The sequence below is a fragment of the Pholis gunnellus genome (genome assembly GCF_910591455.1).
Source record: "Pholis gunnellus genome assembly, chromosome: 18".
NCBI classification, from domain to species: Eukaryota; Metazoa; Chordata; class Actinopteri; order Perciformes; family Pholidae; genus Pholis; species Pholis gunnellus.
The window spans coordinates 15,514,580-15,623,553 of NC_136545.1; the positions used below are offsets into that span (position 1 = coordinate 15,514,580).

At 40.9% G+C, this 108,974-nt stretch overlaps 8 protein-coding genes and 1 long non-coding RNA gene across 12 annotated transcripts; 3 read left to right on the forward strand and 6 right to left on the reverse strand.

The window, feature by feature from the left end:
* Positions 1 to 4,056: 4,056 nt before the first annotated feature.
* On the reverse strand, positions 4,057 to 20,262 carry aff1 (AF4/FMR2 family, member 1). Of its 2 annotated transcripts, XM_079178808.1 has the most exons (19): positions 20,067 to 20,262; positions 17,183 to 17,294; positions 16,310 to 17,089; positions 14,074 to 14,115; positions 13,288 to 13,374; positions 12,638 to 12,671; positions 11,419 to 11,476; positions 10,728 to 10,866; positions 9,557 to 10,591; positions 9,387 to 9,475; positions 9,014 to 9,242; positions 8,778 to 8,866; positions 8,516 to 8,579; positions 8,301 to 8,437; positions 8,002 to 8,073; positions 7,280 to 7,373; positions 7,129 to 7,166; positions 6,792 to 7,030; positions 4,057 to 6,489 (listed from the first exon to the last, which is right to left on the reverse strand). In XM_079178808.1, the coding sequence occupies exons 1-19, from the start codon at positions 20,081 to 20,083 to the stop codon at positions 6,365 to 6,367; spliced, it is 3,480 nt and encodes a 1,159-aa protein (XP_079034934.1). In that variant the 5' UTR covers positions 20,084 to 20,262; the 3' UTR covers positions 4,057 to 6,364. The 2 variants fall into 2 exon arrangements, with proteins under 2 accessions (XP_079034934.1, XP_079034935.1); XM_079178809.1 differs by lacking the exons at positions 4,057 to 6,489; positions 8,002 to 8,073; positions 8,301 to 8,437 and having other exon boundaries at positions 6,943 to 7,030.
* Positions 20,263 to 22,904: 2,642 nt separating this feature from the next.
* Positions 22,905 to 26,221, reverse strand: LOC306710254. The gene is made up of 2 exons (XR_013767497.1): positions 25,760 to 26,221; positions 22,905 to 25,629 (listed from the first exon to the last, which is right to left on the reverse strand). It is a non-coding gene; the product is annotated as an uncharacterized lncRNA (long non-coding RNA).
* A 1,445-nt stretch (positions 26,222 to 27,666) lies between these two features.
* Positions 27,667 to 29,817, reverse strand: gsdf (gonadal somatic cell derived factor; the record flags this gene model as incomplete). Its single annotated transcript, XM_079179302.1, has 5 exons — positions 27,667 to 27,947; positions 28,572 to 28,702; positions 28,784 to 28,876; positions 29,005 to 29,162; positions 29,723 to 29,817. The coding sequence occupies 5 exons, from the start codon at positions 29,815 to 29,817 to the stop codon at positions 27,804 to 27,806; spliced, it is 621 nt and encodes a 206-aa protein (XP_079035428.1). The 3' UTR covers positions 27,667 to 27,803.
* A 4,473-nt stretch (positions 29,818 to 34,290) lies between these two features.
* ppef2b (protein phosphatase with EF-hand domain 2b) lies at positions 34,291 to 40,542 on the forward strand (the record flags this gene model as incomplete). The annotated part of the gene is made up of 17 exons (XM_079179579.1): positions 34,291 to 34,342; positions 34,458 to 34,475; positions 34,698 to 34,825; positions 35,512 to 35,566; positions 35,702 to 35,877; positions 35,997 to 36,111; positions 36,246 to 36,292; positions 36,363 to 36,529; positions 36,714 to 36,750; positions 37,765 to 37,914; positions 38,020 to 38,367; positions 38,497 to 38,682; positions 38,910 to 39,052; positions 39,185 to 39,291; positions 39,375 to 39,538; positions 39,650 to 39,737; positions 40,212 to 40,542. 17 exons carry the CDS (start codon positions 34,291 to 34,293, stop codon positions 40,394 to 40,396), a joined length of 2,166 nt encoding a protein of 721 aa, XP_079035705.1. The 3' UTR covers positions 40,397 to 40,542.
* A 1,343-nt stretch (positions 40,543 to 41,885) lies between these two features.
* Positions 41,886 to 49,130, reverse strand: nup54 (nucleoporin 54). Its single transcript, XM_079178823.1, has 14 exons — positions 49,039 to 49,130; positions 48,626 to 48,736; positions 47,743 to 47,826; positions 47,005 to 47,091; positions 46,300 to 46,458; positions 45,681 to 45,901; positions 45,404 to 45,591; positions 45,090 to 45,286; positions 44,932 to 44,986; positions 44,496 to 44,589; positions 43,848 to 43,955; positions 43,545 to 43,664; positions 43,085 to 43,195; positions 41,886 to 42,495 (listed from the first exon to the last, which is right to left on the reverse strand). The coding sequence occupies exons 1-14, from the start codon at positions 49,079 to 49,081 to the stop codon at positions 42,367 to 42,369; spliced, it is 1,707 nt and encodes a 568-aa protein (XP_079034949.1). The 5' UTR covers positions 49,082 to 49,130; the 3' UTR covers positions 41,886 to 42,366.
* A 772-nt stretch (positions 49,131 to 49,902) lies between these two features.
* On the reverse strand, positions 49,903 to 67,856 carry LOC306710228 (lysosome membrane protein 2-like). 2 transcript variants are annotated; one of them, XM_079178643.1, is made up of 13 exons: positions 67,423 to 67,856; positions 61,396 to 61,553; positions 60,081 to 60,228; positions 59,689 to 59,880; positions 59,409 to 59,500; positions 58,634 to 58,753; positions 55,701 to 55,879; positions 53,613 to 53,731; positions 53,275 to 53,348; positions 53,116 to 53,167; positions 52,668 to 52,820; positions 52,463 to 52,504; positions 49,903 to 52,125 (listed from the first exon to the last, which is right to left on the reverse strand). In XM_079178643.1, the coding sequence occupies exons 1-13, from the start codon at positions 67,543 to 67,545 to the stop codon at positions 52,015 to 52,017; spliced, it is 1,563 nt and encodes a 520-aa protein (XP_079034769.1). In that variant the 5' UTR covers positions 67,546 to 67,856; the 3' UTR covers positions 49,903 to 52,014. The 2 variants fall into 2 exon arrangements, with proteins under 2 accessions (XP_079034769.1, XP_079034770.1); XM_079178644.1 differs by lacking the exon at positions 52,463 to 52,504.
* An 11,965-nt stretch (positions 67,857 to 79,821) lies between these two features.
* Positions 79,822 to 86,672, forward strand: amacr (alpha-methylacyl-CoA racemase). Of its 2 annotated transcripts, none has more exons than XM_079179035.1 (7): positions 79,822 to 80,007; positions 80,444 to 80,479; positions 80,991 to 81,247; positions 81,366 to 81,509; positions 82,190 to 82,350; positions 84,721 to 84,907; positions 85,201 to 86,672. In XM_079179035.1, exons 3-7 carry the CDS (start codon positions 81,001 to 81,003, stop codon positions 85,608 to 85,610), a joined length of 1,149 nt encoding a protein of 382 aa, XP_079035161.1. In that variant the 5' UTR covers positions 79,822 to 80,007; positions 80,444 to 80,479; positions 80,991 to 81,000; the 3' UTR covers positions 85,611 to 86,672. The 2 variants fall into 2 exon arrangements, with proteins under 2 accessions (XP_079035161.1, XP_079035162.1); XM_079179036.1 differs by having other exon boundaries at positions 80,449 to 80,479.
* Positions 86,673 to 91,723: 5,051 nt separating this feature from the next.
* Positions 91,724 to 102,937, forward strand: slc45a2 (solute carrier family 45 member 2; the record flags this gene model as incomplete). The annotated part of the gene is made up of 7 exons (XM_079178665.1): positions 91,724 to 92,189; positions 93,764 to 93,940; positions 97,921 to 98,288; positions 99,436 to 99,579; positions 100,569 to 100,692; positions 101,284 to 101,489; positions 102,716 to 102,937. 7 exons carry the CDS (start codon positions 91,724 to 91,726, stop codon positions 102,935 to 102,937), a joined length of 1,707 nt encoding a protein of 568 aa, XP_079034791.1.
* Positions 102,938 to 105,904: 2,967 nt separating this feature from the next.
* Positions 105,905 to 107,125, reverse strand: rxfp3 (relaxin family peptide receptor 3; the record flags this gene model as incomplete). The annotated part of the gene is made up of 1 exon (XM_079178572.1): positions 105,905 to 107,125. One exon carries the CDS (start codon positions 107,123 to 107,125, stop codon positions 105,905 to 105,907), a length of 1,221 nt encoding a protein of 406 aa, XP_079034698.1.
* Between the last annotated feature and the right edge of the window lie 1,849 nt (positions 107,126 to 108,974).

The following is a 108,974-nucleotide window of genomic DNA, read 5'->3' on the forward strand; positions in this document are numbered from 1 at the left end:
TTTCTCATATCTCAACCCCCTCAGCTCCTGATTGTGGTACTAACCTTGGCTGGAGGAAGAACAACGGCATCTGCTACTACTACAACGACACCGACATAGTGGACTTCCACACAGCTATGCAGCGCTGCTACCAGGAAAAGGCCTCACTCGTCTCCATCCTCACCAGAGACGAACAGGCGTACGTTAACACCATGGTACGTCTCCTTTTCTTCAGCAGAACGTGTTGTCATTTGTTCCAGTGAACTGCGATTGCGTCACGTTGTGCTGCTCTTCCAGGTGGGGACGGGCGAGGTTGCTGCAGCTTGGATTGGAATGGTGATGTTTGGCATTGCAAGTGGACAATACATGTATGTGTATTTGAAGGGAAAATCTAAAAATAAGTGCTAGGACAACATCACAGCACTCTCATTAAGTGGAATATTAAGTTTCTCTGTTTTACCTGCACAGGTGGGTGGACTTCTCCCCTGTGACATACACTCACTGGGGTCCGGGTGAGCCCAACAACGCCAATGGGGAGGAGCAGTGTGCTCAGATGAACAGACATCAAGGTATTGAAATTCCATCCATCTGTTTATTTATTCTGCTGAACTGTTCACTGATCGGACTCCTGTTGGTGACATTCACAATGAACTCTGGCTGTTTAAGGTGGATGGAATGACGCCAATTGTGGTCGGGCCGGAGCGGGTTACGTCTGTAAGAAGTACCCCGGAGATATCCACACTCCTCCTCCACCCACACAGCCCTGGGAGGGTAACTGCCCTGCAGGTAACACACACTCTTAGAACATACTAAATGACATGTGTCCTTTATTTATTAAAACATGCACGATATATGTAGATAGATATATATGTTGTATTTTAGAGCATAGGTCCTCAAAGTGCAGTCTACATTTTGTTTGGCCCCTGAATGTGACATAGAATACTTGCATTATGTTTTAATCTCCTTCTCTTAATTCCTTCTCTGCAGGTTGGATGCGTTTCAACAACAAGTGCTTCATGTTCAAAGGGAAGAAAGATGACATTAAAGCAAACTGGTCTTATGCTCGGAACTGGTGCAGAGGCCAAGGAGGAGAACTGGCAGTTATTGATAACCAGTACGAGAATGGTAAGAAGAAGAAGTTAAGAAGTTAACAGTCCAGTGGCCTCAGGCCAAAAAGACTACTGTCTATATTTTGAGTCTCTCCTCCCCTCCAGACTTTGTCTCTAGTTACCTGAGGGACCTGGAGCTTCCCACGTGGATCGGCCTGTCGGATCTCTTGCTAGAGGATCAGTACGCCTGGAGTGACGGGGTCAGCCCTGTGCTGTACACCAACTGGAACGACAAGGAGCCCAACAATGCAGGAGGAACAGTGAGGAGACTTTACCTCCACTACAGAGTTATTCATAATGATAATAATGTGAACCTTTTTTACTCTCAAACGGACAGGACTAAAACCTACACTCTGTGCTTTAAGAGCTCAAGTTTCTAGTTAGATGGCTTTCAGCTCTATTCTCATTCTCAACAGGAACACTGTGTGGCGATGGCTCACGGACCCCTGATGAGTGGCAAGTGGAACGATGACGGCTGTCATAAGGATCAGAGCTTTGTCTGCTCCAGGAAGAAATGTCAGTTAAAATTCCAATTGTTTGTCTCTCAAATACCATTCATTTCCTTTTAGTCTCAGAAATGACAGGAAACATCTCAGACATATTGCAGCTAAATCCCTGTTCAGGCCTTACCTTATAGACATTACTTCATCTGCTTCCACATCAGCGAGCAGCATCGACCCTCCACCCCCAACCAAGAGCCCCTGTCCGGAGGGCTACATCTCCTGGTACCTGAACTGCTACAAGCTGGTGGAGGAGCCGGCGACATGGGACGTGGCCCAGGTGTCCTGTGAGCAGCAGGGAGGCGACCTGGCCAGCATCGACATGAGCTATGACCAGGCCTTCGTCGCTGGAGTGGTCCTGCAGGGCAAAGCCGACGCCTGGATCGGGCTCAGGCGCAAGGTGCTGACATTTAAGTCCCTGAAAACTTTGGTTTCAGATCTATCTGACCTATCAAGTGTGAGGTCAGACCAAACAACCCACCAGCTGTTAGTAAAAATACTTAATCACATGTAAAAGTCCTGCATTCAAATCCTACTAAAGTAAAAGTACAGAAGGGAAACATTTAGTTTGGTGGGAAAATATCTGTTTTTTTTTTAGTAAACTGACTCTTTAATCATTGAACCCAAGCTTATATCCTCTTGTAACGCAGGAAGATGGCTCCTACTCATGGACAGATGGCTGGCCAGTTTTTTTCACTCAGTGGGGACCAGGAGAGCCCAGCAACATTAAGGATGAGGGCTGCGTCAGTATGCACGCTTCACGTGTGTTCCACGGGACCTGGAATGACACCAAGTGTGACCAAGCTAAACCCTACATCTGCAAGATCTCCTCAGGTTTGTAACACAAAGTGAACCGACTTAGATTTTTCTTCATTTAAGGTATAAAACGTAAAGTGTTGATGGTGTCACTTAAATTCTCTCTCAGAGAAACCGCCGCCCACTCCCGCTCCTGGTGATGGGAAGTGTCTGCCATTCTGGATTCCCTACGGCCGCTACTGTTACTACGTGTACAACGGTAAGCAGGGTTTCTCTTGGCCGGACTCACTACACTACTGCCAGACGGTCAAGGCAAGTCTGGTGTCCATCCACAGCAGAGCGGAGGTGGAGTTCATCAGGAACATGAACTACACCAAATACCACCACATATGGATCGGGCTCACCAGGGACCGCAACTGTGAGTGTAGAAATGGACAAAGAAACAATGATACCACTGTTTTTTTTTTTTTTTTGACTGCTTTTAATGGTGGAACTGGTTCTCCAGTTGGCTGGGCCTGGACAGATACAACGTCTTTGGGCTTCATCAACTGGGCTCCCGGTGAGCCCAATGAAGCCTTTCACCCCGGAGACGTGGCCGAGGAGAACTGTGTGGAGATGTACCAGGACGGACGCTGGAATGACAACAACTGCCTGCAGAAGAGAGGCTTTGCATGCCGCCACCGCCAGTGTAAGGATTTGTTTTATTTATTTTCTTTACATTTGGTTGGAATATAGGACTGCAGGCTCATTTCTGCAGCTTTCATTTTGATTTTCAGAGCTCGTAAGAGATGGAAAATGTAGTAGAAAAGATTTGAATTGGGAAATAAACAGAAGCAGAATTAACAGCTTCTCTGTGTGAAACCTGATTTTTCAGACTATACAACAGATGATGGCGGTGAGCCAATTTTCCCCACTGATGGTCCAGGTGTGAACAGTAAGTGAGACAAAGTGCCAAATACGATTTTCTTTACCGTCTACTTTTCTCTGCCAGTGTATGCAGCTGAACGTAGATGTGCAACTGATGACACGTTTGGATGTTGGGTAGCTTTAGAGACTGTCAACAAACTGTGCGTTAACATCCCTGCTGACACAGATGGCGTATTTGTTTGTACAGATGGAGGGGTGCTAGCCGGCGCAGTCATTGGAGCCATTGTGATTTTCAGCTTGATAGCTGGACTGCTGTTCTATGTCTTCAGTGTCCGGGGATACAAACTGAGCAGCCTGAGTCTGCCAACAAGAACCACCACTCCCGTCGATGTGGTAAGTTTATTGATCAGCTTGTTATGGTTGGGTGTGAACACGTGGTTACGTTTTCATGGGAGTGTAAATGCTAAGTTGTGTCATTCTTCTGTTTGCAGCCTGCTTTCTCCAACCCCAATTTCGGAGGAGAATCAGACACATAAACAGTCATTCAAGTTTTGTACAGTAAATTTACATTTAAAAAAAAAAAAAATCAGTGATAATAAAGTCTCCAGAGTGCTTTAAGATTCAACTCTATTGTACAGTATATATTGTTATGCACCAATAAAAAATAAGATGTATTAAACTTTTGTTCTAGTGCAACAGTAGTTTAGAAAATGTGTATATGTAATTCACTGTTCATCTGTTATTTACTGAGCTTTACCACTAAATTGTGTAATTCTTGTTTCCTTTGAGAAAAATAAGAGTAAAAACAACAATAAATTATGACAAAACATTTATTTCCAGTGTTTATTCATCTCTGTACACTGCAACACAAATTCTTTACATATTTCACAAAAGGAAAAAAAGCATCCTTCAAAAATGTTTCTGAACAAGTATTTGTCAAGAAGTGTAAACTTGCAGAGTAATTCATGAATGAAGAACAAACAATAGAGGATGATGGAAATAAAGCCGCAAGTTGCAAAAGACAAGAAACAGTTGAAGTTGCACTATTTATGAATGTCGAAATGACCTTGTGTGCAGTGTAGACATTTTAGGAAACTTTAAAGATCATTTCTTTAGAAGCCCGATGATGAAGATGATGATGATGATGGGTACATAAAAGTAATCCCAAATGCCGCGGCGTCAGTGTACTCGCTCCTTGAAAAAAAATATCACTATCATTTATGTGAGAAAATAAAGTCAGGAACACTCTCGTGATCCTCGTTTAGCCCTTTTATTGTGTAATTACACACAGACTGAATTAACAAGCGAAACATTTCACACCCAATGGTACTCATTTCAACAAGCTAATCTAAAGCAATGTTTCTTTTCCCACATGATTTCATACTGATTCTTTTTGTATCCCCTGTGAAACTGTAATAACTACACCAACGTCTCACTGAAAAAAAACTACAACCAACAAAACTCATGCGTTATTGCTTCGAGTCAAAGTTACAACGAACAAGAGAAAAGACGAGCACAGCCCTGCCGGTCTTTGGAACATGGTGTTCTTTTGTCCAGTATTGCTCTGAAATGAACTACAAATACTCAAAAGTGCATTCTTTAGTAAGCTATTGTTTGGCCTTTTATTCTACTTCCACAGATTTAGTAAACACAATGCAACTCAACATTTGCTACTCAATGAAAGTGTGGAGAAACAGAGGAAAGCCTGGTGCAAAAACAAAACAAAAGGGAACACTACTGTAGCTTCATATCTGTTGACTGTGCTGGTCCCACTGTACTTTAAAAAGGTTACTCAAACTGACTAACACGGCCAACGACTACATCCACCTCGATACTCGAGGGAAGTCAGGGGTGTAAAATGATTTTTGTTCTTGCAAGTAGTTCAGATGTTTACTGAACTTTGATGCTTGATTAATTCATTAGATGGAGGGGCACAAGTGCAATTTTTTTTTAACAGGATGACAAGAATAAAATATACTCTTCTTTGGTCTGACGAAACTGACGACAGCCGAATCACTTCTGACCCTGAGCTTCAACCGTCACATCGACAAAACCATGTGACGTCAGAAACTCGAGGCCCGGAGCTCTCGGGTGTTTCCAATCATCAGTTAACGACACAGAGAGAGAGTCGAGGTGATCACGAAGAAATGGTAATGTCTTAAAATTTCCCAGATTCTACAGTTGCACAATGATTTCATCATTCATCAAAGACTGAACCTTACAGGCCCGTCTCCTCTGAAATCACCAGATTTATATTTTATTTATTCATAATTCAACCTACGCGTATTTAGTTCTGGGAGGGCAAACGTCTAGTTAACAGTACAGCAGTGGGTTTTTTTTATGAAATGATTTTGTATTGTTATCTGGCCCTTTTGCAACAATATCCCCATATTTGACTTATCTCTACTTCCTGCAGAGTCAACATTAGACCGTGTCACCAGTACAAACGTTTTAAGAAATGACCTCAGTGATTTGTCGGAGAAATAAACTTTAAAAAAATACAAAATCCCTGAATCCAAATCAAACAGATCGTTCAGACTGCACAGGGAGATTTAATCTCTCTTTTAAGAGAAATTAAATAAAAATCACGATACATTTTGAACAAGGAGTATGGTGCCTTGTGGTATTACTTATAACAAAAGTTATGATAATAAATCAAATCTGTGTCAGAACGAGCAACACGACCACATGATAAGGCGGGGGAGAATTATAGTGCCACCAAATGGCACTTTTGGTTATATTTCATGCGCGTCACTCCTGAATATAGAGACGTGATTCACTAATGATTCCAACACAATAACTGACTAACAAGACACGAAAGATGTAGATTACAGCAGATGAAACCTAAGTTCATAAAAGTGCAAGAGAGAAAGTGAGAGACACCGAAGTGGACGTGAGGGGAAACAATAAATAAGTGCAATGTTCAGTGTGGTATCAAGAACACACGTCACATGAGAGGACTTCTTTGTCTTATCTTTTTTTCTTTTTTTTTTCTTCGATGAGATGAGTTCATGTGAAGTAGCGAAAACTGGCACAAGCCTGAGGGACAGTCCAGGTCGGTATGGGAGCTTAACACACCGAGGTGAAGTAAAAGGTAGAGCTCGGCGGCCTGAAGGGTTCCGCAGGTATTCAGTGACGGGAGCAGGTTGATGGTCACTTCACCTTTTGGCTGTCCAGCCTCAGCCAGTGGACGCCCTGTCTCGTATAACCGACCATAGAGCTCATACTTGACGTAAGGCTCAATGGGCCCAGAAGTGTGTCCAGCTCTGTCAGCATACCTGAGACATAAGAGACATATTTAAAGCATTATACATCAAAACAATGGACGTCCAAACATTATAAAAAAAATTCCCCCCCTCTGGTCCCATGTCATCTAGTCTGGGAGACACCTTATTTTGTAGATCTAGAGAAGGTCCTCGTGCTTTATTCTGGTCTCAGTAATGAAACATCTAAAAGAGTGCAACTTAATAGGTTTGTTCCAAGAGTAAGCAATCATGTGGTCACCCCAGTCCTTTCTGCCTTTCACTGGGTTACCTGTGAGTTTTAGAATAACGCCGTCTCTTTTCCCATCCATGCTTACCGCTGCCTCTTTGTGCCAGCTCCTCCGCCTGCTCCCAGAGGTCATGAGCGCTCAAGAATAACGTAGTGATGTTGACGTAGCTGAATGCCACGCGTCCGATGGCCTGGGGAATGAGCACAGAGCTGCCGACAGGGTCCGCAACCAACCCACTGACACTGAGGTTGGAGCCGGGACCCGAGCTGGTGGATGTGTTGGCTGGAGACGGCATGTTGGGGATGTAGGACGGTGTGTCTGTCACTCTAAAAAGATACGCGGAAAGAGATATAGACATTTTACAACAAAGGCAGCTCTGTGCAGTATGCCCAAACAGTGAATGAATGTAACTGCAATGACTTACTTTGATGTTGCTACAGATGGATCGGGAGCTGTTGAGTTCTGAAAGAGGTCCACATTTAATTAGCAAATGCTGTGTTGATTAGGAATTGCCTAAATAATTGCAAAACAATTACGGTGGCAATAAGGAGTGATGGTAGCACATGAATACTTACACTGAAGTGGTCTGTGAGCGTCTTTGAATACTTGATTGCAGTTTTTTGTTTGTGGCGAAACATGGACATCTGCAGCAGAGACTGGCACTTCAGACTATAAGACACAATTAAATGTCATTCAATTATTCATAATTCGCCTTGATTCATTAGACAAAACAAAGAACAGACTATTTTTTTATGACTTTAAAAATAAAGTACTATGACGATTTCATTTTTTATGACTAATATACTATGAATTTTTAAAACATTCTGTACTGGGTTTTTATTTTACAACATGCTATAGTAAAATATTTTAATGGCATACCATACTATGACTTTTTACATACTACACTAACTTTATATTGCATTGTTCGACATACTATACTATGACTTTGTTAAAACATACTATACTATGACTTTTTCTGACATTTTGTTATGTTACAACCCCATAGTGACAAATGACTTTCTTTAGTATGTTGTAAAAAGTCTTAGTATGACTTTTTAGACATACTATACTCGGTAGCTTTGCTATGCTAATATATGCTATTGACATAGCATATATTACTCTTTTCATTACATTTTTCAAAATACGTTTTTGACAAACTTTTTTGACATTCTACACTATGACCTTTTTCGACATACTATAATATGTGTTATATGTTAAAGCTTAAGAGGAGACAAATGTAATCGGTAATGTAATCTCATGAGACATTCCTGCACATGAAGTATGGTCTACCTCTTACCACAAAGATAAAAAGTCCTTTTCTGAGGGTGAAGCAGAGGCGTCCACTGAATTTTTAAGTTTCAGTACAAACCTGTGAGAGTGGAGAATGTGGTGGTAAAGCTACTGCATGAATCAAATTCAGTTATGGAGCCAAAACGTTCATGCTACAGCTTGAAATTTAACTTGGTTACAAAAACAAAATTCAATGTCTGTGACTATGACAGGGTGGAAGAGCCTATCCTGCACACTTACAAATATGCAAATTAATAAACTACAAAAAAAACAACTAGATTAATAATGATAAAAGTGGGTTCGTACTTGAGCAGTTCCACTGTCTCTGCAAACATAGTGTAGGAAGACATTGAAATGTGTGGATCTTTTTCCATGGCAATGCCACTTTCAACGAAGTACATGGCCGCATCCAAGTAATTGAAAGCTTTACTGAGCTTATCTGACTACAGAAAGAGAGCAAAAATAAATTACTGCAGTCATTTTAGTAAATGAACTAAAGACAAACAAAAGGGAGAACCTACCTCGGCATCTGCTTTGTGCTTCAGTTTTTTGGCCTCTTTTATGTAATGCTTCACTGGATACTGCCTACAGGTGAAAACATCATTTATTAGAGGACTAGCAACAATGTACAACTAACAATTTATAACACCACCAATATCTGTGGGTAAGAACGGTCTCTGTGTCTGGATTTTAACATACAAATCCAGACACAGAGTGTTTTTGGGGACATAACAAATTAAAAACTTTATTTCAGAACAATTTAACAGCTTAACAGATTTTTACCTTTCCTCTAATCTGAACAAGGGCCTGCTGCTCAAAGCTCTCCTGGTGGGCTGTGACGATGAGCTGTCGAGGCTGCTCTTTGGTGGCTTCTGTTAGGATTACAATGCAGACGTTTGGTTACAATTTGAATAGTTGACCTTTTCATGTACTAATTCATTAGTAAGCCGAAGCTTGTCTCAGGAAAAGAAGCAGTGCACTAACATACATACGTAAGCTAGGTGCTTGTATCCCGTTACCTTTTCAAGGTGTGGGTGTTCTGTGTGCTTTCCACTGCTCTTCTTGTGCTTTGTGCTCGAGTCTTTGCTCTTTACAGCCTCTTTCCTGGACTCCTGGGTTTCCCCAGAACTGCGTTTGTGCACCTTTGGGCCTTTAGCGGGGTCTTTGGGTGTCAGAGGCTGCTGCAAAGGAACAGGGGTTTTCTTTGCCTTCTTTCGCTCTCTGTCATCTTTTGAATTGCAGGAACGTCTGCAAGTGACAACATTGGAGAGCTTTTGAGATCTGACACACTCTTAAAAAAAAAAAAAAATGTTGATGTTATCCCTGGTAAAAAAAAAAAAAAAAAAAAAAAACACAAAAAAGTACGGGAGTCCTCTGATTTAGGGGACCTACTCCAGTTTGACAGAAGCATGATTTGATGAGGTATTCTTGTTTTCCAGCCTCTGTTTCTTCCTGGGAAGAGTTGCATTGTCTACCTCAACCTAGAAGACAACAAATCACACATTATTATAAAATACTATATTCTACATGTATGCTAACTAGAACAGGCCTCTATATCTCACATTTTGAGATATACTCTTTGTGCTGGTTTTGGCGAGTTTGTGTGTAGTAGAAGCACCCCTGCCCCCTCCATCTTGCTCTATGACCAGTGCTGATCTCTTTGCAATGCCGGGTATCTCCTGCTGGTTTCCCGGGGTCGGGGGGACTCTTGAGAGCAGTCTTAGATCAATCTTTACCAGCAGGGGTCTAGAAGGCCTGTGGGGCTCCCGAGAACTCTTGGCTATCTGTCCAGTCTTCTCCGAGTTCTTGTGGGTCGTTTTGTGAGGAATCTTGGTCCCCCTCCGGCAGATGGTCTCAGACTTTTGTTTGCCACTACTGATTCCGAGTAGTCGGGCTGGCAACAGCTGGTCAGGCTGAGCAGGACTTTGGGTGGGGCAGGAGCAGGGGACAGGATATTGCACACCGCATGACGGACAATGACCACACAGGACCACTGGGACTTCAGGCTCTCCTCCAGCCTTCCGTTTGTCAAGTGACGTGTGTTTAGAAGTCCTTTTACGGTCTCTTTTAGTGTCACCGTTATCCTTGATTTTCTTGCTATGTCCCGTTTTCGTCTTTACCTTGGGTCTATCTGTGAAACCGGGGTCTTTGTCTTGCGCGGCGACAACTTCCTCACACTTCACACCGATAGCTGCCTCAGTGCGATCTGGGCAACGTGCCTTCTCTGGTATTGAGGAGTGTTTGTTGAATGAAAGATTCCTGGAACCGCTACAGCTGTTCAAATCGACGAAGGGGGATTTTTCGCTACTTTGATGGTTATAGTTGTCCTGAGGGCTTTCGCTGTGCTGCTGGAGCTTTGCAGGTCTATCAGTGAACTCTCTCTGGTGAGTTGAAAGCTGAGGTTTGGACTCCCTGGTGGGGTCGACGACCTCTACGCTGAGTGTGAGCTTGGAGCTTTGAGTGGGCGGCGGCTGTTTGTGAGCAGGGCTCTCGGCGGCATGTGCACTGCTTTGACTCTCAGGGCCGGAGTTCTGCTGGCTGGACCGGATCCAATTCCCCAACTGCCAATCACCATGGGCCACTGCAGGAGCATCAGGCTGAACAAAAAAAAAAACACATAAGAAAGTCACAAACATTGCGATTTTAGAAAATGAGAAGGAGCAGAGAAAGCATGTCATGTGTCCTTTATTCAATAGGAACGATATGTACAATAAAGGACAAGCAGCACATTACCTCGGTTTTGACGTTGCTCACGGGGAGTTGAGGCGGCTCCTCGATGGCGCTTTCACTCTCCGACTCTGATCTCGAGCTACTCTCGGAATCGCTGGAGCTGGCGGACTCTACCCCTCTGGAATGTGCAGCTTTAAATGAACTGCAGCGAACACACAATTACATCACATAGAAGTGCGATAGTTACAATGAAATAAACACAGTGGCGCACATGACCAGGCTGTGCTGGTACACGGCACATTTGGAATGTTTGAGGAAGAAATTGGTTGTTTTTTTACTTGCAATTCATTAATTCTGCAAATGTTTCTTTCTATGTATTAAAAATTGAGCTACTGATCGTTTTTGTCATTTTTCAACAGTTTCTCAAATGTGTAGATTTCCTTTTGATTAATGATAATAATATTAATATCTTTACATTTTAGTCTGTTGGTCAGATAAAACAAGTTATTTGAATAAATCATCTCGCGCTGTGGAAAATTATAACAACAACAGGCATTTCTTTATTATTTTCTATACGCAAAACAATTGAGCAAATAAGCTTCAGAGTAATTGATCCTAATGACAATATTTGTTATCCGTTTGAATGGATAGTTGACAGCAGCCTGCAAACGATGTTCCTCGGGGCGTCAACTTACAGATCTGCTGTGTGTCACGTTTTGAAATAATTGCACAAAAGAAAAGCCAAATGACTTACGCTGAGGGGCTCTGCTGGGTGAGCTGGGATGGATCTGCAGGAGGGGACTCATAGTTTTCTAAAAGAGATGACATCAGTTTAACAAAAGAATGAACGTATGTTCATGTAATTGTAAAATATACTTTACACAAATGTGGATTGTGCTCCCATTCACTGTTTAAACTACTGTTCTGACTACAACTTCACAGATTATAATTTATTAAACAACAGAAAGACCAATCTTTAAAAAACTGACCTGCAGTCAAAAGTGATGCTAAAGACATCCCAATACTTACAATCTCTTTCATCAAACAATCAAATTCATTATTTTTGTACAAAAGGAAACAAATACGTTTGATTTCCAGCTACACCTCCAGAAGCAATGATTAGATCACCCTTGCTACTCTTAATTAAAGTCCTGAATTCAAATTTGCATCATTCATGTCAAGTAGATCACACTGATGCTTCATTTATACAATGTAGTCTTTGATCATCATACTATAGAACACAGTAACCTGTCCCTAAATCGTTTTGCTAGCATTTCCCAAACTCCAGAACTTCCTAAATTCCACATCTTCTTGCTCAATGTCATGTTAAATAGAACACACAACAGACCCACTGCTTTTGTCATGCATATAAAGGCCAAATACTGTATAAATATTGGTGCGATAACAGCTGGCCAAACAGACATTATCACGTGGTATGAAACGAATGTGCACTGGGAATGAAAGTTGAATATCTGACTGAACTGTCTGAATCTGGCTTCTTAATCCTTTCTCAAATAATTGTTGCTGTAAATTTGCATTTATGATGGCCAATACAAACGGGTGTTTTTGTATTGGATTGCACTATACAAGTATTTATTTAGTGTTGGTACATGTTGGTAAAATACTGCACCCTTTTGTAATGCAGGGTTGCAGGGAGGTTTCTCTCCTCTGGTATTTTGTGGCCAGTTCACAGAATAAAAACATTGCGTTGAAGAAAACATGTGGCTGAGAGACTATCAGCGAGACTATTAACTCTATGGGTATTAAAAAGAGAGGAGCGGAGAATATCTACGCCACACCGCCTTTCACCAATGATTACCAACAGGCTGCGCTGCAGATGCTTTATGACGACAGATCGAAAGACTCCAACCCTTTGCACTCAGTGTTCATTTTCCCTGATGGACTAACATCACTTCTATTCATTATCATGTTCATCCTTGTTATGTGCTCTGCTATATTCCCTCATTACTCACTTTGTCCTGGACATGAAGAGACCAGCTCCGCTTCCTGTGAAGACACAAAACACACAAGCGAGCTTTTACCTGGGTCACACATTTCTTTGATTTGTACATTTGCATCTGCATTTAAACTGATAACTTGTCCAAATCATAAACCTAAAGCAGTAGTGAGGCGATGAAACAATTGACCCGAGAGCGGTGTGAGACTAAAGGCGATGGGGTCATTAAACTAAAGAGGGTTTATCCCTTCTCAACATGAAGATCCTCATCAAATTGCATGGTGACTTGTTTATCTGACATTAAGGAGATAGCGTGTGCAAATTACAACATTTGTTTTAACGGTGGGGGAAATCAATACCCACAGTTCAGCCACGAGTCCATTTCCTGTGTAGCTGACAATTTAACCTCGGGTGGAAGCTCATTATCCATCCACCACAGAAATAAACCAGAGACAGATGTTTGCACTGAAGAGGTTACAACTTAAGACTACCTTCAGTTAAACGTTGGGAGTACTTTTTTGTGCATCACAAGGATTCCTCAATCACAGTGTGCTTCATCTGAGATGGTAACGCAAGCAAGGATGCAGGCTTACTGCGACCACGGCCCCTCTCTTCCTACATACACACGGCAGCGGCGGTGAGCATAAAATCAAGCTGGGACTTTACCTTGGCTTGGAACAGGGACTTGGAGGGCTCATCTGAGCTCGGTGTATGTATAGCTGTCAGGAGAGGGGGCCACGAGTGGGTCATTTCCTGTGGAGGGGATTAAAAAGAATGTGACGTGCTAGGAACCTACAGACTTGGCCCAATTACAAAACAGGTGTCACTCTATATTAAAAAACAAAACAATGCATGCAGCTGTACTCATCCCATCTATTTGAGATTTAGTGACAGCACATGATAGTTTCTCTCTTTGCAACTTGAAGACAAGAAGTCAAGAGAGAACCTCGCATTGTAAAAAGGTTGTAAATATTGTAAAAGAGGAGCAGGAAAAGAAAGAGCAGCCAGGGTGAACCGGTTAAATAAACAAATTCAGATGCAAAGCAAACTACAGCAGTGTGAACACCTACTTTTTGTAATAAAGCACTTGTGCAATACACAACGTGTGTTAAAAGAGTCTGTGATGCTGTTTGTTTAATGTTTTTTGTGAACAAGAAAACAAAATGTTTAATTTGTATTGATCCAACTATCGAATATCTGTTTGTTTTATTAAATATCACATAACCTACCTTAATATCCATTCCTATTTATATCATTAAGTACTGTGGTTATTTTGTATGTATGGCTAGTAAACTGAATCTAAAGTTTCTTGTTGGTTCTAGATATTTATAACATTCTGAAAGGTAATTTAGTTCAAGATTTATAATATTTTGTGTAAAATGAATCAATTATGCAGAAGTAAAATGTCCCTGCCCATTGCATGTAAATGAGAATGTAAACATCTGGACTTACCCTCAAGATGTCTTTGACACACAGAACTTCATTTGACCTTGTCTGAAGAAAGGAAAGGAATAATTATGAGTTTACACAAAGAAATCAAAATCAGTTATTCAATTATAACCTGAAGAACAAACATTTTTTATATTTCACCGGTCAAAGTTAAAAATAAATAAAATCCCCTTTACATCTGATTTTATCCTAACTCCCATTTTCATCTCAGATTGTTCATTCCTTGTTGCATGCGGTGAATGCAACAATATCTCAACGGCATAGAGGCACAGAGTCCAGCAGAGAGCAGCATAGACTCCCTAACACAAAGCATTGAGTTTGCGGGCAGTCATTTTCTTTAGTGTTGCATTAAAAAATGAATGTCAAAAAAACATTAATTCAGTTATTACATACAAAAAGCTAATTAATTGTCCTTAATACGTCTTTCCATTTAATAATGACAAAGTAAATGCATACATAAAGGAAATGCAACAATGTGTATCGTGTTCCGCTTTATTTTTTGTTTGTTTGATGCCTTTTAAATCTTCCACAGAACACCAAACTAAAGATGAAAACCCACTTTGATCTTTGTGTTACAGGAACTCAAAAAATAAAGATTAGACCAACTTAAAACTCCTGCAGCCTGTGAATGAACATTCTGCTTTATGGGGGAGGAGACGAAACATTCTAAACATCAATAAATATAATGCAGTCCTATATTACACCACCACTAACTTTAAGTGTTAATCGCTACATGAGTGACGCAACACCCCGTATCAGGCAGCAGCCAACCTCAACATCAGAATAACAGTGCGTGTGAATGAACGGGTCGACAGGCTGCATTTCTGATTGTTTTCAGGCCCGTCTTTCAGTCATTCCTTCTGAATAGACAGTGTTTGAGATAAGGCTAGAGAGTGAACGGGCCCCCGGAGCAGTTATGTAAGTTGGTGACAAAGCTCATTTATTGTTCTGCTGCTGAGCCCAGGGGTGAAGTTATCAGAGGCAGCTGAGGTCACACACACACAAACACACCACAGGTTGCTTGCCACATCTACCATGCTATGCAGTATGACGCGACACTGCATGCTCAAAACTGCCACGCAGCTTTATAATTAACAGGAAATACTAATAGTGCAGATAGTGTCTCTAACGTGACTTTTATTTAAATGGCGTTGTGTTTTTTCCAATGTTGCGTTTTAGCACTTCAGGACCATCACAAGGCAGAGGGCTGGAGAGTCACTGCTCACTAAACAGGTTTACTTTTGTCACACCAGTTCAGCTGTAGTTTAGATTCCTGATCAACAGTCTTTGCTGTGTGTGCACAAGCACGTCTGCTCTCTGACCCGTAACCCCTTTGTATCGACCCGTGTTTGCAAATAACACACTGCAACTGCGTTTCTTCTACTTCTCAATTGGTTTGGAAGCTAAAAAGGGACATTTCTGATTCTATTGTAGAGCCGAACATGTCTCATACATGGCTTATTGCAGATGTGGAACTTAACTCAGGAGTGTTGGAGAATAAGTATCTGCCTAGAAATCTTGCACTGGATTAGTCCCAGCAGGGATAATAGCAGCATATTCATCACTTCTGTTACTGCTGCAGGATGGTAAGGGGAAGGTGTTGCATGCTGCAGGTGCAAGCGCGTGTGTGTGTGTGTGTGTGTGTTTATGAATAGAGTTGAACTGGAGTTCAGCCAAATTCTCCCAAACAAAGCAAGTCCAAGACCTTTTTAAACACCTGAACAGTCAGGTCAAAACTCTAGAGAGGTTTCAGAGAACACGCCGTCCTCTCCTTCCACAATAAATTCATAGCCCAAACAATCGTGCTGGGAATTAATAAGTAGGACTTCCGTTGTCCTATCACCTCCCCCAAAGTCCCTGGCAGCACCAAACAATAGATTCAGTGGTATACATCTCGAGACATTTATATCTTACGGGCAGAATATACTGAGTGTTATTCAAAAAGCAGGATTCAAATCATATGCTACAGTATCTATACAATACTGTACTTTAGATCCTACATTTAAATATAACAGTGCTCTAATAAGTGCGTTTCCCAAAATGTTGAACTGAGTTACATCAAGTCCAATCAGAATGCTGAAAACCAAATTAAAGCCCACAGACGGTTAGTTTAGCTTAGCATAAAGACTGGATATCCACCTACCAGCACCTTTAAAGCTCACTAATCAACACAATATATCTTGTTTGTTTGATCCGTACATAAAACAAAAGCGTAAATATACATGTACAATATACTCACCTCCAGAAATTGTGGCGGTATCTTGGTTTTGCCCAGATCAGATTTGTTGATTAGCTCCGGTATAGGTACATATGGCTCTGGTGAAGACTTCAGCTCCGGTGACTCGCTGATCACCTGGTCCTGACCATCCATGGGCCGCACGTACGCCGTCGGCTTCTGGTTCATGACTACGCTGGGCTGCTTTGACGACAGGAGGGAAGGGAAGGTCAGGGAAGGCAGCGCGTTACCCTTGTTTGCTTGGAGCAGAGACGCATCGCCGGGGGACTGCTTTAGGTTAAAAGTGGACGCATCCGTGTCTTTAGTGTCCTTGTTATCGTGGTCACTGGAATGTGGGAAGGGTAGCGGCTTAGCATCGGGAGACTGAGAAGACATTTCGTGGGAAAGGCCGACACACTCCCTGAGATCGGCGTGGGCCTCACTCTTGCGTTGCTGATGTGCCGAGAGGCTGAGCGGACTGTGGTTCGGAGGAGCATTTGAGAAAGTGGATGAATGTCCATGGCGGTTAGGGGAAGAAGAGGCGGCGGACGTCCTGGTGGGCTGAGAGGAGTAACTGTTGCTAGATGGGGCTTTCTGACTTTGGGAGGACATGTAATGGATTTGATTGTGGAATGGAGGCTTGGTTGGTTTATCAGGGTTGGGCAGACCCTGATCTGACTGTGAGAAGTTTAAACAAGTAGGAATGGGTAAAGCCTCAATAGCAAAGGGATATGGATTATTCACATCTTCATAACTGCCGAGCATCCTCTGGATTCGATTGGAAAGCTCGTCCCCTTTGTTTGTCTGCAAAAAGAACAGGTGAACCCTTAATTTCATGAAATATTCTTTTAAATTGTTTCATTAGAGCATTTGACTCATGATATGTGGGCCTTTTACCTTGTATGGTACCCCAAACAGTGGCACATTCTCAGAGTTGGCTTCTTTGGCTTTGCTGGTTTCTTGGTTCCTCTGTTTCCACGCACGGAGGCGAAGAAGGTTCCTTTCTGCACTGTATCGAACACAACAAAGAAAGACGGATATTAAGTCAGCGTTGCATTTACGAGCACATCATTCGAACTGTGACACTAAATGTGACGAGCAACCCTGTTAAAAGATGTAGTAGCGGTCTTAAATATTAAAACTGGTGACACGCTCCATTCCTCAATACAGCCTGCTCTTTGCATACCGCTCCGTGTTTCATATGCGTGTTAGATTTATATACTAATAAACCCCAGAACAATGAACGTGACTGATCCTCGATGATACAAATTTAAGAGAGACTGCCAATTTATGGCATCTTCTCACAGGTTTCTCTACCCAGGGGGGGCAGAGCAGCAGGGTCTAATGGGAGAAGACGGTGCCCATCTTATCAACCGAAAAGCGTAATTAGACTCACAGACGCCATGAGGATTCACCACAACATTCACATCTGTTCTCACAAGCCCCTACAGATTACATGCAGCCATCATATGGATATTAACAGTCCAGATAGGATGCCAACGACAGAAATAGCTCCCTCACTAAAGTAAAAACTGCATTGTGGATGTGGAACAGCAGCCCCAGGCCCCGCGGGACCAGGCCCCCGTTTAAAACTGGATATACACTAGTGTGAACTGAGCACTTTATTCACATTACTTCCCAAAATACAGTGTTGATCATCCTCACTGACAGCGAGCCCAATAGGGATGCTTCCATGGCAACAAGTGGAGCGGCACAGATTTGGGACGAAGCCAAACAGATGAGCACTTACTCATTAATGGAGCAGAGAGCGCTGGCCAAACTACCAGCCTGTTACTGCCCAGCCACAGCACTACCCAGGGGTACAGCAGCACACTGTGCATGTATTAGATTACACACTAGTCTTCTGAACAAACATGAAACAATACACGTCGTTGAGTGTACAAGCACACACACCACTTACAGATATATATAGAAACAGTTTAGCAATACTAGGGGTTATTGATGAGGCTGGAACGTAACTGTTATATTCTTATTATCGGGTCGACCTCTAATCATTTAATAATTACTCGCATACACAAATATTTAACCCGTTTGGACCAATATCAACTATTTTGCCTTCCACCAAAGTGAATGGGAGAGCTTTAGGTGTACGGATTTACCAACCAATGCCAGAAACCTGAACTGGAGAATAAAAAAGGGTGCGAAGACAACCTGTCCACGTCACAGAATAACCCAGAGGAGAACGCAGCGATACTGAAACAGCCGAACCCGACGAACAGCAGAGAAGCAGAAATGTCCACAGACCCTGAGAGACAAAGTATCAAAAGTAGTACAACGTATGGTACAGAAACTCCTTCAGTGAAAAACACTGTCGGAGCGTGCACACCCATATCACAATATGACTTCAGTCAACCGAACTGTACATTTGAATAACCCTAAAATAGGAATCGGCCCTCACGACAACAAAGTCTCACAACAAGCGGGTCCTGATTTGAGTTTCTGAGGCTCCGAAAGCAGGCAACTCACACCAAAAACAATCTAGATTGATACATAACATTACAGGTAAGAGCAAACATACATATTTTTGATATTGGGGTGCACTGTTCCTTAAAACTACCAATCATTATCAACATTTTTGATTTCTCTCTCTTTTGACTGACCGTTGGGTAAAACAAGCCATTTGAATAAACACGAGATGGACTTTTCTTTTCACTATTTCTTGACATTTTATCTGAGATATTAGCCGATGCCGAGTACCGATCCAGCACCGTGGAGTGTTTCATTCATGAGCTGTGGTGATGATGCTCTACTTTACAAAACTGATGACACCTTTCTGAACTAACAGCACACACGTTTTGCACAATATTGCTGCCAGTGCATACTTTCCATTTTTCATTGAAGGAAATCTGTTTCATCACATATTGGTATAAATGCACGTAATACTGGTAATACCAGATAGTCATCGTTTAAAAGCAGATACTAAAATCTGCATTTCACTCTGCTCTTACCAACAACCCAAAGCAACAATCTAAAGCTGTTTTCTACATCTATTTGCCTTTAAAACTTTAACACTCACTTTTTAATTAGTCTACAAAAGATCTACTTTCCTGCTTTTCATGCATATTAAATTAATCTGAAGCTGCAATTACTTTAACAGCCTGCAGGACATTATTATATTAGTAAATAAGAATCATGTGGAGCTTTATTGTGCCTAAAAGTTTCATACATATATATATATATATCCTCGGCTCAGATCCTCGTGTTACAGAGTGGCTGACTTCTGATTCCTTCTCAACATGTTTAGGATGATTACACAGTAAAACGACACTAGCACAGAGAAGAGTCAGCCCAGGTTTCTCTTGTCGTCCCAACTTATTACCCGAAAATCCAAGTAGGTCAAAAACACGACGGACGAGGCTTTGCGGAAATCCACGTCTCCGTAGCGTTACCGTGTAGCTAAACGTTAACTCGCGTAGAACAGATTGTATAAACACAGCAGCCCCTTTAAACCAGCTGGTGGAAATCACACCAGCCACCTCTTTTTTTTCCAGCTGATTCCACCTCCTTCCTCGAACTGCTTATCAAAGCTAAAAAAAAAAAAAAAAATCCCGCATGTCAGTTGTGACGTTAATGACAGACAGCCGCCGGACCACCCGTCCTTTCTGATACTTTCACAGAGTTTCACATTAAAACTTTAACTTGTGGCGAGTGACCGTGTGGAGCTAATCGTCGGTAGTCACCCCGGTCAGGCTGTTGGAGCTAGCGCCCCAGCTGCTAGCAGCTAGCTGCGGGTGTTTTTTTTTTTTTTTTTTCTGCCTACCTCGACTGATATGCCATGGTGCGCCTCTCGCAGCAACCGAAGTTGTCATGCGTTTCTGACAGTCCTCCGCAAGGTCTTCTTCTCACTTGGTCACATTTTTTTTCTCAAACCGCTGAGTAAATAGTTGATTAAATGGCTGTCAGGCCGTCGTTGTTTGATAGTTGTCTGCTAACCCGTCCGTGTTTGGGTTGTCCACTCTCTCTCTCTCTGTCTCTCTCTCTCTCTGTCTCTCTCTCTCTCTGTCTCTCTCTCTCTCTGTCTCTCTCTCTCTCTCTCTCTCTCTCTCTCTCTCTCTCTCTCTCTCTCTCGATGGCTCTCTCTCTCCCTCTCTGTGTCTCTCTCTCGCTCTCTCTCTCTCTGTGTCTCTCTCTCGCTCTCTCTCTCTCTCTCTCTCTCGCTCTCGCTGCCTGCTGGATTGTTCTACTCTATTCAGCCATCCGGGGACCAAGCTCAGTTTTATACACTCAATGCAGTACAAGCTTGTCGGAACATATTTCTAAAGCAGCTGTGTTGCTATTATACGAGTCAATACAAAGTAAACATAACAAATGAGTCCATTAACAGCTGTTTTACGCACTGCTTTTCCCTCGTCACGACAGTTTGACCAAACTTTACACTGCTACCCCTGCGTGACAGAACATGGTACAGTCATCTGTCATTAGATGTGTTTGTACAACAGACTGCTGCGTGTGTGTGTGTGTGTGTCTTCATTTAAAGTTTTTTAAGAGACGGGTTGAAGCATGTTTGCAAATTATCTTTATTCCAAGTGGCTGTTGACAGCTAAAGAAAAATAAATTGATTTCTCAGCTGAATCAAAGAAGGATGGATAGATAAAGCTATATACAGAATACAATACAAGCTTTCATAAATACAAACAATTTGTTTTAATGCATTAGAATAGCAGAGATGAGAAGTATAGTATATAGTATTTTTAATCATGGTTCAGACAGGCTGTCACACATACTGTCAACAGACCACAGACTCACATAATGGACAGACTGACTGGTAGTCCATTATGATACCTGACAGATTTACCTTTCTTTCTTTAAAGCCAATTTATTCTCATTTTGTAGACTATTTGAATTTATATTTGTCATGACTTTAGGAAGGGCAATATCCTGTCCCGCATGCCCTGCTTTGAAAAGCACAGTGGTCACTTGGCTTTCTTTTAATGGTAAATGTTAAGATGCCGCATGAGACTAAAATAACTAATGTGGACTAATATGGAAATGGTCTGCTCTTAGTTTATGTGTCATTTAATTATGAATCAAATTTAAACAAGAATAGTGAATATATATATATGTGACAAAAGTGATTGTGGATACAGCACAAACCACTTTTACATTTAAGAATTGGCCATACACAAATAAGATGATTTATTTTAGAAATAAAGAAACTGTCACACCATTTTGAACGATTAGTCCTTACCTTGTTTACAATTAAAAAGAAGGACCTCTAGAGCTAGCAACGGTTCACTCTCCTGCCCAGAAATCCTGAAGTAGATCATAAAGTCTGACTCACAAATGTCACCTTGGTGCTATAGTTTTGTTGCATGAGTTCAGATTTGATGACACAGAGCCCAAAACTGGCAGTGGTTGTATTTGTCCTGTAGGTTTTAGAGCTTAGCCTGCAGCTGAAAAAAAAAAAAAAAACACAGACACACAAATCATTTAATACATTTCAACCAAACATGTAAGATGAACATGCTAAGGAAGTGCGTCACAAAAGAATCAAGCAGCCCGTTGTCTGCTGCTTTTGGAGCATGGACACCGGCACGTGTATGATTTAACGCAGGCATGAAGTACAGGCTGTGCAGAAAGGTCTGTTATTGGATACTCACCCTGGGTAGTTATGTTATGCTACTGGCTGTCTGCCTGCAGAGCACACCAACATCTTACTTCATTTAGACCTAACTGGAGGCTCGGGACTGCTGAACGAGCTGACCATTAGACTTTTATATTGTAGATAAAGATTGGGGCCTAAAGATCCTGCAATGCATAACAGGAAACAATATAACTATTCAATACTAAAAGAGGATTAAAAGGAACATTACTTTGGTGACTTTCTCAAAACAATTTGCAACATGTGAATTTAGATATTGAACACAGTATTTAGTGCAGTATATAAATGTACTTAATGTACTGTCAAAGAAGCTGCAAAATGTGGGGATTACATTTAGTACATTTGAGGAACTGATTGAGGGCAGTGATTGGTCAATGACACACAGCATTTCGGTTGTGTTAAGTGTCTCAGATGTTGGAAAAACACAAAGATCTTAGTAGATGTTTCAGCTGTTTCCACTTTGCTTTTTGCATGACCGGCACAGACACACACAACACTGCTCTGTGATTAGCCTGCCATCCAGAGGCTGGAAGGTGTGCAGGACTGCAGTCTGATGCTTTTGTTAGTTTAAATGATAACCAGTGGGTGGCACTACATTGTTTCTAGTGAGTAGAACAGGCAACCAATGCGCAGCCAAGACCAGGCGAAATTCGTCTTTGATAAATGTATGTACATTTTATGACAACCGAAGCAGCAAATACTGAAATAGTACACACTGTGTATAGAGACAAACACATACAAGATGCACACCGCCCATATAGTACTGTATATATTAGTAATATTCCAAAATACAGTAGTATTTCTCCAAAAATCCCAGCATAATTAGTCCAAACTAATTTGTTTAGAATGTGTAAGTGTATACTTATTCTGTTTTCTATTATTTGTAATAGGAATTAGGTTTGCAATAGTAGGTTGCTGTTCTACTTAAGGTCACTATAATATCATTGCATGTTTCTCAGTAGTCAAAAACATGAGCACAATAAACATGTGACTGAAAAAGGGAAAAATATGTTTTTAATAATGTCATTAACACATCCAGCCATTGACATCTCATATTTACATCCTTCATTTAACAGAGAACTTTTGCATCACTCTGGTTGTCTTTGAAACCAGCAGAGCACTGATGATGTCGTGCAGATTTCGCCATCACTCTGATAAACACTTAACATACGCCATCAATAATCTTCTAACAATGAAATATCCAGTGCTGACGTTGTAGATGGTAATTTTACAGTTTACAATGCACAATTTGTTTTGAGTATTTACATATCATCTGTCACTTTCAATATAAATCCAACACAATATGCAATATATAGACATCTTTTCATGTGCATACTGTACATAATCATTCAATGTATCCATTCAATATTTATTTCTTTGCTCTATTTGGATTGTTTTCTTACAGAGCACTTGACTTGTATATAGACATTTTATTTCTTATTTTATTATTGGTCATTGGTTCTTGTTATATTTTTGAATATTATTAATATTTACATCTATATTTTCATTAGGTGTGTACATAACAGCCATGTCTATTCTTGATAGTTATCTAACCAGCTTTGTTCTCCCTGTCCCTACGATAGCTGTTATTTCTATTTCTGTGCACATTAAGAGACACGCAAAGAACTAAAGTTAAATTCCTCATTTGTGCATGCATACTTGGCCAATAAAGGTAATTCAGATTTTTTAAATAAATGCTTAACAAAGCTTAATTCATAAACGTTAAGAGACCCGCATCTATATGATCACATGTCATCATATACCTTCACAACTAAAACAATAAACAAAATGTTTAAAGTCACATAAATCAAACCTAAAGACAGATCATTTATTCTGATTCTAAAAAATCTTTATAAAACAGAAAACCATATAATGAGATAACTAATATTGACAAAGAAAGGATATACATACGGTATCATTTTCACAATAGCCTGCAAGCACTTAACTTGGTATGTTAATGATTGGAAATCCATAGAGAGTAGTGTCAATATCCATGGAGAATCAACATCAACACGGATGTATAATCTAATCAACAAAAAGTGAATAAAATCAATGAAAACGTCTTTTGTCAACAGGAGTCTATCACACAGAAGATCTTGAAGAGGAAAGTTCAACTCTAAAAGACTGTTGCTAGATTGGTAAATGTATAAAAAAAAAAAAAAAATATGTTAACAGATTATGGTTATAATACAAGCAAGATTCACTCATACAGATGACGTTTTAAGTATGGTAACAACCTATCACATTAAACAAGCAAAATACGGATGTCAGCGATGCTTAGGGATTATACAATGGAATGTACAAATACAAATACTTGAATATTTCCATTTTGTACTTTTTACTTCTACTCTACTAAATTCAGAGGGAAATATTGTACTTATTACTCCACTACAATTATTTGACAGCTATAGTTACTTGCTACTTTACAAACTAAGAGTTTTGAATAAAAAACATTTGCAGATTTATTAAAATATGATGCTTTGGTACAGATCCGAAATGATCAATTGGCAACAATGATGGTTTAAGGCTGCATTTCCTTTTGAGCAATTTTAATAACTTAAAAGGTTTGGACTGTTGAAGGTGTCACTTTGGGCTCTGAGAACTTGTGACAGCATTTCTCAGAATTTCCTGAAGTTTCTAAATCCAAACAATCAATCGATTAATCGAGAAAATTATCCATAGTGAAAATAATCAATAGTGTCAGTGTTATATAAAATTGTTAAAAATCAAACAAATTCAACAGTAATAAGCTGCTTACACATTAATGCACGAGTAATTATAATAATAATAATATAATTATCTGACGTATAATAATATAACAGTGACTGGGGAACCTTTGTTGCATTGAGAACTTTGACCTTGGAAAGTTGTTGGTAATAATCTTCAAAAACATTTGTAATAACTTTGTTGAAATTATCATAATGTTATGATTGGGATACCTGCCTGTCCACCTACCAGCCTTCCTGCACATATTCAGCCTGTGTACTCATTACTTCCACAAGCTGCTATCACAGCTGAGAGCACTAACAATAGCCTTGTTTGTTGTTTACATTCATAATGATAATTTGGGGTGAGTGGCTTTGGAGGGAGGCCTGAAGGGACTCACTTGACGACTTTCGCATTAGATTTAGCAACTTTGGGAGTAAGTGCTGAAAGCTACATTCATTTTTTAACTCTATCGTACTCTTGCTAGTTTCTCAAGATTACCCACCCTGCCTTTAATATTTTCCAATGTTCCTGATTATTTTACTTACGGAACACGCAGGACTTTTACTTGTAACCGAGTATTTGTTCACGATGGGATTAGTACTTTTACTTGGATAAAAGATCTGAGCACTTCTTCCATCGCTGAGCTTTTATTGGCCTTCTTGGTTGGGCTGATCTGGTTTTCTCTCCCACAAGGTGACCAGAAAGGGAGGACATCGAAGAACTCTGTCCCCAAGGACATCATCCAGGGAGACCACCTGTATGCAGAACGACGTTCCCACCCTCTCTGTGCTGAAGTGCGGCGTGACGTCGTATCTGAGGCCACAGTTGTCTGCAACCGTGATGGGGTTGTCGTGTGCGAGCAGTGTGGTGGAAGTAGGGACAGTGGCTTTGACTTCTAGCTGCTCATGGCCAACTGCAGTTACATCCACAGGCAACACCACGTAGGCATGCTGAAACCCCTCTCCAACGGTGCACTTGAGCTCCGTAGACCAACAGTATTCCCCGAGGTCTCCTAAGAAGATATATTAATTCATGAAGGCCTATGCACAGCAGATTTTAAGCATTAAGTAATTTCTTAACATTCATTATTTCATTTTTTTTAACAAAGGGTGAACCATCCTAGAGCTGAAAAGGCTCCTTACCTTCCGTAGAATCTCGAAGCCTTATATTATGATTGTCCTGAAGTTGCAATTTCTTGGTGAAAGTCATCTTAGTGCACTCCAACAAACAGTTCGTTAGTTGTATTGCCGACACCTTGTCAGAAATCGGTTTGAACAACGTTTCCTTCTCTGTACAGTCAACTGCCCCTACAGCCAGCAGAAAGGGGTACAGTATTCCAAAAGACACCCACACATTGAAATATCTTGACATTCTGTCCAGTGTCAGTAAAACATCAAATTGCTGGCAATGTTGAGCTGTTGGCCCAGATCTTGCCGTCCTCTTGTGGAGTAGTTGCTTAACCGTAGTGCAGGATCAATATCTTGCTCACACAACTTGACAATCATAAGTTAAGGTTCCACTGCAGCAAAGAAAAGATTTATAACAGCCCTGAAATCAAACACATGCACAGCAACTGAAAACGGGGAAGTCTGCTCAGAAGTGCGCAATATGTTGCTCTTCCCCTGACTGGTGTCCAGTTTCCTGGAGCACAGTGCCAAAATTTCTTTCTCCGCTATTTTCCTCCCTCTAGACTAGACATGTCTTGCAGGCGTGAAATCCTGAAAGGCTGGCATAAGCAACGGCTTTCACAAAATAGCATTCAACAATCAAAGTACATTATAAATGTTGACAGGAAAAACAACTGAGAGCAAACAACTGTTGATTTTAATCATCTTTATTCAAAAAAATCTGATTCTTTATTAAAAAAAATCAGGAAATTGAGACAAAAGATTAGCAATGTCATAAGCACAATAAAACATTTAATGTATCGATTGAGTTGAGGTAATATATCACTCTGGTCACTCTAAGTTGTAGTATATTTGTGAAAAAAATCTTTAAAAAAAAAGTGAATGGTGAGGTAACTTGAGTCATGTAAGTGAGTCATACAACAACATGACAAACTAATTATGAGAAACGGCCAAAGAGACCTAGAAGGAAATGGGAATAAAAAATAAGAACTCTGCTGCTACAAATGCATATAAAAGCACATATTATGTAAATAAAAAAGTTAGTATATTGTCAGCCAGGCTTTGATCTTCAATTAAATTACTTTTCTGGCCAAAGTAACACCACATCACAGCAAAACACAAAATGTAATATTTTAAGTATGTCAAGAAAAAGTACAATGACTTTTTCCTTTTTACAGTTACAGTTTTTTGAGGTTTGCAGGGCAGCATTGTCGCCTTCATCTTTTCGACCATTTAAAACATGTAAATAGGGCACGGCCAATGGAAAAGCACAGCACAGATGTTGTCGATTGATACAAAGTTTTTGGTGCAGTGAGTTTAGCTGGATAACAACCTTCTCCTATTACTCTCCCTGCAAAACAATGTTTGTCATGGGAAGCATTAACCCTAATTTACACATTAAGGAAAACTATTTTTTTATTTGAACTCAGTTTCCCTTTTGGGATTGAATTAACTTCTTGGCCATAAGAGGAAATAGTTGTTGAAAGTCTTGATGAAAGAGGAGACATTCAGCCTTTGCAAGGATTTGGCTCTGCGCAGTCTCACATTTTTGAAAGGGAACACTCAGTAACAGTTAGTAGCTTTAAATAGCACTCTGTACTCATGAGATTTATTTAAAGATAAACTAGCACTTACTAGGTAGTGCTAGTTAGTCAGATGCACTTCACTTACAGCTCTTGGTGCAAGAGAAACACTTTATCTTAATACTATTTATCTACAGAAATGCACGTATAAAATCCATCAAAATCTAATTGTTGGTCCACTGTTAATTAAACACAATAGCATATACCACTAAATTAATTGATCAGTTTTATGTTCGATTGGCTAAACAGGTCTGTGCTGGCACATTCTGGTTGGAATGGAGAAACAGGAATGCAAAACTGAGTTCATAGAGAGACTTTGCTTTGGTTCCCACGGTCTGTGTTGAATACTCAAGGGTCTGAGATAAGTATGGCGAGAGAAGATAGGCCTGCATGTGATGTACTATCCACATTTTCTGTATTTTATGTGTTTGCTTGTTCGCCAGGTGGCTCACATACTCAGGACTTTAAAACAAACTTTACTCTCCGCTGGGCGGCTGGAGGTTGCCCGGATCACAACCGCAGCTGCGGGTCAGCTGCACGGAGGAAATGACAACGGTGCTGAATTCATCCACGTAGATGACAGGCACCATTTCCTGGGAGATGGGCACACAACATGGCACCTGAAAAGGAACAAAGAGGGGAGGAGTAAAGCGTGGTAATGCAGTTTGAACAAAAGAATGACTTCAATGTATTTCTTTTTTTCTTCTAGTGTAATATGCATTCATACTGATATAGAAAATAAAAAATGCAAACATTTGATACATGCTATAGTGGAAGTTACGTAAGAAAAAGTGTAGATTAATAACAGAAATAATTGTATCCAATGTCAATGAGATAAACAAAAAGTAAAAACAAAAGAACAAAAGTGGCCTTTCAAATTAGTTATGCTAGAACTCGCACACATATCTGCGACTGCATTCATTTCTGATTGACCAACTTTGGGGAGTGTCCTAGCTTGTATTTGGCACATTTGTTTTGGCAGAAGGAGAAAACAGACTAATCTATTGGCAGCGGTTTCACCTCCCAAACACACACAAGGTAAAACTATGTGCTATTTATAGTTCCAAGACACAGTGGTGGACAGTAACCTAAGTACATAGACTCAACTACTGTACTTTAGTTGTAGGAGAAGGAGGAACAAACAATAAAAGTATCAATGTATGTAAATGTAATTCAGTACAATAGAAGCTTATTGGCGTTTGCAGACAATCACTTCACTATTCAAATGTCTTAGAGAATTCTACCTGTGAGTCAGCATCCTGGACGTTGGCTTGGGGCGATGGACATTGCACACTGCTTACTTCGGGGTTGCAGAGCGCACACTGAACAATGGTGAGGCTGGCAGGATGGATAACCCAGTTCTCCCATCCCAGATCTTGCAAACACAAGAATAGATATTGCAGTACAATACTATATTTCTTCATGTCAATATGCATGCTCACACATTGTTGCATACCTTTCATGAAGATCTCAGAGGCCATGGAACAGCACTTCAGGCTCGTACCGTTTCCAACATTAGGTGACACAGAGTTGCCAGAGGCCGCTGGAACTGGAAGGACATGGAAAAAAGACACTTTTTTTTGCTGGATGTGACTCTGAAAAGGCCACTAATAATTAAACAGACTGGAAACAATGTGGGCTCTACAGTAGTTTCTTTGAATTTTGGGTTCCACTTACTTGCTGTGTCCTTGGCTGTGTGAGCGACGGTGCTGAAGGTGGTCCTCCATTGCTCTCGGACATCATCCAGCCCACCAGCAGGCAACTGTGGCTCAGCCTGCAAGTTGAGAGCCCCGAGGAGACCCTTCCTGATGGACTGCAATGACCCACCCTGGCACCTGAAACATCATATGTCACTGGGGTTATTTACATTATGCATACTATTAAAAAAAATATTATACGGAAACACACAGAAATAAAAGAAAATCCTGGACATTTCACAAAAAGATTGTTAACACTCCCGAAAAGTGCTTTTTTTAGCAGCAGCTCATGCCAGACATGCATGCCCTCAATGAACTGTGAAAGCACTTCATAGGTGTTTAGCTCAGCCAGGAGAGAGACATGTTGGGTTGAGGAGTAATTGAAAACACTGCTGAAACTTAAACAGAACAGTGTGTTAGATCTCTGCACAACATTTTTAGAAAACCAAATGGTCACAGTGAATCCTACCCAGAATCTAAAATATCCCTGTAAGTCATGTTAAAAAAGGCCTAAGCATGAATACATCTCGTGATATGTGATCCGATGCTGAGGAGATCTTAAAATATAATAACCTCTCTGCCATTTTTTATAATTCTTTGCACACTTTTGAGGAAAACGGTTTTAGATGTTCCGTGCACACAAAGACACGTCACTGCTAACAAAAGCAGAAGTTCGGTAAACAAAGTTTGATACTGACCTTTGATGGGAAACAGGAGAGTTAGCAGCGGCTGCAGGTTCTTCCTTGGATGGCTGCAAGACAAATGCAATCGCCACTGAGGAGCCCAGAAGCATCGCCGTGAAAACAAACGTAAAGGACATGGTGCATGAGCTGGACGGTCAATCTATAGATCAACTGCTTTCGGAGCCAGACTTGCGTCGGTCTAAGGCTGTGGTTGGTTCTGTGCTTCTGGTTGGAGGGGGAGATAGGAGTGACCAGACAGGGATGCTCTACTATTGTTTGTCAGGGCTTGGGAACCTGGGTTTTTATCTTCTTGTACCCCAGCTTGACCTTGGGATATTTAACATTGTTGTCTTGTCCATGGCTGTGTGTGAAAGAGTGCAAGGAGGATGATCCAAGAGAGAGAGTGACAGAAGGAGAGACGAATAGGCATAGGTACATAGGCATACCACATTTCCACATGTCATGCATATATTTTCAGTTTCAAGTGATTAGCTGCAACAGTGGTGAAACTCAGGACTCACCTAACATGAGATCAACAGATGAATCATACGTGTGCCTTAATTTCACCCAACCAAACTTATCAACATGTTGACAGAATCCCTTCCTTTCTAAGATACAAATTCCCCTCATGATGTCACTCAACTAGCTCAACAGTTGTTCAAATTATATTATATCACAGTACCAGTATCATGTCCGCTTAGTGACCACTTTATGAGGTACATCTATACACTCACAGCCCTGCCATAACATCTATCGTTACGAAGCTCATAATGTTCAGTCAACATTGTCGGTGCACATTGAATTATGTTTATTACTGAGCTAATAGTTTAATACAACAATATATTAAGAGGTGTTTCTATTTTTTTGTCCTCTCTTTTTACACCCATGAGGTGGGGCAGAAAAACACAGAATATAAGTGCTAATTATGAACTCAATGCTAAAAACATAATTTAATTAACACTTTTATGGCGGTGTCAACAAAAACTGAATATTGTAAGCATCATAAAAGTCAACTTTATGATAGGAACTGATGTTTTGGATTGCATTGGTCAGGACACGTGTACCTAATAAAGTGAAAACTGTATGTACATTCTGCATCAGCTTGTTCCAGCTCTTTAATGGACCTTAATAAAGTTTATATTGAGCTAAATAGCTCGTGTGTCACACTCTTCTATCACATAAAAATACTTCAAGGTCCCCAGATTCATTCTGACCTATTTTTTATTTTTGGACACTTAGAATAATATTTGGTTGCAACGCAGTAGTTTGTAATGAGTGATCCACTTGCAGGCTGTTGCTTTTTTTAAGAGGTGTTAGTACCGAACCCACATTCAGAGAGGGCACGAGCTACCAAAGCACCTGAAACAATATTTATAACAATAGTTCCAGAGAAGACTGGCTGGGCATGAAAGGCAGAGATCTCCGCTGATAAACATAATAACAATATCATTCCCCTGCAGTTGTCATCCAAGGATGGGATCTGGAGGGAAAGAAATGTAACACAAAGCAATAATGGGAGCTGCAGGTGCTGCTGATATCCGAGAGGCCAGGGTTGCTTGGCAGCATTGACAATTTTGTGAGCCAGCGAGGTTCAGAGGCATGCAAGGAATGGTAGCTGTCCTCTTCTCAGAGTTCGACTCCTCGCTGGGGCCTAAACTGGGTCACAGCAAACTTTCCCATGTAGACCAAAATTAACAGTTTATCTGCTGCAGGTTATATCAAATCGTAATTAATCATCACTGCTACAGGAAGTCTTGGTAAAAGCTGGTACCAGACGTGGCAATGTTTTCTTTTGCATGTAACTGAGATGCAGATCTGCAGAAAACTGCATGCAAGTGTACTGTATGTGATATTTCCTTCTCAGCTCACAGTAGTGGTAAGGAACTAAGTAACTTACTCAAGTACTGTATTTAAGTACAATGCTGAGAAACCGGCATGCTGCTTAATGCGTCCGTATTAACAATGTAATAGTATAGTATATGATAACATATCAGTCAGTTTTCTGTTCGAGTACTTTTACCTTTGATACTTAAAGTGCATTTTGCTGATGATACTTTTGTAGTTAGTTTGAATGCAGGGCTTTTACTTGTAATGGAGTAATTTCACAGTGGGCTTTTGCTACTTATACTTAACTAAAGGATATGAATACTAGGGGTCGACCACGAGTGGATTCTAAATATAATATTATAACGATAGTTTGCACAACGATTAATCGGCCAAGAACTGAGAGTGTTGCATTATTTGTTGGAAGGGATAACTTTAATGGGGAGAAATAAACTGGAAACGGCGTCAGATATGACTTGTTATGACCTCTTCTGTCGTCGTGCAAATCTTCTTAACCTTAAAGCACTTGGTAACAATCTATCTGGGCATCATAACACAAATATGTTCTACAGGCCTCAACAACACAGTGAAGATCGCAGGTCTTAAATTATTCTCAGGTCTCAACTTCTCAGACCATGAGGCAGCAGAATGTCAGTGCTGATTGTTACAACATGCACAAACATATACACATCTAGCCAAACAAATCCCAGCAAAAGACCAAAACCGAGAATTGAATAATTCTGCTAACAAGCATTAGCTGATATTTCCTTTTCCTCTGTACCACAGACCGCCATTGTTGTCCAAAAACTATTGAAAAACACATAAATAGTTTTAAACACTGAGAGAAGTTGGACATCGACCAATGTCCAACTTAGCAGCTAATAACTTCAGTACATGTAGAATACAAACATAACTTTTCACCACAACCCTTTTTTTTCTTAAATGTTATGATCGTTATTTTTTTAATTTATATTTCTCTTATATCTTTACTTGCACTAAATATTGATGTATGTACACATTTCATTACATTACAGTCATTTAGCAGACGCTTTTATCCAAAGCGACTTACAATAAGTGTATTCAACACAGGTATCCAGACATACACACACCCCCACTCTCTCTCTCTCTCACACACACACACACACACACACACACACACACACACACACACGTACCTGAGGTCACTGTGGGATACTGCAGCCATTAACATCCTATAACCATGCATGAATGAGCAGAGTCCTTGAGTATCAGACGTCTCCCACCGCTTCCTTGTTGTTGTGCCGCTGGGAGTCACACCATTAACAGCTGCTCCTGGCCGGAATCACAAGGAGCCTTTTATAAACAGACGAAGGACTGTGGAGGATGTAAGATGCAGATGTTCTACAAGCATACAACACAAAGGGATTCCTGGAAGACATTTTTTTTTTTTTTTAATGGAGCAGGATTTAATGTAGCAAGATAGAGAAGAAATACAGAAATTCACTTGTGGGAAATATTACAATAGAGTTATATTTCAAAATGTATGACTGCACATAAATAGAACACATACTGAAACTTTGTAATGCAATCCAAAGTTCATTCTGATTTGTAATAGCTAATGTCTTGTCTTGGTGTTTTCCTACCCACATGGCAAAGTGTTGCTCTGAAGCAACACAAATATGTGGGTGTTGGTGAAACTCAATGTTTTGATTTATACATTGTCAGAAGATCCCAATCCTCCAAATCTAGGATGAAATGTTCATGCAGTAGATGACTTATGATGTTTCCATATATATGTCCCCTATCTGTATTTCTGTAATAATATCATTTATTAGTTATCATGTTAGTTGATTAACAAACACGTCTGTGTTTACAGAGAATAGACAGGTCCAGACTAGCCAGTGGTCAATTAACTGTTAATGGCGATAATAATGACGATAATGTTGCCATATGAGTCACAACCATGACACGGGTCTTGAGCCGAGGCCAACACGACCTCCTTCCAAAACCGATGCTGCCCTTTAGCAGAGCCTTCATCTGTTTATTCAGCGTAGATGCCAGCCGTAGTAAGGTGTAATCCTAATCCGCTTGCATCTTGTTTTGTTTACGTGATCACTGGGCTTGTCCTACTCACTTGGCTCTGCTGCTCACAAGCCTTTGTTCAGTGTGTGTGTGTTTGTGATGGATGAGAGTGTGTAGCTGCACAGAGGGGACATCCAATTACAACATTACAGCCGCGGGAACCTGTGCTGCTGCGCCCGGGGAAATGGAAACGTCGAAGTTATAACGCATGCTTCATTTCTGCTTTTTCTCCAAATTGTAGCAGTGCGGCTGGCCAGCTTGTAGAAAGAAAGTGAAAGGTTTCCTTAAAGGCGCAGAAGAAGTGATGAAATAAAGGGAACAAGGCCAGGTAAGGTTCCTTTGGGCATATCCAGTTCTTCATTTTTGTTTAGCTGTTGATTGTTTTGTTTTTCAATAGGTTTGCTAACACCTACTTTTAATAGGCATTCTATTGGGTATTCTATTCATATGTTCGTAATTGTGTTGTAAAACATCCAGTAATTATAGGTAATGAGAATGATTTCTCCAAATTATTTAATTTGTTTATGCTGTTGATATTTTAACAAAAATGTATAAATATTTAAAATAATAGAAAATGTGTTATACTGGTTAGATAAATATATTATTGCATTATTCCCAGGTTGCAAAACACAAGGTCAGATATCTCAGACTCACTCATGGAAGTATTTTTGTCTTGACAGAGAAAACAGCAAAGGGTCATGGGATGTGTTATGGGAAAATCTGAACTACAGCTGAAGAAATGTGACAGAGGTGTGGCCTTTATCTGAATCGTTCTTGTTCATAGTCAATGTTTTTCAACGAGCTGTTCCTTTGTACTGCATTCATTTAATGTCAGCATCATTGCTTTTTTTTTTTCAATTTTTAGTGGCCATCTCAGTTCCGGGTAAATATTTGTTTTATTCCAACATACTTTACAGTATCTGTTCAAAAAGTCTCAATTAGCAGCGTTTGCTAACTTTCTCTACTTCATTTCTATGCGCTCTGTGAAGCTGCCACTGGTGAGTCATCCAGTCCAGCTCGGACATAGTGAATGCATGTATTGGTAGTAAAGGTTACCTCATCATGGTTATGGCCAAGTGCCTCCTTCTCCTCTCTTAATCTTAAGCAATCAGAGCGGCTCTGTTGATCCAGCGCTGGTACCGTCAGTACGTTGCCCGGCTGGAGATGAGACGCAGGTGCACGTGGAATATCTTCCAGTCTATTGAATATGCAGGAGAGCAAGACCAGATCAAGGTGAGCTTGCACAGGTTTGAATGCAGGGACACAACTATTGGCAATGTCAGTCTGTCGGTCAGTGAGAAATATTCCAACAACTATTGGAGGTATTGCCATGAAGTTTAGAAAAGATATTCACGGTCTGCAGAGGATAAAGCCTACTGACTTTGGTAATCCCCTGATTTACCCTCTAGCGCTACCATGAGGCTGACATTTTTAGTTCAGAGTGAAATATCTCGGTACCAGATGGATTGCCCTGAAATTTGTTTCAGATATTCATGGTCTCTATGGTATGAATCTTAATCACTTTGGTAATCCTGTGACTTTTCCAATATATATATACATACACATACACTCGGTTAATATTTTTGGATTTCATCGAAATCTCTCATTCACTACGATATGGATGCTGTGATGTTTGAAACGGACATTCATGGTACCCAGAGGATGAATTGTAATACATTTGGTGTTCCCTTAACTTCTCATCCAGCACCATCATTGGGTTTGTCCAATACTTTGGTTTATGACCAAATATCAGCAAAACTAATCACATTCTAATCAGCCTCAGCTGTACTTTGTGTTTAAAGCTTAATAATAAGAGAAAATGTTGACTTCCTAAAACTTAAAAAAATGGCATATTCTAAGTCATTCACCTTTTTTTTGACACTTTACTCATTTTCTAATTCTATTTACCCTTCCTGCAGCTCTACAATTTTTTTGGCTTCTTGATGGACCACTTCACCCCAGCCAGCAGTGAAAGTAAGACCGACTCTTACTACTGACAGTGAGCTAAGCTAAGCTGAGCTCAACCGGCCTACTCTCTGCTGAAGAAACGTACTTTCTTTTACCACACTGATCCACGTCCCACACTTTCCATCTCTTCCTCTAACATAGGAAACCTAATATCTCACATCTTTCGTAAAAATGAAATCTGTCGAGACACAGAGTGGGAGAGATATTTTTGCTACAAGAGCATTGAAGTAAGCGATAGCTACATCGGCCCCCATCTGATCTTCCCCCTGACCTTCTGTGGGGTGTCAAAGCTGGTGGAGGCCTTCAAGCACAAACAAGTAAGTACACAGGCACATAAAGTACACTTAAGGCACATACTCAAAAGCAAACAGAAGTACCTAATGATATCCTTTTTCCTCAGCGGTCAGTGAATTCATATACTTTTTTTCCCCAGTAGCAGCTTCATGCGCGATATGTTCTGCAGCTTCTTGGAGAGACTTGGAGACTTCTAAAAATTCTTCCAAACATCAATCACATCTCTGCCTGCCTCACCAAGCAGATAACCATATGCGGTACGCAACAGCAGGCCTTTCCTGGACGCATTTTGCTCCGATTTTTTGTCTCGCATTCTTCTTTATTGCCTTTGAAACATTCAGGGAGCACTCGCGCACACAATATTAATACATTATGTATCATTTTTCCCCAGGAGATTTACATGGGCACCTTGAGGACCTGCTGTTAATATTCTATAAGGTATTCAAAACATGAAAATCATATTGTCAGACCGGTATGTTCATTTTATTTAACAACTTCTTCCGTCCAGAATGGTTTGCCGTCCTCCGAGAAGCCGTATGTCTTCAATGGAGACTTTGTGGATCGCGGTAAAAACTCCTTTGAAATCCTGCTCATCCTGTTTGGGTTCCTGCTGGTCTATCCCAATGATGTCCATCTAAACAGAGGAAACCACGAGGACCACATTGTTAACCTGAGGTAAGCTAGTCAGCCTTCTTAAACTCAAATTAGTGGCTTGTGCTGCCTGTTTACTTCACTGTTTTTGTAGTTAATCACAATATGCTCACACTGTATATGGCTTTATGCAATTGGTATTCCGCTTATATTTCACCTACAGCTGATGTGTACACTAATCTATTTGTCCCTTGTGTGTTTTTTCTAGATATGGTTTCACTAAAGAAGTTTTGGGAAAATATAGGGTGGGTTCTCTTGTGTATTTTTGCTTTAACCTAATTATTATAGTGCTCTCAGACAAATTTAAACTCAGTGATGGAAGAAGTATTCCAATCCTTTACTTAAGAAGAAGTAGCTATACCACAATACATAAAATACTCCATTACAAGTTTTGCATTTAAAATATTACTTAAAAAAGCAGATTAGTACCATCAACACACTGTACTAAAGGTATTAAACGTAATGCAAATGGATCCTGTTTATGTTTTACTGTTACATATTACATTATTGTATCATCGTTACTGATGCATGTGACATTTTAATGTTGTAGCTGGTCAAGGTGCTGCTTCATTGTTTTATACTGTTAAACCTATTGCAACGCATCATATTTGAAAAGCTCATTCTACGTTTTGTATGTACAAACTTCCCTGTTTTCCTCTTAAATTCAGTGACTAAGAAGTATAAAGATGACGTGGAAATAGTTGAGTAAAACCACGTGCACTTCTATTTTCCCCTCCTTCAAGCCTTTATGTGTAAAAGTAACATCAGATTGTAACTTTTTGAGTTCACGTGATGTGGATGACTTGAGGCTTGAGTTTGACTAAAAACTGTTGGTCTGCCAGCAGCACTTTGATACACCAAGTCTGACTCCGAGCATAGGGGCTGTGGTGCTAAGTATGTGTTAAACAGAAGAAGAATCAGTCCTATTGGCCAAGTATGTTCACACATACGTGGAATCTGACGTTTATTTCTAGGAAAAACAGATGTGCTTAAGTCTGAGTGCCATTGGCAGGGGAGGCAAGTCAAACATCACTAATGTGAACCTCATGGCAGTACTAGAAATGTCAGTGGAATCACCAGAGTCAGTAGGGTTCATCGTCTGTCTCTACAAAGTTCCGTGGCAGTCCATCCAATATTTGTAAAGATATTTCAGTCTGGACCAAAGTTGTGGACCTAGCGTGTTTAGCGTGGCTGAAAATTGCCCAAATGGATCAAATAAGCCAACTGTATAGTCACCATAAACTTGACTTGGTCTGCAGGTGCATGGCAAGACGATCCTAAAGCTCCTCCAGAAGATTTTCAGCTGGCTGCCTCTGGCCACAGTGATTGATAACAAGGTGCTGATTGTGCATGGTGGGATCTCAGACACAACAGACCTCAACGTGATAGCCAGAATGGACAGACACAAAGTAAGAGAGGCATTCAGCGTCAATACAATCTGTGTATTTGGGGCTGCAAATCCAGAAATATCACCATGATCATCATATTAAGTGTATTTTATCTTATGTGCACAGTATGTGTCGGCTCTCAGGCCTCCTGAGGCGACCCATCAAGCAGTCAATGTCAGTAAGACTCAGACAATGAACAACAGGACCGGGGAGGCCGGTGGACCCGTGGAAGGCCGGCGTCGGGTGTGTTCTCTGACTTACCGCGGCTCTGCGACGGCTCACAGGCACGAACTCCCACGCCGTTCGCTCCACAACGCGCCCGTGAGCAGTCAACTCAACTGGTCGGTGGACGAGGAGCTGAAAAGGAGGCGCAGGCTGGCTGGGTTCGACCAGTCCTACGGAGAACCGAAGGAGTGTGACGTAGACCCGGAGTCTGGAGAAACAACAGAGACAGATGTGGATGAGTGGAAACAAGTAGGTGACAGGAGTGAAAAGTAGGTTGCACATTGACTATGTACACATGCAGAAATGCTTCATAATGCACACGTTTTCATGTTTTCTGACTTCGCTAACTATTTCAATATGATTGATTTGGCCACCCAGATAGTGGATGTGTTGTGGAGTGACCCGATGCCCCAAAATGGATGCATTCCCAATGAGGTGCGAGGCGGAGGCTGCTACTGGGGGCCAGACGTCACTGAGGAAGTGCTGGGAAGACACAACCTCCAGCTCCTCATCCGCTCCCATGAGTGCAAACAGGACGGCTATGAGTTCTGCCACAACCGCAGGGTGAGCACAAATATGCACATGACGTAGCGTTTAAGGTGGAATGATGAGTGTGGAAACCTTTAGCTTATGACAGGAGATGAAAAACAGGAAAAAAATAGAGCAAAGAAATGTGCAAAATGACCGAACAGAAGTAGCCGTTTCATTTAAGCATTTAATCAGACAGCAATTAGTATTCAATGAGTCTGAGCAAACTTACAAGCAAGCTTAGTGTCTTCTGTTGCATTCAGGTGCTGACTATATTCTCAGCGTCGAACTACTACGAGGTGGGCAGCAACAGAGGAGCCTACATCAGAATGGGACACGATCTGGTTCCCCACTTCATTCAGTATCAGGCCAGCAGGACATGCAGAGAGCTCACCCTGAGACAAAGGTACAAATACCGCCAACATTTAAACTCAGATTTACATGGCAGAATGTGGGTATGATCAGTACATTTCCCAGTGATTCAAATATTTATAGAGCAGAAGTAAAAAAATACTTTTCTCTACCTGTTCGTCGTCAGTGTCGGGTGGACAGAGAGATCAGCTCTGCGAGCTCTGAGGGAACAACTGTTTGTACACAAGTCCGATCTCATCAGTGCCTTCCAGGAGTTTGATCCCAACAACAAAGGTACTGAGCAGCAGTGAAGAATGTTATAACAAAAAGCGCATTGTGTCAGTGTATCAGACTGTATATTTCTGTCTGTGTCTCAGGGATGATCTCTTTAAGGCACTGGGCCAGCGCCACAGAGAGAGTACTAAATCTGGGTCTGCCCTGGAGGGTGTTGCGCCCTCAGCTTGTCAGCAGCACCCAGTGCGGCATGGTGGACTACCAGCTGTGGATGAGGGAGCTCTCCATCACTGAGCCCAAACTGGAGGTCAGCCATAAGACCAGTGTCTAATGTCCATTTTCTCACCCCGTTTTCTCTGACACACACACACACACACACACACGAGTTGCAAAATCTTGATTGATTCGTCTCTTTCAGATCTCAGATGACAGCATCCTGGAGACTATGTACAAAAACCACTCCAACCTGGAAACCATCTTCCGGATCATAGACACAGATAACTCAGGTCAGTAGGACGCCTTCACCTGGATTCCAGACACTACATCGATGTACTTTCTCTCTCCTGTTTAGTCATGCTGTTGACTGAAACATCTCAACTATAATGGGTTGCAATGACATTTTGTGCAGACATTCGTGTTCCCCAGAGGATGAAACTCTGCTGACTCTGGTCATCCCTTGACCAGCGGGCCAAAGTTTAGTCAGTGAATTATTTCCACATCTACTCAATATGTGAGCATATTGACGTAAGCTCAAATCACCACAGCCTCAGGGAGCCTCTAGCATGGCTGTAGACTTGTCACTTTCCGTTGGAAAGCCTGAGACGCGTTTCTCAAACATCTACAACAAAAGTGGGACTATATGTAATGCACCTATTTGTAAAAGACTGTTGTTATAGTAAATGTTAAAACACATTCTTCATTAAAACTATGCTACAATTTTAGGAAGTGTACAACATCCTCCCTCCTCCGCTTCTTTCTAGGTTTGATCTCTTTCGAGGAGTTCCGTCAGACCTGGAAACTGCTGAGCTCTCATCTTAAGACGGAGATCAGCGACGAGGCCATCGCAGACCTGGCCCAGAGCATCGACTTCAACAAGGACGGGAGCATCGACATCAACGAGTTCATGGAGGCTTTCCGGCTGGTGGACATCTCTGCACATACCTGAGAGCCTGGACTAGGAGCTGTACCTGCTGCATAGAGAACACCCAGAGCAGTTTGGGCTAGACTTGTTCACCTGAATACATGTCTGTGGGGAAAAGAAGTTGAGTAGTATCTCATCCATTTGACCTGTGCAGATCAAGCTAGATCTCTTCTACCTCTTACATTATCTGAACTTTTTTTTTTTTAACCTTCATAATTTAAGTTTATTTAAGATGTTTCTTAAGGTTTTCTATGTATAACTTAATGATCAACCGGATTAGGTGTGCATAAACAAACATCAAACACACATGAAGTTGTCTTTGCCTTTCACGTTGAGTGCATTGTTGACAACATTTGGCCTCAAGAAGTTAAAGGAACCCTGCTGGTTTTACACATAAAAGTCTGTTTTACAGATCTTGGGGAGAAGCAAGTTGTATGAAACCTTTTGTGGCTCCAGAGGGAGCTTGAGTCAGTGTTGGTTGGGGCTGGAGAGTAGTTTGAAAATTAAAGAAATCTGGAGGTGTGGAGTTAGAAAGAAGAGAGCTAACCAGACCTCTGTCAAACTCTCCTCAGCTCCGCTTGAGGCTATATTAGCCATTAGGAGAGAGAGTGTGAAGTGTTATACTGAGACAAAGAAACCTCTAGAGTTAGTACTTAATACTACGAGTGAAGACAGGACTGTGGATATACTGATCCACTGGGATTCTGTGGATTCTAGAGATCATGCAGCTTGGCTGAATTTGATCAATGAGAATGCAGCACTATCTAAAAAGTAAAATTCAAAATATTAGGGATGGTGGTGCGTTCAATAGTCTGTAAAAGCCAAAACTCCTGCATCAAATTGTATGTAGGGGTTTAAATACACAAGCAAAAAAAAAAATGAATCAAAAGCAAAAGCTACTAATTCTGAAAAATGCTCAGTTTCAGCATTTTATCAACCCATTAGTGATTTCTGCTTCTCAGCACTGTAGAATGCTCCCATAGAAAAATAAGTAAAGCGGAATGATAAGGCATTTTACCATTACTGTAGATATCTTTAACTTTGTGGTCTACATCAAGTACAAGTATTTGCTTCTTTGAAGTACAACAATCATCATTTTATCTCCCTACATTTTGCCTGGCAGCATCTTCTCCTGCAAAACTAGTGACTCCAGTCATCAGTCACTACTTCCAGCGTCCTTTTCTTTCACCTGTGCTCTGAACATCTTTGTGTAATTCAGACCTTTGGGATATCGGTGACTCTACTGCACGAGAGGACATAATCTTTTTGGAAGCTGCTTAATCCGTTCAACTGCCAATCAGTCGGAATCCAGGACACGAATCCTATCAACTCAAGCCCTACTTTGATGAGATGTTGGAAAAGGCTCGTCCGAAGGTAAACACTGGTGACGTGAGAGTACCAAAACAATGGAGATAGACGGGCAACAAAAGTTGCATTGTTCAGACAGAAAAAAATTAAAATAAATGAGACTACCATTACAGTATGATTGCAAGGAAAGTCAACTTGTTTTCAATTTAAATGAAATTTATTAACATTCTGACAACAGCATAAAAAAAAGAAATACAAAGATGTATTTACAATGTATTCAAACACAGCACACACTCAACCCTATGGTTTGTTTACATGCCAGCCACAATAACAGTCATTTCCATAATCTGCTTTAACAAAGGGGAAGCCGGCTATTATTAGACGATGTTCGAGTCTTTCCATTAAGCTCTTTGTGTCAGACCGGAAAGCACAGATTAAGCAGTCACTATTTTGTTGGTAGTGGGGCAAAGTCCTGGTAGAAATGGCAGAATGGTGACCAAGAGAAAACCAGATACCCTCCTTTGATCAAACCTAAAAGGCAAAGACTGCTTCAAGATGAATCCAACACCATGACATAAAGGAGGAGTTGACCCGTCTAGGTGACTTTTCAGAGGATTGATAATTGTGAGTCAGAGCACAACATGTGTGTGTGTGTGTGTTTGTGTGTGTGTGTTGGTGGGGTGGACTCAGCTCAGGAGGCCTCCTCTCAAGTGTCCACTGTCACTCAGCCCGTGCTCTACGAGTTTGATGTCTTCCAAGTCATCTTTGATGACGCTGATCAGATGACTTAAACCGTCCTGCTGCTGTTTCAAGTGCTGAAAGCGGCAGATAAGGAGAGTGTTTCAGTTATTGCACAAAATCTTTACAAATCTTTTCACAGACTTGTCGTGGTCGAGAGCGGTCATTCCCAAACTTCTTTTGTGGGAGCCACACTTTTTAAAAATGTCAAAACCATTGAGACGAGTGATTTTTTGCATTTATACTCCCATTTCCACATCACTTCATATTATCTTGAATAGGTAAACCATGTGTTCTTGTAAACATATAAACATGTTCATAAATGGGAGCTCATAAATGCATTCAAACTGTTTTTTGTCCTCTCATCAGTAAAACCAACAGAATGTAGGATAGACTTTCATATTAGACTCAATGTTTTAAGTTGGCTACAATTATAAGAACAATACATTATAAATTATAAGAACAATACATTCATAGTCTCCCTCGTGTGGCTCAAAGGTGTACTGCTGATATTAAAGACAATGGAAGAAATTCTGTAAAAATGATTTGGCGACCCTAACAGAATGTCCGTCTTTGGGATTGACTGGTTTAGTGCATTCAGAGGTCTGGCACAAGAATTACACAGATGTTAGAATAAGGAGGCATTGTGTGAATGAGCCGACTCACTTGTTTGATTTCCCTGAGGAGGTCTGCATCAACACTGTAGCGCTCTTCTGATCTTACAGCTCCAAAGTGATTCTGCATCCGGATTTGGGACATTAATTCATTCAAACGACCCTGGAAGAAAAGAAGACACAGATACTGTAAAATAGAAACTTTGTCTCAACTGGTGGTTAGGGGCGGGAGTCTCTAGGCAGCTCGATTCAGAAATTCAGATAATTAAAAAAAAAAAAACAGGTTGTTAACTTAACAAAGGAGTGCAAAGTCACCAGATAGGATTCCAAGTAATAACTATAATACCAGAAATACTGAAAAACGTATTAGTAAACTACCAACTGGTCTTAGAGAAACATAACAATGAATTTAAAAAGTCCTTGTAACCCTGATGTCAGTCTTTTAATATATATGAATGAAAGAATGAGCAGTCAGATTGTATTCATAACTGCTACAATGTAGACACACTTGCCTTGAACTGTGTGGGGGCATTGAGTTCAGAGTGAATGGTGTCCAGCTGCACCCTGAGGTGCTCCTCGTCCACTTGGATAGCGTAGCCACTTTTCCTCTGAATTTCCTGCTTGATTAGCACCTGCCAGGAAAACAGGGACGTAGGAGGAGATAGATGTGAGAAACACTGAGGTGGAAACGATAAAGCAGGAAAAGACGCAGACGGTGCCAGGGCATTCATTCAAACTCTACGAAATGTGGAGATGGTGTTCCATCGCAGGTCATTTCAACCCACAACACAAGATCACCGAACAAAGACAGCTACCTGCAGCACCCTGTGAGAGAGATCCATCAGCTTCCTCTTGTACTGGGCTATCTTGGCCACTGTGGTCGCCTGGTTCTTCTGGAGTTCACTGATGTCACCGGATATAATCTGCAAGTGTGTGTACGCGAGGAAATTGTTAACATGTTATTTCTCCTCTGATTTCAAGTTGTATTTTTAGAGCTAATCAGCTGAAAACCATCCCTGGACTGTTGCCCTTCCTTGAAAAGTTTGAGCGTTTTAATATTTTGCTCAACAACATCAGATCAAACAATTGAGGTTTCATTTTACACACGTTTTGGTGTTGCATTTGATGATAATATTAGCAAACTGCTTTTGATAGACCCAACTTAGAAGGGTGTTAATATCCTCAAATATAAACCACAGAGGAAAATGCTTCCATAGACTGTACATTTGAAGAGCAAGCTATACATATATTTCATATACAAACCAAATAGATTTTAAAACATCCCTAAATACATCGACACTCGCAGCTGTAATAGTAATTTCAGATGTAAACACCCTGTTGGCGGCTAGCATGAATAGGACATCTGTGTACTCCGTCCTTGACGCCACAAAATCTGTTTCAAAATTCCTTCGTTGATAATCAGAAGGCATGTCGTTTAGACAACCGGGACTGTTTTCACTTACATCCACTCTGGTCTGGTGCTGTTTGGTCATCTGCTCCTGGATTTGGAGCCTGCGAAGAAGCTCCTTAAAACCCACCATGGGCACTGGTATTAACCTGGAGGAAAGTAAAACACTTTAATGACCCTAACCATTACAAATTAAGTTAAAATGTAGATTTTTGCTGTGGGCAACAAAAGGCCAATAAAAGCTGTGGCATAACGGCCATTGATCAGGAATCCAGCAGAGCCATCTTCATGGGTCATGTGGTAAAACTTCTAAGTCAGTTGAGAAAATAACGGGTGTTACACTTAACTTAGGGTGGAGTTGGGGGAAAATCAAAATGCCACAACTGGAGCATCTCAAGGATCTACAAGTCTCTCTTACTGACCCCCCCCCCACATTATTCCTAGACCACCCTTTATGGAAAGTCTGACAGATGTGTTCTGAACCAACTTACTTCTCCGGGTCCGGGTTGTCCACCTTAGCCTGCTCCCAAATGATGGGGTCCACTCCTGAGTGAGAAGAGATAACACTCTCAGAAGCAAAAATCACACACCAAAACCCATCTGTGGAGTTCAGCGGGCGGATGACACAAACATGCAGGCGCTCGTTTACCCGCAGGTGCGTTTTGCAGCAGCTGTTTGAGCTGAGCTGGAGACAGCTCTGTGCGTGCGACGGTCATGGCCACTCCGATCTGCGTGAGCTGGACTTTGATGTTGGCCTGCTCCAGATAACTGAACAGTGTGGTGGCGGGGATCCGCTTGGAGGTGCCATTTGGAGAACGCTCCACCACGTAAATGACCACCTCGGTCCTGAGAGACAGAAGACGGGAAACAAGTCCCCACATTTGTTTACAATCAATTAAATAGCTATTCCCGTTTCTGTTAGTAATTGGGGAGCCACGGGTGCAGCGGTACCGACTGACTCACTGGTCATTGGGCAGGGCTTTGACACCGTCCACGTTGACGGTGAGAGTCTGGTTGCTTCCCAGGACCTTGTGGAGGGTCTCCACCAGTTGCTGCTGCTGAGCTCGCACATCGGCTTCCTTTCTATTAAAAAGCAAGACCACGAAACCATCCTCGTCCTTACTCACTGGGACGCAGCTGTAGCCCACCGCCTACGGAACAAAAAAAACCCACAAAGGATTACCATTTGATATTCAAAAAAGGAACCCAACAAGCACTCTAATGAACTATCCACCGTTACCTTGAACCTGCAGAATGGGTTCTCCTGGGTGAAGTCAACAGGTTGGTGGTTGTTGCTGAAGTAGCCCTTCCCAGTGCCCCAGTAAGCCTGCAACTGGTTCCATTTCGCTAAAATGGAGTCCCGCTCATCCCCTAACAAGGTGGGAGCTGACAGAGCAGTGACCTGCTGGTACAGCTGGGTGGGCTGAGCCTGCAGCTGGGCCTGCTGGCCGAACAAGCTTCCTAGAAGGTGTGAGGAGAAGACGACATGTCAAGACTGTCTTTCTCTTTATGTCCACGTTTCTGAGGGAAAACTACGGACCTAATGACTATGTTCACTCATAATATGAGGAAAATCATTAACAATGTTTCCAACTTAATACACTCTAACTGCACAGTCTTATATTTCTGCTTCAGCTGCACACTGTTGGACTGAACCGATGAGGTTAAAGCTGAAAACGTTCTGTTTGTTGTCGCCCTCTGCAGTGATACGCGGTGTACAGCACGGTCGACAGAGTAGTTGTGGAGGTTTAAAAACAAATTACAAATATCAGCTTTAACGGTCTGCCTTGTTTGGGACATCATTTTCTAATCTTCACATGGAAACACTAAACCTGTTATTTGGAAATACGGGGTCTCACCTGGCTGCTGCTGAGTTTGCTGGATATTAAAGCCTCCAAACCCACCGAGGCCAGATGTTCCTAATCCAGTTCCAAATCCTGTTGCCCCAGCAGCGGTCCCAGCGCCAAGCCCAGAGGAGAACCCAAAACCTTTGTTCTGCGTGCTACCAAACAGGCCTCCTAAAAACAGAAGATTGTACCAACACAGGAAGAAAATATGTACATGAATGCCAAGTAAAGTGTAGAGTCACTGTGCAACCTAATGGCAGCTATTTATTGGCACTGTGTAACAGCACAGCTTTAGTAAAACTGAAACCAAACCAAATATTTATCAGTTTACCATTTCTAATTTTCATCTAACACATTATGATACTAAATGATTAACCTTGATCTACATCAGGCTTCCTGCAGGACTCAACCCAAGTTTATAGTTTATTTTTTAACGCAACAAATAGCTGTGCATCTACACATTTAACGGTATTTACACATTCGTAAAAAAAAAGAAAAGAACTTGCATCACAGAAGAATCAAGATATTTGTTTTGTAATTTACCAAAATGATGAAACTTTTTTTTTTATTATAATAATGCAAGTACAGCTGATAAAACCTGCCATTGGGCAAAACTGCTGGACGTCCTCATTTAAAAAAACTAATGTGTGCATGCATATTCTATGTCCTGCACATGCACATACACACATCATTCTGGATAAGAGCAACGCTGCTGACCTGCGGTGTTAGCGGGAGCAGCAAAGCTAAACGTGGACCCTGGTGCAGCGGCGGTTGTTGTAGTCGCCCCAAAGCCTCCAAATGTGCCTGAAAAATAAAGCAAATCATGCCAAATGAAATAAAGGAGGTGAAAGAAAGATTAATACAGAATACTTTTACAGTAATAAAAAGAAAAACTGATTTTTATTTCCATCTAGCATCGCTCTCAACAAGGTGAAAATGTAAATTTCTACAGGAATCAAATGAGATGCGTGTATAATTCAACATTTTGTCTCATGCAAATGGGGAAAAACAACAATGACACTTAATGAGAAAAAGCAACATGTCAGACGAAAAATCACTGCACCACATAGATGTGAAAATGGATGAAAATGTGTTTACAGACACAGACTGTACTGATTAATCAATCACAAAGGGCATCTACCTGTGCTAGCCAGGCTATTACCAAAATTGAAAACAGTGCCAGTGGTGGTTGCTGTACCAAAGCACCCCACATTAAAGCTGACTGCTGCTGGGTTGGCATTTAAACCAAACCCCCCAAAACTAAACCCACCAGCCGTGGTGTTTCCAGCTCCCAGCCCCCCAAATCCTGCAGCCAATCGGAGGCAGGCAGCGAGAAAGAGAGAATGACACGGAGGAGTTAAATGACAAGTGGTCAGGTCTTCTATGGGCTTAATACTTGTAAGGAAAATGTACCGTAAGAGAGACAAGACTGTTTTGACCAATAAAATATCTTACCAGTGTTGGTGGAGCCAAAGCTAAATCCTGTGGCTGGTGCAGCAGCAGTAGTGGTGGCTGCCCCAAAACCAGGGGCTGCGAGAGCTACAACAAAATAAACAGACACAAAATAGACGGGCTAGATTTGGATACAACAACAAAGGATACCTAAAAATAGTCACAAATGATATGTAAAACCTTTTTTTTTTGTGAATTAAAAAACCCCAAACACTAACGCAAAATACAGAAAGCAGTTCCTCTTCATACAGTTTACATGCTTATCTTAATAAATGTATCTTTGTCTTATAATAATACATTCAGGGGCTCATTCTTATTGACTTTAATGACTCCTCGTGGTGCACAGAGTCCACAACAGAACCTACTCTAGTTTGCACAAACAATGTACAAATGTCCTATAAAATCACAACACACCACAATGGTTTTAGAAAGCTTACACACATCTGATTTTAACAATATTTGGCTTACATCAATATGCAATTGTCTTAGTACAAAAACCAGGTAGGTTAAGCTTTACAGTGATGCCCAATTATCTAGACAAATGTATTCCATTGCTACTCCACTGATGTAACCTATTATATGATGACCATGATGATGCCAACACTGTACAACATAACTGTACACATATTACTACCCGTACATCACTACTGTTGTAGGTCCTGTATTAATATAGTAGACAATGCTTGCTCCCCCATCAATTTGAGTGTATTTTGATCTTAACCAGAGCCTAAACTTAGCCTAAACCCCAACCAGTCCCAAACGGAGCTAACAAGAGTTGTTGCTATGACATTGATAGCAACAACACAGTGGAGCAGCTGTGATCAGTGAGGGTCAAAGGCGAGGAGCGGGGTCCCCCTTTTAGTGAGGATCACGTCTCTGGACTTACTGCCGAATCCGGGTGCGGCGGTGGTGGTGGTGGCTGCGGGGCCAAAGCCAAACGCTGCTGTTGATGCTGTGGGTTTGGCACCAAATGAACCGAAAGAAAAGCCGGACGTGCCTTCACATGGACATAGAGAGTGCGTGTGAGTGTTGGGTGTCCTGACAGCAACGGTAAGGTACAGCTACAATGGATTTTTAACAAGCTGCAAAATCATGATTGTCAATAAGGACCGTAAAGATAAGTTAGCTAACTTTGAGGAGTGACGTTCACGTTATTCGTGAGCCACAACAGCTAACGTTAGCCTAAGGCTACAGCGTTAGCTACAAGATAAACGTACAGTAACGTTAGTGTGACAATATACAAACAGTATATTTCTAGTATCAATAAAATACTCCAAAACTAAATTAAAATGTCCTTACTTGCCGCTGGGTTACTCGCGGCGCCGCCAAAACTGAACGCCATGCTGACTGTTTTCAGATGCAGGCAGTTATTCTTCTTCTTCGTCGTCTTCTTCTTCTTCTTCTTTGTGAGGCTCGGCAGTTGTCATCGAACATAACGGCACATTACCGCCACCTGGAGTCTGCATGAGAGATCGCTACTTATGCGGAGGTCAGACGGAATACTGAGAAGAGCTCATGCAAAAAATAACTTCATCACAGTATGTAAAAGCAGCTACAATGGTGGGTCATGTTAGGGTGAAAGCTAAATAGCACCATTTTATTAATTATATATTATTGATCAAATATGTATTCATGTAAGAGGCAATTTATGAGTATTAAAAGCAACAGGAAAATAATAGATCTCTTTAAGTGCCCAATCTTTCTTCATTTTTCTGTACTATTTGTAAAAATCTGATTTAGGGCTTTACTGGAGTTTTAGATAGTGTTTTTCCCCTCTTTTTGAATTTGATCCTGTTTTAAACAATGCCAGATGACTTTACTCTAAAACCAAGAACAGAGCCTAACCACACAGCCCCAATGCTTTATTTGTATGGAAAGACACAATGTAAGTTTATGGCAATACTGGAGACATCTGTGTAATCTTTCCTCAAACATTAAACATCCATACATCCAGACTCCGTCTTCTGTGGCATCAAAGCATGACTGTTGTTAGGGAGCAATGCGGTTCAGAGCATGGTTTCTTTCCTTCACTCAGATGTTTATACTGTTAAGGCATATTTTTACCCACATCCTCTGGTGAAGATTTCATTTTTCTATATCAAAAAACAAATTTGAGAATTCAAATAAATTACTTAAATTAAAAAAAGAGAGTAAAGACACATATAATGAAACTACTTTTATTTTTGTGTACACAGTAAAAACAGTATTAACAGTCAGTGTTTCAAAACAATTGACAAGTTAAAATAATAAGTGGTTATAGCAGTAACGATAATTTCAGAAAGTACAATCTGTTATCAAAGCACGGCACAAAGTAACCCAGTGTAAAGTCCAAATGGTGCTTTCTGTGTTTTGGTTTTACCAACGCAACACAATAATTCATCTTTTTTTAACCACAATTCTAGTATTGTGTAATACTGTATTTTTGTTTGCATCTCTATCCATTCATTCACCCATTTACGATGAAACTACACTATGCACTCTACGTGAATTCCTTCTATTTTCATTGGGTTTTCTTATTGTACATGACTCATTAAAGTCAATCAAACACAAATAGTAAAATCAAACGAGGAAGCAGAAATCTCAAAATTAAACTTGTTATAGCTTCTCTGCTATTGTCTGATAGATTTATTGCTGATTATTACAGTGCATGTAACTAATTCATCCTTAAAATGTCACAACTAGGAATAAGAGCAGTAATAAAAGCTGGGCTCAACACAGTTCACATGAAGTAATTCTGCAGCATTCACAATATTACATTAAATGGCACCTGAAATCCGATAATTTTACCAGCCTTGAGTGATAAAGTTTGACCCTACCGGCAAGACAAAACTATGAAAACATCTAGCAGTTTCATGCTCAGTTTTGTTTGGTATTTAGAAGAAAAAGATATGCACATTTGTTGGTGTGACAAGGCGTTATTTTCACAAAATATGGGAAAACTATAAAAGACAAAACAATTGCAGTAACATTGATTCTTTTGAAGGCACAACTACTTCTTCTTCTACTAATTCTTCATACTAAACCTTCATTAGTTGTTCGATGCAATGGTTGAACACCACACATGAAGTCTTTCACAGACATTGGGGAAAAAAAGGTTTGTAGGGTTTCATATTCAGCACCAACAATGTTATTAAGGCCTTCGACGATGGCATCAAAAAAGCACATTTTGAAAGGATAATAAGCTGAATTGCATTTTAAAAGGGTGGTTAGTTAATGTAAGCAGTTATACACGGCAAAATACTGTCAACATACAAATTCAGTACTGTATGAATTATCTTTCCAGCCATAAAATCCCGTCATACTCTGCTTTAAAAGGCTCATAAAGGTGTCGCTCACTATGGCACGAGAAGACAAGTGTGAAGCTCTAACTTTGCATTCAAACATTTCTACATCAACATTTACAACAAATGAGAAGGACTTCTTATTTTACAAAAAAAATTAAATATCTAAAATATTCAGTGTTTTGTCTGATATTCATTCCCATCATACACTGAGAGGAATGTAAACAGTTCAACACACCTTGCACTGCATATATACAAAAAATACACTCTTGACGGTTTCTATGGTGCGGCGCTAATGATGTCCACAGATATCCCTCTAAAAACAGTGCACGAGTAGAAAACAAGAACAAGCCAAGAAAGTGTTCTGACAACATTTAGTTTAGGATGAAATGCAAATGACACATAATAATACTGAATTGATTTAAATGTCTTCGCGGAGAGATGGCTTGCCGTATGTTTTGCTTCGCTCCTCCTCCTTTAATAGTGTTTGATAGTATTTAAGCAGAGGCCCCCTGAGAGTGGCGTATAATATCTTAAAAAAACTCACAGTTCATGGACTTCATTACCCTGGTATGAGAGAATGAGGCGAGGCCACAGCACTAAAATCAAAATTGATTCCACACCTGAGGTTTAAAAGGTGTGCTTTTGTTTGTTGAAGGCCACCACAAAGTGACGTCTCCATCTCTGCTTGTTAGAGGACCACAGCTTTCAGCAACTGATTTCACCAAACGGCAAAACGTAGCCCTCGACACACAGTATTTTAGTATACTGGACTCTAGGTAGTTCTCCACGGCTAAAATGAATCTAAATGAATCCAAACAGTCTAAACCGACTAAAAACATGTTCCCCTCCTCAATTCCTAAACCTCACCCCCCCGAAAGATTTCCATTCATAAACGAGATATTGATTATTTCTCATCCCTCTCCTGAAAACCTAAATCCCTATTTGAAGTTCGGAGGGTTGTCGATGCCCCCTTCTAACCTCCCCCCCCTCCTCAAGCCTGTGGGTCACCTGTCGGTGTCAAAGAGATATAGGTCCCATTTTGAGGATCTTCCTTTTCCTTGTCACTAACTGGAGAGTAAGAGGTGTCCTCTTCGTTGGACGTCTAGTGGGAAATTGAGGATAAAAAGAAAACATGTTTAAAAAGTCATCTCATCTTACTTTGAAAGGTTTGGTGTTCTTGAACGTGTCATCTCACATCGCTAGTGTCATTTGTACATTACTTAAATAGACATTTAGTATTACTAAATGATGTTAATGTGTTAAAACCAAACAATATGTTTACTGCACAGATATATATATTTCAGGAGGGCTGAAAGTCGTCTAACATATGAGATTAAAGATGCATATTATGGACAATAAGCACTAATATAGTAAGACTGAACAAAGCAAACACAACATGGAATACCAAACAAAGCAACAGAATGACCGTAAAGACTTACAGCATAGAGAGACTTGGCAAACACAGTGCGCTTAACTTCGTTCTGCACAGAGACACACATTGATAAACACATGCACACATTGCAATTAGTGTCGGGTTAAGAAACTGAATGAATTACACACAAATTAACACAATTACTTATTGGGACAAAGCAAGCAAATTGTAAGCTGTTAGAATAGAAACAGGTCAGAAGAGAGCGGTCATACCTTCTGTGTGCGGGCTCGGAAAAGAAGGATGATTAAGACGAGGAGCATAATGGCACCCAGTCCCACAATCATGAGCGGGAAGTTGGACACTACCGTGCTAATCAGCAGCAGCTTGTTTACTCTCGCCGCAGAAACATCATCAATCACCACACTCTGCGTATTAGAAGACAACGTCAAAGATACATTAGGGAGAGGGAACTTTATTTATGTATTACTAGTGACTGGTTTAGCATCGAGTATTTTATACGTTCTAGTGGTTTAGCCCTGATTCGTGTTGGTTTAAATGTTTACATAAAACAAAGTGGGTTTCTTTTTTAATTAGCTACGTATTCATTTTGGCATCAAGAAACACAGGAACAACTTAAATGACTTTGTTTGTAATATTACAACCGACTGATGATCCACTGACTCACAATGTAAGTGTCAGCACTTCTTCAGTGTTTCTTACCTCATTGATGAACATGACGGGAAAGATTGTCTCATTCAGGGTTCTAGTTTTCCTGTTGTGAACAAAAAGAAAAGAGTGGGAATCCATTATATATACGGCACAGACACACAGACGTCGGTACTGTAGAATAGTAGCTTGTGTTTGGATGCAGACGCTTACGGGAATCCAGAGATTCTGCTGAGCAAGATGTTTATCTGTGCTCTCTTGTTTGCACGTACAATCACTCCGGTGGTCTGCACAAAATATAGTGTTAATAATGTAAAGTAAAGCATTATATCACCAGAACGGACAACAAAATGAGATCTTTGACACCTTTTTAGGAGTAGTAAAGGGGGGGGGGTGTTGTTCTTCTGCTGTACTACTACATATATGCCACTAGGTGGTGCAGCAGTACATCTAAATGTAGCATGGCATTCCTTTCATAGTTCAACGGAATGTTTTTGCTCCAACATATTTCTATTCTGGATTCGAGGCGAGCCGTGGCATTGGGTGCTTACCGGGTTAAGGTCCAGGTACGTTTGGTGATGCTGTCTTTTCGGGGACATCCCTCCAATGGCCGCCACGTATTTATTTTCTGCCAGGTAAAAATGAGGAAAGGAGGCGACCACCGGAGCACCTACATGAGGAGAGCAGAGGACTCAGGTGAGAAACAATAAAAGGAAGACAATATTAATAAGCTGAGCGAAGCCACAATCAACGATGTATATCTCTCTGCTCTAAAACAAATGAGTCTCCTTTAGGTCTTGAGCTGCCACATGTCACCATAACAAGCTGTTGCTCATTCATTAATGATACATACACAGCATCACATAACACACAGGCCACATTAAAAGGACCGTAAAACAGTGTATCTTAAAGGAGTTAGTTAAATGAGGATATCATTTTTTTGTACAGCTAATGTCTAATGTCAGATGAGAACATTTGATAGAGGAATGTAGTTTATATTCCGTGCTCTTATTGTTCAAAAGGATGTGTCTTTTACAACTACACGATGGTGCGACATAAAAGCCTCTCATGAGTCCTGACACAAAGGTTGAGAGGACGATCAAAGAAGCAGCATAGTAAACAACAACATTCTCATCAAATATCACATTTCCTGCTGTTTGATGTACGATCTAATCAAAGCATCACAAACATCTGGGAAGAGTCCTCAAGAGAAGGTGATGAGATATAATCTGGCCTCCGTCGTGGAACATGCAGCATGTTACTCAGGGTCAATCTTCCAAAGAAAACAAACAATAGCTACACAAATGGAACAAGACCCGCTTGTAGGACAAATTAAGGGCTGCATCTAAAATCCGGATAAAGACTCAGGTTACTCTTGCTGAGTTCCTTCCTCATATTGTAAACATACAATACAATATGGCCATGGTCATAAATAAGGAAGTGTGGCGGTCGTGCAGCGCTTTGGTCAGGTTCCACCTGTGCAACGTCAGACAAAGTCGTTCTGTCTGTGTCTCAGGAGAGCAACAACAAAGTCAAAAGGTTGCGCAGTGAGAGGTGCTGATGAAGTGGGGCAGGGGTGAGAGTTTTCCTGTCCTTGTGTTTGGCAAAAACATCAGACGCCCGGAGTCACCTGAGAGGCTGTTCCCGTGACAACCCACAAGGTCATTCTAGCCCACACACACACACACACACACACACACACATGTTTGTATTGGTATACTTATGAGTGCCGCTTACGCACTGTGTTCATTCCTCAACTGGTGACCCTAGACTTCTCTGTGCACTCTCTTAAATGCTGCTGGCTGCGCTAAATTTGTACCATGACCTCAAAGTGCCTCGATTGTTTTTTTTATTGTGCATGCTGAACATTTATGTGAACGGCAGCCCTTAGATTCCATTAATCTCAGTAGGTTATGAAAATCATCTTGCACTAATCCTTCACAGCAACATAACCTTGTGTCTGTTTTTTCTTGTTTAAATCAATCTGCTATTGAATGCATTACCTCTCAGCAACAATGTAACTTTCACACAAGAAAAACAAGACAAGTATCTGCATGTTGTTACTGGAATGAATAGAAAGTAATAAACGCCTCAAAGCTATTAAAAATGAATTAAAAACAAAAAAAAACATGTTACGTTATTAATATAAAATGTATAAACCATGTTAAAACACTCTTATTGTTCTTTCACAGGGAATGATCATATTTAAGTCTGTGAACACAGGCACTGGGGCACTAAACCAACTCATATTCAAGGCCAGCATCAGGTGACAGGGCTTACCAACCCTTCAGCTACTGGGCCAGTCACAGTCAGATGGCGCCTGAGGTGTTGAGAGGGCTGTGTCACATGGGTCACTTAGAGGGTATTAGTGCTGTGTGATAGCAGGAAGGAAAATAAAAGGAGGACTCGACTGACTAAAAAAAAAAGGAAGTGGAGTGGGAAGAAAGCATAAAGAACAGGGCGACAAAAAGCAAAGATCTTACCTTTCAAAATAAGGGTATGTGTTTACTATAAAGGCCAAGGTCAGAGTGTAACAGGAGGGAAGACAATAGAGGCGCAGAAAGTAGCGCTTTGAAAGGAGAGGCATGTGAAAGTGCAAAGTGTAGGTGAGAAAACACGCTGCACAAGCTGACATTTACCTTTGCGACAGGGACTGACTTTCAGAAGGCCAGTTCCCAGGCACTCTTTTGGGGTGACGCAGAAACCCTCGTTGGCCGGGTTCTCCTCTTTGCTGGCAAAAACAGAGCGCGGTGGTGTGAAGCGGTACGCTGGGATTCCTTTCACCTCAACTTCCTTCTCAAACTCCATGTGGATCGACCTGGAGGGTAAAGCAAGGACATTGCAGGATTGGATGAAATAAAATCTCTTTTCTTAATTATCATATCTTCTGTTTACCAACATCTTATCATTTTATTGTCTTTTTGCCGTAGGCCTACCACGTGTGTCTGTTTCAATAAAAGTTTACAGCCTGAATATTAGCATTCTCACTTAAGACTAGAACAATTGTATTAGTCCATTTCAAACTGGTTGTTAAACTCTTTCAAAAGTGCAACTGTAAGAAACACTATTCATGTTATAGGAATACAAAGGGAAGATTACAGTATTCCATTAGTCCATTCAAAAGTGTGTTTACTGCACAGAATATATAAATCAAAATTAATATTCTAAGTAATTATCCTCTCTTCTTAATAATAATCATTTTAAAATAATTGCCAATATCAAGAAAGAAGCTGAATGATATATATGAACTTTACCATTTTGCTGAGAGTACTTCTCTCATTCTAAATAGTAGATGCTGTAGTCGGCTGTTAACCTTCTTTTTGAACCAGGAGTGGACAAATCGTAAATTTTTCCTTATATTTGAATGTTTGTTGTGTTTTTACAGCTGCTCAGAGAATTGCGTTACTTTGAGCAGTTCATCCTTGTTCTATATATCCTTGTTCTGGTCTTTCAAGGGAATCCCAACGATTCTCAGTGAGAACAAAGGAGTCTATACAGTGTCTGCCAACTGGCCGGGAGGATGCGGCCCTTCGCTACTCAGCCCACCAATCGTGCAACAATACTGTACAGACCTTTCCCTTGACCTTTGTGAGAGAAGCCAAGTAAAAAGCCTTACGTGTGTCCTCACTAGAACGGGACTGTGAAAGCCTCTGCCTTGTACTGCTGGGCATGGGAGACTGTTACAGCGTGGATTAATTTCAGACAAACGTAGCTAAGATATGGGGTCTTTTATATCTAAATCCCTTCAATGTGTGGGGGCCAAAATCTGATGAGATGACGTGAGAATGTATTATAGGCGTCAAGCGTTGAAAGGGAATGGAATGAAGAGCGATGGGGGATTGTACTTTTGTATAATAATAATGATTAAATCTGCGTGTTAAAACTTTCACTTACTTTTCAAGCAATCTAACATTTGTTTTTAAGTTATATTAACTCATTCACTTATGTTAACTTTTCTAACCTGTGTCATATTTTTAAATTGTATTAGATATTGTTTTGCATATCCAGGGTGCTATGTGGGGTTGAAAATGTGTCTTTCGTTTTATTTGACTTCTTTTTTGTTTGTGAATCTAAATAAAGAACCGCAGTTGGAGGAAAGATTAACGTATCGCAAAAGGCAAGTTGGTATTTGAACAATGACACCTGTTAGAAATTCATCAAAATCCTGAGTTTTTTTGTGTCTCAGCTGTCAGTTACTGGACCAAAAGGTCGCTACCCCGTCAGGTCCCAGATGGGAATTCTAGCGCTTCTTTTATCCTTCAAATCAGTCCCAGATGTGATTTAACTAAACACATGTTTTCAGACAAAGTGGTGTTGATCTATGCTTACAAGGGGCTTAACACTTGAGCCAAACATTCTGTCTAAGTTTACCACATGTCACTTAATGGAACATTTCCTCTTCAAATTATAGTCAAATGAAAGGCATAGGAAACAGGAAGGGAGCCTTCCCTTTAGTCACAATAGCGCAGAGAGCAAAACAAAAGGTGAAAGTCAAAACATTTATGAGAGGATTTCTTTTGACACACATCCAATTGGAGTCAAAGGTATAGCTATGTGACGGATTATTTCCACGCTCAACAAGAGGTCAAGGATGACTAAAGCGACATGTTTTTTTTTAGTTCAAAGTTATTTTCTGAATTTAAAGTTCTTGTGATCAACAAGAGATAGGACATGTTTCAAGTGTTTGTCTGGTCAAGAACAGAAACGTTATTTCCCAATGCTGTGAATAGCACAAATTCAATACTTGTCAACAACCATAAAATGCTTTAAGGATTCTTCATCCTCACTCCCACGATTTTCCTTCCCCTTCCTCACTCACTCAACTTGCAAAGCCATTACAGTCCCGACCAACATTCCTCTTTGTTTAAGCCTTTCCATAAAGTGTTTCCTGAAAACTGCCATGTTAGTCTTTCAAAAAGGACACACGCATAGGCAGTAAAGCCTAAAGTGAGAAAACAGATGGCACCTGTAGTGCTGTTGGTAAGTGATGTCAGAGGATGTTATGTTAGCAATCCATGGGATCCAAGGCCAGAGAACATTTTTCCATACCACATATGAAAGCCTGCGTCTTGCTCCGACCTAGATATAAAATATGGACGTCGCCTATAAATACCGCCATCTTGGCAGTGACGACACAGCATAACTCCTGGGCAAAGAGTTGGATCGTCGCTGGAGCTTAGGCTGGCCAGGGCGATGCAGCGGAGCGGACGGCTATAGCGACGTGAGGCGGCACCCACCTTATTTATGTACAACTTCAAGCTATAATATAATTCAAACGGGTGAGTTATATGAAAATTCTTCCCCCGGTACAGTTCTCATGAACGAGAAATTTAGCTACAGAGACTAAAAGCGTTTTTATTTCTGTGGCTGTAAACATTTATTTCTACTGAAAAGTTGGCCATTTTAATTGACTTCAAGTGGCGCTTCCTTTGTTGCACCGTCATGTTTCTACACTGGCTTAGAACGGACAAATCAAACACTGCTTCTTGAGAGGGCCGTTTGCGTTTCTTCGTCAAATAGCTTGTGAATTGTAATTTTTGTAACTCTCTGAAATTGTGATGCCGCACTGTACCTGCAGAGGTCTGGAGTAAATATGTATATGCGTTCCTTCTTGTTTAGCATGGGATGGAAAGCACTTCCATCTGATCCATTGATGCTGTTGCTTTGGTTAGAATTCCAGAAGTTCACCTGGCTGCAAAACAACATATTGTCACACACATGAGCATATCATCTTCAAAATTGCATGTATGCAATTAAAAAGGGTATAATGTTTATACAGGGGTTTATACTGAGTGAACAAAGACATTTGTGCTGCCTGCAAAGTGACTGAAAATGGTTTCGAGGCCGCATGCCTATACAAAAGCGCTACTCCAGATTTGATTTTATTTCAACATAGACAGAATAAAAACAATATTTGTAAGATTCTGGGGAGGATATGCTGTTTTCAAAAAGCCTACTTTCATTGTCAACATTATTATCATCTCCATCTTAATAACAGTACATTATGAAGAACATGTTTTGATGAACAAACATGTTTTTATCTGAAAATCACTGTTGGAAAGAGTGGTTTCCCAGGAGTAAGAAGCGTAATTAGAGACTGCAGACTGAGGCAACAAAATGGGATAAGAAAGGTCACTAAAAAGGCATTAAAGCATCAAGAGTACCACGACTTCCTGTCCTGAACTCTGTGATATGGGAAACAGCCCAGACAAACACTCCCACATTATTGGCAAGAAGCAGTAGATTTGACAAACCTTTTACATACAAAGTTTGCCAAAAGAGGTTTCATTACACTGGATGAAGACAGAGGGGGAGTGTGTGTTTGTGGGCGTCTGCAACAGAGCTACCTTTCGCCTTTCCATGTTTCGACACGGCCATAATCCATGTAGTTCTGCTTCCCAGTGTGGTAGACAAATTCCCCGGAGTGACTTCCATTTTTCTAAATAGATCCAAAGATTTAAGTCATACAAATGTGTTCATGTTTTAAGAAAATGCTCAAATTTCTTACCATGAAAAAAAGAGTTTTCACGGTGGCTGGATTGCATGAAAATGTAATTAATCAAAAGCTAATCTTCCAAAATATAGCTGAGGTTCATCAGCTTTTATTATTTGTAGAGCTGTACATGCCTTGTACATGAGCCCAAAGACCTTCTCCACTTCAGGATTGCTGGTAGATACGCGGACCAGCAGGGGATCTTCGTAGCCCCACAGCCATTCATCCACAGTGTGAGTGGCAAAGAGACCGGCCCCGATGGAGTTCATCCAGATGGACACCATGGAGGCCTTCCAGAAACTCCCTTTCAACTTGTTCATTACAGCCTAGAGACAGGACATGATGAGTGGGGCAGAGTGGAAAAGAGATGGCAAAGACAGCAGGATGAGGCAGAGGGTGGTGGTCGGCATTGAGGTGGGAGTGAGGAAACAATAAAAAAAAAGTGCAGAAGTCAGTTAGAGAACACACACTCAACTTTTCCCCACACTGTAATTTTCTTTTCTACGACCTTTAGTTCCTGACTCACCCAAGCTGGGATGTTGACAGTGTTAATGATATCCACAGCTGGGTCACCCACAGACTTCTCTCTCAGGAACACGAAACTCTTGTAGTTGTATGCAGACACCGTCTTGTCATTTTCCCCCATGCTCACATTGTCCTTATACCTGTACTCCCTGTGCAATAACAACACAATACAAGATTATCAGGTGTTTGATATTTTCATGAAGCTTTCCAGAATTGTTCCACAAATTAGCATCTCAGACCAGTTAAGAACTAAAAAAAGGCGTTGCATTAGATGTGAATTTCATCACACAACTTCTTCTTTTTAACGCAACATCCGTTTGAGATTAGGTAATTTTGAAAGTCAAATATGAATTAGCATAGGTGGCAGGGGTACATTATCTTGACAAGCACTGTGGCCAATTTTGGTGATTCAGCAGTGAACCTTGATATTTATTTAAGGATTGCATTAGAGGTGATTCAAAATCGACACAAAAGTTTCTTATCAGGGCTCACATGACGGACGGGACGGGTCATGAAACGACGTACTGTAACGATACCACTGTCTGATCTTTATGGTGATATAGTGACAGGGTGACGGCCCATGAAATGAACCGGATTTATTTTTTCTGTTTAATATGCAATAAAAATGCCGTATCAGATTTTTAAAAAAGGAAGCAGAGAAGCTGACGTCCCCTTTTCAGTTTACATAAGTGTTGCGCAAATAACGGGCACATTTCGACAGAACCAGAAGAAGCCTAGTCTGCTGGTGAAGTCCAAATTTGGAGACGGCAGAAAACATGAACCCACAAAGCCAATGAACTCAAAAAATATAAACAGCAGCACAGTCTGGTTTAAATCGATGTTATATGTGTGTTCTTGGTCTAGATATAGTGTTCCCCTTATAGTCATTCTGCAGCGGCTGTGCTAAGATTTCACACGACCATTAATATTTTATGTGGAGTGAGTGCTGTGCCAAAAACAATAGCTGTTGAAATGCTACATAGCTGATCAGCAACCGGTAATATAGAGGCTTAGGAGGCAGTTTGACCTTTTGTGCTTTGATTAATTTGGCATGCAGCGAACACACTAGTCATAATGTTGTTTTACTCTCTCCTTGCATATGCTTCCTGGTGTTTTGGAAGAGGGAAATAACGGAAGTAACAGGTGATTTTTTCTGTGACACTTTAAACTTTAAAGTGTTCAATTTGAGAACAGAACGTGGTGTGGTGGCCGGTGTCAGACACACAGCAGTGACGTCACATTTGTCGATATGTCATGTTTTGAAGTTTGGACTTTCTCTGTGGCAGCCGGTGCACTGATGTGTTCTGGCAGCTTACCTGTATGTGTAGGGTCCGACCTGCGTGACCTCTGGCTTGGCCCCTTCAAGGAATGCATCCTCATTGGTCACATTGAAGAAGAAATACTCCATGTAGACTGGAGGGGGAGGGCTTTTCCATGACGCGAACACACGGCTGCCCTCAACCAAAACAATCTCCTGTTGAGACAAAAAGCACGTATCTCAGTTTGAGTATAAACATGATTAATTCAGACACATTCTGTATCAAAATAATACTATAATATAGAACATGTTACTGCTGGACACGGGTTTTCTTTGAAAGCAGAAGGGTTGTTATTTGCATGTGGCTTTTCAACCGATGCTGCTTTTGATGCAGGACGAGGAAACGTTTTTTTTTTTTGCAGAGGCGCACACATGTTTTGTATTCGGACTTTCCTGTACCTTTTCTGTCCGTAGTAAAAACAACCCAGAGAACAAAAACATCCTTGGGGGTTCGTGGGGGGTAGGGGGATGAGGGGGATGAGGGGGGGGGGGGGGGGGGGGGGGGGGGCAGCTTGCTGTCTGAGCGTCAGGCAACAACACACATGAATGGTATTAAGGGAGACCCTGCCTCGGCTCCATTGTCAGCGGTTGCCAATGACGACGGGCACTCGGGGAGAGCCGCTGACACGTCATGTGATGCGGAGAGCTGGATGCCCGCTTGTTGCGACCTTAATGATCTGAGCTGCATTCCTCAGGCCTGGGCCTTATGTGGCCTTGGAGGTGCAGGACATGAACAAACTTTTTTACTATCCTGTTTCTTTTCCCAGTACGCCAGATTGTTTCTCACAGCAGACACCGTTGCCTGAGGACGAGGATAACCTGCGTCACTGGAGGAATCTTTGGAGGAAAACACGGGGACCGAGAGAAGAACGAAATGAGACGAGGGGATTAGTATTTCTTTTGACAACGCATCAAGAGGAAATCTCACCTTGGCCTAATTACGCCAGCTTTGTGTTAAAGTTAAAAGCAGTGCTTCAGTATGAAATAAGCCCAAAAGCACACCAACGAGTCCCATTATTTCAGGGGAGCACAGCCCCCCCCCCCCCCCTTCTCCTTTGGGGTCCCATCTACTTGTTCAGAGACAAAGGTTTAGCTGAGTAGCCAAGTACAATAAAGCTGTCACCTTAGATTGAGGAAGGGGCGCGCGTTCTTTCTATGTCGTCCTTTCATGCTTCAGACAATCAATATGGTAACCCTCCCAGCATGCTTCATGAAATACAGCATAGAAAACAGGAACACCCTCTTATCTCAGTACTACTCTTACACCACTCCCTATTCGAAAACACATGGCAGCAGGTGAATACACAAATACACATACAGCTGGCGCTTTGATGTCAAGGCAGGCAAGTACATAGACGTGAATAACACCAGGCGCAGCAAGAAGCTAATCATTAAATCATCCAGCCGTGGTGAACAAGGTTTGCATACTCTAAATGGGTTTGTCTCACGCCACCTAACAAAGCTCTACCAGCTGAACTGTAGTCCAGCCCTGCTGTTGCTCAACCCATCAAAGTCACATTACAGCAAGGCCCTTTCCGTTTTAAATTGGAGGATAATGACTTTGGTGATCCCATCGCTTTTCATCGAGCAAAATCATTTGGTCAAAATTCCAGTTTGTCCAACACTTAAGTTTATGAATACAAACTTGATAAGCCAATCAGCCTCAGTTGTACTTTGTGTTTAGTGCTATTTAGCAAATGTTAGCATGCAAACTGGTTGAACTAACCGCTAAACATCAGCATGTTAAGATAGTCATTTTGAGCATGTTAGCATGCTGAGAGTAGTATACATTTAGCTCAAAGCACTGCTGTGCCCAGTAAGTACAGAGTCGCAGAGCCGCTAGCATAGCTTTAGACTTTAGTGTTGTTATTTGTAACGTTTGTGGGGCCTTGGTCCAGAGTCGGGTATCTTAACAACTGCTGGCCATAACCTTCATGAATTTTGCAAACACTATCCCTCGAGCATGATTACAAATGCTTTCGATGACCTTTGTTTTGCAGTCATGTCAAAATTTCCCTTGACCAATACCATGGTCTACCACAAATCACAGAAATGACACATCAATAACAGTTGGTTAAGCTCCAAATCATCTGTATGTTGTGTGGAACATTTCACCTTCCAGAGGTCGATTGAATACATAAAGAAAATCTGTATTGTTAAAAAAGTTAAAACTTTGAAGGAAACCCAGCAGACTACCAGCAATGGGCCGCTGGGCGCTATTGGCGCTATTCTATGTAAAATTACCAAAGTCCTATTAAGGGTTGAGTCATTTTTCACCATTACCTCATCAGCAGGTCATTGCATGCTGACCCCGCTTGACTCAAATGGGCTGCCAACCCGGTCGGTTTCTCAATAAACCTCGCAGTGTGAAAGAAGGCTTAGCACACAAACAGAGTCTGCTGCTGGGAGGGTATGCGTGGAATGAGATCCTTCACACTGGTGCAACTGGGGTAAGGGGGTAACTTGATACAGCTGAAATAAATCAAACTGCCTAGCTAGTAGATAACTAAGTGTATGTTCATGAGAGCGCGATGCACATGTTACACCCACACGTATATCTTTCACATGTCTGCCTGTTCATGTATTTGATACTCTTTAGACTACAAATCAATGCTTGGGTAATGTATCCTGATTCTCTCATGTAACAATGAATAAGACGGCTAATAAGACCAACACTTTTGCAGTGCTCATCTTCAAAAGGTTCAACTCTGTCTAGTTTCCAACGCCTTAAACATGTGGATCCCATTCCAGGACCTCTGCAGCAATGGCCACAAATTGCACACCTAAATGTATGGTTTGGTTTACTGTGGCTTTGTGATCATCAACTGTTGCCAGTCTGGGTCAGAAGCCAGATTGTATTATAAGTTGGGAAATAGATCCTTACACACAAACTTAAAACTTACTCTGGACAAGAATTGGCACCAGACTGGCATACTGTAAGACTAAAGACTTTAAGCAAATGTTATATTTTATCAGTAGCCTTAAAGTAAAAATTGAACATGTAAAGATTGTTATTAAATAGGACTTCACGGTCAGTGATTATCTGTTTTATCAATTACTCCAACCAAAGTCTAGTTTTATTCTTTTATTGTTGGCTTCAACAGTACTGTACAGTACAGTAAATTAAATTTGATGCATAAACGTGTAGTATTATGACATAAATTTATCCGTTGAACAAATGTGAGCACATCCGTGAACAAAATAAACATGATCCCTGCACAATCTTATCTGTAGCTGATGATTAACTCCCTGTTGTTGAGTATTTAGAGTCTTTTCTCCACTTCCTGCAGCTATTTGTCCTAGAAACCTCTATCAAAGTAAAGGAAAATGTTGTGTAGTTTAAATGTTTCAGATTCCAGCATTAGAACCGACTCCCAGCGTTAGACAGCCTTACGTTTATGTACCATGACCTCTAAAAGTCAACACTAAGCCCCTCTGATAAAAGCCATCTGATACCTGTTATGGAGAAGCGGGTTTGATATGAAAATAAGGATTAAGGTGTGCCATTTGATAACAATGAATGGGGGGCTTCACGTCTACACTGTTGTCAAAGTAAAGTTAACCTTCTGGGAATGCTTTGAACTAACACTTTTCACTAACAGTCTGAAATATTGGGAATCCAAGAAATCTTTGAACCTAAACTTAAAGGTACTATTGCACTCAGAAATACCAGCGAAACACAGTTTGGTTCACAGAAATAAACTCTCAAGACCGGTTAGCGGTCAGAAACTAAGGACGCACCGAACCGACTTCTTCAGTTCCGATAGTGATATGTCAGCCTTGGGTACCGATCCACTACCAGTGTTTAATCAATAAGCTGTATACCTCACTGTGTGAAAGTGTATGGGATCATTTAATCATATAAATGTACTGAAATGTAATTCATCCAAATAATGGTATCCGATACCAGATCGGCCAATTGTCACCGATACCCGATTCCGCTATTTGAGTCAGTGTCAGACTGATATCCGTATCGGTGCATTTCCAAATAGGCATATTATTTGTTTTAACCACCGCGGTTATAAAGTAGAGTATGGATTTTATGCATGTATTTTGCTACCGGTAACGTTATAATATGGCATGAATGTATAACGCTAGTATGGCAAACAAACAATGGCTGTTCCTGGAGGCTATCCGCTCATGTACGTTGGTTCCTGGGAAGAAGAGTTTTGGTTGTTAACTGTCCCCAGCGTACATGTAGCGTTAGCGGGCTATATATCCATCCAGTAGCAGAAGTGAACTGCAGTTAATGAGCAGCAGTCTGAAAAAGGCCCGCTGCAGATGAGATGCTTGACTCAGTCCACACAGACCTGAAGCCACGCCCTTATTAATATCGAACGTGTCACATGTGCCAAATTGCACCAAATTCAACACTGCACATCATTGGGTCCCTAGCAGTACACCAACCAAGTGTGTATGGCAAAAATGAGCTGAAAAGTTTAAAGCCTGCAACTGATGCAACCAAACAGAACCGCAACAGATAACAAGAGTGTTTGTATTTGTGGTCCATTTACTTCTCAACCTCTGGGATTGCAGATCAAACAGCTAAGAACTCTTCAAACTGCAGAGTTGAGCTGAGTGTGAAGGGCACGAGAATACCGAAGTTTACTTGAGTTTAAATACCCATTTCCCGTCAGTTGTTAAGATCATCCACCGCCCTTCCTCCTGAGGAACTGAGAAAACTTCCCTTCAATGTCTTCACACTCTTCCTTTCCATTATCCTCAGCATCTGTAAACAATCTTGACTACACAAGTACCAAACACTTTTTATCATCAGCCACTGATGTTCCACAGAGTTGCAATTCAATTCAAGTACAAATTAAAATTAAAAAAATTGGAATACTGCCATGTGCATTTCTGACTATTTACTGACATTTTATGGACCAAATGATTCACAGAGAAGACACATCTGCAAAATAGTAATACAATAAAAAAGTTAATTTATTAAGAAAGACCTACAACCAATGGCTGAAACGATTAATACACCAATGTTAGGAATCTCCCTGAGTGAGGTCACTCCAGTGCATTATGTGCACAAACCAGCGTGATTGCATTTTAACGTGCTGATTTTACTCTCAGCAGCAGACTCAGCTTTTTCTTGTGACATAAATACCAACCAATAACAGGAACAAGCCATACCATCTCAGCCCTTACTTATTCTTAGCTGTGGAATTTGCCTTTGAACCACCTCATGTCATTATGTCAAGTATTGAAGGCAGAAACACACAGGAGTGGGACATCTGCTGGGAAAATCTTCCCAGTAAAAGTCTTTCAACACAGTGGGTGCTAATGGAAAAGCAACTTAACAATCTAACTGTCGGGCAGATAAAGTGCTGATTGCATTGCGTAGGCTACTGAACCCATAGTAACCCATCCTCCTCCGCCTCAAGGAGTTTGAGCTGCTCATTAGAGCCAGTCCTTCTGGGAGGCAACAAACAGCCCATCACTGATCAGTTTCAGAAATGCAAGTCATGTCAACATACACTGAACTCCAATGATAAGAGCAACCGTGACATATCTATAATACCTGATGTTATAAAAAAGAAAAAAACACCAGCAGATTACACCCTAAAGTTTAATCTGCTGCTAAACTGTATTCAAAGTTTGCACATTATAAATGACAATAAATGAAGTTAAATTGTAAGCCTGTTCTCTGGTGTGAGCTCATTAATCTGTAATCTAATGACTGTTAGTGATCTGCACCAAAGATAAGGGGTGAGTACAAACAAGGTCATGAACTTTAATCTTCTAGAGTTTGCAAACAGAAGACGGTTTTTAATTAAATTACAATGTTTTCTATCAATTTCTAGACTACTACTTTTTTCACAGCAATGCATTTAAAGCAAGAAAAAAAAATACATGCAAGCATGAGATAATCACGTGCTTCATAAAGTTCTGAGGATGAAAGTATGCTTTAACTTTTTTACAGCAATGCATTTAGAGCAAGAATAAAAAAATACATGCAATCATGAAATAATCACGTGCTTCATAAAGTTCTGAGGATGAAAGCATTTTTTTTGTTTACCTTTTTGAGGCGGTTGTGCATTAACGTGCGGAAAACTTGACCCACAAATAAGCCAATCCCAACGACCAGCAGGGAAGCGCAGATGACCCCGACCGCATAAATCGCACAGGATCTTCGTGTCATTTTGGCAGGTGCAAGCAAACACACAGAAGACTCTGTAGGGTGGATGGAGAAGTTAATTTCCGCTACGTTGCGCAAGTTTTCATGCACAACTCATAGAAAGATTGCACAGGCTGGGTTATAAGAGCTCTGGCCGTGACTTTCCCCGCTGCTTTCGAGTTATACTCGAGCCGACGAGCAACAAAGTAACGGTTGTGAAGATGTTTGTCCTCGCGAGTTTCCAAGTTACAAAAAGCTGAGGGGAAGTCTGTTTACTTGCAGTTAATAATGAAGCGGCTCACTTTGACAAGCACGAGGTAATCTGAATCAGCCTAAAGTGACGTCCCAGAAGGCGCATTCAATAAAAATAAAAAAACTGTGCCTCGCAGTATTAGTAGCGGACTGTAGAGGATCTCACTCCCTCCGAGCGAGGAGAACGCTGATTGGTCGTGGCCGTTTGTGGCCCACCCGGAGAGATGAGTGCGCGCGTGGATGCATGCGCCGTAGACGCGCCCCCCCCCCCCCCCCCCCTGCCTGCAGCAAGCAGCAGCGTCGGAACCAAATACAAACTATTTGAGGCGTGTTTGCGGTTTGCGCTCAAAACTTGACAACTCTGTTATGTTACTATAATACTACAGTTATACTATATTGTAAATGAGAGTTGAGTATGAAGTAGGCATAGAACTACCCAAATAATTGCAGCAGTTTTACAGTTTTACTACTCATATTTAGACTTTCACAGTTATAACCTATTAATCATTTACGAAGTAAGTCTAGTCATTACAGGTGTCTCCCCCATAAACCATGCCGCAAACCCACGCTCTCGTACGTGATATCGTTAGGAGCTGCGGACGGAAATCGGATGCTGCAAAATCCCCCCCCCCCCCATCGAACCACTACAGCCGGTCAGACTTACAGACTGGTGGAAAACGTATTCAAATCATTTGATTCTGTAAAAGTTGCAATATCACAAGATAAAAAGCTAAAAATAGATTGCACTGTAGGTAAAAATCAATCACGCATTCAACCTTTAGTTAAACATTTTGTTTACTTAAAGTGTCAAAATTAAAAGTAAGATACATTTTACATTGTTTCTACGTTGTTGTATTGGTACTTGGATCCGAGTACTTTCTAAACAACTGAACACAATGCAAGGCAAAGGGGTAAAAAAACACTCATTCTGACGTGTTTTAAAATGATAGTATTCTGTTTATCCTGTTATTCACGTCTTGGACATCGTTTGTCTTTAACTTTAACTTTGCTGTCCTCAATGATGTTTTTTTTCTTGTCAGTCAAATAAAGCAGTCCTGTTCATGTCATGTGTCAAGAGTTCACCAAACTAATATTAGAAAGTGCCGTCATCCTGTCCTTAAATATCCGTCTGAAGGTGAGTTTCACTTCCACTGACATCAACACTTATAGGTTTGATTAGTTGCTTTAAGTTTGAAGAGGAAGTTAACACATCACTGGACCAAACTATGAACCACGAGTCATAACAGGCTCACACCCTTTGGAACTTCTGCATTTGCTGGTGTACTGAATGAAAGCGAGAGGACACGACATATCAGACATTGTGCCACCAACTCTGACACACTGGGATCAGCCCACAGACAAAAACAGTTATAAAGGACATGTTCACATTTTTCAAATCTGTGACAAGGATTTCTGTAATCCTCTTTCATGTCCAAATATGATATTAATCGTAAATAACAAGTTTACATTATTTTTAAATCCACAGTCTTTATTGTGTGTAAAAATATTAATACAAATCTGGAGTTTTATACTACACGAAAAGAAACTTTGGAAAATATCCCATTGATTTGTTAAAGGTGAAGACTCAATATTAGCTTTACCTTAAACCTGCAATAACCTTACTTTTTAAGTTGATATGATGACCTTGTTAGCAAACAGTTGACTGTATATACACACCCAGCAGTTACAGAAAACAATTATCATTCATTTAGAATCGTGTTTGCGGCCACTTGATGAATGTAACTCCAATATTCACTCTCTTTTAGCTCAGTTTTTGTGTCTCTACCAACTCCTTAGTGCAGCTGCCTGCTGCTGCCAAAAATGACGCTATGAGACTGGTCAGAGTGAGCGGAAAAGGTGGGGGCCGCACAGCTAAACAGCTGCTATAAGACTTCATAAAGCTTAGAGGATCTGCAGATTCAGAATGATTACAGTGACTAAAGCTGTTTAAAAGAAAGAGTTTTGAAAAAATATGAACCAATTCTTTAATGACCATTAATATCTGATTCCGTACTTGTAAGAATCACTACAATAAGTAATCACACGACAACAAAAGCATTGTTATACTCATGGCCTTTCTTTGCATAATATTGCAAATCTTTGTATATCGAGAAAATAGACAATACTGTTGCACTGAAGACTCCACTCAAAGGCAATGTTTGATGTGGCCTCTATTGATCTGGGAGGAACGTTTGCTGAGCACACCCTGTCCCACAGTCATACAGTAACAGTAACCTGAGGGCTGCCAATAGTTTGTTACCCCTGAGCAGTTCCAAAAGACCAATTGAGGGCACCTTGAAGCATTTACCCATTCACTTTATACAGCCTCGAAGGTCACATGCCTTTGTATAAGCAGTATTAGTACTACTTCCTTGCGTTTAGTCTTACAGCCACAATAGCTCAGAGAATGCAAACAAGGCAGCTAGTAAACAGGTGCAAATGCAAACACAGACATAGAATACTGTAACTTCAAAGAACAACCCTATTGAAGAACAAAATCAAGAGCTCTTTTCATCTACTGTCCAAATGTTCTATAAATAGGCTGTAAGTAATATATCCATTGTGTCACACCCCCCCCCCCCCCCCCCCCCCTAGCTTGCATTGTATAGGCTACGGGTAGCCGCAAAGCCCTAGAAACAGCTATCTATAAACATCAAGCTCTTGTTAAACATAACAGGAAAATGAAATCAGTGGCACACTCAATTCCAATAGGATGTTGCTCCTTTGAATTGCCATTGTTTGAGGAAACAATGACTGAGATAATGTATATACCGTTTTACCTCAGAAGAAACAGACAGAAGTCATCGGAAATTAGTTAAATAAATAGTTTTGTTTGAATTAAGGTGTCTGATTACATTGAGATAATGTTCACCAGTGTTATATGTTGAAACATGATGATGAACTTTAACTTGTAAATGATGCAAGGGAACAGCATCCTTCTGTTATGTGCATCCCAATAACTCTCAAGTTCAACAGAATTTGTGAAAATCTGTGCAATGCAGCACTACGTCTCAGGGTTAAGAGAAACAAACAATCTGCAAAGAATTACACAGATTATTGATTAGGCATGGTGTGTCATCTGTTTGCCGTATGTGCTGAAGCATTTCAAAATGTAAAAAACAAAAACATAATTCAACAGTAAAAAATCTCACTGAACCCCATTAGTTCTTCTGCTAAATGTTTATTTTCTCAACTGTGGACATGCATCCACCTGTTACAGCCTTCTGACTGCACTGTTCCTACACTGACCTCACTTCATAGGCTCTCAAGTTAGGAGTTTATCGAAATGATTTATGATAGAGGGCACTGAGTGAGTTGACATCTTCTAATATCCTTGAACTCCTCTGCCCCTATTTTCCTTCCTGGCTCACTCAGGTCCTCTGAGCAGATGGTTTTGGTTGTTGCATATGTTCAGTAGCAAACCATGAAGAAATATTCCGGCCCCCTTGCTGCACACGAAGTGTGAAATAATGGTAGCTTTTGCCCTATTGACGTTTGAAAATCCTGGTTTAATGTAGAAGCAGAGTGAAGATTTCCAGCACAATTTCACCCACTTTCAAGATGCATGGAGACAGTCTGACCAAAGCGTTTCGGCTGGTGGCTTTTATGATCCCTGTAGAAAGGTCAAGTTGGCTTGTCCTATACAACAAGTGTTTTGACCTTTTCAAATCCTGGTTTCAACCAAATGTTGTCTTTGGCTTTTGAAGGCGATTGATTACTTTATCACAGTGTTTTTCTGCCAACTCTTAAATGTATATACCTGACTTCGCAAAGAAAGTTGTATTTGCATTGGTAGTCACATTCTTATTGATTTGTTTGATGCTTAAAGGATATACCCAAAACATGTGCCTTTGTATTAAATGCAGAATATGTTTTTACATAGGATATTTGGATCAAAGGCATGTCAAAGTGTTATCTGTCAACTTGCCCACCACTTATATTAATGTCATCATTGCCTTTCATTTAACACCATAAACCAGCTCTTAAGTTGATGGATATCTTGGCATTGCTGCTTCTTTTTTGTTGGAACCGGGAGATAATCAGCGCGAGCTAATGGCAGTATGAGTGAACAGCAGATCTATTTTATTTCACATTAAAATGCTTGGAATACAAAGTCCTGTCATCATCCGACCTAAGAGAGCACTATCACAGGAGAGTTGCAGAATAGAGCCCGAGGAATGATTAATGCAAAAACACAAGGATCTTGCTTCAGTTTTCCATAATGCAAAGTGTCCATTTTAGTGTGATCTCTGGCTTGTTATTGTGTCTCACTTCAGGTTCAGTTGAGTACACACAGACACTTGGGATGATTCTCTCGGGGACTGAACCTGTTCATTTAAGCCCGCAGGACAGTTGAGGATCAGGGCGCCACTGTTGAGGGAAGGAGAGTTCACTCACTGGGGAGGGTTCAGAGAAAAGATGTTTATAACATGCTGCCAGTTACAACACCCCTAGATAAGATGTCTCAAGAGTTTAGGAGTACACTTAGCATGTATCCAGTCTACAACTGAATATCAAGTTACTGATCATATGCAAGCAGCCAGTTCTCTCTCATTGTAACTTGTTAATTTATCCCTCATTGACTGTTGTGTGGCTCATTGATTTATTTTCATCAGGGGTTCAACACAGTTTTCAATTTGCAGCAAAATTTTACACTTTTTTAGCCTTTGTTGAGATATTTCAGAATGCAACTGATGGTCCAACTGATGAACTGATGAAAGTTGAGGTCTGATGCTTTAACTCACTCGTCTCTATTGTATTGAATTTGCTCCCTTTCACACATTATTATCAGTACTCCTTCTTGTGTTTCGACTGTGGGAGAACTTCTGCAGCGTGACAGTCAAAACATCTTAAATCAGTCTTTCACAGCCTTCAAAAAGGACAAAGTGGTCTCACGCCTCTTCCAGGAAAAATCCATCCAATTCCTGTCATTATCAGCCCAGAACAGGACTTCCCAAGGAAGATGTAAAAATGTAAAGGAATCGTGTGTGTGCGAGCGGTGACTTCTCAAAGTTTATTTCAACCTTGTTTATCTCTGTTACACAAACTGCTCCAGTGTAATTTCCTAGGTACTGTCCAAGAATCTGACAAGTAGAGTGATATATTAAAATGTGACCTTTATGAAGTGTTTATGAAGTGCGAACAACAGCATCGATTGAATGGGCAAAATAATCCCAATGAACATCACAGGGCTGTTTGCCCTCATAGTGTAACTCTGAGTCATATGCAGTTGCACCATGTTCCTTAAAATTCAAAATGGTATTCTGTCATTGTTCCTCACGTCTCCTCAGTTCAACTTTGACACTACTGATCGCCCACTGTACAGGATGTATCATGTCCTTGGCCCCGGCATGCTATCTCGCTTCCGAATGTTTTTGCACACAGTTTGAGGATACAGGAGTGGAAACATTTGAAGGGGACAACAGAACACCACACCCACCATTGCCTACTATGTGACCCTTTAATGGAGATTCAGTTTTGTAAAAAGAAATTGGGGAAACACATTGATAATGATTTTCTTTTACTCTTGTGTTCATCAGAATTAAATTACACCTGGGTACGTTTTTGGTTATTTTTTGCACCATATTCATTGACTGAATTGTGTCAGATGACCTTTGTCTCTACTTGGCCCAAGAGGTTATTGGAAACAGCTGGCCGCATTGTTACGCGCTGTCTGTATTTCCAATTAAAAATGTTCCCGGTCCTGTTCTTTATTTACGTATGACCAATTGTTTAGTGTTTGCTCCAAACAATAGCTAAAGTGTATCTACGTTGTCATCTGGTAAATAAAAGAACTAAAAATAGCAATCAGAGCAACAACAAGTTTAATAACAGTGCTCTGTGTACGGTACGGCCTGTCAGTTTGACTTTCTGTATACAACGACAAATTACCACTAACTTATCATATCAAATCTTTGGTAATTATATGTTTAATATATTGTGCTGTGATAATGTTACTGAACCATACTGATATTATTTGTAATGAACAGGTATTGGCAAAATATACATTTTAGTTTAATACAGCTTTAATGTCAATCTTCCTGAGGTCTCACTGCCTGCATCGTAATGCAACAAAAGCGATTTCGTACCATTTAAACCACGTACCATGTTGATGCATCTTCAGTTTGATATAATGATGTTTTTCCAGAAATGTGGTTCTGCAGTAACAATTACATTCAAATTCTCTGAATATATCTGAAAAATGTCAAATTTATTCTTCAGATTTAAATAAATGTCATCACAAAATGTGTCTCATCATGTTGGAAATCTGGCCAACTTTGTTTTTTGTTTTTTTTACAGGTATTGAGACAGATTCATGTAATACAGTAGACTTTTTCGAATACATTCGCTTCTTGCCAAGGCCATCAAGGTTGATTTCAACACATATCCAACCAGCTAACTGCTAAAGATAAAGTGTCCTATTTGGCAGTGTGACAGATCAGGACATTTGGAAACCGTGTACCACCCGTTACAAATGTATTCCAAATGGCATTCATGTCCTCATATTTTGCCATTCCACATATTATGATAGCTTGTAACATGAGCTAAATCTCAAGAGTGTGTGTTTTTCTTTGGATTGAGCAAATTGCAACATGGAATGAAACAATTACACTCTTGCACTCTACACTTTTGCAAATTCTTTCATTGTCTGCACAGTAATTTACAATCCAGACCCCCATAATAATGACATAAAGATTACATTAAGCTGTTGATCTATCATTATTTTCACTTCATATTTCCTTCTGACCTAATCAGCTTGATAATTTGATAGTTGCATGCGCTCGACTCAACTGCTGCATCAGCTGTGATGTGTGTGAATGCAGGTAAACAAATTAAGCGGTGTACATGTTTTTAGTTAATTTGTTAATTAATTCGCAAGTTTGAACTTTAAGAGACATCAAAGTCTGACCTGAGGGGATGCTTCCCAATTAAAGGGGGTGTGGTGTGTGTGTGTGTGTGTGTGTGTGTGTAAGAATGTTTTTCTCTTTTCTCCTTTCAGAAATGACTTTTAATGTCAGCAATTGTTTGACGAACAACCTCAGGTGGTCACACTGTGGGGCCAACATTCAAGAAAGTTTGACCCAGCTAAATCTGGCCAGAGGTCGGTTCAGCATCTGGTCTGAGCCCTGTTCAGTCTTGAGCTGCAAATATAGCGGACTAGACTGGACAAGCACCTGGTGGACAGATGACCCAGGCTGACCCAGGTTACAAGACAAACAAAGTCCAATTGAAAAGGAATTGCAGTATATGCCACTTGTGTGTGGCCGTGACCCCTGTCAAATGCTTATTTTGTTGCTGTTGGTCATTTCATAAAAACCCCTTATCTTCATCTTTGCAATGTGTTTGGACATGACGAGGAAGGACAAGCAGTGAAGTTGTTTGGATGAGGGATTCTCGAGAAAGCTGCAAGGACAAACGATCGACCCGCTCCTCTTAGACGTCATCAATACAATGACGAATGACACACGATGTTACATTTCAAACACACACCTGAACCACACACCTGACATGCAGTCTACATCATGCCATGTGCTTTCAATCAATCTCCTTAGTGTGCACGAATGAATCACAAATGTGGCCTAAGCTGCATTATCCAAATTTGCAGAACTATAGGAGCAGATCTTGGCGTACTTGCCTCAGAAAGGCTAAATAACGACAACATAAGGTTACTGTTTCAAAATCAAAAATATACTGATTCATTATTTATGAAGCGGGAGCTCTCTCTCTCTCTCTCTCTCTCTCTCTCTCTCTCTCTCTCTCTCTTGGTGAGGTATTGTAATGTCTGAGGATAAATGGTGTTGAATGGTGTTTTTCAAAAAAACAGCACTCAGTAAAAAAAGAGAAATGAGGTTCAGCTTCAACTAATCTTTGAACGACCTGTCGATCCTCACTTTTAACTCATAAGGAATACATGTCCACTGTGGCAACAAAACAGACTTGCTCAAAGAAAGATATCGTAGGTTAAACTGGGCTTACTGGGCATTTTTAGGAACATCGAACTCACAGACACAGTGGTAGACAGACAGATAGGCCCTTAATACAGAACTAACATTCTATTAAACACCAGGCTACAATAAACTAACACACCATTTTTATTTAGAAGTAACAGATTCACTCATGGGTGACTCATAAACTGATGAAGTGACGCCCCCTAATGGTCAAAAAGGAGAATAATGGCATTATTAACCAGACGAAAAAACACTGAATCACGCAGTCTGATTAGTATAATGAATAAATGTGAAGGTGTGACTTGTTACACATTTTCAAGGTACCTGATAAAAGCCACCAAAGTCCCCCCTCGTTCCTCTTTTACTGCAGGGAACATTTCATCAAAGTCTTCTCTAAGCCCCAAACATCTTTTCAATGTCACACCACAGATACAGTGAGCTTTGAAGTTTGTCTGCACACCTAGAGGTGGAATATGGATCATTTTCTACAAGAAAGCACACAGTCGTCACCACAGCACATGTACAGCTTTAGTGGTTGCTCCAAGGTCTTTCCCTTAAGCACTCTGGGATCTGTGCAGTTTGTTCCCACTCATTGTAAACACTGTTTGTTCTGTTTGTATAGCCAAAAGAGGGCAGCAGTGCTCTCCAAGTGCTATCCAATTAGCTGAACCTAACCTCCAGCTTCTCATGGTGATTGACGGGCGTTTTTCTAGCTACACTCGCTCTGATTTTAGGCAATTTTTGCAAGCTTCCAAACATTTTGGCCTGTGCTGCTTCTGCTGCTGTCACTGGAGCTGTCAGAGAAAATGTATTGTGTCAGAGCCGTTTCTGAGCTGTTTGTCAGGGGGCCCAACCTCCACATCTGCAGGAGAAACTGTATGTATTTAGTCATTGCTGCTTCTCACTCTCTCTGTATGTGTGGGTTTGTGTTTGTACCAGACTATCTGCCGGTCAGTTTGTCAAATCCAAGGCTGCTTTCACCATGAACGCTCTAATAGTGACAGGTTCCTGTTAAGTGCACCCAATTAGCCAATTAGTGTGGCTAATGGACTTTTAATTCATTCAATATGACAATATCATCATGTGGATTGAGTCGACACTCAATTCATAAGAACTGTGCTGGATGCTAAAAATGTATCACTAATGAGAATTTAGATCCTTTTTTTCAGCCATGCAGCAAGATGGAGATATTTTACATGGGATATTGTGTTTGTTTTTTACTGTGTTAAAAACTCAATCAATCAATTAAGAGTTCATTGCAATTAAAGTTGGACATTTTTTTTGCAGTAAACATTGAAACAAATTATTAAATTAAAGGGGTAGTACAAAGGAAAATCATCTTCACTTTGATGTATTTTTCTGTCGATGTGCTATAATTAACTTTTGAGTTGTAGGGGGAGCACATTTTCAGACAGTCTCTCCTGGAAGGTACTCGTAATGGTGCACTTGGTTGTACATATCAAAAGTGACAGAAGTAGTTGTGTAACAAATGGAAAAAGATAACTCGAGAGACCCTGCTTGCTCTCTCATCTCAACGTTTCCAAGAATTGTAACTTCCAGAGCTGCCGTTGTCCCCCCCCCCCCCCCCCCCTTAATCTCACTGTCACAAAGTCCATCCTATTTGGCTCAGTCTGTCAGAAAAAAAAACATGAGCTTGCAGATTTGTCTAGTTCCCCAGGCAATCTTGGCCCCCGTCCCGATCCACTTTACACTTACCCCAGTTCCATGGATTTTAACTCGTTCCATGTATCCTCAGTACATCATGCCTTGACTTGCTACCCAGTTTTTGTATCTTCACTTTTTTAATAAACCAATGATATGTTTTGGTCCTTTCCCTGCGGCCTCACACTCACCTGCTTAACTGCAATATGTACAGTTTATATGGAATACTGCTTGGGCCCTCATGTGCTGTGTGGTCATTTTGAAATATGCAACATATAAGTAAATAAATTAAATAATAAAGGTCTTAAAAACTAGATTCTGACCCTCTTCAAAACAGGGTCTCCAGGTCAGGTAATAAAATGGGCTAATGCCGGTAGATGCTGTGCTTTAGTAGCGTATATAACCAAACAAATTTAAATCAAATTAGCATAAACCAGTCAGCATGCAATACCCAGAGCTTTCAGGATCCCTTGGGTTCTGTGGCCCCTTGTTGATAAGGCACACTTCTGGCCCCTAGCAGTGGATAAATCACTTTTGTTTCATCTTCTATAATTAATCACTTCTACTGTTTTGTGGAAGATGGATGCAAATAATTTTTCAGCCCTGTAGGTTTACTATTTTGTAAAGTTTAAGGTGGAAGCATTGTAGAATACAAGACCTTTCAAAGACATTGACTCATATTATACCTTTGAGTGAAGTCGGACCCCACTGGTTTATAATCACAGGAGCAATGACAGAGTGTAAATTGTTAATCAGGTTTTCCAGATGAATCCCCCTGATGTCCTCTCACTGTCAGCACAGACTGCACTGCTGAGACTTTGCACGGTCTGATGACTCCTGAAAGATCATTTATCTGCAGGATATAGTTGCTGAATGTGGGTAAGTGACTTTCAAAAGCCTTCACTTTGTGCACGTCTTTGCAGACCAGTTGTGGTATTTATTCATTTTTCTTCAGCCCACTTTTTTTCAATAATAGCAGAAAAGAAATGAACGTTTTATCTGATATGATATGCACTTCAATATGAATCTGTATCAGTTGTTCTCATCATCAGTTCACCAGTGCATGGAAAAGAGACATTAATATGTCATGCATTTGATGAGCAGAGACATCTGCACTGACACCAGCAGCCAGTGAAAAGATCAATCAATCAATCAATCAATCAAACTTTATTTATATAGCACAAGATACATGTTAAAGATTATGTGTCTGATGTGAGAACTGACAAAGGTGGCTTCATTAACGCAAAAGAGAAATGTCATGCAACGGGCAATTAAAATGATGAATCATAAACAGATGAATGAATGAATCAAACTGCATCAAAGCAAGCCTGAACACATGATTTGAAACAACATTGGTGAGCAGGCATTTCATTGAGAACAGCGTTTAAATGCACTGAAGCGACTCTTCAAAAAAAAGGAATGTAATTTTTCCGTAACACCCACAGGCTTCTCGGAGGTAATGGTTTGTTATTTCTGCAGCAGTAACAGCATTTCAAGAGGCAGTTGCTCTCTGAGTGTCAAGTTCATTTCTTTTGGATCTGCCGATGCACTCAAAGGAAGTACATTGAAATAATTCCATCCACCCACACTCCTTTCCAGCAGGATTCGCTTCCTGATGGAGCAATAGTCAGAATACTTTGGAGGAAAGTCATTTAGAAGAGGTCTTATCCTGCGTTTCATTTCTTAAAAATATTTCTTTAAAATGTTTTTGTCTGATTGCTTATTTTATCCACATTGCACTGAACCTGTTTTGCTTTTTCTAAATGATACATTTTAAATGTTGTCATACATGTAAAATGGAAACCCTTCTTCTTGATCCATTTGATTTTACTGGCAGATACGTTTCCCATTTCGAAATACAAATTTGCTTGTAAAAAAAAGAGTGTGAGGGAGAGTGCTTGTAAAAAAAAGAGTGTGAGAGAGAGTGTCCACAGGGTTTTGGTCTCAGGCCATTTGGAGCTTAGGTGAACATCATTTCTGAGCACATGAAATTGTGTGTGTGTGCGTGGGCTCTCTGACTAGCTCACAGCTGGAAGACGCTTCTAATAGAGATATGCCACTGGCTGTTTGGCTAATCTGCATAATGGATTATTTTTTTGTCCCTGATCTAGATTTGCAGTTTTAATAAGAAGGTGGCCGCGGGGGGGTGTGGGGGCGCATGGGTTTGTAAATTTGTACTTTGTTGTTTACTTTACAATGATCGAAGCACATCTTCACGGAGCTGCAACAGGGGCCTGCTCATACAATATATCTGTGTGTTTGTTTGTTTTAAAACAGTAGGATTTCTTGCTAAAAGTGTTACAATTACAGCCAAGTGAAATAAAACAACTTCATTTCCCAGAAATCTTGCGATCGTCGCGCTGAGGCTGAGCCACGCGCCGACGTCACCAGGAAAAGGAAGCAGTTTGTAAACAGGGCTCGCTTAGATATCAAACCAGCGTACACCGGCAGCAGAACCCTATTGCCCGGTGGAACTGTAATTAAACAAATGTAGGAATCTGAAGCTGCAGATTAATCAATATTAGCCGTAGGCCTATCACATATGGTGATCTGCTGTCGGGTATCTCCAACACTTACCATCACGCGTTCAGCTGTGTGACCTGTGCCCGACTTAGAAGCAAAGGTAGGCTGAACTTCTGCAGAAGTTACATTTTGTGATTTTGATCTAATGTTACATTTGTATAGTGATGTGGACTAACTCATGCTGCAGCTACTTTTGCAAAGTGATATTAATCCGGTGTTACCATTAAAACGGTTTGTAAGGACTTTACTGTAAGTTTTTGGTACAAACTTGGCTTGCACTTATTTATAGAAATGTTTTATTTGACTCTAAATAAGTAAATAGGTAAACACTGCACCGCAGGTGGTCTTGCTGTATGGCTGCATTTACCTTGAAAAAGCCTTTACCATTTACATTTACCTTTGACTCAGTTTCAGAGTCTAAAGTCTAAATGTCTAAAGTCTAAATGTCATTGACAGCATGAAGGAATGAATCAGGTGCGGAAGTACTGTGGATTTTTTACACCTGTCTAGTTTGTTAACATTTGTTTTTGTATTAGAGCAGACTGGTCTAAACTTCCCAAAGAAAAACAAAGGTAAGCCAAAGTGATTCACAGTTCTTATTAACCAGTTTGCTGTACGGCTGCAGTCATCCATTATTTTCATTATCGATGAATCAGTTAGTCTAGGAAACATCTACTTTGCAGTATTCAAAGTTCTTCATGCGTCATCCATGAAAATGGTCAAATAAATAAATACAGACAGTTGAGGTGCCACCGGTTTCTGTTTTAACAACTATGGAAATGTATTTTTCCCATATTCAGAATGTAAAAGCGCAACATAAACATTCAACAAATACATTTGTAAATGCAAAAATGCTCAAATTCAGTGGTTCAAGCCTCTGAAATGTGAATATTTGCAGGGGTTAGTGAATCATATTAAGACGTCACCTTTTTTTATTGCAGCCACAATGTGATTTGTAAAAGGTTTTGCTTGACATTAGTAAGTTGTGCAATTCCTAATGAGATCACAGAATGTGACGTGAGCATCCCTCACTCCCTCTGCTGTTGGTGTTGCATCTATTTTTGCTTGTACTCTTCCTTGTAGTCCTTTCATCATGGCTCTGGCCGGAGTGAGAGTTATTGAGCTGGCAGGCCTGGCTCCAGCGCCGTTCTGTGGCATGATCCTGGCAGACTTCGGAGCCAAGGTGATCCGCGTGGACCGGACCAAGACCGGCATGTCTTTAGATACACAAGCGCGGGGGAAACGATCCGTGGCCATCAACCTGAAGACGCCAGAGGGTGTAACCTTGCTCAGGAAGCTCTGTGTCCAGTCTGATGTCGTTCTTGAGCCCTACCGTAAAGGTCAGACCACAGCTCAAAAGGGGGCTTCAAGCGTGTTATAGCCAGGACGTCACCACAATGTTCACACTGAATGAGAAACGACATGAGCAGACATGGGGGGGGTTTTGTTTCTGACCAGGTGTGATGGAGAAGCTGGGCCTCGGTCCACAGGAGCTGTTGAAGGAGAATCCTCAGCTGATCTACGCTCGGTTGACGGGGTACGGACAGAGCGGATCTTACGCCACCGCAGCAGGGCACGACATCAACTACGTCGCCCTCTCAGGTCATAACACACACGTACACACAGCTGTTAATGCTTTTACATTGGCTGTTTCTATACCTTATATTGCAGATTTAATGGACTAGTGTGTTCTTAAAGCCGCCAGAGGAAGATAATCTTTTTGTGAGGATGGCGATTGTTCATCTCTTTGTACTGTCTCTATCTTTTCATGACCTTGGAAGTGAGCAAACTTGGAGTTTCAGTCTGTAATTACTTTAGTGCTGTGACTGTGTGCGTGAAGTCAACCGTTTCAATCCATCAATTAAAACAAACACAAAAGACAACACAACCAAGGTCGGTGCTAGTTGCTTTCAGTACAACATGGTTGGTAACATCGAAACATAGACATCAACATCATGTTGGACACGCGACAAACTCAACAGACATTATCCACATAGTATTCTTTCCCATTATTTCATTTGTGAACCAGGTGTGCTTTAGGTAACACTTAGTATGACTAAGGAAAATAACTATTCCAATGCAATGGGAGGTCCACAGCAAGAAATTCTATACAACAAATAAATACCACCTGTTGATAAACTGATATAAATGACTCAGACATGACTCACAAGACTTCTGATACATACATACATGTACTACCCAATAGATACTTAGCTTATGAGGTAGGTGCACTTGCGCAACAGATTTTGTGTGAAGCTTTTGTCTCCTCGTTTCTGTCACAGGGCTTTTATCCCGGCTGGGTCGGAGTGGAGAGAAGCCCTACGCTCCGTTGAATCTGATAGCAGACTTTGCTGGAGGTGGTCTCAGCTGTGCTCTAGGGATAGTCCTCGCTCTGCTCGAGAGGACAAAGTCCGGGAAAGGACAGGTCATTGACGCCAGCATGGTAAGCATGTAGTCAGACTCCAGTGAACGCGTACCGTGCAGAACGTGTTGTTGACATTCATTCATTTTCAATAACAATAGAGACGCTTTGCACAAACTGCAGTCAGACACTATTGGAGGTAGACAGTCGGATTAACGACTGAGAACCGAGAACATTTAATACAAACCAGGTAGTCCAGGTTGAAGACTTGTCAAACACCGGAAAGCAGTTCATGCTTATCGGAGGAAAGACTTTACTACTCAGGAAAGTTATCCGAGGTATTCTGTATTACTGTGCAGTACGCTACCATAATGCACCACTTTGTGGCAAACTTTTATGTCATGTTTGACTTTTATTGGGATAAGTGATCAATTGGACAGCCCTTAGTGAAGTTGAATGAAAAGCACATCAAAGTGTCTGAACCCTGCTGTGCCTGATATCCACTGGCTGTAATGAAGCAGGAAGGTTACCAAGCTCTAATGAACTCCTTAAGGAGGTGGATTTGTAAAATATTTTGAATATTGCAACTCCATAAATCCTCATGAAAAGTGTGAAATATGCAGCTTGATGCGTGTAACACACTAAAGTGTATTTGGTTGTAGTTTTATTTGATGCAAAAAATGTTTTAGCTTATGGAAGTGAAGTGTTTCGACTGCTACAGTGTAGGACTGAAGGGATGCTGTGTGTTACTTTCATAAAGTAAAACTTCAGCATCTCATGTAAGGCAGTGCAAATGTATGCAAATTGGTCTTTATCCAGTTTACAGCTGTTTTGACATTTATCCAGTTATGGTTCGGGTCTTTACCGCCGTCTTCATCTCATAAAGACTTTTTGAATCCACGTGTTGTATGATGGAGAATCAGGTGATATACTTTATGATTAGTAACCAGTAGATTTTAGCGTCTGTAATTACACAAACAACCTTTGGATCTTTGGGATTATCATGATGGGGCAGAGACAGATATTAATAAGAAGCAACAATGGCCGAACGGTCCTGACACTTAGTCTGTAGTCGGGTTTAAAAAGTGTGGTTCCTGCTTTTTCTTATCTACATTTTTATACATCCTTATTACTGATGTTGTTTTTACATAAATTTTATATACAGTACCTACGACTAGAAAAACGTTTTTCACTCCCCTGCTCAGTTGCATTGTTTTGTCTTGTGTGCATTCTACTGTGTACATCACTGCATAGGCTGTTTTCTCCTTGTAACACCATGCAAACATGAGGATTCTCTGTGTCAATGCAAGAACAAGACTCAGTCACAGGCAGTACACCATCTGCCTCACAACTATATAACGTGATGAGTTGGGGCTGAGCGAATGTGTTTGACAATGCAGCGGATTTTCCCTCAACCTTTGCTTGAAAGATCGAACAGGACCAATCGAGCCCATTCCATTAAAAGCCTGCTGACAATCTCAAATTATTATTTTAATTCAGCCACCCACTGTCAATATTTGCATGGGCTGGAGCAAATCCCAACATGCACTGCATTGGGCCAGAGGGAGGGTACATTATAATTATGATTGTACATTGAAAACAATGTAAAAGGGTCACTTTGATGAGCCAACAGAGAATAAGCACCCAAAATCTATATCTCCCCTTGACTTTACAGAGCTATAAATACATTTTCAACAACTTAGCGGTTTTGGCACAATCGCACCACTCTCATAGCGTTGTTTTATGCCGCAGCAGGCTGCTGTTTTTAGCAATTTGGAAGAAGATAGTTGAGCTGTGTACATTGTGTTACTACTTTAAGTATGTAAATCCCCCTTGTTGATTATGCCATTATTGTTTGCTCTTATAAAATTACTTTTGAGAAGCAGCACTTAATTCATGCTGTGACTGCATTGATTGCAATCAGTACATAGCACGACACTTTTGAAGGTGACTGATTCCATCTCAACAATTTCAGTTAGAGATATATAGCTTCCTTTTTATTCATTCATTAGCAGTAATAGCTTATGCCCACATGCAGATTTAGAGAATAGGGAGCAGGTGGTTTATACAGTGAATGTCAGTATATTCACCCTTTGTGCAGTGTTTTGACAAGTTATTGCAGTAGCATAGCATTTCACCTGCTTTGTGCAATTTCTTCTTGAGAAAGGGGGCTGCATACTGGAGAGATATGCTGCTGATATCTTCTTAAGTCAGCTTCTCTATGAAAAAGGTATAGACTAACATGTATGGGAGTGTATACAGGTGGTAGTTTGCCAATGAATTACTTAAACAGAAACATGTGTGCTCTTGTTTCCAGCAAAGGCATGGTGCTTTATATTCATGTATCTGTCTCTTTAAAATCTACATATGACTGGATTAATTATGCATCAAATAGAGATAAGAGACCCTTTTGACCTTGTGTTTTCTCTTCCTGTATCTCACCATCCTCAGGTAGAAGGAGCCGCATATGTAGGTTCATTTGCATGGAAATCTCGTAGCATCGGTTTGTGGGACCGTCCTAGAGGACAAAACATGTTGGACAGCGGAGCGCCCTTCTACGATACCTACGAGACCGCAGACGGAAAGTACATGGCTGTGGGAGCCATAGAACCCCAGTTCTACACACAACTACTTAAGGGTTCGTAGTGAGCAAATCCAGATTGGAAGCATTTTTATAGATGAAAGGAGCCCCTATGGCATTGGTCACTTGTGTCACACGTGTGCCATGCCATGAACAACAGCTAAACCTCGAGGGAAACTAAGGCATGTGAAGGACACAGTGTGAAATTAAATGAAACACTCTTCTCCTCACAACACCAATCTCTAGAAATGTGAAAGCAGCAGATCTGTAAAATCAGGTGAACAACAATCATTTAGCTGTTGACACGCGTTTCTCTGTTGGGTTATAAAAGTATTTGTTTCGCCCTCTAGGTTTAGAGTTGGATGCTGGAGCGTTACCTCCTCAGATGAGCTTCACCGATTGGCCAGAGCTGAGACGGCTCTTCACAGAGTGTTTTGCTTCAAAAAGTCAAGCAGAGTGGTCAAGGATTTTTGATGGGACTGATGCCTGTGTTACACCTGTGTTGTCTTTCGACGAGGTGAGCTCACACCCGCATAACCAGGAAAGAGCTTCCTTCATGAAGGACGCCAGCGGGGAGGAAAGCCCCCGGCCGGCCCCGGTTCTCTCTCGGACTCCTGCAGAGCCTTGCCTTGCCTCCGACCCTGTTATTGGAGAACACACAGTCGATGTCCTAAATGAGTATGGGTTTACATCAGCAGACATAGACCAGATGCTAACAGCAGGGGTCGTACAGTGTAATGCTGCCAAAGCAAAGTTGTAGAGATTGATATCAGTGATTGATTTGGACAAAAAACACAATTAGACCACACCGAATTAAGGTCTCAAATTTAACACTTTAAAGTTTCTTTAAATATTGATCAGTTACTTTCCTAAATACATATGAACCACTCTTCATATCGCCATAAATTAGATCCACCGCACAGCAAATTTAAAAATAAAATATTGTCATTTTAATGCTGGTTTGCCCGATTCTCCCGTTATTTCCATTTTCCAAAACAGTGGTGAAGAACACCAGAATGCTTGGAGCAAACTTCATGCAGTAGAATGACAGGAAAACAGCATCACTGATCTGTTTTAACCAATGGTATATCTCAGCTAAAAACACAGAATCCGTCAGCATGTTAGCGTGTTGTTCACTACCGAGTGTCTAAACGGTACCGACAACATTATCTTCACTTCACTTGCTCAACAGACTTCAGATAACAGGCACAGGTTTTCATGTGCCAAAAGAAGTTTGTGTTCATAGATTGTTAAATCAGCAGCACCACAAATATGAAGTAATCGCAGCCTTTATTGTTGTGTAAGTTTAATGCCTGAAGTAAACTGCATGCAACTGTTTGTTTTAATCAGATTTCATAGTCATCTCAGTGTCTTACAACAGACACAGGAAATTAAGTAAATGAGAATGTTGAATATATGAAGGTTGCAGATGCTTGTGCAAATTGAAGGTGCTACACAAGGAGATTTAGATATGCATCACCTTATTACGGTAATTTGTCTCCAAGCATATATGTGATGGCACCTACTGTATGTGTATTGCAGCCCTATTCATGATAAACAGTGAGCACCTGGAGTGATGGTCTTTGGGGATCTTTAATTTGTTTACTTATCAGTTGCATTTTGTACATTGTAATTTATTCACTTGGGGTCACCGGTGCAATAGTCATTCCGTCACTTCACTGCAGCCCTGTGGTGCTGCCGAAGGTTTAAATGATGGTTTTTAAATGATTAAATGGCACTCTGGCACTCTGTGGATGGACACCTAATGAGAATTTATGAATTTAATTAATGTAAATGAAATACACTATATCTATATTCTAAATATGTGTCTGGTGTGTGCAAAGTCAATCAACATCTCCACAACACATTTACTTAAGTTAAGGTTATTGACATACTAAATTAGCCATCGCCACAGGAAGTACATGTAAATTTAAACCTGCTGTGTAACAATTTTGTAAAATAATCACAATAAAATGCATGAAATGTGAGTGTTGTCCCACTATGAGCATGTGATGTGAAGGAGCGATGACTCAAAACAGGCAGCAGAAACTCAACGTTGGAATGACTTTTCAGCTAAACAGTAAGGTTATGGATTTTGTCCATAACCTTTTAAAACAAACAAACACACAGATATATTGTATGAGCAGGCCCCTGTTGCAGCTCCGTGAGGATGTGCTTCGATCATTGTAAAGTAAACCACAAAGTACAAATTTACAAACCCATGCCCCCCCCCGCGGCCACCTAATTATTAAAACTGCAAATCTAGATCAGGGACAAAAAAATAATCCATTATGCAGATTAGCCAACCAGCCAGTGGCATATCTCTATTAGAAGCGTCTTCTAGCTGTGAGCTAGTCAGAGAGCCCACGCACACACACACAATTTCATGTGCTCAGAAATGATGTTCACCTAAGCTCCAAATGGCCTGAGACCAAAACCCTGTCGACACTCTCTCTCACAGCCATGATGAAAGGACTACAAGGAAGAGTACAAGCAAAAATCGATGCAACACCAACAGCAGAGGGAGTGAGGGGTGCTCACGTCACATTCTGTGATCTCATTAGGAATTGCACAACTTACTAATGTCAAGCAAAACCTTTTACAAATCACATTGTGGCTGCAATAAAAAAAGGTGACGTCTTAATATGATTTACTAACCCCTGCAAATATTCACATTTCAGAGGCTTGAACCACTGAATTTGAGCTTTTTTGCATTTACAAATGTATTTGTTGAATGTTTATGTTGCGCTTTTACATTCTGAATATGGGAAAAATACATTTCCATAGTTGTTAAAACAGAAACCGGTGGCACCTCAACCGTCTGTATTTATTTATTTGACCATTTTCATGGATGACACATGAAGAACTCCCACTTTTCTTTACGCAACAGCAAATTAGACCCGAAACAGTTAGTTGATCGACGGATCAATAATCTGCAACTATTGTGATAATCAATTCATCGTTCGGGCATTTTTCAAACTATGATTACAGCCTCACAATCGAAGATTTACTGATTTTCTTTGTAACATCTCAGCGTGAACTGAATGTGGAATAAGACATTTGAATACTGCAAAGTAGATGTTTCCTAGACTAACTGATTCATCGATAATGAAAATAATGGATGACTGCAGCCGTACAGCAAACTGGTTAATAAGAACTGTGAATCACTTTGGCTTACCTTTGTTTTTCTTTGGGAAGTTTAGACCAGTCTGCTCTAATACAAAAAAGAAATGTTAACAAACTAGACAGGTGTAAAAAATCCACAGTACTTCCGCACCTGATTCATTCCTTCATGCTGTCAATGACATTTAGACTTTAGACATTTAGACTTTAGACTCTGAAACTGAGTCAAAGGTAAATGTAAATGGTAAAGGCTTTTTCAAGGTAAATGCAGCCATACAGCAAGACCACCTGCGGTGCAGTGTTTACCTATTTACTTATTTAGAGTCAAATAAAACATTTCTATAAATAAGTGCAAGCCAAGTTTGTACCAAAAACTTACAAGTACTTACAAACCGTTTTAAATGTAACACCGGATTAATATCACTTTGCAAAAGTAGCTGCAGCATGAGTTAGTCCACATCACTATACAAATGTAACATTAGATCAAAATCACAAAATGTAACTTCTGCAGAAGTTCAGCCTACCTTTGCTTCTAAGTCGGGCACAGGTCACACAGCTGAACGCGTGATGGTAAGTGTTGGAGATACCCGACAGCAGATCACCATATGTGATAGGCCTACGGCTAATATTGATTAATCTGCAGCTTCAGATTCCTACATTTGTTTAATTACAGTTCCACCGGGCAATAGGGTTCTGCTGCCGGGGTACGCTGGTTTGATATCTAAGCGAGCCCTGTTTACAAACTGCTTCCTTTTTCTGGTGACGTCGGCGCGTGGCGCGTGGCTCAGCCTCAGCGCGACGATCGCAAGATTTCTGGGAAACAAAGTTGTTTTATTTTACTTGGATATAATTGTAACACTTTTAGCAAGAAATCCTACTGTTCTGGACCATAAAGTCTCACAGCAGTAAATCCAATGGAATACTTTTCACGTCAAAAACACAAATATTAACCTCATGGTGGCGGGAGAGGAAAAGTCATGTGATCACCAAAGTCGATAGGATTCACCCTCCAGGGACCATGAATATCTGTACAAAATTCAATCTAATAGTGGTTGAGATATTCTGGTGTGCACCAAAGCGATGTGGCTATAGAATAATTGATATGGATGTTAATATTGGAAATGGAAAGGGCAGTGGCATTTGTATGGACCGCTTCACTAAGTGAAACTTGGTAATCACAGTTCAATAATTCTAGAGTGCACTCTAAGCCTTTTGACTTTCGCCTTCAGACCTCTGCAGCTCATCTGAAAGGTCAGGTGTTTGTGTATTTTTCCTTTAGAGCCACTGTCAAATTGATGGAATAAAATAGTCAGGATCAAAGATCTTTTTAATACAGCGTTCAGTTGATATTTTAAATTAGCCTCTCTCATTAAATAAATATATATATATTCTGTCATGTTGTTCTAATGTACCATATACTGTATAGTTGTGTTGTATTATTTCATATCATGTGTATTGTAAGCTACTCTGTGTTTGGATCAAACAGCAATTATTTCTCCTTTGAACCCATTAAAGGGAATTTAGATCTTTAGTTGTTTTGGTATTGAGGTCAGCTCTGAAGCCAGATTTCAAAATGAGTTGACTTGGCTTAAAAAAAAACATGTCGGTTATCAGAGTGCAATTCTGAGGTTTTTGAAATACTGTAGCTGTTACAAATGATGTGAAGGATGAATAGACGGACTACTTGAATTACTTCCTAATTTAACAGGGAGAATGTCAAGATGTCTTTCAGGCTTTGATTTCCAGCAGCACCGATGTGGAAATAACCTTTAACAGTTTCAAGCAGCAGCTGCTGCTTTATAAGCTGACATGTTAATGGAAAATTGGATCGTCTGCTTTCTAATATTGAAGAGCTTTTGACATACTATTAATTTAGACTGTGCACCCTAATTTTGGAGGTAAATCACTGTTTTAGCGATGTGCCTTTCAGTGCTTTTACTTCTTAGGCACAGCAAAGCTAAACAGACTAAACTTTCCCAAAGCTTTAATGAGACATCTTTTAAAGTTTGACATTTTGGGAAATACACTTATTTGCTTTCTTGTCAAGAGGTAGATGAGAAGTTTGATACCACTCTCATATGAGAGGGATGTCGATATTCTCATCCAACTCTCAGCAAGAAAGTAAATGCCTCTCCTGGCAGGTAGGAATCTGTGCAATAGTGCTACGGTTCTACAGCATTTACTGTATGTTGTCTGTAGTGTTGAAACGGCTTATTGATCACCTAAATGTCAGGGTGCTGCTTTTCTTTCTTTCTATGCAAAAGGCTTCTTAGAACGTCATTATTCTAAGAAAATGTTCAGAATATTGCCAGCCTACAGTGATTCTCAGAATTTTCTTAGAAATTCATCATGAGATGGAACTCTTTGTAGGAAACTTTATGAATATGGCCCCGGGTCACAATACGATAGAGAACAAAGACTAAATTATTTCTTAAAAGAGCTTTAGTTTGCAGCAAACATTACTCAAACAGGAGTAAAAAGAGCATTTGCTGGGGACTATTTTCTGCTGCGGATTAAAACACATTTGCTGCTCTGGTGAGTATTTACAGCAGCAGGACGATGTATGAGGAGTTGACTCAAAATATACCACAGTGGCACCATTTATTTTATTGAAGATCTCACTCCATGTAATATGTGAGATGTGTACTTAATAGGTTTTGCACACCGATGGAGGTCTCTGTAAAGAAAGGTATGTAACACCTGACCTTGAGAAAGAATAACAAGTATTCACAGTCACACACATTATGAAATACCCTTTTAGAACTACTATCAAAACCTTTTGAACAAGACTAAGAGCATACAGCTCTGCTACCAGCTCTGTGAGGCTGTATTTTAGTCCAGCTGTGCTTTGTGATAAACACTAACATACCCAAAACAACAATGTGGATTGACAGACCGGCCGTCCATCTTCAGCCTTTTAGCCGCACTGCTCGCATGGCTTTAAAAGAAAAAAAAATATGAATTGGATTCTAATTGAATTGTGGATGAAACAGAAGCTGCAAATGCCAAAGCAGAAGAGAACTGCGTTATAATGTCTTAACTGCGTTTAAGACATTAAATGAAATGACAAAAAGCGCATCAAATTTTCACTTTGCTGTAGGCCTAAGTAATTCTTTTTTTAAACATGTTTTTAACCATCTTTTTTCACTTGCATTAAACAGTACGTACAGGAAATCACTTTTTAAATAAGCTTTCAAATGTATCAATATATTGATTAGATCCAGTGGCAAACGCCTCCCTACTGAAAGAGGAGTAGAAATAAATACCACTGGCTGATCGTTAGTGACTGTTGAAACAACGGAATAAAGGACCCTCTTTACCGTACACACACACTCACACACGCTCACATGTAATTCCTCACACCAAATTCACATGAATTGCCCTGGGTCTTTACAGCAGTACTTGAAACATTTAGCAATCCCCTAAATACACCCACTTCTTTCTCGCCTCCCTTCTCCCCGTGTTGTTCAATGAGTGCCACTCTGCTGTGCTCGGACCAGGAGGCAGACCTTCACATGTAAAGTAAAGCTGTGTGGCTCTTGGACTCATTGCTCAGCTATGCAGTAGAGAGGAGGATTAGCTCAAGCTGAGCTCCAGTGCAAGGACTGGGCATTTGGCCATTTATCCATCACCTGGCGGACTGAGAGAGACACTGCCATACTCTTTGTCTCTTTTCCCCCGAAATCTCCTCTTATCATTCTCCCTCTCCTTCTCCCTTTCCCCTTCTACCTTCCTTCCCTTCTCTCGACCATGACCCTTTTATCAGAGGACCAGTCTGTGAGGCCCCAGCCTTGCGGGCTCCCGGAGCCTGGCAAACACATCAGCACTTCTTTGTACCCAACAGACTACACTGGCTCCAAAGAGAACTACATGGACAGTGGGGATAGCACCGTTTTCGGAGCCGTGGAGCCCCCCAGGCGCTCGCGAGGCCGCCTCATCCTCCATAGCATGGTCATGTTTGGAAGGGAATTCTGCTACGCTGTGGAGGCAGCATTCGTTACACCTGTACTCCTGAGCGTGGGCCTTCCCCGCAGCCTGTACAGCTTGGTGTGGCTGATCAGCCCCCTGCTGGGCTTTCTGCTGCAGCCCATCATCGGCTCGGCCAGCGACTACTGCCGTTCGTCGTGGGGCAGGCGGAGACCTTACATCCTGGCCCTGGGCATCCTCATGCTGCTGGGAATCACCCTGTTCCTCAACGGAGATGCTGTCATCTCAGGTGAGAAAGAGATGTATTTTTTAGTCTTGTCATATCAGAAAGTGAGTTCATGTTTTGAGTGCCGACTTCGCCTTCGATTCAGAGGAAATAAAAGAGAATTAACCAGTTCTTTCCATCAAAGAAACCTGAAATATTGTAGAGCATACTGTTGAAATCTGACATCGCCTTGATCTCCTTCTATTATGCTTATGTTTGGAAGAATAATTGACTTATCTTGTAAACCTCAATGAATGCAAAGCAAACACATGAGGTTTTATGGTCTAATTAGATTATTCTCACACTGGTTACATGGTTATAACTTTTATAATCGCTTAGAATTTTACAGGCTCAGGCTTCAAATTGGCAGTATGTTCTCGCTAAAAAGAGACATCAAGAAAAAAGTTTTAACTTTTTAACTGTGGGCATAATTTCCTCAGATGTCTCTTTTTTTTTGGGGGGGGGGTTTCTGAGAATCCGGCAGGCAGCATCACGAGAAGTTCTCTTCCCAAAAGAATCTGTGACCTTTGCAGCCACATGAACAGATTCACTGCTGAGAGTCATGGTGCCGCTCTATTGTTTCCCACCGAACAGGATCAGGGCAGGGTTAAGTGGATATTCACTGAAAATGTCCCCACACTCTGATATGCACAGTTGGCCCCGAACACTTTTTAATGATGGAGCTTTAAATAAATCATCCTCACTTCCTCAATTATTCCTTTTGATTGGATGTTGATGAGAGTATTCATCGGACAGGACAATGAATTGTAGGCTACAAAACATTTGCTCCACATTTTAGGAACTATCCAAAACACTGCAAAAACAGTGAACATGTAAAGTTTGAGAGATCTCTGTTATACTGAAACAGCTCAATTAAACAGGTGAAATAGCAACACAATGTGTATTTAAGCTCACAGTGCAGGATCCTTATTTCAAATCTGAGGCTCAGGTCAAAAGAAAATGTAAATCAGCTTGTTTGAAATAACTTATTTCTTTCTTGAATGCCCTGATTGTTGATTGAGTTTCTATTAAAAACGTTCCGGGCTTTGCTATCATCATCACACGGACTGCAAAGTATTTCTTTCATCCAACGCGCGCCGGATAAGCTGATTATCTTTCCATGTTTCTCAGAGTTGTGGTGAATGCCACGGGAATCGTGTGACGTACGTGTTTGCATTGTTTTAACTGCCCTCGCTCAATTCCTCTTTTTGTATCATAGCTACAGAAAGGTCAGTTCATTGTAATGATCTGTTGATGTAACTCCATGAAATTGCTGTCCATGGTACATCTATTAACAGACTTTTATATTGTTTATGTTCTAAAGACACTCATTATCTCTTACTTAAATCACAAAATCATCCACTCCATTATGTTCAAAGTATGCCTGATATATTTTTAGCCTCATTGTTCCTTTTGTAAGAGAACAAAACAACCCTGGCCTTTATGATACAATAGCCAGTGCCTTTCATTGTGCTGTGTGCTGAATTCTTTTTCCTGCAAAATTATCCTCTATACTTGCCAGAAATTAACATGCACATTTGACAGCTCCATCATTAACCGCAGTGCTCAATGTGCGATTATTTTGTTCTGTTTTGCAGCACTAGTCAGCGACAGGTCATTGAGGAGTATTTGGGCCATAGTGGTGGTGATGTTCGGAGTCGTGCTGTTTGACTTCGCTGCAGACTTCATCGACGGGCCCATCAAGGCCTACCTGTTTGATGTGTGTTCACATCAAGACAAGGAAAGAGGTCTGCACTACCATGCTCTATTCACAGGTGTGTAACACAGACAAGCACATACAACACACACACACACACTGTTGTCGCATTTGCTTCAATAAGCATTTTTTTGGCTTATTTATGTCATAAATCTTTTCTCTTTGGCTGTTTCCAACTTGCATCTTGATGGACTTGCTTTGAATGAATGGGCATGAATGGGAGTTAGTCATGATGGGCAGGTGGCACCTTGATTGGGAGCAATACGTGTATGAAGGGGTTTAAATGGGTGAAGGACATGTAGCGTAAAAGAACGTTGAGTGGGTGGAAGATTGAAAAAGCACTTTACAAGTACAAGTCCATTTACCTTTTGTTTGGTGAGAGTTTCTCACAATATGGTACTGGTGGGCGGAGCAGCACTATACTGAAGGAGATATGAACACTTCAATGAACTATGTCGCTGTCTGAGAGTGGTCTGCATGTTCAGTAAGACTTTGGATGTCTTTTGATGTAATAAGACTTTCTTGCCCAGAGTTAGGTGAGAGTATTGATACCACGCTCGTTATCGAGACAGCTTAAATAAATCCACCAACATCTCAGAAGTTCACTAATTAAGATGTTGTATCTTGTTTGTTTAATCTCTACAAAGTGTAAAATGGCAAGTTGTTGTTTCACGTCCCGGGGGTTATGTGCCAGACTGTTTCCTGGCTGGCACAGTGGCCATTTTATTTGAGTGTCCAAGAATGTGTGTTCAAGAAATATAAATAATTAGTCCTGTTACTGAGTTCATTTTAGAGTGTTTTAGCTCATTTTGTTGGTTTTACAGCCCACAACTTTACTGTTTTGCTTCACTCTCACCGGTCTCACCTCTGTGCAAGTTTTTGGTCATTTTTGACACATTTTGCTCATTGTTTCACTAATTCGTCATTGAAATCTCGCCAGTACAATGTTCCCATGTGGAAAATCGCTCTCTGTGTTACCAAATGCAACCAGATGCTTCCTTTTATAATAAGTCTCTCAGGGAATTACAGTGTAACTTTGGCTCACCATTTAATGCAGAACTCCCTTTTCTCTGTGTAATGTGAGTTTTGGAAGATGAGTTCCAGAACCCAGCGTGACATCTCAGATGGATTTTTGCCACCTTTCCTAAACTTTGAATTGTGTGTTCATCAGCCACTTTGATACAGACATGCTGACATGTGTTCATCTGCATTTCACCTTCAAGTCAACAATATTTTGCTTAATGGATGAACAGATTCTCCACTTGTACTTCAGAGCAAATTTCTGAAAAGTTCAGGGTTGTATTATGAAAAGAAATGTGATGTTGATGAGCCAAAGCATCAATTTGTTTTGGCTCCTCATGTGGAGTTGGAGATTTACTTCATTGACATTACCATTTATTTGAAGGGCAAACAAGCCTGCAGTTGCATTTGTCACTTCCTGGATAAACACACACAGAGAGTTTGGCAGGATGACCACCTGTGGACACATTCAGAAGCGAATCAATACTAGCTGTCTCTTTATTTTGGGTGATTTAACAATGCGTATCTTAGGGTTACACAGCTGAAGATTGCTTGCTTTATTAACGTATGTAGTAAATGAGATACGCCATTACTGTAACCCACCATAACCTTATAAAATATGTTCCAAACGAGTCTAAAAAATTAACAGGCTCAAGCTAATATTCTTCATACCCTGCAAGGCAAGAGGATGTTTTCAGCGTCAGTGGTGCGTTCAGCTGTCAGCAGGCACCGGGTGGTGTGAGCATGCTAGTCAGGCAGTAATCCTGCCCTGAGCTAGTCATGTGCTGCAGTCATGGGTCTGGGCTGAGAGAGACAGAAGCCAGGCACATGACTCTTTAGACGCCCCTGCCACCTCTGGTATGTGAGGTTTGAGGAGGAAGGAGAGAGCTGTTGTGTGTTTCTCTGTGAGTCATGTACTTTTCTAATCACACACTTGTGAAATGCTATGATCAGTACTCTCTCTCTCTCTCACCAGACCACAGTCATTACGGATGACTAATTACTTTACACACATAATGACTTACTTGCTTGCTTATTTACTACAGCAGCAGGTATATAAACCTGGCCATATGAACACATAATTCATTTTTAGCCACACTAGCCGTGTGGGCCCGTGAGTGACAATGTTGGTCTGTCGGTTGGCCGATCGATGGGTTCACCACTTCAGACTGAAACCTATTAACAACTATCAAATGGATCGCCTTGACATTTGGTGTAGACATTCTTTGTGCTCAGAGGATGACACCAGTGACTTTGGTGATCCCCTGACTTTCTAATCTAGCCAGTAGTAAATTGCACATTTTCAAACCAAGTCTAAATAAGCAACCTGCCCTTTCGCCAACAATTTGTTTTTGTGTGTTTTTGTATTGAATCCCACTCGTGTGTAATGTGAAACGGCGTCAGTTTAATTTATACCTCAGAGTCTATTTACATCAAATTCCGCCTCGCTCATATTCAATCTCGTCCTCTCTCGTTTTCACTCTCTCTGTGTATGTTGTCCACAGTTGAGCCCCTGTCATGTCTCTGTTTGCTCTGCTGCACTGTGCTGCAATGCGAGTTATTGCAGGGGCAGAAAGATACACACTTGAGGTGATGTTGATGACAGAGAAAGAAAATTGAGGAGGATCTTGAATGAAAGAAGAGTGATCGATGCAGCACACAAACAACAATTTTCCAGTCTTTTAGACATAAATGAAGCGTGACCAAGATACTTATTACTTTGCCTGTCAGTTGCTATGATGCAGAGAAATAGCCTCCATCTCAGGAGACCTACTTTTTTTGTTATTTAACCATTCTTTTTAAGTCATTGACTCAAATCGTGTGTGCGTGTATATAATTGTGTAAGCATGTGATTTAAGAGAGGCATCTGTCAACAACACTGCTCCTGCTACACAATTTCATACTCGTATTTTTAGATCATCCGTGTTGCATACTAACCAACAGACTGTTCACTCATATACTGTACAGGCAACTGACCTATAACGTGGTGCAGATTCAGTTCGGGTTTTCGGTCCATTCTGCCGCTCGCCTTTCTTGAAGCTCTCATCATTTATATGTCCTATTTTTAGTAAAGAGAGAAGGCTGAGTTGTTCATGAAAGGCACAGAGAGAGATATGATATTTAACACCACACCGGAGCACACACCGTCTGCAGTTGGTGAGCCTTCATCTTAGTGGCAAACATGCTAAAATGATATTCACTCGATCCACTGCCTGGATATTGAGTTTGAATCATATTGTCTACAGTTTGTAGCCTTGTCTTTCTGCAGTAATAATTCATGAGAATCTTCTCCTTCATTATTTAATGTGGATATGTGCTCCATGTCAGCCGGGATAATTTCCTAATTGTGCAGCAATTACATTAACTGTGCAGCAGTGTGACAATACACAATGTCATTTGTTCACTTTTCCTTTTTGATACTTATTTTTCCATTTGTGTGTGTGTACCAGTGAAAATGAAAGGTTGACACTATCTTTATTCTTTTGTTTTGCAGTTTGTCCAGTGCTGTATGTCCAGTATTTATACTGTACATATGATATCTGAGTATAGAAGTGTTACCTTTCTCAATGCATAGCACTATTTCAACAACAGCTATGACAAAAGTCAAAGCTCAAAGCCAGAGAAGGACCCATAATAGCTTTTTTATGCATGCACAACCTAAGCTACTGTATCATCAAACCTAAAAGTCAGAGATGCACTGAAATAATTCAAGCAGGTTAAGTACCCATGTCATTTTAAAGAGGCGCTCGACACTAATATTTTTGCTGCACACATAATCACATAGATTCCTGTCAGCATACAGTGTTGAGACAGATGACTTTCTACAGTATTTCACCGCTCTCGTTTGCAGCCTCAGCGGGCTGCTGTCTTCAACAAAACGCTCTAAAACCTCACTCTCTGAAAGAGACTCAATTATGCTGGAAAGGAAGAGTTCTTGCAGAATCTGAGGGTGTGCAGTATTTATTCCTCAGTAAGCTCTGCCTCCAGTGTTTTAACCTTTGCCGCTGTGTATTCCAGGTCTGGGCGGTGCGTTCGGCTACCTGGTTGGAGCTATGGACTGGGGTCACTCTGTGTTGGGTCAGGTGCTGGGCTCTGAGTACCAAGTCATCTACTTCTTCTCAGCATTGACGTGGGGCATCTTCCTCACTGTGCACCTCTTCAGTATTCCAGAGCAGCCTCTGGGCAAGGACCCGTTTGCCTCTGACCCTTCACCTTCCAGTGCCCTCCGCCTACTGGGCTCCCACAGCAATGGTTACGGGGGGCTGGCTAAAGAGCCCGTCTCACCTGCAGTCCCTGCATCCGTCCCAGACCTCAGGCCTAGGTCCTTCTCTGCTCTCGGAGAGGCCAACTCAGTGACCTCCAGTGCCAAGCAGCCAAACAAAGAGGTATGTGATATACAGTCTCCAAGGACGCACTTGTAGATACACGTGGTAAGATGATTTGGAATACAAATTGAATTTATCAATGCTCATGGTCAAGGGGAGACCTTAATATAGTAGTTTAGAGAAAATGGACTTGTAATGTAGTCTCAATGCAACTTCTAAGTGGAGACGAAATGTTGTGTTTACAAGAAAGTGCAGTTGCACAAAAGGTATGAGTACAAATGGTTTCCACTGAGCCTTCACCTATGATATTCTTTTCAAGGCAGCTGTGGCTGGTTTCAACTACAAATAAAACGTACTAAGGCCTCGGTGTGTTCTCGCGCCACCACTCAGCCAATCATTGACAAGAATATTCATAAATCAATATTGGTTCAAATGGGACCATGCTCTGCAGGGCAAATATTCAAACAACCTCGTGGAGATGATATGCAGTTTGGTAAATATGTCCCGTGCAACATAAAGTTTCCAATTTATAAGATTTCCTACATTTATTTTTGAAACTTTTTGAAACTTTTTTGAACATCAATCAATTAGTCAAACCCCACCAGCTGAGTTGACTTCTGTTTAATGCATCTTAATGAAAAGAAGAGGGATCTAGCAGAATAATTTGTAGCATCTTCTTCTTAAAACCCACTTTCGTAGTCTCGTAAAGACGTTTGATGAATATTCTCTAACATGTCATGCTCTTGCCTTGATAGTATCTTAGCTCTAATTGTGTTTGTCTTCCTTTTGTTTGGTCAAGCACATTAGTGAGGTTATACAGTGTTAAGTTGTGAATGTTTTTACATTTTTAAACGCGGAAGATTGCGATGTAGTATCAGATCATACTTCATTTAATGCCTCTGAGGTAGTCTTCACACTCATAATATTGACTTTGTCATCTGCCCTTTCATCTTTCATCATCTCCGGCCTCCATCCCTTGAGCACAGTCCTTAATGTCACTGTGTGATCTTTACGTTGAATCCCTTCATTCATTCTAATGAGGGTCTTCACGGAGCAGATGTCTGTTTTCACTGTTGGAGCTTTTGAGCTAACCTCTTTAATTAAGTACCACATACCGGGAGAGTAATGAGTGCCATGAGAGGAAAATCTGTGTTAAAATCCTGTCAGTGTTGGAGCTGATGTCTGTGGCGTTTGTGTGTATGTGCAGGCCCAGAAGAGGATGACATTCAGGTCGATGATGAAGACTATCATGAACATGCCAAACCACTACCGCTACCTGTGTGTCAGTCACCTGCTGGGATGGACGGCTTTCCTCTGCAACATGCTCTTCTTCACAGACTTTATGGGACAGGTAATGATTTTGAATACCGCACATGTGATCACTATTCAGGTGTGGCTTATTGTCATTATATCATTGTAAAGTGAATATTGTTGGGTTTTGGCTCCACAAAATAAGACAAATCAAAATGTTACCCTGGGCTGTGATTTTGAGGATTTTTGCACAGTATTTCTCAGGCTCGCAAAGCGTAGCATCACTTGGCCACAGCGTCATATTCATCCTACAAATGAGAGTAATATCAGTCTTGTGAAGAAACTCGCAGCATAAAAGCATAAAAGTGTTTTTTCTCAAAATGTAGAACTATTCCTCTCGAGTGTAATTTGTACACAAAGCCACACAAAGCCTTACGTAAGATGACGTTACATCGTTAATTCATTAATCATTTAAGTCATATATAAAGTGGAAATGCCAATTATTCTCTGCCTCCAGCTTCTCAAAGCTTGAATTCTCTTTAATCTGTTTTATATCACTGTATACTGTATATGTTTTGTTTTTTTCTCACTGTCAGGATCTGCAATTTAAAGATGTCACCTTAATTGCAGATTTTCCCACTAATTGGTGACATTGTATAGAGTAAACAGAAATAATCCATCAATTAGTCACTGTCAAACGAGGCAAGCCGACAAAGTTAGACCAACAACAGGGGGAGTAGCCTCTTGTTGTGTGTAATCTCCGGTTGACGTGGAATAAAAATGAATTCTTGACAGTTTCACCGTGTGTAGGCTGATCAAAGGACGCGTCTCACACCAGGACGCAGTACTCACCGCCACGGTTCATTAACACCCGATACAGCAGCGTGTAATCTGAAACTGCAGGCGTCATCATCCGGGATGAGAAATGTGGAGTCAGTGGCTTCCTGTTGAGTGTTGAAGGGAAAGAAAAGATGAAAGCCAGAATGAACGAGAGTGGCCAACATTTTGATATCTTTATCAGTGTAGCTGAGTGCTTTGACTGCATTCTAACACGCTCATTGTCAAATTATTTCTCTATTTGTTTTGCAGATTGTGTACAATGGAAATCCTTATGCAGCCCATAACTCCACGGCCTACGCCACATATGAGAGAGGTGTAGAAGTGGGCTGCTGGGGACTGTGTATTAATGCTGTGTCCTCTGCTCTCTACTCCTGTAAGTACCTGAAAGCTTATGTGTGTGTGTGTGTGTGTGTGTGTGTGTGTGTGGACATTTTTTTCATGGCAGCCACCATTTGTTAGTATCACCATGTCATGAATAGCAATAGCAACTCAACAAGGTTGTGCAGGGAAGGTAGTAGTGAGTCATTACCGCCTCATATTCTGTTTGGGATTACAGGCTGTAATGTGCTGCACAAATGAAACAGATGTTTCCCCAACTGATGTTTCATTGAAATCCACAAAGTAGGTGTGCTATATTAGCAGTAGGCTTGTAAAATATCAATGAAGTGTGAAAGGGAAATTATGTGCTTCATACAAAGCAAAGTTCAAGCCAAATAACAAAGTACTGCCATCACTGAGCCTCTGATTGTGAAATTGGCTGTATTTAGTCAGGGTGCTGAGAAGTTTATTTCAGTAATGTTCAGCAGTAATGTTCGGCTGTGAAACGAAAGGTAGCCCGTCCTATGAGATGTCCGGTCAACTTTAACACACTGTGGAGGGTTTCATAATGTTTTTATCAACATCTTTTAGAGGCATAAAAGACAAAGCTGTACTTTCCTCATTGATGACGTTTGTGTGTTTTCAGACGTGCAGCGTTTCCTCCTCCCGTACATCGGCCTGAAGGGATTATACTTCGTGGGCTACTTTGTATTTGGCATGGGCACCGGCCTGATTGGCCTCTTCCCCAACATCATCGCCACGCTCATCCTCTGCACCGTATTCGGGGTCATGTCCAGCACGCTCTACACCATCCCATTCAACCTGATAGCGGAGTACCAGCGGGAAGAAGAGGTACTAAGCTGACAGAAGGAATGCTTTTCAGGGTTGAGATGCATTTGAGTAGAGGAAAATAAACATTGTGCTCAACCAAAGACAAAAACAGAGAGCTGGGGTGTGTGCCATGCAATGCTTCACACGCCCAAATCAGTTAGGATTGAGTTCAAGTTCTTTATTTTTCAGATGCACTACAATTACATGAGCAAGCAGCCCCGAGGGGCTCAAGTGTCGAGAGTCAGGGTGGATGACCTGCTGGTGCTCATCCACACAGCCTGGGGTCGGTCCATCAGAACGCTCAGGGTCCAATCACGCACGTTGTTGAGTCCCAGAGCTCTCTGTGAGCGCTCTGTCTCTGAGCTTGATGATGAACTTAGATGGCACAATGGTGTTGAATGCTGAAATATAATGAACAGCTTTCTCACACATAGGAGTAACTCTGGTCCAGATGGGATTGGGCACTGTGGAGGGTCAGGGTAATGGCGTCATCTGTAGATCTGTTTGATCTGTTTCAATGACTGGGAGAGAGGAGGCAGAGGGCTTTTGTTGTTTTTTAGGACACAGACAATGGTTGATGTTCCTTTTATTCAGTTTTGAACGTCAGAATGTTTTTCCTTCGGCTCAGCCTTCTTCGGTTTGCAGTTGAGTTCTTTTCACTGTTCACCAGCAATGAGTGCCAACAGACATTTTTCACAATTTTATAGACAGGAAGATACACTTAGTATCAATAAACAATAAAAGCCGACTCTGCATATAATTAAACAAAAACATAACTTTTGATTCTACTTAATGAATGAGTACAAATGATTCCCATTCAGAACATCATATCTGACAACTAACATCCAAACATCTGTAGACTCATAAAGAAATCATATACAACATCTTCCCTGTGGCTTTAAAAAAAGCATTTGTTAGAAGAAAGAAAACGATTTCTGTTTGTTTTGGTGTGTCCTGGCATGCTCAGTCAATACCTCATTAAGTTGAACCAGGGGAGCTGGTGATGAAATTGAATAGCATGTGGCTGAGGTGCCTGAGGAGAGCTTTATTCATCTTAAAAAATACTTAAAATAATATATATATGAGATGGTCTCTTGGTATTTCCCGGAGCTAAATCTTTTTTACCTATTGATTGCTTTCTGCACTGGGTATTTTTGGTAACACAGAAATTACATCAAATATTGCTCTCTTTTTTCCCCCTCCTCCTCCTCCTCCTCCTCCTCCTCCTCCTCCTCCTCCTTCCTCAGGAACAGATGAAGCTGCGAGGAAGCATTGTAAGTCAGCGAGGCTCCGGGGTGGACTGTGCCGCCCTCACCTGCATGGTCCAACTGGCTCAGATCCTTGTCGGTGCGGGTCTAGGAGCTCTGGTCAACATGGCAGGAAGTGTAATCGTGGTGGTCCTTTCGGCCTCGACCGTGTCCCTGCTCGGCTGCATCTTCATCGCCCTCTATATCAGAAATGTGGACTAATTCTGCTTATGTAAAAGTATTTAATAGTATTGTTTTAATAAATACAGATTCTTTATTATATCGTCAACATGTCTTTGATTCTTGTGATTACATTAATTTGCCTAATGGGACAGTTTTCACCTTGAGGCAGCACAGAAATGGGTGTTTTTCCAGTATGGTGTGGCACAGGAGGCCGGATAGTTAATGTTTATTTATTGGTTTATTTGATAAGGGACAGTGCCCCCCCCCCCCCCCCCCCCCCTGTTCCCTGTTATGTAAAAGTGCTTTGAGTGGTAGGAAGCCTAGAAAATTGCTGTAAAAGTACAGTCCATTTACCGTATACCATGGTGAAAAACAAAAGTTATCCCTCTGTTCTCCTCATTATTTGTACCTCCCAGGCTTTGTAAAGCAGCTCAGTTGTCAAAGCTTTTCACTCTTCTTCTTGTCTTTTTATTCACTTAATAATACATTGACATCTACAGAAGAAAGGTGTTGCGTCTGAAGCCATCATTATCATTTCTGCCAACATTTCACAGGTTTTAGGTGTTCATGGCTGTGTGTGTCTCAGGCACTTTCAAATCCATTTTCAAATGGATAATGGACTGCATTTATAAAGCGCGTTTCTACCTTACTGGTACTACAATTTTCCTCTGACTCATTCACCATTGTTGGCGGAACTGCCATGCAAGGCGCTTGCCTGCCCATCGGGAGCAACTTGGGGTTCATTGTCTTGCTCGAGGACATCCACAAGTGGACACGAGGGGACAGCCTGCTCTATCTCCTGAGCCACTCATTTTTCAATGAGGGAGAAAGAATTTTCAAGCAAGTAATCAAAGAAAATTGATTTAAAAAAAAAAAATTGTGGCGCACAACAAAAACCCAGACATCCAAAACACATCAAAGGCTCTCCGGCTCCCTGGGAGATCAGTTGAGATATTAGCGCATCTCTCAAGGAACAGACGTTGTTACTAGAATTTCAATCATCATCAATCATGATTTGGATTCATGTCATTTTCTTCCCCTCAAAGGGGATTTTACAAACAGATGAAATGCTTACTGTGTGAGAGTAAACTGATTTGCGAGTGTGGGATCGTGATATAATCATTCTGATGTACCAATTCAACTTGACAATTACTTATAATTACACTCGATTTTCATGGGGGTATGAATACGCAATGATACCCTTTGCTATTAGCTACTTAATTGAAAATTAGTTTGGTAATTATCTCAGCATGTTGATCGTAATATGTGGGTTTGCCAGACTCCTGCAGTCTTATCGCTGTCAGATATATGCGCACACACACACACGCACACTCATACACAAACCATAGTCAGCAGCAGGAGAAATGGTTGCGGGGAAATCAACCAAATGAGTTTCATTCGAGTATTTAGTTAATTAAAAAAGACTGTACCGAATCCAGACCTTAATTGAATCATGCCCTTTCTATTCAATCTGGAGTTGAAATGTCTTATCAGTGCCCCAATTAAAATAACTTCCATCTATCCAGGATGACTGAACTTTCAGAAGCAAACTGTGCAGTAATATCTGACTGTAAAGGTCAAATCAACCAGGCATCCATATCTGACTGTCCTTACTTTAAAAGAAGTGAAAAATGTAAGTAAGAGGAATACGCGCAAGATAACCCCTCTGAACTTCTGCTCATGAATACATTTACTGTAGATTAGGCTGCTAAACGCCCCTAATTACTCCTTTGAATCAAGATCAATGAAGGGTAATAAAGGAATTACTGATGGGTTGATGCATGCAGACTAGGAAGTTGCACTTAAGTTGACATTTAAAGCACTGATTTAATGTTGTGCCTTTGCACCTTGTTGTGCTATAATGGAAAATGTCATGAGAATTAAGAATTTGAGACAAAGATGGTTTTAGTGGCAAGTTCTTTTGAATTTTACATTAAGGTTATTAGAAATTAATAAAATAAAAATGTGTTTCACTTGGGCAATAACTCGAAATTGATTTTGAGGTGTTTCTGCATTGATTGTAAATTAATTAATATAAATGCAAGATTATTTAAAGGTATAACATGCAAACAAATCTCTCAATCATCGCTTGTGACCCAGAAGTGTTTGGTGGTGTCTGTATCTGCAAAGATCCTGCATGCTGATGGTATTTTCTCTTTCTCATGTGATCCGGACTCTTCTGAGCGTCAGCAAAAAGAATTTGAAGCCCACAGGGAGGTGTGTTTCCCCTTTCAGTCTCTTTGCGTGGTGCCGAGCGGAGACACAGAAAGGCACGGGGACAACAGACACTCCACAGGCGGTTGAAGCGCACCTTGGGCTGCATTCATTCAAAATCCGGCACCTTCCTGCAGGTTTGAGGGGAGGGGTGTGTATGTTCATTGGTGCTTTACAACGTATAGTCACCGGGAAACAATCAGAAAACAACGTTTTATTTTTTGTCCCACTCTTCATTCACATAGATTGTGTTTACAAACAGCAATGAGACCACATATTATAGGCTACCTCTCAAGACTATATATTTATATGCATCCGTCCCACTTTTTCTCTCCATGAAGTCCATACCAATTCATCAGACAACAGTGCTCTCCCTTTCCCCCACATTTAAAATCTGTGCATCGTTGTGTGCAGACATTGTTCATCCTCATTGACAAACACAAGAGCACAAGAGTGTACTGAACAAAGAGACAGCAACTGTCTCACATTTTGTAGATGCACATCACTTGCACGTTATTATTATTTATATATTTGTTCACATTTTTGGACAGACTTGGCACATTCACAATACTGTTTGTCTTCTTAGCACAAAATAATCTCTGATTGTGAATAACAGAAAAAGATGCATGTGAATGGCATTCATATTATGATTTGCTGATCTTTTCTCGCCTTTTTTTTAAAAGCAGATCCAACTTGAACTCCGGCTTTCCTGGAGCAGCAATAAACATATAAATAACAATCAAAGACGATAAAAAAAATGGTCCATGCGGCACTTTTAATTAAGTTATCGGCCTACGTGCTGTTTTGCGGCAGATCTCGCGGGTCATTGTACATAACAGTCCCCGGAGGATAGAACACAACAGCGGGCTCCTCGGGCGCGCTGACGGGGACCAGGACTGGCCCCTGCTTGTCCATCGCTGGCTTTGTGGTGGCCGTGATCGGCCTGGTTGTCGGCGAAGTCATCCGCCAGAAAAGTTTTTTCAGCGCTTTTCTGAACTCCCGCCTCATCAGGCAGTACAGAATCGGGTTCAGACAGCTGTTGGAGTGCGCCAGACACACGGACACGGGGAACACGTACACCTGCGTGGTGTAGTACTCATAACTGAAGTGAACCACGTTGAGTTTAATGAGGATGCCCCAGGCTGTCAGCGCCTGGTTGGGCAGCCAGCAGAGGAAAAAGGATAAGACCACTATGGTTACAGACTTGGTGACCTTCGCGCGTCGCTTGGCGCTCGAGGTGTTGATGTTTTTGGAGGTGATGGAGCGCAAAAGGAGCAGGTAGCAGGCTGAGATGATGCCCAGCGGCAACACGAAACCCAGCAGCACTTTCTGAGAGTGATACAGTCCCAGCCAAAACTGCGCGTTTCCGTTGGTTTCCGGGAATTTGACAAGGCACAAGTCCTCACTGGAAACGCTCACGGTCGTGGAGAAAACCGCGTGCGGCAGCGCGGCGGAGACAGCGGCGATCCAGATGAAAACGGTGATGCACCGCGCAGGGCAGCAGTGTGGCCGCCGCCGCCTGCCCTTGAGCGCAGAGGCGAGCGACCAGTACCTCGTCACGCTCATAGCGGTGAGGAAAAACACGCTGGCGTACATGTTCATAGCCGTCACATAGGAGACTATCTTGCACATCGCCTTGCCGAAAGGCCACGTAAAGTCCAGCACGTTTTCCACCGCCCAGAACGGCAGAGTCAGCACGAACTGGAAGTCCGTCAGCGCCAAACAAGTTACGAAAAGGTTGATGGAGGATTTTTTCCACACATGTTTAGACTTCATCAGGTACAGAACCAGTACGTTTCCAACCAAACCCAGCGCGCACACCAGCGAGTAAATGACAGAGATTATAATCCTCACAACAGCGGCGCCATCTCCCACAAAATCTGTCTTGTTGAAGTCTGACAGGTGGAAGAAGTCACCGTCGGAGCTGTTGGTCGTGTTGAAAATGCAACTGAGGTTGGTGTTTGCAGCATAGACTATCCCTGCTGAGGCTTCGTAGTTAGTGTCTCCTGACATGTTTAACTTTAATCCCTGAGGATGTTTCCTAAAAGCATGCCTCCGGATCCTCGTGGATTTCAGGTTATTAACACATAAGGTGAAGAAGGGTGCAGGTTTTCTGTGAATCGAAATGAAATAACTGCTGCGTATCCCTGACTGGTGACAAAGATTTTCATCAGTGATGCTCACCAATTTTTCTCATGCGCGTATCAGCTCTCCACCCTTGAGAAAGCGACTGGGTGAAGCAGGAGCGCCAGTATAGCCAGTGCAGGCATTGCGCACGCATATTATTATTGCGAGTGCTTTCACATCACTCCGCAAAGAATATCTCTGCTCGCGCAAGCAAGATTGTAACCAAGGAGAAAAACATTTCTTTGACCATTTTTGAAACTCTGTGTTAAAGCCCCCATTTCTGCCAGTTTGGGGATGTGTTGGAGAGCCAATTACTGTATTTAGAGAGACCTTTCACAGGTTTGGCTATAACACAAAACCAGAGATGGCAATGCAGTTGAGAGCCAAGGAATTGAATATCTGTCCAACCTGTCACAACAGGTGAAGTTAAGGGTCGTCAGGAAAAGTGTAACACAACCCATTTCAATCTTCACTAACGTCTTTGTTTTTCAACATAACAATTTAAAACCTCTGCCATTATAGAGATTTACAGCCTTTAAAAATACATCAATCATGGGTATCAATGACCTATTTGCACATTTCAAGGTTGTAATTTCAATAGTTTGCTCATTTTCACATCTTACTCTGTGAACTAAGGATTTATTCCCAACAAATCAGAGCTGCTGACTAAAAGAACAGTAAAAACACTCACAAAGACATATCTGGTGAGTTTTATTTTGTGTCTATTTAATTTGACTGAAGTCTGTTTTCTCGTAAGTTAACAAAGCACTTTAGCCTGTCTTGTGGTGTAAAAGAGAAACTTGAATTCAGAAGGTTTACGTTTTAATTTTTCTGTTTAGGTCTAAAAATATTTCCTTTATTGACATGAACGTTTATATTGTTTATTTATCAGACTAAAAGCTAAGAGAGCTTGGAGCAGAACATCTGAACATTATGATGCAATCTAAACTAACTTTCCCTTTCATGCTCTCAACAAATTGATTAGATTCAGTTTGACTACAAAACATGCTTAATACAACCATGGCAACATGAGGCAAATTATATTTGCACCCATAGACGAAAGAATATATGATTTCAAAGTGATGCATTAGAGCACTTAGTCACCATGCGTTATAGTTTTATCAAGTCAGCGGGGCATGAAGTTCATCCATATTGATGTGTTTGGCCCCCTGATGCATTTTATACTCGTGGGAGTCAAAACGAAAGACAACATCTGAACCATGTATAATAATCCTTCACTAAACATTTACCCTTTACTTTGAGCTTATGGGCGGCATGTCCGCTGCAGAAACCAACATGTCAGATCCTCTCTGAAGCTCTGCAGCACAAATGGTGAAACAATTATGTCTGTGACAGGAAAACGAAAATATCCACTGTAATCAGTTTTAATCACAACTACGTGCCATCACACTAATGGTTTCCTGATGGTCCCTCTTGTGGACATCTTGACAGCTAATGACACTGTGTTTACCCGCAGCCTCCCAAAATCTATGACTAAAATGTCCCTTTACTAGAAAATGTTGGTTCACATGAATCTGATTAGGACGATTTCCATGCTACTTCTGGCACTAATAATGATAAATCTTAGTCCTGGCCATATTTTTTTCTAAAAAGTGAGTGTCAGAATAATGTTTGTGACATATTAAACCTAGAAGAAGTATCCAGATCCTTTACTGAAAAATAACACAGAGTAAAATTGCTCCTACACGTAAAAATCCTGCATTCAAAATTGTAC

Excerpts from the sequence above, each read along its gene's own strand:
- amacr (XM_079179035.1), top strand. The coding sequence starts at position 81,001 with ATGGCTCTGGCCGGAGTGAGAGTTATTGAGCTGGCAGGCCTGGCTCCA. Across the intron at positions 81,510-82,189 it reads CAACTACGTCGCCCTCTCAG|GGCTTTTATCCCGGCTGGGT; the intron begins GTCATAACACAC and ends TTTCTGTCACAG. Across the intron at positions 82,351-84,720 it reads AGGTCATTGACGCCAGCATG|GTAGAAGGAGCCGCATATGT; the intron begins GTAAGCATGTAG and ends CACCATCCTCAG.
- aff1 (XM_079178808.1), bottom strand. Across the intron at positions 12,672-13,287 it reads AGTCCCTGTTCCAAGCCAAG|GAAGCGGAGCTGGTCTCTTC; the intron begins GTAAAGTCCCAG and ends GTGTCTTCACAG. Across the intron at positions 7,167-7,279 it reads CGCTCACAGACCACTTCAGT|AACTCAACAGCTCCCGATCC; the intron begins GTAAGTATTCAT and ends GACCTCTTTCAG.
- nup54 (XM_079178823.1), bottom strand. The coding sequence starts at position 49,081 with ATGGCGTTCAGTTTTGGCGGCGCCGCGAGTAACCCAGCGGCAA. Across the intron at positions 43,665-43,847 it reads TCTCTCACAGGGTGCTGCAG|GTGCTAATCAAGCAGGAAAT; the intron begins GTAGCTGTCTTT and ends TTTTCCTGGCAG. Across the intron at positions 42,496-43,084 it reads TCCTCAGGGAAATCAAACAA|CACTTGAAACAGCAGCAGGA; the intron begins GTGAGTCGGCTC and ends TGCCGCTTTCAG.
- LOC306710228 (XM_079178643.1), bottom strand. The coding sequence starts at position 67,545 with ATGACACGAAGATCCTGTGCGATTTATGCGGTCGGGGTCATCTGCGCT. Across the intron at positions 59,501-59,688 it reads TCTTTGGGCTCATGTACAAG|AAAAATGGAAGTCACTCCGG; the intron begins GCATGTACAGCT and ends GGATCTATTTAG. Across the intron at positions 55,880-58,633 it reads TTTACTCCAGACCTCTGCAG|GTCGATCCACATGGAGTTTG; the intron begins GTACAGTGCGGC and ends TTTACCCTCCAG.